The 144,179-nt window shown below is 41.8% G+C and overlaps 5 protein-coding genes, 1 long non-coding RNA gene and 2 pseudogenes across 9 annotated transcripts; 4 read left to right on the top strand and 4 right to left on the bottom strand.

Annotated features, from left to right (window-relative positions):
- Positions 1–5,914: 5,914 nt before the first annotated feature.
- On the bottom strand, positions 5,915–7,031 carry LOC111859201 (C-C motif chemokine 3-like). Of its 2 annotated transcripts, XM_023841695.2 has the most exons (3): positions 6,739–7,010; positions 6,386–6,500; positions 5,915–6,287 (listed from the first exon to the last, which is right to left on the bottom strand). In XM_023841695.2, exons 1-3 carry the CDS (start codon positions 6,959–6,961, stop codon positions 6,188–6,190), a joined length of 438 nt encoding a protein of 145 aa, XP_023697463.2. In that variant the 5' UTR covers positions 6,962–7,010; the 3' UTR covers positions 5,915–6,187. The 2 variants fall into 2 exon arrangements, 1 of the variants encoding a protein (XP_023697463.2); XR_011982364.1 differs by lacking the exon at positions 5,915–6,287 and having other exon boundaries at positions 6,413–6,500; positions 6,742–7,031.
- An 8,572-nt stretch (positions 7,032–15,603) lies between these two features.
- Positions 15,604–18,938, top strand: LOC140578285 (uncharacterized; annotated as a pseudogene).
- Positions 18,938–19,929, top strand: LOC140578284 (uncharacterized; annotated as a pseudogene).
- Positions 19,930–41,596: 21,667 nt separating this feature from the next.
- Positions 41,597–42,210, bottom strand: LOC111841637 (C-C motif chemokine 24-like). The gene is made up of 3 exons (XM_072698711.1): positions 42,142–42,210; positions 41,789–41,903; positions 41,597–41,696 (listed from the first exon to the last, which is right to left on the bottom strand). Exons 1-3 carry the CDS (start codon positions 42,203–42,205, stop codon positions 41,597–41,599), a joined length of 279 nt encoding a protein of 92 aa, XP_072554812.1. The 5' UTR covers positions 42,206–42,210.
- Positions 42,211–48,707: 6,497 nt separating this feature from the next.
- On the top strand, positions 48,708–50,266 carry LOC140578195 (uncharacterized). The gene is made up of 2 exons (XR_011982273.1): positions 48,708–48,847; positions 49,447–50,266. It is a non-coding gene; the product is annotated as an uncharacterized lncRNA (long non-coding RNA).
- Positions 50,267–58,646: 8,380 nt separating this feature from the next.
- LOC140578266 (C-C motif chemokine 3-like) lies at positions 58,647–59,923 on the top strand. The gene is made up of 3 exons (XM_072698690.1): positions 58,647–58,854; positions 59,119–59,233; positions 59,555–59,923. The coding sequence occupies exons 1-3, from the start codon at positions 58,791–58,793 to the stop codon at positions 59,724–59,726; spliced, it is 351 nt and encodes a 116-aa protein (XP_072554791.1). The 5' UTR covers positions 58,647–58,790; the 3' UTR covers positions 59,727–59,923.
- A 12,600-nt stretch (positions 59,924–72,523) lies between these two features.
- LOC111841636 (scavenger receptor cysteine-rich type 1 protein M130-like) lies at positions 72,524–95,236 on the bottom strand. Its single transcript, XM_072698689.1, has 18 exons — positions 95,125–95,236; positions 92,068–92,382; positions 88,941–89,258; positions 88,140–88,454; positions 87,498–87,824; positions 87,069–87,383; positions 84,674–84,976; positions 82,432–82,714; positions 79,841–79,986; positions 77,740–78,025; positions 77,507–77,652; positions 76,895–77,218; positions 76,090–76,134; positions 75,239–75,364; positions 74,625–74,684; positions 73,763–73,834; positions 73,012–73,095; positions 72,524–72,934 (listed from the first exon to the last, which is right to left on the bottom strand). The coding sequence occupies exons 1-18, from the start codon at positions 95,180–95,182 to the stop codon at positions 72,819–72,821; spliced, it is 3,639 nt and encodes a 1,212-aa protein (XP_072554790.1). The 5' UTR covers positions 95,183–95,236; the 3' UTR covers positions 72,524–72,818.
- A 6,750-nt stretch (positions 95,237–101,986) lies between these two features.
- Positions 101,987–117,318, bottom strand: ttll12 (tubulin tyrosine ligase-like family, member 12). 3 transcript variants are annotated; one of them, XM_023807520.2, is made up of 14 exons: positions 117,222–117,318; positions 116,016–116,170; positions 112,520–112,718; positions 111,277–111,436; positions 109,366–109,499; positions 108,193–108,269; positions 106,903–107,019; positions 106,593–106,787; positions 105,716–105,827; positions 105,144–105,295; positions 104,721–104,802; positions 103,737–103,805; positions 103,015–103,153; positions 101,987–102,224 (listed from the first exon to the last, which is right to left on the bottom strand). In XM_023807520.2, the coding sequence occupies exons 2-14, from the start codon at positions 116,138–116,140 to the stop codon at positions 102,070–102,072; spliced, it is 1,716 nt and encodes a 571-aa protein (XP_023663288.2). In that variant the 5' UTR covers positions 116,141–116,170; positions 117,222–117,318; the 3' UTR covers positions 101,987–102,069. The 3 variants fall into 3 exon arrangements, with proteins under 3 accessions (XP_023663288.2, XP_023663286.2, XP_023663287.2); XM_023807518.2 differs by lacking the exon at positions 117,222–117,318 and adding an exon at positions 116,734–116,929; XM_023807519.2 differs by lacking the exon at positions 117,222–117,318 and adding an exon at positions 116,734–116,929 and having other exon boundaries at positions 101,987–102,221.
- Between the last annotated feature and the right edge of the window lie 26,861 nt (positions 117,319–144,179).

The following is a 144,179-nucleotide window of genomic DNA, read 5'->3' as shown; positions in this document are numbered from 1 at the left end:
ACGGATAACAAAACAACAAAGCATATTATGCATAAAGAACATCATAAGCTTAAGCAAACAAAAAGCGAACAAAAAGGTTCAAACTTGTGTTTGAAATCTGAGACCGAGATCAACTGAGGAATAGCATTAGGGAGGGAGTTCCATAGTCGGGGAGCTAGGTGGGAAAATGTGTGGTCACTAGAGCTGTGGAGTTTGGAAGGAGGGATAAGGAGAGAGCCAGAAGAGGAGGATCTACGACTGCGGGGAGACTGGTGGGGGAGAAGCAGTTCAAAAAGATAAGATGGGGCTTGGTGGTTGAGAGCTTTGAATGTCTAGAGAAGTATTTTAGAATAGATACGTTCTTTTATAGGGAGCCAGTGAAGGCTCTGAAGTATGGGAGCGATGTGCTGGTAGGAGCGAGTGTGGGTGAGGAGGCAGGCAGCAGAGTTCTGAACTATTTGGAGCTTGGATTTACCAGTAATACCAGCAAGTAATGAGTTGCAGTAATCTAGTAATCTAAAGGCATGAATAAGGGACTCAGCAGAGCTGGAAAGGAAGGGCTTAAGCCGGGCGATGTTCTGAAGATGGAAGAAAGCTGTTTTTATTATGGAATGTATGTGGGTCAAATGAGAGGGTTGGGTCCAAGGTTACACCAAGGTTACGAACCTGAGGAGCGGGGAGATGGTGGTGTGGTCCAGTTGGAGGGTAATCTGCTTGATTTTGTTAAGTGTAGATTTTGTTCCAAAAACAATTAATTCTGTTTTATTTCTGTTGAGTTTTAGAAAGTTTTGGTTCATCCATTGATTGATTTCAGAAACACATGATTCAATGTTTGCACGTGGCAGGTTGTTTATGGAGCTGGTACTGAAAGTGCAATTAGCAGTGTACTGTAAGTATGTTTCTGATGCAAGCTGCGAAAATTAGCCAACCCTGGACCAGGACGGGGAGCCGAAGGTGGTGGAGGGGAGGAGGCGGGTGAACAGTGAATAGCTGTAATGGCAAAGAAGTGGGTTAGACTTATTCTTTATATAAAACCTGGATTGATGCGATTAGACACGGCTGGATTCATTAGGTCTCCTTTTTTGAGCTTTCGTATTCACTTTCATTTATCAAACAGTGCTAACCTAGGTTACAGAATATGACAGTAGGTAATGAAGATGCTATTGTAATGAATCTGCTTTTATTTCCTTTTCGATATGAGACGCTGGGAAATATTAATGTTACTAAATGTTCTCAGCAGTATGTCAACACTGCACAGGCGCATATGATGGGGGGGCCTCAAACGGGCTGAAACCAAATCTTGTGGGGATCGTTCTCTGCAATATCAGAGCAAAGTTCAACAAAAAGACTGCTTTGAGTCTGGATGAGATCATCATGGGTCTTTCAGTGCACCTCCCTGACAGCATAGACCTGAAAAAAGCAGACTTTCACTTTGCTAGTGATGGCCTGGTTGATTATTGCACACTCTGATTCCTGGTGAGTGGGTACTTATCAAGAACCCCCAGAAAGAACTCCTTGGGGCTAAGTGGGAAGGCCAATATCAGGTACCTTTAACAAACGCAGCGGACAAAGTGCAGTAAAAGCAGATGGATTCATGCTAGCCACTGCAAAGAAGTAGACTATGTTTCTGAGACCTGATGCACTAAGGTGACGTGCTAGTAACCTCTCCCTTAGTAGCCAAGACAAACAAACATTTGTTTCTAATGTCTTGTCATAGTTACAGATTGATGTATGTACGGGCCTGATGATCCAGAGGGAAGTTATTTTCAGGGAAGAGCTGCTTTGTAGCAAATCTATAAACAAGTTACTGTCAGAAACTTGATTCTCTGGCTTTAAGAATTCCCTCTGGAACATCAGGTTTACACTAGTGAACACAGGGTAAAATGGCCTGGAAAAACCAAAGATACGCCTGTCTCATAGGGTTAGAAATGTGGTCTATCAACCTAACTAGTGTACAGTAGCTGATCCACTCTTTGGACAAAAAGTAAGACTTCAGGGCAGTTTGCTGCTTCAAGGTATGTTCAACCACAGTCTCAAGATTGAGCAAACAGACACTCAAATACGTAACCTTATATGAACTGTCAAGGGGCCATGATTAATTGGGCTAATTTTTGCATATTATATTTGGCATGGTTGCTTTATAACTTCCAATGTAAAAGACAGAGACACATGATTGATACCTAAAATCAAAGCTGACCACTGCACCATTAATTGCAGTGACTTGAATAATTGAAATTCATAACTTGTATATAATTTATGGACAGGAGAATTTTTTAAAAAATGTTGAACAAATACAAAAACACACCTTTGTGCTTCGGTATTTTGTGAATATCTCAAAAACTCTATGGTGGAATAGGTAAAATTTTCAGTATGTGGTTCCCACCCTTTTCTACATCTGCTACTGTGACTGGCGCAGTTATGGATGATCTGGCAAAGGCAGCCCATAAAGTAGACATTCATTTTCCCTCAGACTCATGTCATTCTAGAATTTCTCTTGCCAACACTGACATTTGGGTGATCAACTGACAAGCCAACATACCTTGACCAGTTTAGGCCCTGCATCTTCAATACTTCATCAAGCCTGTTGAATATTCTTTCAGCAACTACTGGAAAGACACAAGTCAGAAACCTGAGATAGACACAAACTCTATGTACATTAAAAATTCTGAAACATGCATCTTTTGTACAACATTGTTAATACTGCGATCAACATTTATCAAGACATTTATTGCTTTAATCTTCATCATCTCTAAAGACATAGTCATTTCTGGAGCCATAGCTCCATTCAGAACAACTTTAGTCTTCTACATGCATACTGCTTTGCTATAGCATTGTTGGGAAACATTATATTAAATAGAGGCCTTGCATGGTCATAAACAGCTAGCGTTATATCATGTTTGATCAGGAAACCTGAGAAGAGGCCCATTTATTACCTGAAAAATAACAGATAAATGCCAGAAAATATCTGCTGCTAGTTATTTTTCCAGTTTTATGACACATACAAGAATTCATATTTTGCCCTTCTTAGTTTTCATAACTTTCAGCTATGTTCATTAATAATTTCTATTTTGTGCTGGTTATTTTTGTGGATTGTGATGTACTGGTGAGCCTTGACACAGCCAGTGTTCTAAGCTGTGATGCAGTATGTCTGAAGGCTCTCTATAGCGATCCTACAGAAACTCTCCAGGGTCTCGGGTGGCCGTACTCTCCTCAGCTGCCTTGAGCTTCAGAGAGGTTGCCCTGCATTCATTACAATAGAGGACATGAATGGATGAATGAATGAGTGAATGAATGTTACATTTATATAACACCTTTCAAGACACCGAAAGCGCTTTACAGAACCAATGGGGATCCACTTCAACCACGACTGCTGTGTAGCCCCCACCTGGATGATGTGATGGCAGCCATTCTGCACCAGTATGCTCACCACACGGTAGCTAAGGTGGTGAAGGGGAAGGAGAGACTTCACGAATTCATTTCAAATGTTCAAAATATCGCATCACAGTGACATCTAGTGGCCAAATGGTGCACAGTAGAACCAGATTTTGTGGCCAACCTAGATCTGAATATGAGGCTTGTTATGACTCAACAAATACAACATATACAACAGTGCCTGGGACAAACATGTGGAAAAAACAGAATGGCTGCAGTGTGTTTAAGGGAATATTAAAGAAACATTGATTTGATGACATTAGCTTGTGTTTGTAAAGCTGCTTATTCAGGTTTTTTTTGCAGTGAGAATTTTCTTTTTTTCTTATTCTACATTGTCCAGTGTGCTGGGGGAATGCTGTAACCCAGGGGAGGGAGTGCGACTCAGTGACAGTGTGAGCCTTCGGCAGGTTGCCTAGTGTGAGGCTGGGGTTAGGGTTAGGGTTAGGGCCATATGCACACCTGCCCTGGGGATTATCTGTATTATCTGAATATAGACTGTTTTATATTCCTGCACATTGTCCTGTGTAATGGGACGAGCGGAATCTTCCTGACTGAGGAAGTGACATCATTTTTGTGTTCATGGAGATCATCAAGGGGGAGCTCTGTCTTTCAGGCAAGAATAATCCCCCCATGGTGGAATAGTGGATCCACTGGCCTTAAAGCAAGACCTGAGGTACTCGATTGGGGAATCATCATTTGTCTGGTAACTGTAACAGTCACTAATTAACCTGCCCATGGATCTGGGATCCAGCATGGATCTTTGATACAAACACCTATAACGATGTGTAAAACCTCATTTTTCTGGACAGGACAGGAGGGTCAGATGAGTTAAAATGTTTGCATCAGGAAAAGATGGGAAGGCAATCAGAGTCATATTTTAAATGTCCTCTTTCTAATTTTAGCTAGTATAGTGTAAACCAGTGTTTCCCAAACCTGTCCTCAGGGCAAACCCACCAGAGCCAGACCATTACTTGCACACCCTCTCTTCTGCTAACACATTTGCTTATTACCTAATGGAATGAGTTACCAATGGGCCTGTGCCCCAAATTCTTCCGTTTTCTCCCCATGTTTCACCAGGAGCTGACCAGTCCACTGAGACTAACACAATGGGATAATGCTGATCTGGGGTGTCAAAAGCGGCTCATTGGTCCAGAAACGTGAGAAATGAGCGACAATGTAAAGGCGCCATTGAAACCCCCGACCCTGGAAGTGTGAAGCACCATGCCCCCCCCTAAGCACATGGTAATCCTTCCATCCATGCAGCCATTTATCCATTTTTATTCTGGTCAGGGTTACAGGGAGGTCTGGAGCCTGTCCCAGGCAGCCTGAGTCCCAAGGCAGAGGTGCCCCTTGGATAAGATACTAGTTCTACAGAAACAAACATCGCAGATAGATTTATTTATTTTTTTTTATAAATTTGGAAGTTCTGAACAATCTGACATCAGGAGGTCCATCTCCTCTTTTGATGAATCCTTCAATGTCAGACTGGAGGTTGGTGCTGTGATTGATGATTTTGGCAGTTTTTGTGAATGTTGTTGCCAGTCAGTGGTCTTGCTGTTATCTATTTTACTGGTATGGTTGCTGCCCAACCCTGCTCCTGAAGATCTACCATCCTGCAGAGCTTTGGTGCAGCCCTGATTTAACACAACTGATACAGATAATCAGGCGCTTCACTAATACCTCAGTATTAGAGCCACCTTAGCTTCAGTACTGGGTCAAGAAAATGCATGAATACTCCCATGAATAGCACATGTCTGGGTTTTCTTTAGACTGATTGAGGGCTGTAACCAGGGGCGGATTAACGCACAGGCTAGATATGGCTTAAGCCTAGGGGCCCCACATGTGCCAGCCTGCAAGGGGGCCCCCATTGGCGCGGAGGTGGCGGGGTTGGGGGGCCCACAGACTACTGTAGCCTAGGGGCCTCTGTACACCTTAATCTGCCCCTGGCTGTAACCTTTTATTTTGTAATGTGAGAGAGTTTTCACTGAGGAAATGTGGTACAAATACATCGTTTCAGTTCATAGATAAATGTGAATTCGCATAAACAGTAACTTTGTAAATTACAAATGTCACTTGTTTTCTAATTTTGATTGCTACTGTAAAAACTAGTCTTTAAATACATTTAAAACGGTTGGTAATTAGATTGTTATTTTAGGGTTTTTCACTACCTTTCTGAGATTTTTTTGCAAGTATAAGATTACAAAGCAGTTGTTTCATTTAACTCACACCACAAATTGTAAAAGAGCTTAAATAGTATGGACTGTATTTGCTGGAAATAGTTTTTCACTTACAATATTAACTTTAAGTAAAATCACTTGTATAATTGACATAAATAATGAAATGGCAGTATATTTACCAAAAGCATAGTTGCTAATCACGTTATCAACTTGCACATTTAGAACCATGCAGCTAAATTAATAAAATTAGTATTGCATTATCTCACATTAGAAAAAAAGAGAACTTCAAGAACAGCTCATGCAAAAAATATTTATTGATAGTTGGAGATAAACTGAATACATGAATTACATGCAAGCAAACAAGTATTAAGACATCTGTACAGTATATTACCCAAGCAAATGAATATAAATATATTATACATATATCTGAGAAGAATAAGGGTAAAAATTGAGACAAAACACAAAACATGCTAAAATACTGGCTGATGTGAACAATCTGACATCATGAGTTTCATCTCCTCTTCTGGTCAGTCCTTCAGTGTCAGACTGGAGGTTGGTGCTGTGACTGATGGTCTCGGCTGTTCTTGTGGATGCTGTTGTCAGTCAGTGGTCTTCCTGTTGTCCAGCTTACTGACATGGGTACTGACCCAGGCCTCCTCTGGATTTACACAGAAAGACCGGTTTCTGTTGGTCACAAACCTGCAGACAATCAAAAAGAAAATTTACATCATGTAAAGGTAACAGACAATGTACTTATTCCTGATAATATATGATATCAATGAGAAATAAACACTCACACTAATCCTTTTTGGGGGCAGCTGCTGCTGGTCTCGTAGAAGGAGACAATCTGATTCAGTGGGACCCTTTTGTTGTAATAATCCGCACAACAGGAAGCAGCAAGACCTGGTGCATCTATGGAAAACAGACATTCACTTTAATTGTTGTTAAACATTATATCACATAACCTCTGCCAGAGTGTCTATGTGGTACAGCAGATACATTATATCAGAAATATGTCACACATTTCTTAAAACAGGCACAGTATATGACACAAAACTTAGTTCATAAGTACAATATACAAACATGGTCATGGTCTCTTAAAGCATAAAAAGATACAAACAGGCTTATTTTGAGGTTCTGAAACACTTACTGCTGCTGTAGACGAGCTGCACAGAGCAGAGCAGCACCAGGAACAGAACAGCAGACAGAGTCTTCATGGTTCCCTCACTGGATCTCAGCTGGATGGATGCAGAGGCAGAAGGAAAGAGATGGACAGAGAGAGAGAGGAGCAGCCGTGTGCTGGAGGACAGAGAGGAGCTGAGTCTGGTCTGAGAGGCACCTCTGCTCTGTCTTATATAGAGGCAGAGCTGCATTACTTCTCTGAACCCAGCAGAACTTCCCTAATATTTCATTTTCTTAGAAGGAAAAGCTGATGAACAAGCAATTCTCTTTATTCCTTATTTTAGAGAAAACAGACCCAATACATCAGTGATGAAAATTTTCCCTGTAAAATTCTTGTTAAAAATAAACGGATTTAATTTTATTTGAAAATATCTATGCAAATCTCATTTGTTTGCATTTCATGCAGGTTTTTACTGGGTACTAATAATACATTTATCTTCACACTCCCCACGCATGACTTATGAGGCCTATTTTTAATTACAATTATACAACCTAACTGAATTAAAAATGTAAAAGCAACGACTGACATCATTGAATGATATACAAAAATATCTGATTATTCAGTTAATTGGTCCAAATCATCTATCCTTCCACTGTCTTCCAAAAGATGGGATGCGGCAGCCCATACTGCACCAATTCCAGTATGCAAGTGGTCATATCATATATTTAGGCAGTAAAATTTCCACCAGCCTGTCTGAACTTGCTAATTTGAATTATGTACCTCTATTCAGGACTATTATCGACAGCCTTGAATGCTGGATTTACCTTCCAATATCGCTCATTAGCTGGATTGCATTAATAAAAATGTCGGTTCTCCCAAAAATAAGTTACATATTTACAGTGATCTCATGTCAACCAACTTCAAATTGGCTTAAATCCTTAAACTCAGTTATATTATTATTTCTATTATTTCTAAGCTTAGAATCAAATTAATTACTCTTCAAAAACCCAAAGATCACTAAAAGCTCCCAACTTCCTCCATTACTTCATGGCTATTTGACTCTAGTGTATCATTAGATAACATGCACACACACATACACTCGCCTAAAGGATTATTAGGAACACCTGTTCAATTTCTCATTAATGCAATTATCTAATCAACCAATCACATGGCAGTTGCTTCAATGCATTTAGGGGTGTGGTCCTGGTCAAGACAATCTCCTGAACTCCAAACTGAATGTCAGAATGGGAAAGAAAGGTGATTTAAGCAATTTTGAGCGTGGCATGGTTGTTGGTGCCAGACGGGCCGGTCTGAGTATTTCACAATCTGCTCAGTTACTGGGATTTTCACGCACAACCATTTCTAGGGTTTACAAAGAATGGTGTGCAAAGGGAAAAACATCCAGTATGCGGCAGTCCTGTGGGCGAAAATGCCTTGTTGATGCTAGAGGTCAGAGGAGAATGGGCCGACTGATTCAAGCTGATAGAAGAGCAACTTTGACTGAAATAACCACTCGTTACAACCGAGGTATGCAGCAAAGCATTTGTGAAGCCACAACACGCACAACCTTGAGGCTGATGGGCTACAACAGCAGAAGACCCCACCGGGTACCACTCATCTCCACTACAAATAGGAAAAAGAGGCTCCAATTTGCACGAGCTCACCAAAATTGGACAGTTGAAGACTGGAAAAATGTTGCCTGGTCTGATGAGTCTCGATTTCTGTTGAGACATTCAAATGGTAGAGTCAGAATTTGGCATAAACAGAATTAGAACATGGATCCATCATGCCTTGTTACCACTGTGCAGGCTGGTGGTGGTGGTGTAATGGTGTGGGGGATGTTTTCTTGGCACACTTTAGGCCCCTTAGTGCCAATTGGGCATCGTTTAAATGCCACAGCCTACCTGAGCATTGTTTCTGACCATGTCCATCCCTTTATGACCAGCATGTACCCATCCTCTGATGGCTACTTCCAGCAGGATAATGCACCATGTCACAAAGCTCGAATCATTTCAAATTGGTTTCTTGAACATGACAATGAGTTCACTGTACTAAAATGCCCCCCACAGTCACCAGATCTCAACCCAATAGAGCATCTTTGGGATGTGGTGGAACGGGAGCTTCGTGTCCTGGATGTGCATCCCACAAATCTCCATCAACTGCAAGATGCTATCCTATCAATATGGGCCAACATTTCTAAAGAATGCTTTCAGCCCCTTGTTGAATCAATGCCACGTAGAATTAAGGCAGTTCTGAAGGCGAAAGGGGGTCAAACACCGTATTAGTATGGTGTTCCTAATAATCCTTTAGGTGAGTGTACACACACACACACATGTCGGGTAAACATATCTTTTTGGGGACCGCTCATTCATTTCTATGGGAAAAATGCTAACGCTAACTATGACAACCTTAACCCCTACCCAGCCCTAACCATAACCACAAGTAGCCAAGCAAAATACAAGAGTTTTTTAGTTTTTTTCATTGCAGTCACAGATTTTTATGAATTTTTTATGAAATGTATCATGTTGTGGGGACATTGTGTCCCCATAAGGTAAGGTATACCCACTCTCACAGACGCACACACAGACACTCACAGACACAGACACAGACACAGACAGACACACACACACACAAGCTGATAACCAACATAAACACTTACTTCCTTCAGTTTCTTTCTTTCTCTCCCTTATTCTGGCTTTGTCCTTATACATACTGTAGTGTCATTGTACCTCAAACCCACATTTGATTGTTCGTACTGTACATCTGTATGTGTTTGTGTCTCCATTGTTTAGTAAATCACTGGTGTCAATTAAAAAAATGTAAAATGATCCCAAAATCTTCCAGAGAAGATGATGACCGGAAGCTGTATTGAAAAGAATAATTTTTCAGATCAGATTTTTGTGTTCATGCGTATGCAGTAAGAACACCTTGGAAACATAATCCACACAATTGTTTTGCTGACCCGAGAAACCACTCATGCAAGAAGTAGCAAAGTAACACACATGTGAACACAAAGCTTTCAAGCACAATAACTTTGTCAAATTTCAATAATTTCTGTCTGTGAACAAGCTGGGATGAGACCAGACTGTGGTGACCAGAAAAACAAAGAACCAGCTGACAGGCTACTGGGTGAAAAATGTCTGTGTTTTTTTTCATAGAAAACCAACATCCTCTTATCACTCTAAGAAAAAGAAAGTCAGTACATTTGAGGTCAAACAAAGTGGAACCACGTCCAAGGCAAGGCACAGAAAGGATAGTGGCTATATGATATTTAATAAAAACTTTAATAATGTCAGTGTTAAATAATTATCCCTTTAGATATGTACCTTCAATGGCTATATAGGGTGATACTGAAATGATTCCATAATTGAAGGTACAAGAGCATATATTTGAAAATATATTTTTAAATAGTTTTGCGTTCCATGCAATACTTTTGTGATCCCTTGCAATAGTTTTGCGTTACTGAAAATGACTGTACTGTGTCCGTTTAAAGTACGAAACATAGAATTAATGGACTAATAAGTATAAACCTAAATGATACAGACATGTCCGGTTAAATATTCTTTAAGCATTGAACTATGAGGGACAATGCACACCATGTGTGTGTTTTTATACATATATATTAATAATTGTACTGTGTTCATTCACTGCCAGTGACTGTATACACAAAAGTGGGCAAGTGTTGAGGGAACACAAAGCTATTGTGAGGAATCCCCTCAAATTTCTGCACCAACACCATGCTGAGGCCTTCTTTGAATGCACTGGTCTGGACTGGTCATAGACAGGGATAGAGCCGCTTTTGGGCCTGGAACAAAGCTTCCATTTCCGAGATCCCTGGCCAGCCCATCTTGGTAAGGATATGAAGGGGAAAAGTTGAGTCTTCTATATCTCTTCAGCTTTACCAAGTAACCTGCATGGTTTTTAGCCAAGAAGGAGCTTGAATCAATGACGTGTCCTTGGGACATTACCTGAATTGGATCATATGACATGTGGAGGAGTTCATCAAACCAGCCTGCCTTATTCCTGAGAAAACCTCTCACAAGTTGTCCAGAACCTAATCAAATCCTTAGGTGTGCACTAGCAAACCATCTAGGTAGATAACACACCAGCTCCAGGGGATTCCTGCCTGCACCCACTGCAGAGGTCCAGGGAGCTAAACTAGCTGGAACCTATCAGTACATCAAGGGCATCATTGATTCAAGGTAAAAGATATGAGTCTGCGTAATGGCATTCAGGCTGAGGTGGGCCACACAGAACCGCCAGCTACCACCCTTCTGGACCAGGACAGCAGAGGCTGCTCAGAGGCTTGCAGACAGCTCTATGATTCCTGCTGCTGCCATTTCTTGGATCTTTTTCTCAGTGGCCTGCCTTTTCACCAGCTGCAGAAAATGGTGACACAGGTTGATTGGGGCAGCCTCACCGGTGTCTGTCCGGTATTTGACATTTGGTTGATCCAGGTGCAGTTCTCATCCCTGGCAGTGAAGATATCCCTGTGTGCTTGGAGTAGGTTCCACAATTGTTCCTTCTCTCTGTGGTCTAGCCCTATGCAGCTCCTTTCCCAGAGGGCCTCAACTGCCAGTTGTGTAACCTGCCCCTAACTGCATTTACCAGGGCTCCCCTGGGCCTCTGTATTTGGTGGTGGGTGCAGAGTTCGCACTATAGTTTGGGGGTGGGTTGCCATCCTGCCCTACCACTTCCTGTCTTCTCTGAAGTTGCTTGGCAGCTCAGACTGGCTCCAGAAGGGAATGGATCGGTTGTGAGGCTGTTGCTTGGAGCACTTTGGTTCTTCCTCAAAGAACCAACATGTTTGTCAAAAACAGGACTGATACCCTTGAATAACACAAAATCCAGACATTAGTACCAGTGACAGGTGTCTCTAAATGGCAGCAGTGTATCTATTTGTGAAAGGATGTTCTGAGCAGGATAATGCCTCATGCTATTTGAACAAGATTCTCACAGAACCAGTCAGTGGATATGATCCTGATTTCAGTTCACTCCAGTGGGCATTGACTAGATTTTACAGTAATTCAGTTAAACAAATGGAACAAACTATTGAGCCAACTTACCTCAAGAGATCTGATTTTAGTGAAACTGATTTTACACTTTAGAGAGATCAAGTAAATTTTAGTTGGCAATATAATAGACATGTTTGCATATGTAATAGACATGTTTGCAGGTAATAACTATTTTGTCAATATGTGCACTTCTCAGTAAACAGTAATTTTTCCATTCACTAAAAAAGTAAAGTGAGAGTAAATGTGTGTATTTCCTGTTCTGCCGATAGTGAGTGGAAAATCCCACAGGCAAAGAAAACATAAGAAGCAATTCTGAGTAAATACTGGTTACACACTGACCATGATAAAATAAAATGAAATCTACTCTTGAACTTCATTTTCATGGAAGAAAAAAGTGAGGAAGGAGCAGTTATTTCCTTTTCTTCCCCATTTCGAAGAAAACAGGCCTGATATGTCTGCTTTTGCAGACTGTGTTGTAAAATAATTTCCCCATCCTTTACTTCTTGACCTAAACTTGCTTGCATATCATCTACCTTTATTGGGGGGGGGGGCAGTTTATACATTTAACATTTACTATGAAAAGCCGGGTTTACTATGGTTTAAGGTCGGGGAACAAGACCCTCTGCTCACATCTAACCTTTCAGGTAAATTTTGGATCTATTTGCCATCTCAAAGAGTGACTCTTGAACTGTAAATTTCAGTCGATGACATCATCAAAGCTTGCAGTTGCTTATTTATGCAGCAAATTGCCATTATAATAGTATGGAAAAATGAAATGGTCATAATGACATGATTAGACCATCCTGTATATTAATATATACATTCAAAAACAAAGCTAGAACATGTTCATATGAATTAATTAATTTATTAAAGATTAATGCAGGGTGGCACATTGCAACAGTTATTGCATTTGCAATTAAAAAACATTCTGTGTGAATGTAACTATTAACAATGCCAATGAGTGCAATCCCAAGCGTTAGGCCCAGAGCACACCAGCTACGTGGCCTGTGCATCACTGCTATAAATAGCCAGAGAACTTGAAATAATAATACAACTCAATCGTAATAATAATCAGGTCAGGTTAGGTTGGGGAGTATGCACTGGTGCAGCTCATTGCTGCATGCACCACACGATGAAACTCCTTGGGATCCCAGTTGGGAACCCCACAGGCTGACCCGCAGTCCAGTCTCTCCTCTGGAAATGGCCATCAATCTACTACAGCCAGGTTTTACAGTCAGGGGCAGGGTCTGTTGGTTATTCCTCAGGTCCCGCAGTCACTGTCGGGACCGCAGCACCTGAGGTGGAGCCTGCCCATTCCTTGTCTCTCATTGCTGTTGGTGAGCCCACCATGGAGACAGAGCCCTCCAGCTCCCTGACACTCACTAACAAAAGGTGAGCCTGCCGCAGAGCCAGAATCCACCACCTCCTCTCTGCTCGCTGTTCCTTCACATGGTGAAGCTGTTTTGTTTGCTTGTTTGCTGCAGTTCAGCCCCCTGGCTCGCCGCAGCTTGCTGTAGTTCAGTGTACAAAACCATGTTTGATTTTGTCCATTTGTGCAGTGAAGTGCAATTAAAGAATCTGGAAGTGTAATAAAAGACAAAGGGGGGGGGGGGGGGGTGGAGGTAGTGGCAGTCTTTGATGTTGGGGGTGACTAATAGGATCAGTGTTACTATTTGCGGGACAGCAGAGTATTGAGAGCCTGTCTGCCTGGGGGAAGAAGCTGTTGCAGTGTCTGGCAGTGGCAGTCTGGATGCTCCTGAACCTTCTACCAGATGATGGGAGGGTGAGCAGTCCATGGGATGGGTGGGAGGGGTCTGTCACTAGGCTGACTGCAGGGCGGATGACGTTGCCTGTATGGTTTGGTTATGCATGGGATTGGAGCCCCAATGATCCTCCCTGCTGTCCTCACTGTCCAGTGCAGGGACTTGTGGTCAGCAATGCTGCAGATGGTCTCTCAGTAAATGTGGGGAGGACGTGTCCAACATTAATAAAACATTTCTATGAACATATTCCAGCTTTGTTTCTCAATGAATATATTAATTTACATGATGACCTAATCATGCCATTATGATAATTTCAATTTTCAATACTATTTTAATGATAATTTGCTGCACAAATAAGCAATTGCAAGGTTTGATGATGTCACCCCCCTAAATATTAAATTCAAAATAACTCTGAATTCCTCATTATCAGTGTTTGGGAAGTTACTCCATTACAGAGAAAGGTGAAAAGTTCAGGTCCATAAAGTACAAATCCAAATCAAGATTTTGTTTCAGCAAAACAGTGGAGAACTCTGTAACTGTGACACTTTTGAACTGGTTGGTTGAAACAAAACCTCTGGTCTGGATTTGTACTCTCTGGACCTGAACTTTCCACCTCTGTGTATAATGGATTACCTTTGTGAGTAACTTCCCCAACACTGAGAATGATTTCATATGGCAAACAGAACCACAATTTACCTTTAAAATGATTTGAGGTGAGCAGAGGGTCTTGTTCCCCAACCTTGAGCCATTCACACCCTCCCTGCTTTTCATTGTAAATGTAAAATGAATAATCTGCCCCCCAAATAAAGCCAAAGGATATGCAAACCAGTTCATGTTAAGGAGTAAAAGATGGGAAAATCATTTTACAACAGTCTGTAAAAGGCACTAAACATCCAAGAATTTAACAGGCATTTCAGGCCTGTTTTCTTCAAAATGGGGAAGTAATAGAAATAACTGTTCCTTCCTCACTTTTTTTCTTCCATGAAAATTAAGTTCAAGAGAAGTTCTGTTTCACTCAAGAAAGGCTGCCAGACGGCTAGCCCAGAGGGCTGGAATATAATCCGCGCATGCGCGAGTTCTGAGGTAGACCTATAACAAAACATTACTTACATGTGAGTGTGCACGTCACTGGATATAACTGTGAGCGTGGCACACGATCGTCCTCTTTTAATCCCTCACGCGATCTGATAAGGTAAGACTTGATCTCTGCTAGCGAGGTGCCTATTGACAGTCTACTGTCTGAGAGCCGGTAACTGTTGTTACTCCTCTCCAGGCTATAGTTCGCTACTTTGATCGCACTGCCTTATAAGTTAGCTATCGGCGCTTAGTAAGGTAAAGTTTATTCTCCCGTAACGGAGGATATTTTGCTCGGCTATTCCGTGCGTACATGTCTCCCCGAAAGGAGATCTAACGGTACGTTTCTGCGTAAGTTGATTTATGTTTTTGGACGTTTTTGCATAGAAGGGAGAAAAGAGAACCCAGAAGCGTTTTCTGGCTGTGTCTCTTGAAATTGCTGCTGGCACCATATCTGGTGCCATTATGTGGCTTGCTGGTACCGCTGTGGAGCTAATTCTCCCGTAGAGTGGACTGCCGCGATTCTCACTCTGTCGAGTGAGTCATTCGCCTGGCTTGTTAGCCCATTTGACAAAGAAGAGAACCTAGAGAAATCTCTCTGGCTGCATCTCTTGTCATTCTTGTTGCTAGCACCACACCTGGTGCCATTGTGTGGCGTGCTGGTACAGTCTCTGGTACCATTGCATTGTAGCTCTGTTGGTACCATATCTGGTACCATTCTAGCGGTGCTACTGGCTTAATATCTGGAATCATTCTGCATTCAGATATATATATATATATACATTATATGAAGAATTGTTGTTTGCCATTAGGCTATCATGCCTGGATTTCACAACTGCTCTAACTGCAAAAGCAGAATGCCAGTGGAAGATGGTCATACTCTTTGTGTGACATGTCTGGGCCCGGAGCATGCGATTGCTTCGAAGGCAGACCCTTCCAGCTGCCCAAACTGTCTTCCTTTCTCTGCACGTACTCTATTGAGTAGGGTAAATAAAGTTAGGGGGGACAAGGTGTCTACATCTTCCCGGGAGTCGTCCGAGATGAGTTCACAGCCGCCGTCTCAGCCCGCTTCTCAGGAGTCACGTGCCCACGAAGTGACGGGCACTGATCCGCCAACTTCAGGCAAAAAACACAGAAAGAGGAAACATGAGGCCTATGACGCTCTCGCCAATGCAATGGCCTCTCTGGTGAAAGAGGTTTCATCTTTGGCATCTAGCCAGCAGTGGGTGATGCAGCAACTCACTGAGCGACACACAGTCCCATCAGGGCACTCTGGTGAAGCATCTTCATCTCGGCAGCTGGTTTCCCAGGCTGCTGATGATGACGCGGAGCTGCTATCAGTGATGGCATCTGGTAACCTGGATGGTGAATGTATGGGCGACTTAGCAACATCTCCTCACCCTTCTGATCTGAGCTCAGGTCATGGCTCTTCCCTGCGGTCTGCTTCACCTGAGACATCTGGTGCTCTCTCTGGGGACGAATTCTTTGCCCTGATGTGTAGGGCCACTAAACGTCTCCATGTAGATATGCCTACGGCAACTGAAACCCAGTCTTCTCGGTTCGATAGGAAGAGAGAGGCAATGAATAAGCCATGTTCTCTCCCTGTTCTCCCAGACTTTGCTAGGGAAATGACATCTGTATGGGAGCACCCGGAGGTAGCTAACCCGCCTATGAGACAGTGGGCGCAGTTTGCCAACATCCAGGGAGCGGATGAGATAGGTTTTGGTGCTTATCCGGCGATGGATGACTCTATTGCTGCTCTCGTTCTCCCTCCCACAGCTCTTGTGGGGAAGGATCCTTCATGCCCAAATAAACAATGTCGCGCCACTGATAAATGGTTAAAGAAAACGTTCTACAATACAGCCTTCGGAGCACGCCTCATGAGCACAACATCCATGCTCACGCTGCATCAAATGGAGCTCATTGATGACCTCTCTGCTGCTCCCGCTCAGGAAGTGGTAGAGGAGCTAAGAAAGGTATCTGAGATCCTGGTGCACCTCGCCAGGGGTGCGGCGCACTCCAGTGGAAGGTCCATTGCATCACTGTGTATGGCACGAAGACACCTGTGGCTGGCTCAGTCAAAGCTTCCTGAGCCGGACAGGAACACGCTCATGAAGCTGCCTCTTACCCCTGGTTTCACCTTTGGCCCTGGAGCAGTTGACGTGCTTCACCGGGCCAAGGAATCTAGGGAATCCAAGAGGGAATGAGAACAGTTGATGCCAAGACCTCCGCCACCAAAACGCCAACGACCAGGCTGGGGCTATACACATAACCCCACATTGCCCTCTTCAAGGGGCCGTCCCAATATGCCGGTGAATGTGCAGAGACAACCTGTGCATGCCTCTGCTACGGTAAGCCGCCGCCCTGGGACTCTTGCTAGGCCTCGACAGCGTGGCAGCCACAGACCTCGCGCTGCTCATCCGACTGCTCCGCAGCCCTCTTCCTGACATTCGAGGGGCTCATCCTCATGCCTTCTCCCACACTCAGATACTGGTGTGGGAAACTTGTTCTCCCGGTCCTTGGGTACTTTCAACAATAAAGTTTGGTTACCGGCTGCAGTTCAGGCGCCGTCCGCCCTTGTTCAAGGGCACTTTGGTTTCTCAACAGCCAGACCCAAAGCGGCAGCTGGCCCTCCAAGAGGAGATAAACACTCTGTTAATGAAAGGGGCAATAAGGGAGGTAAATCACAGCGAACGGCTGAGTGGCTTTTATTCGAGCTATTTTCTGGTTCCAAAACGGGATGGTGGGTTTCGCCCAATACTGGACCTGAGGCCACTGAACCTTTACTTAAGACCACTGCGTTTCAAGATGTTATCACTGGCGCAGATCCTTCAGTCTATCCAGGCGGGGGATTGGTTCACAAGCATAGACCTCAGAGATGCCTACTTTCACATCTCAGTCCACCCCGATCATCGACAATTTCTCCGGTTTGCGCTAAAGGACAGAGCCTTCGAGTTCAATGTTCTTCCCTTTGGCCTGTCTCTATCGCCACGCACTTTTACAAAGTGCATGGACGCAGCCTTGAGCCCGCTGCGCCAGAAGGGCATCAGGGTGCTCAGTTATTTGGACGACTGGCTGATATGTTCGCCGTCGAGACAGCAAGCGGTGCTGGTCACATCGGTGGTGGTAGACCACTTACAGCAGTTGGGCCTGTCTCTCAATTCAGAGAAGGGCCAGCTGACTCCATCGCAACAAATCACCTTCCTTGGAGTAAAGCTGGACTCGGCTGCCATGTTAGCAGGTCTCTCAGACCACAGGGTTGTCAACCTCCGGCATTGCCTCTCACAGTTTCTGGGACGGAGCAGTGTTTGGGCCTACCAGTGTCAGAGGCTTTTGGGCCTAATGGCTGCTGCTTCCCAGGTGGTGCGCCTTGGCCTTCTACACATGAGGCCAGTGCAGAAATGGTATCTGTCCAGGACGCTCCACCCTGTGTGGGACAGGAACAAATATGTCGCTCTAACACCTGTGTGCTTAAGAGCTCTCCGATGGTGGAACATGTCCCGGAATCTGTACACAGGTGTGTGGTTAGGCAGAATCTACCGCCGCGAAGTTCTGACCACAGACGCTTCCCTGTCAGGTTGGGGGGCAGTCTGGAATGGTGTGGGAGCCCGGGGAGTCTGGCATCCACCGTGGGACACAGCCCATATCAATGTCCTCGAGCTGAGAACAATATATCTCGCTCTCCGTCATTTCTTAACAGTGCTTCAGAACAAGCATGTGCTAATTCGGACGGACAATATGTCAGCGATAGCTTACATAAATCGCCAGGGAGGTCTGAGGTCTCAGACCTTGCACAGCGTAGCCCGGGAACTCCTCCTTTGGGCAGACACCCGTTTTTGCTCGGTCAGAGCAGTCCACTTGCCAGGCGCTCTGAATTCCGCAGCAGATCTATTGTCAAGAGGCAAGCCACACCCAAGCAAATGGAGACTGCACCCAGCCACAGTGTGTCTGATTTGGGCTCGTTTTGGGAAGGCACACGTCGATCTTTTCGCCTCAAGGGAGTCCACACACTGCCCGCTTTGGTTCTCCTTAAGCCAAGACGACGCACCTCTAGGGGTGGACGCTCTGGCACACGAATGGCCCAAGGGTCTTCTGTATGCCTTCCCCCCCCCTTTCCCTGATTCCAGCGGTGCTGGAGAAGACAAGGAGGGAGAACCTGGATGTTCTGTTGGTGGCTCCACACCGCCCTCAGGCGACTTGGTTTGCGGAAGTTCAGATCCTCCTTTCAGGCAAGCCGTGGCAAATCCCGCTGAGGGAGGATCTATTGTCTCAAGCAAGGGGGGAGCTGTGGCACCCGACAACATCCGTTCTCAATCTGTGGGTTTGGCCGTTGAGAGGGACACTCTCCTCGCTCAAGGGTTATCCATTGCAGTAGTAAAGACTTTGCAGTGCGCTAGGGCCCCGTCAACAAGGGCACTATATTCTTACAGATGGGAAGTTTTCAAGACTTGGTGTGAACAGCGGCATGAGTGCCCCGGTCCTGCCCCCTGAGTTCAGTTCTGGAGTTTTTACAGGAACGGTTGGACCAGGGCAAGTCCCCTTCAACTTTGAAGGTCTTTCTTGCAGCGATATCAGCTTGCCATGAGAGAGTAGATGGGAAGGCACTCGGTGCTAACCCCTTGTCTATTCAGTTCATAAAAGGGGTTCAACGGCTTCGCCCCAGGAGGCTTCCCTCTGTGCCTGCATGGCAACTTAATGTTGTCCTTGATGCACTGCTGAAGCCTCCATTTGAGCCCATTGCGAACATTGACCTCAAGTGGCTTTCTCAGAAGGTGGCTTTCTTGCTGGCCATCACCTCGGCCAAGCGCGTTGGGGAGCTTCATGCACTGTCTGTGCATGCCGATTGCTTCCGTGTGAACCCGGATGGGGCTGGCGTTGTGCTACGTCCTAACCCGGCTTTCATGCCTAAGGTTCTTTCGGTGCGGAACTTGAATCAGGTGATTGTTTTGGACCCTTTTCACCCTCCTCCCTTTGAGTCAGAGGAGGATCGGACACTTCATACTCTGTGTCCTGTGCGGGCTCTCCTCTGTTATGTTGATCGAACAAAAAGTTTTCGTTTGACAGATCAGCTCTTTGTCTGCCATGGTGCTGGGCAGAGGGGTAAGGCCCTTTCTAAACAGAGGCTGTCACACTGGGTAGTTGACACTGTAGAGCAGGCTTACCAGCTTTCTGGTCTCCCATCTCCAGTGGCCACGGTTGCACACTCTACCCGGGGCGTTGCTACTTCTTGGGCTCTCCTTAAAGGGGTCCCCTTGCAGGATATTTGCCAGGCAGCCTGTTGGTCCTCGCCTTTGACCTTTGCACGGTTTCACAACCTGAATGTGGTATCTCCTTTGTCCTTCGGGAATGCTGTCTTGAGTTCCTGAGTTCAATCCTACGAAGTTTCATCTGACTTCATGCAGTTAGCCAATTCAGTCTTGTTGGCATAATGTTTGTATTTCAATGAAGGTCTTAAAGGCACTTTGTGTATTGTGTCGTTTGTACATCTGCTGTAATGATTGTCCTCCGCGACGTTGGGGTATACATATATTCCAGCCCTCTGGGCTAGCCGTCTGGCAGCCTTTCTTGAGTGAAACAGAACGTTGGGTTACGGATGTAACCTTGGTTCTGTGAAGGAAAGAAAGGCTGCCAGACTTTGTCGTCGCTCTGGTCTTCAGGATTTTATGAGGACGATCGTGTGCCACACACAGTTATATCCAGTGACGTGCACACTCACATGTAAGTAATGTTTTGTTATAGGTCTACCTCAGAACTCGCGCATGCGCGGATTATATTCCAGCCCTCTGGGCTAGCCGTCTGGCAGCCTTTCTTTCCTTCACAGAACCAAGATTACATCCGTAACCCAACGTTTTGTTGCATTGAATGTCATTCACTTTTTCATCATGGACAGTGTGTAACCAGAATCTACTCAGACTTGCTTCTTATGTTTGTTTTGGCTCTGGGATATGCGTCTCACTGTCAGAGGAACAGGAAAAACACACGTTTACTCTTACTTTAATTCTCATGTGAATGAAAAATTGTCTATTTATAGAGAGAGGTGCATATTAACATAATACTCATAATAATCATCTGAAAGAGAAGAAGGCGCTTCAAAAAAAAAAAAGTTTTTATCCTAAGGCAATCATGCTAGTGAATGCTGATCTAAATGCTGGTGTTATCAAAGAAAGGGTGTGTGGGGGGCACAGGTGGGGGGGTCAGAATGAATGTATGTGTGTTTATGTATTTATTAAGTTTTATATATATAAAACTGGCCTACATACATTTTAAACATCTTTAAACATTTTATTTTGTATTGGCAAGATACAATTTCTAGGATTAGCCATTAATATCTCCCTACATGGTAAAATCAGTTTCATTAAAATCAGGCTTCTTGTAGTAAGTTGGCTAAATAGCTTGTTCTATTTGTTAAACTGAGCTAATATCTTATCTTGCACAGCATTAAGCTAAATTCCTGATCCTGCTGGCTGAATGGTTCTAGTGGTACAAGGCATTATCTTGTTGAGAAAATCCGTTCACAAATAGATCCATTTGGAGACACATGATCAGTACTGATGTGCAGAACTTGTGTTATTCAAACGTTTCTTCCCCGTTTATAGACACGTCTTGATAAGCAGCTGTCAGTCTTCCTAACAGTGACCGATTCTGGGTTTAACATTATCCATATAGCACTTCTTATAGCATATTTCTTTTTTGACTGTAAATGTCTCTTCTGAGTAATATCCAGCATATACCAATAATACCCTTTTGTTTTTCAGAAAAAATAATAATAATGGAAACACAAGTATATAATATCTGTTATCTTTAAATAACAGAAAGACTACAGTGCTCGCTTTGCTGTCCTGAAAATGAATCCTGCATAGGAAATGGTCATTGAAGATATTACAGTAAGTCATTAAATTAAGGAAGCGCAAAATCACCATCTGCTCATTAGCTTTTCCTTTTAACAAAGTAAAGTCTTAGGGAAATTCCTTTGGGGTTCAGAGAAGTAATGCTGCTCTGCCTCTATATAAGACAGAGCAGAGGCGCCTCTCAGACCAGACTCAGCTCCTCTCTGTCCTCCAGCACACGGCTGCTCCTCTCTCTCTCTGTCCATCTCTTTCCTTCTGCCTCTGCATCCATCCAGCTGGGATCCAGTGAGGGAACCATGAAGACTCTGCCTGCTGTTCTGTTCCTGGTGCTGCTCTGCTCTGTGCAGCTCGTCTACAGCAGTAAGTGTCTCAGAACCTCGAAATAAGACTGTTTGCATCTTTATATGGTTTAGGAAAGATTCTGAGTGGTTAATGACTATTAGTATATTATACTTATGAAGTAAATTTTTGTGTAATACTGTGCCTGTTTTAATAAGTGTGTATGTAACATTTCTGATATAATGTGTCTATGCTGTACTATGTATAGTAATGCTGTACTATGTGGAAACTCTGGCAGGGGTTGTGCGATATGATTTTTAACAATTAAATTAACAATTAAAGTCAAAGTGAATGTATGTTTTTCGCAGATATACCAAGTCTTTCTGATTCTTGTTGTGTGGATTATTACAACAAAAGGATCCCACTGAATCAGATTGTCTCCTTCTATGATACCAGCAGCAGCTGCCCCAAAAGAGCATTAGTGTGAGTATTTATCTCTCATTAATATCATCTGCTGTTATCAGGAACACAATCACCGGCACCTGGATTATTAATCTAAGGCATGTAAACAGACCTTAATTTATATCCTCACTTCATAGGGCGCTTTTCCACCGCACAAAGTATGGTACTTTCGGTACTTTCGCTTTTCCATTGACTTCCGGTCGAGTACCAGTACCGAAATCTCGAGTACCGAAAATGCCAAACCAGTTGGGGTACTCCTTTGGTACTTCGGTACTTTGGGGTGGGACTTGCAAACGTATTTGCTGTCGATTGGTTATGCAAATAGCCTGCCGCTGAAACACAAAATACAACCGCCATCTTTTGAAACACACAGCGAACAGAGCGATCACAGCGAGAAACAAAATAAAAAGCAATAGAAACAAAAATATAAAAAAGTAAAATGGAAGGATGGACAAACGAGGAAACACAGGCTTTAATCGCCATATGGTCGGATGAACAGATCCAGTGGGATTTGGATGGCACGACTCCAAATAAAAAAGTTTTTGCCGTTCCCGGCAATTCAGTTTCCCTATGTTTCCCCTGTCGCGCGCTGATTTGTACACAGTTTAGCTGTTGTTTTCATGTCTTTTTACGAAGCTCTTGAGGTAAACAGGCCATATATTAATTTTAAAACATCACATCCCTTTTCTATGTTTTTTGTTTTTACAGATAATAAATGAAATTACTTAATTCTCTGGATAGAGATATTTCTTTATGAAAATGGTATAGTATTGCTTATAAGACTATATTATGCGTTACGATCTACTGTATTCACATGTAATAATGTACCTGAATGATTTTCAGACATTTCACATACCTCTTTGTTTTAATATTAGGGGAAACATTATTTCCTGATAGGAAGAAATGGGGCACACGCGAAACACCGAACAATGCCGCTTGAAAATCAAAAAACATAATTAAATAATTTGTTTGCTTTCAAAAAACTGAATTAGCAGTAAGTTAATTCTTACTGCTTTGATCGGCTTAGCCAAAGTAAGTGTACCTACGTAAATGTAATTGATGGCAGCATGATTAGGATTTTACTAAATCTTATACTGTGATAGAAGCTGTCATAACAATAAACCGCATTTTCCAGCCTCAACTGTTAGTTTTAATTTTGTGCTGTCAGTCAGGGGCGGTCACTGATGATGTCATTTGGCACCGGTACCATTTTTTACGCCAGTGGAAAACCGACGTGAAAGAAGTACCAAACTTTCGGCACTTCATGGAAGTACCGAAAGTACGGTACCTGGTGCGGTGGAAAAACGCCCATAGATCACAAACTCCAGTTAAACACAGCGAGACTTTATCACGCTGAATCTTAACTGATTTAATTTACTGATGCTAAAACACTTTCTAAAAGACCAGATTTATTGCTGTTGTGGCTCACATTCACGTTCATGATGTTACCCAGAAGGAAATGATCCTTCTGTTCATTTTTTTTTCAGATGATGTAATTACGCTTTCTGACTCTGCAGGTTTGTTACCAAGAGAAACCAGCACTTCTGTTTAAATCCAGAGCAGGCCTGGGTCAGTAACCATGTCAGTAAGCTGAACAACAGGAAGAGCACTGCCTCACAACAGCATCCACAAAAACAGCTGAGACCATCAGTGTGAGTCTGTGCTGCAGCCACTCCCCCTCACTCACTCTCTCTCGCCTGAATTCTAAACAGCTGCACTTCTGTCACATTCGCCTTGGAGGCGAGCAGGGAAGCAGGCGAGCGAAGCCAGGAAGCCCGGTAAAGGGGTTTATTGGGTAAACGGAGAACAGGCACGGACATCCACGGACAATACAATGACAAGTCTGGGGAAGACTGACTCAGACGAGGACTAAATACAAAAGACGGGCTAGACATAACAGGACACAGGTGATCACGATCAGGGCTGAACACGAGGTAACGAGGTGGGCGTGGCACACATCAGGAGCGGACGGAACGGGGTGTGACAACTTCATTCCTAGTTACTGACAGATGTGCTTCATCTCCTTAACTAACTAGCCTATGAAACTGGTTTGGCCAGTCTGCTCTGTGTGAGGAGTTGCTGATGAAGGTCTGGTTCCTGAGCGCTTCTCTGGCCTGTGGTCCCCTGAGTGTTTGAGCTCCCTTCACTGTTGTTGCACACGTGTGTTTCTCCTGTGGCCTGTACTACGAAGGGGGTTTAACCAAATCAGACTTAACCCCGAGGTAATTTGCGAACGCGAGGTTAACAAAATCATGTTGACTCCATCGGGGCTAATTAGTACTACGACGCCAGTTAAGAAGCATTGGAGTTTGTGCGCGTTCACATATATGGAGCACGTTCGGCAACGCAAGGCACCGTTTGACTCATAGCGCGATCTCCATATGTTTCACGGAGGAAGACTGCATGCTAATTATGCAGCGTTATGAGGAGTTTAAATCAACCCTTTAAAGAAAGTCCAATACCACTGCAGGTAACAAAAGCAGGCAGGCTTGTTGGCAACGTATTGACGACAAAGAAAATGCATACGTACATTTTCACGGTCATAAAACGTGGTCTAAAATATCCCGAGTATGACAATGTAGTGTTTTCTGAAAAGAATTGAAATACTGTTAATAAATACAGAGGCTAACAGATGCGACACAATTCAGAAGTCACCTATTATATGCTGCTAAGTAATATAATGCTCCCTGAAGTTCCATTACTATATGTTACTCATAATGAAACCTAATGTTAACAATAACTGATCCGATTTCAAATGCAATAGTAGTGGAAAGCGTTCGTCGCAGCAAGTCAAGATGAAATATAGAAACATCATGTCAAGTGGTAGGGCTATGTATTTATATTTCTACTCATTATGAAAGATTTGTTGTGTCTAGCCTTCACTAATAGCGTGTTTCTATGTTTTACAGCTAATAATAAAAGGTGTCTGTTAATATGACACTTAATAGAAGGTGAGCCACTGTTTAACAAACAATTAAATGATTTACAACAGGACAAAACGGAAAAAAAGAAGCATATGTGTAGTGAGAAAACGACTTGGAACCTGTCACCGTGGTTAAGTTAACTGAATATCGAATATGAGGCTTTCTGGCTTTAATATCTTTACGGAATTAAGGTGGCCGTTTTTAATGACAGAATTGTGATGTCCAGTACACAGACATCGATGCACACCGATTATTTTTCCGCTTCAAAACATTTTGTGATTTGTGCCAAATCATGTTAATCGCTAATATAATATAGGCCCTTTCAGTTGTAATGATATATGGTGGTTTAGTATTTTGGGCTCATGGCGACTGTTGCACACCCCTTTGTTTCCCAGATTGCTTTACATGCAAATTTTAATAAATTTTTGTATCCGTATACTGTGCAGTCGACAATACATGAATGGGTTAATATCTTTAAAACTAGACAAGACAGGCACATCTAGTGAAGTGTGCTTTGATCAGTGGACAACAGGGAACAATGCACACCCCTTGGGTTTTCAGAATAACTTTCTCTGTAACAGTTATTAATGAATACATTGAATGCATATTATATGCCATTGCTCCATTTCATACATATTAACAGAGAGAGCCCCTCACGATTCGCGCGCCAATGTGGTACGGATCATCCAGGTACGCCGGCATTGTTTTCGGAGAAATTGTAGTGGGAGGGGCGGTGCTCATATAGGGCTGGCTTACGCAGAAACCTCGACTTAAACAAGAACAAAAACTGCTCGGAGCAGTTTTGAGACTTAGGGTAAATTGCCATAGCAACATGTCTCGACTAAAACCTACCCACCTTTCGTAGTACGGGTTAATCGCGAAGTTACACCACACGTCATCAAGTTACTCGCAAAGTTACCCCGATAAGCCAGTTACCCCGCTTCGTAGTACAGGCCACTGATCTCCAACCCAGCAAGAGTGTGTGTTTTGAACTAGCCTGGTCCATAGCAGGCTAACTGTGAAGTTTAATTTATCAGTGCTTACAAAGAATTACCTCCTGCTGGAAACATACTCCCAAAAATCAGTTCTATCAAATGGCACGCATCTCCAAAGATTATATACCAATTTTAAAAACATGAATTCAGACCTTTTCCTGACAATGCATCCAATCATGAATTTACTTCAGTTCCAAAGTAAAAAAAAAAACACACATTTAAAAAACATGATAAGAATGTCATATCGTTATTTGTCTTCAAAAGGTAATATGTCAGACCCATTGTTAAAAAAACTTCTTTGGAATGTCAGACCAATGTTCAGCTCTTTCCAAACTGGGCATTACATTTTGAAAGACAACACTGAATCAAACCTTCTCAGCAATGTTTCTAAGCCACTATAACACCCTTTCAAGCAACGCATGTCACATCATAAGGAGTCACTGTTATGGCATTTGGCACAACATTTATCTGTACACATGTAAGAAGTCCTGTCAGCAAGGTTAGCACAAGCACTATTTCGGCTAAGTCCGCCATTGCTCAAACTCGCCTAATGTATACAGCAAACAGCGCACGCTCTGACGTTAAACAAAGTAGACAACGGCGCACAATCTGACATTTCGAGCAAAAACTCTGTTTTCCCTGACTACATGTTGACGCTGAAAACGGAGTTTCTTAAAATCTTCACCCTGGGTGGAGTTCAGTGACCTGAGACGCCATTTACATGTGGACAAAAGCCCAAGACGTATAGAAAAAGGTACGTTATAAAAATACCTGTGTACGTGTGGACAAGGCATCAGGCAGGTACTGAAATACACTGAATACAAAGACTAACACGGGGCAGTTGTGGCTAAACAAAGCTAGTGGCAGCAAGGAACAGGTGAGGACAATGCAATCAATTAATCAATTAAGGCACAGGACAACAGGTGGAATTAATTACAAACACACAACATACAAACACCTCCTTCTCCAGTTACTTGATCTTTAGCTGCAATTTTCTCATTTTTTAATTTCTTGTGTTCCATGTCCACTTGCTGGCTTTCAATACCAACAAGTAGGGGACAGACATCTGAGGAAAAAGACATGAAAGAATGGCTGATAATGTAGTTGGTGTCATGCCCCGATCGTCCGCTCCTTTCGTGTGCCACGCCCCCTCATTAACCCCATGTGGATTCCCCGTGTTTATCAGCTGTTTCTGGTTACTGTCATTAGTGCAATGTATTTAGTCCGCGTTTTAGTTTGTTTCCCCAGTCTGGTCATTGATGTAATGTCAATCTGCCTTGCTGCATGTTCCTTCGTGTTCGCTCCCATTAAACCCCGCATCTTCCCTGATCCTGTCTCCTCGCCTCTGCGTTCTTGGCCAGCGCGTAACAGAATGACCGGACTCCCGAAACCAAGACCAGGTACTTCGCCGGCGTACCCGCTGAGGGACGATCTTCCCGGGATTCCCAGGATGATCCCGGCGAATTTCGCGTTCTGCGACCCCAGTCTGTACTGGCCGGATGCCGACCGGCAACCGAAGCAGGCCCCTGAGGTGCCTGGCCGCACAGCCGCAGCAAGGCGGAAGAAGCGGAGAGGCAGAAAACGGGAAGACACGCCTGAGGTCTGTTTAAGGGCCGTCTCTATTTCCGCCGCTTACCCTGCTGTGCGCTGGGAAAATCCTCGCCCGATTCTCCACCCGGCGGTGTTCACTTCGCTGCCCAAGCCAGCTTTTCCCTTCCACGGGACGCGCCTAGCCCTTAAAGGGGCCAGGTCCATTAAGGATGCTATCCCGCGGGTTCCGTGATTTCGGAAGCGGGCAGCGCCCCCCGTGGTTCCTGAGGCTGCAGCGCCCCCCGTGGTTCCTGAGGCTGCAGCGCCCCCCGTGGTTCCTGAGGCTGCAGCGCCCCCCGTGGTTCCTGAGGCTGCAGCGCCACCCATGGTTCCTAAGCCACGGCCCCGCCTGGAGACAGCTAGGAGGTTTTTTTACCCTCCAAGGGCTGTACTGGTGGGTGGTAGGGGAACCTGCAGTGAGAGACTCCCCGGAGGTGGTCAAACTCACGGAGCAGCTGCGGAGGGAGTTCGCAGCAGTGACCCCTGAGTCCCCGCTCCAGCAGCTGGTTATTCCAGAGGAGACTGTGAGGGAGTTGCTCCGTTTGCGTTCGGAGCTGACTCCTCCAGAAGCTCCTGTAGCACCCCCCGATGTTCCTGTGCCGCCTGCAGCGCCCCCCTAGGTTCCTGTGCCGCCTGCAGCGCCCCCCGAGGTGCCTGCTCCAGCTGCACTACCCCCTGCTGGCCTGGAGTGGGTGCCCCCAGCCCAGTCCCCTGTGCAGCCTCCAGTGCTCCCCGTGACTACAGTGCTCCCCGTGACTCCCGCGCCTGCTGAGGCGCCCCCAGTGACTCCCGTGCCTGCTGAGGCTCTGCCTGAGGCTGCCGCTCTGCCTGCGGCCCTGCCTGTCCAGCCCGGCTCGCCCGCGGCCCCTGAGCTCTCAGCTCAGCCCCCCACGACTCCCAATGCTCCTGTCCCCGAGGAGGTCCCTGACTGCTGCCCTGATGCTCCTCCCTCCATAGTGGAGGGGGAGCTTGAGTGGGACCCCTTGGGGATTGCCTTGGTTTCCCCCGTGGTTTCCCCTGTGACTCCACCACCGTCACCCCTGTGTGACAGACCCTGGCCGGATCCCCGCCTGTCAGTCTCCCGGAAAGGGCGGGGGCACCTGCGCCGGGCCCGGGAGCCGCCTGCCCTGCCCCCTGGCTCGCCCGTTCGGATCCTGGCTGTGGCTCGGTGGCTGCCTGCGGGTCCTCCGGCTCTGGATCGGCGGTCCCCTCCAGGCCCCCCCTCGGTGCCGGTCCTCGGCGTTGCCTTCGGCACCGTGTCGGCCGCCTCTGGGCCCCCCTACTCTGGCGGGGTGTCGGACGACGCCTTTGCCGGCTCCGGCTTCCCCTCCTCCTGCTTCCCCCTCCTACCTGCCTCCGCTGGTGGTCCCTCCTGCTCCCTCCTTGTCCCCTCCGGCTCTCCCTCGTCCCATTCCCTCAGCCCCTGTGGCGTTCCCTCCGGCTCCAGCCTTCCTCTCGCCTGCAGTCCCTCCGGCCGCTGCCCGCCTGGGTTCTTTCGGGCGCCCCTTGTTCCTCCGCCCTCTGTGTCTCCTCTGTTCCCTCCTCGTCCCTTTGTCCCGCCTGTTTCTGCTCCTTGTCCCTCTGTTCCTCCTGTGGGTCCTGTGTTCACTCCTGGCCCTTTTGTTCCGCCGTTCGGTGTTCCTTTTGTGCCCCCGGTGTCTCCCTTCCTGGTCTGTCCGCTTTCCCTGTGGTTTGTCGGTGGTTGTCTGTGTTGCTGTCCTTGTGTCTGTTCTGCATGCCTGTCTTGTTCCCTGTGCCCCATTGAGTTTTTTTTGCTTTTGTCTCTCCAGGTCCCGTGTCCCTGGTCTCATCGCGTCCGTCGCCTCCCCTGGGGTGCGCCCGGAGTGCGCGCCTTTGGGGGGGGTTGCTGTCATGCTCCGATCGTCCGCTCCTTTCGTGTGCCACGCCCCCTCATTAACCCCATGTGGATTCCCCGTGTTTATCAGCTGTTTCCTGTTACTGTCATTAGTGCAATGTATTTAGTCTGCGTTTCAGTTTGTTTCCCCAGTCCGGTCATTGATGTAACGTTAATCTGCCTTGCTGCATGTTCCTTCATGTTCGCTCCCATTAAACCCCGCATCTTCCCTGATCCTGTCTCCTCGCCTCTGCGTTCTTGGCCAGCGCGTAACAGTTGGCAACAGAAATAATATTAGTTACTCATTTAATTTCTTCCTGCTGATGCACATCCAGGCTCCTGCTGAAAGGTGTATGTTTCACACAATTTGAAGAATAGACATTTAATATTTCATGTCACCTCTAGGGGTGACATGGTGGTGCAGTGGTTGGCACTATCACTTCACACCTCTGGAACCTGGGTTTTAGTCTCCACCAGGTTCCATGTGTGTGGAGTTTGCATGTTCTCTCCATGTCATCCTGGGGTTTCCTCCGGGTACTCCGGTTTTCCCCCACAGCCCAAAAACATGCTTAGGCTAAGTGGGGATGCCAAATTGTCCATAGGTGTGCGTGGGTGAGTGAATGGTGTGTGAGTGTGCCCTGTGATGGGTTGGCACCCCATCCTGGGTTGTTCCATGCCTTGTGCCTGTAGCCCCGGGATAGGCTCTGGACCCCCCACAACCTTAAGCAGGATAAGCGATTTCAGAAAATGAATGGGTGGATGTTACCTCTGCCATTTCAGTGACCGGTGACTACTGCAATTGTAAATGCAACAGAAATTGCATGAAATGCACAGTGTTTCTGCAAAATTACTTATCACACATGGGTCAGATAAGACTTAGGCATCTTCATCTGTGGGGTCTAGTAGAGATATACTGGCCTTTACCATGGTGATGGAGTTAATTATTCGAGCTTCTCGATGGGTGGTTGGAGGTGAACGCCTGAAGAGGGCATTTATGGATGACATGACGACTATAACATTGACTAAGGCATGCACCAGACGCCTGCTGGATGAACTCCAGGGTAACATCAAGTAGGCACCAATGGAGATTAAACCAGACAAATCCCAAGGTATCTCCATCGTCAAGGGCCAGCTCACCAATGTGAGGTTCCATATTAACGATGTGCCGATACCAATGATTCAGGAAAAGCCCATCAAAAGCCTTGGAAGATGGTACAATGCAGAGCTTAAAGACTCCGAACAGGTGGAACAACTCAGGAAGCACACCATCAGTGACCTAAAGCAAATAAACAGCACTGCTGTCCCAGGGAAGCAGAAGCTCTGGTGCTTTCAGTTTGGACTGTTGCCTCGCCTCATGTGGCCAATTTCCATCTATGAGGTCACCCTATCCCATGCCAAGCGGCTAGAGAGGCTGGTGAATGCCCAGGTGTGGAACTGGCTTGGACTACCCAGATGCCTCAGTAGCATAGGCCTGTACGGCAATGGAGCTCTCTCTCTCCCAATCTCAAGCCTGGTGGAAGAGTATAAATGCTCCAAAGCAAGGCTTGAAATGACCCTCACAGAATCCCGGGATCCTTTGATTAGAGGTGCTGCCCCCATTCTGGCAACAGGGAGGAAGTGGAGGCCAGGAGTAGCTGTGGCACAGGCAAAGACCATCCTGAGACATCGGGACATAGTGGGCCAAGTCCAAATTGGCACAGGGGGCCTAGGACTGGGAACAACAACACCCACATGGCAGAAGTCTACAGCAGTAGAACACCGGCGCCTGGTGATAGAGGAGGTGTGACACCAGGAGGAAGTAGGCAGATGTGCTAGGGTCGTGTCCCAAGCCAAGCAAGACTGCTGGATGAAGTGGGATGGCGTGGAGAGGAGAAAGATAACCTGGAGCGAGCTTTGGAACATGGAGTCTAATATGTTGAGCTTTACCATCAGAGCCACATATGATGTCCTGCCCTCTCCAACAAACTTAAATCTTTGGTTTGGGAGAGGATCTGGCCTGTCTCCAGTGTGCTGCCCCAGCAACCCTAAAACACATCCTGGTGGGTTGTAAGACGAGCCTTACTCAAGGCAGATACAACTGGCGCCACAACCAAGTGCTAAGGTGCTTGGCAGCTGCACTAGAGGCCAAAAGGGTGGCCACCAATGCTATGCCTGTGGAAATTGGAACTGCCTTTTGGCTACAGACATCTTTCGTCTGGGAGGTGTAGAAGCAGCAGGCCAAAAGAACATCTCCAGACTCAGGTCCACTGAATGCAGCCCGAGATTGGGAAATGTAGGTGGACCTAAATCAGAGGCTCACTTTCCCACCTGAAATCGCAGCAACCAACCTGCGGCCAGACCTAGTGCTTTGGTCCAAATCCTGTCGACGTGTCTTTATTGTGAAGCTGACAATCCCATGGGAGGAAGCAATCGATGAGGCATTCGAAAGGAAAAAGATGCGATATGCAAACCTGGCAGCTGATACAGAGGACGGCCAGTAGAGGTGGGTTGCGGGGGCTTTGTAGCTAGATCCACCACAAGGCTACTGAAGGAGGTGGGAGTTAGAGGGCAGGCTCAGCAGAAGAGAATCAAGGAGCTTGCAGATACTGCCATAAGAAGCAGCCATTGACTGTGGCTGAAGAGGAAGGAGAATGGCCGAAACACCCAATGACCCCGGGGTACACAACTGACGATGTGTCGTACTGGAGGCAGAGCATCCTCAAATGAAAACCCATGAGGTCACCTACCTAAGAGGAAATCGCCATACAGTACTGATCATCAAGGAATTTTAACACCTAGTCCTAGTAGACATATATACACTGTGTGCAGAATTATTAAGTAAGTACTATTCCTGGAGATCATCTTTAGCTGGGTAGACTTATGGTAAAGTTGGGTAGACTTATAAAAATGATTTCAGAAGCTTTCTTGTGTACAAAGTAAATTTATTTAGAGAGAAGATGTTACATTTGACTTTCACAAACAAACATAAAAGAAAAAGGCTTGATTATCAGTGTGCAGAATTATTAGGCAATCAGAAACTAAGTGGATTTTCTTTCTTCACCATCAACAGAGTCTTAGAAGTCTTAAAGCACTTATGTAAGTCGCTCTGGCTAAGGGCGTCTGCCAAATGCTGTAAATGTAAATCAACAGAAATAATAATAAGAAACAATTTTTGTTATTCAGTACATATAAGGAATAATAAGCTATCAGTCATTCTATACAGCATACTTCACCCAGTTTAATGCCCAGTATAGCCAACTTTCTTCTCAGTGACCACCATGAGCCTGTTTCCCACTGAACCAGTCAGGTTTTTGATTTGATCCTGTCCTATATTAGCTGAGCCAGCTAGGACCACCTCCCAGACGCTGCTCTGAGAAGGGTACTGTGTGCTACCTTGATAAATCTCACACTTTGGTAAGGCCCAGTAGTTCTCAGTGGGGTTGAGTCAGGTAATGAAAGGGGGGAGGTCATAATTCAATCACGTTTCAAGCCTTTCTAGGCCAATATATGAAATACTTTGATGCATAGGGAGGGACATTGTCCTGCAGGAATATCATAACCTCTTAGAAAGCTGCTGACGTCTTCCTGTGCCAGTGTTTGAAGGCGGTATCTTCTAGAAACTGGCAGTAGACACTATGGTTGATTTTTACAGTCTGCAAGTCAGAAAGGTCTGACAAGTTCATCACTGATAATTGCCGTCCATGTCATCTCTCCTCCACCACCTTGTTGGTGCTTGAAGAGGATCTCAATCCACTGGCCCATCCATCTGCTCCATCGAGTCACTTTAATCTCATCTGTCCCCAATACCTTTGTACCATCAGTCTTGAGATGTGTCCGTGCCCATTCTTACAATGTTATACCTTACATGCCTTATTGAGTGGAGGCCATGTTTCAGCGTTTAAGACCTTAGGAATGTCACACAGCACACTGCACCTAAAACGTCTGGAGATTCTGTTTAGATTGCAGTTTTGAAAAATGATGGCATTTGATGCTCAAGAGTCTCTGAAAGTCTCCCATTTAATTTGACACAGAACTTTGGCAGTTTATGTGTGTCATCTTCTCTCTAAAAGCCTCTTCAGTCCTCTTTGGCTGTTGGCAACAAAACACTTGATTGTACAGTGATCACATTTCAAAAGTCGTTTTGCATCCCTCTGACTGGTACTTTACTATTTTGTTTTTTTCCTGCTCTCTGTAAGGTCCTCTTTGGCCCATTTCAATAGTAATAATAATTTGCTTAATAATTCTGCACAGGAAAGTATCAATGTTTTCCTGTTTTTATCCAAACAGAAAGTATTCAGACCAAATACTAAACATTTTGCTGTTCTTAAACAGTTGATTCTTAATTAGAGATTCATCTGGACTCAACGTATTGCTTGGTTGAGAAGATACAAGTGAAATACACACTTGCCTAATAATTCTGCACACTGTGTAGAGTGTCCAGTCAGTGAAAGGTAGGCCTATCGTTAGTCTTTACCACTCAGAGACTGATACTTTTTGAGGAAAATCAGTAGACAATACCTTCTACATATTACACCTTGAGGAATGAGATGAGATGATGTAACCTCCCCCCCCCCATTCCCTCTATCAGTGGGCACCCCTGGTTGCAGCTTAAGACCAGCTCCTCTGCAGGTGTGAAGTCCTCAGGTGGGGGGCCCCCACCAGTAGCAGTGGCATCAGTCTTTTTGGTAGCTAAAGTGATACAAATTTAAAGAGCAACTACTATTCAAATGAATAAACCCAACATTTCTTCACAGGCTACTTACTACTTTGTAAAATGTTTTTGTATTTTATTTTTACTTGACTATTGAATCTGCTCCTGTTTAGAAAATGAAGAGAAATATGAATATAAGGCAAGATAAAAGGTAACTGTAGCCTGCTGCTCCACGTATCTTTCTCATAAGTATCTAACTAGGTTATATGTGTGATCTGCTGGAAGTACATATTCATATTATATTGTGCCTGTAGAAACTAACTAGCACTATATACAGGTAGCACTATTCAAGACATCCAAAGCGCTTTACAGAACCAATGGGGAGCCACTTCAACCACGACTGCTGTGTGGCCCCCACCTGGATGATGTGATGGCAGCCATTCTGCACCAATACGCTCACCAGACAGTAGCTAATGTGGTGAAGGGGCAGGAGAGAATTCACCAATTAGACATAGGAGATGATTAGGAGGCCAGATTTGAAAGAGCCACAGTAGGTAGTTTTAATTAGGACATTGGGCTTGGTGATCCAGGAAAGATTTCCAGTGATGTCGACAACCAGAGAAGTTTTATTGTGGTCCAAAGATAACTAGCTGGAAGGATATCGGGTGAGAAATGTGCATCCATGTCTTTCAGAAAACTGATTTGCTTTCATCACTCTGAAAAGGACAGCAGCAGCTATCAGTGCTTCTGTTCCCTGTAAATGAATGTCAGATCACTGACCCACATGTACAAACAACCTGTCACCATGGCCAAAGACTTTTGCTGTCTGATATGACAGCATTTCTGGAATGCGGGGGTTCCAGGGAGATGTGAGAATTACATTGTTCACAACGTGAGTTCTTCTAACAATCTAATTAGAAGGTCAGTGAGGCACATGGGAGATGGTTAAGTGTGAACAGCTGTGAGGGTTCAGGGGCCAATGGAGCAATGGGAACAAAAGAACAGAGGAATTGGAGGGGGAGTTTGAGGGGCTACAGAGCTGGGAGAACAAGAGTGGTCTCAGCCTTGGCCTTATGGGTGTAAAAAGGGGCATTCCTCTGGTTTTCTTTCTTTTATTATTTTTTTAATTATCATACAGTTTAAGAGATGGCACAAGCAGGGCTTTTTAGAGATTAAAACAGTGCATCTGGAGATTAGGTCGTTTCAAATGTTCAAAACATCGCATAACAGTGACATCTAGTGGCCAAATGGTGCACAATAGCGCCCGATTTTGTGGGCAACCTAGATCTGAATAAGAGGCTTGTTATGACTCCATTACAAACAGTGCCGGGGAGAAACACGTGGAAAAAACCGAATGGCTGTAGTGTGCTTAAGGGAATATTAAAGAAACATTGATTTAATGACATTACCTTGTACTTGTAAAGCTACTTATTAGGGTTTTTTTGCAGTGAGAATTTTCTTTTTTTCTTATCCTACATTGTCCAGTGTGCTGGGGGAATGCTGTAACCCAGGGGAGGGAGTGTGACTTAGTGACAGTGTGAGGTTGCCTAGTGTGTGGCTGGGGTTAGGGTTAGGGTTAGGGTTAGGGCCATATGCGCACCTGCCCTGGGGATTATCTGTATTATCTGAATATAGAGTGTTTTATATTCCTGCACATTGTCCTGTGTTCATGGAGATCATCAAGGTGGAATTCTGTCTTTCAGGCAAGAATAATCCCCCCATGGTGGAATAGTGGATCCACTGGCCTAAAAGCAAGACCTGAGGTACTCGATTAGGGAATCATCATTTGTCTGGTAACTGTAACAGTCACTAATTAACCTGCCCATGGATCTGGGATCCAGCATGGATCTTTGATACAAACACCTATAACGATGTGTAAAACCTCATTTTTCTGGACAGGACAGGAGGGTCAGATGAGTTAAAATGTTTGCATCAGGAAAAGATGGGAAGGCAATCAGAGTCATATTTTAAATGTCCTCTTTCTAATTTTAACTAGTATAGTGTAAACCAGTGTTTCCCAAACCTGTCCTCAGGGCAAACCCACCAGAGCCAGACCATTACTTGCACACCCTCTCTTCTGCTAACACACTTACTTATTACCTAATGAAATGAGTTACCATTGTGTACAGAGGCCTGTGCCCCAACTTCTATGGTAATGATGGTGATCTGGTGTGTCAAAAGTAGCCCTTTTGTCCAGACATATGAGAAATGAGTGACACAACGTAAAAACACCATTAAAACCCCCAACCCTGGAAGTGTGAAGCACCATGCCACCCCTAAGCACATGGTAATCCATCCATCCATGCAGCCATTAATTTATTTTTATTCTGGTCAGGGTTACAGGGAGGTCTGGAGCCTGTCCCAGGCAGCCTGAGTCACAAGGCAGAGGTACCCCTTGGATAAGATACTAGTTCTACAGAAACAGACATCGCAGATTGATTTTTTTTTTATGTGGAAATTCTGAACCATCTGACATCAGGAGATTCATCTCTTTTGATGAATCCTTCAATGTCAGACTGGAGGTTGGTGCTGTGATTGATAATCACGGTTGTTTTTCTGAATGTTGTTGCCAGTGGTTTAGCTGTTATCCATTTTAGTGGTATAGTTACTGACCCAGGCCTCCTCTGGATTTACACAGAAGGACCCGTTTCTCTTGGTTACAAACTTGCAGACAATGAAAAAGAATACTTACATAGTCTGAAGGAATTAGACAATATTGTTTGGCTGAGAACATCAGTCATGAGAAGCAAATTTACATGCATTAAACTTAACATCCATGTGCATAACTGAGTGTTGGTTATTTGTACATCTAGGTTGCCCAACCCTGCTCCTGGAGATCTACCATCCTGCAGAGTTTTGGTGCAGCCCTGATTTAACAGACCTGATACAGATAATCAGGCCCTTCACTAATACCTCAGTATTAGAGCCAGCTTAGCTTCAACATAGCTGACTAATACTGAGATGCTACTGAATTGCCTGATTGTAGTATGGTCATTTAATTTTTTGGTGTCTTATAAAATTCAGCAAACAGGTATATTTTGAGATTTTGGTCATAGAAACTCACGTTCAGGCGCGGTGCGCAGAACGGGGAAGTAGGAGAGGGAGACGTAGGACTTGGGCATACAGGTTTTAATGGAGACGGGGAGTAGGGACATTCAGCAAGCACGGACAGGCAGCACAATACCAAGAGACTTCAATGACGGATCTAAGGAGACAGACTGAACGCGGACTTAAATACACAGGATGAATTGAAATAACAGAAAACAGCTGGTCACAATCAGGATTGCACACATGGTAAATGAGGGGGCGTGGCACACAGGCGTATCAGATGAGCAGGGTATCACAGAAACATAAAAAAGTATTTTCTTTCAAATATATAGGTAGAAATTAAGATATTTTTAGAGCTTTGTAAGGAGAAACAAAAGGATAATTTAAAAATAACAAGAGCGACTGACTCTAGTGTCTGAGTCTCGAACCAGTGCTGATCACCCACCCATTTGCAAATAGCGGTGTTCATATGATAATGATACGATAATCCCGCGGTTGTTACTGGGTCAAGAAAATGTGTGAAAACTCCCATAAACAAGAGCACATGTCTGGGTTTTCTTTAGACTGATTCAGGGCTGCAGCCTTTCATTTTGTGATATGAGAGAGTTTTCACTGAGGAAATGCGGTACAAATACATAGCTTCAGTTCATAGATAAATGTGAATTTGCATTAACAGTAACTTTGTAAATTATAAATGTCACTTGTTTTCTAATTTTGATTGCTTCTGTCACGTCCCTCCGTCCAGCCCTCTCATGTGCCACGCCCACCTTGTTATCCTCGTGTGAATTCCCAATGTATCAGCTGTCCTGCGTTCATTCTGATGTCATGTCCTTGGATTTGTTTCCTCGCTCCCCGCTCATGCACGGATTATAACAGCTACTGTAAAAACTAGTCTTTAAATACTAGGGATGCAACGGTACTCGGTAAAATACCGGACCGTTCGGTACACGCTGCACGGTCCGGTACGCCCTTGTGAACCGCGGTATTTCGGTTTTACACTTCCTTTTGAAAATGGTGCTTAATGCTTATCCGGCTACTTTTAAGCAGTAAGCGCAAATGAGCGAAAGCCCTCCACCGTAAGTTATTGTCCGTTCATTTTTCTCTTGAAACTCGGAAATTCCAAGTTGAGTGACATCACGTCCATCGAGCTACCCACATCTCGGAACAAACCTGGCTGCCTCCATGAACACGTTGCTGTTTCAGATTTCAACCAAACTGGTCCCAATCGTATGTGCCGTGTGAAAATACAGCGCCCACTTATTAAATAGCAGCATAAAATGAATTCAAAGTGCTACATATGAAACGCATATGGGTGTTAGCCGCTGAGAACCTGAATTTATTCAGCACAATCTTGAAATGCGTTATCTGGCTGGCGGGGCTGACTAAGTACGTGCAGCTTTGTCGCGGAGTCATCAAACGCTCCACCTTCTGTTAACATGAGAAACATGAGCTTGAGCACTATACAGTGATCACGTTAAGGCAAAAACTAAGAGATATAACTCAGAAAAATAACAATACAGACAACTTTTAAACGGCACAAACTATTGCGATCGGTTTGGTCGAAATCAGACGCAAATGGGAGGGGGGACAACATTTCAAACATTAATATCTCAGAAACTAAAGCAGCACAAAGGACAGTTTTAACGGCGCCCAAACCAGCACAAACGCAGTACATACGATTGCAATCGGTTTGGTGGAAATCAGACACAAATGGGGGGCCAACTTCATGCTGATGACGTCACCATGTAAACACACATTTATATCTCAGAAACTAAAACAGCACAAACAAAAATTTTAACGGCACAATCCGGCACAAACGCGGCACATACGATTGAGACCAGTTTGGTTGAAATCTGAAACATATGGGGGGGCCAACTTCACGCAGGTACCTTACCAGATTTTTTTGCAAGTATAAGATTACAGAGCAATTGTTTTATTTAACTCACATCACATATCGGTAGACATGGCAATTTCAAATCATCAAAACAATTTTAAAACAAACAATGTTTCGAAACGGTTCGAAAAGTTTCGAAACACAGCCTGCTAGCAAAAACCGGAACTGCAGCTACTGTATAGCAAACGCGGCAGAATAAAAACCTACTGCTGCAAGTTTCGAATGTCACACAGCTCGAACTGTCAAAAATGTCCATAATACAATATAACTTCTTTTTGATTATTTTTATATTCTGTCATAGGTATCCTATATCTGCAATTAGTGTACGTGTGATAATTTTTTTTCCAACCGTAATTCAACTATAGTACGAATCATACAAACGTTAGATTATTAATGTCTTTTGTGTATGGATGCGAAACCTCTCTTGCACTAATATCAGAAGCAGAGAAGAGGATGTTAGCAATATTATGAACAAGTCTGCACGTCCACTTCAGTGGCCTCTATAATGGAGCATATTTAGCCACCGGCTCCTTCCACCATGCTGTGCTAAAAATGCCACTGGGGATTATCGCTGCCCGAAGCCGTCAGACAACTGGTGACCGACATCACACTTTCTCCAGACGTTACACTCTCCATGCATAGCCATAATACGTCAGGAAGCATCCTCTCTTGTTATAATACAATCCGGTGCCTTGTGTTCTAACTGCGCGTAATTTATTTGCAGATGATTATTATTCTCATCTTTAAATATTCACGTTTAGTCTCACATTCTGCTCCTCAAGATTTTACATCCATTTGTGTACTATGTACTTTTTAAATCTGCTGCAGTATGTTTACTTTGCTGGCACCAGGTGTACAACCTTCTTCGCTCGCTTTGAAGTGCAAAATAGCACCAGTGCTCAGAAGACCCCTCCCTCTCCTGATGACCAGGTGATGACTCTGTCCCCAGACAGTGTGAGGAGATCCCTCAGCAGGGTCAACGCACGCAAAGCTCCGGGTCCTGACAACATTCCTGGTCGCGTACTGAGAGACTGTGCAGTGGAACTCACTGATGTCTTTAACATGTCACTGAACCAGGCTGTCATCCCCACTTGTTTCAAAACCACCACCATTATTCCAGTCCCAAAAAAGTCATCTCCCTCCTGTTTTAACAACTACTGTCCTGTTGCACTTACTCCAATCCTCATGAAGTGCTTTGAACGACTAGTCTTGAAGCACATTAAGTCTGTCCTGCCCCCCTCCTTGGACCCCTTCCAGTTTGCGTATCGGCCCAACCGCTCGACGATGACGCCATCCTCACTGCACTCCATTCAGCACTCACACATCTGGATAAAAAAGACTCATACGTCCGAATGCTGTTCATAGACTTCAGTTCAGCATTTAACACTATAATCCCCCAACAGCTCAGTCAAAAACTGGTCCAGCTGGGGCTCAACACCTCACTGTGTAACTGGTTGTTGGATTTCCTTACAGGAAGACCACAAGCAGTACGGGCCGGCAGTAACACATCCAGCACCATCATTCTTAACACGGGAACCCCTCAGGGATGTGTGTTGAGCCCCCTCCTCTTTAGCCTTGTCTTGTCTGGTCACCCTAGTCTATGCGTACTCTAGCTTTTTCATTTATGTTTCTAACTGAATCTAAGCAAAACCTTGATATTATACCTACTACTGTATATGTCCCTCTCTATACTTATCCCTAAATCACACTAACTGCTAACCTGTTTCACTAATACAACTGGATTTAAAATAATAATAATCGCCAAACTGCTCGCTCAAACCAAAACGCCACAAACAACCAACACGCACCGATTTTTTCCGGGGTTTTTTTTTTTTATAGGTTTTTTTCTCCTGCCGTGAACAATGACACGGCGGTCACGTGACTGATGTTTCGAAACACTATGTAAACTGTATCGAGACCAGAAGTTTCAGACATCTTCGGAATGGATCGATCCTGTGTGCTGAAATTGCCCATTTTTACATATCGGAAAAGAGCTTAAAATTGTATGGACTGTATTTGCTGGAAATAGGATTTGACTTAAAATATTAACTTTAAGTAAAAATCACTTGTATAATTGGCATAAATAATGCAATGGCGGTATGCTTACGAAAAGCATATTATGTTAGCAACCTACACCTTTAAGAACCATGCAGCTGAATAAAAAAAATTGTATTATTATCTCACGTTAGAAAAAAGAACTTCAAGAACAGCTCATGCAAGAAATATTTATTCATACTTGGAGATAAACTGAATACATGAATTCCATGCAAGCAAACAAGTATTAAGACATCTGTACAGTATATTACCCAAGCAAATGAATATAAATATATTATGCATATATCTGACAAGAATAAAGGTAGAAATTGAGACAAAACACAAAACATGCTAAAATATTGGCTGATGTGAACAATCTGACATCAGGAGTTTCATCTCCTCCTCTGGTCAGTCCTTCAGTGTCAGACTGGAGGTTGGTGCTGTGACTGATGGTCTCGGCTGTTTTTGTGGATGTCAGTCAGTGGTCTTCCTGTTGTCCAGCTTACTGGCATGGTTACTGACCCAGGCCTCCTCTGGATTTACACAGAAAGACTGGTTTCTTTTGGTCACAATCCTGTAGACAATCAAAAAGAAAATTTACATCATCCAACAGACAATGCACATGTTCCAGATAACATATGATATCAATGAGAAATAAACACTCACACTAATGCGTTTAGGGGGCAGGAGGGGTTAGTCTTGTAGAAGGAGGCAATGTGACTCAGTGGGATCCTTTTGTTGTAATAATCCACACAACAGGAAGCAGCAAGACCTGGTGCATCTATGGAAAACAGACATTCACTTTAATTGTTCTTAAACTTTATATCACATAACCTCTGCCAGAGTGTTTACGTGGTACAGCAGATACATTATATCAGAAATATGTCACACATTTATTAAAACAGACACAGTATATGACACAAAACGTAGTTCATAAGTACAATATCCAAACATGGTCATGGTCTCTTAAAGCATATAAAGATGCAAACAGTCTTATTTTGAGGTTCTGAGGCACTTACTGCTGTAGACAAGCTGCACAGAGCAGAGCAGCACCAGGAACAGAACAGCAGACAGAGTCTTCATGGTTCCCTCACAGTCCTTCAGTGTCAGACTGGAGGTTGGTGCCGTGATTGATGGTCTCAGCTGTTTTTGTGGATGTCAGTCAGTGGTCTTCCTGTTGTTCAGCTTGCTGACATGGTTACTGACCCAGGCCTCCTTTGGATTTACACAGAAAGACCGGTTTCTCTTGGTAACAAACCTGCAAAGAGTCAGAAAGTGTAATTACATCATCTGGAAAAAAATGAACAGAAGGATCATTTCCTTCTGGGTAACATCATGAATGTGAATGTGAGCAATAAATCTGGTCTTTTAGAAAGTGTTTCAGCATCAGTAAATTAAATCAGTTAAGATTCAGCATGATAAAGTGTCGTCGTGTTTAACTGGAGTTTGTGATCTATCAAATGAGGATATAAATTAAGGTCTGTTTACATGCCTTAGATTAATAATCCAGGTGCCGGTGATTGTGTTCCTGATAACAGCAGATGATATTAAAGAGAGAAAAATACTCACACTAATGCTCTTTTGGGACAGCTGCTGCTGGTCTCAGAGAAGGAGACAATCTCATTCAGTTTGATCCTTTTGTTGTAATAATCCACACAACAGGAAACAACAAGACCTGATGGATCTATGAAAAACAGACATTTACTTTGACTTTAATTGATAAAAATCATATTGCACAACCCCTGCCAGAGTTTCCACATAGTACAGCATTACTATACATAGTACAGAATAGACACATTATATCAGAAATGTTACATACACACTTATTAACACAGGCACAGTATTACACAAAAATTTACTTCATAAATATAATCTACAAATAGTCATTAACCACTCAGAATCTCTCCTAAACCATATAAAGATGCAAACAGTCTAATTATGAGGTTCTGAGATACTTACTGCTGTAGACGAGCTGCACAGAGCAGAGCAGCACCAGGAACAGAACAGCAGACAGAGTCTTCATGGTTCCCTCACTGGATCCCAGCTGGATGGATGCAGAGGCAGAAGGAAAGAGATGGACAGAGAGAGAGGAGCAGCCGTGTGCTGAAGGACAGAGAGGAGCTGAGTCTGGTCTGAGAGGCGCCTCTGCTCTGTCTTATATAGAGGCAGAGCTGCATTACTTCTCTGAACGCAGCAGAACTTCCCTAATATTTCACTTTCTTATAAGGAAAAGCTGATGAACATGCAGTTCTCTTTATTCCTTATTTTAGAGAAAATAGACCCAATACATCAGTGATGAAAATTTTCAAAATTCTTGTTAAAAAATAAACGGATTTAATTTATTTGAAAATATCTATTGAAATCTCATTTGTTTTTTACTAGGTACTAATAATATATTTATCTTCACACTCAGCACCATGACTTATAAGGCCTTTTTAAAAAAATTTTGTGTCCTGTCCGGCAGCTTTAGCAAGCAGAATAATGGTCTGAATGCACTGCTGTGTCAGACATATTTGCTTTACCATGAGGGGCTCTATAAACTCTGTATAGGCCCTTCATGTTGGTCAGTTTCTTTTTATTTGTATATTCATTGTATTTTATTTTTAACACATAAAATATTTCAGTTGCTGAGCTGCCCGGAAGGGAGTGATAGATTAGGAGGAAAATGTGTGAAGAAAAGGGGTAGGGAGAGAGATTAAAAAGGAGGGAAGAGGGAAAAAAAACAAAAGGGGAGACAACAGTGGGAGAGAGAGGCTAAGAAAGACAGGAGTAACGTAAAAAGCACATAACAAGGCAAAAAAAAAAACAAAAAAAAGGCATTTGAAATTCAACCAAAAATGCATAAATACAAAGACACAACCGGAAATAAAGAAAATAAAACAGATATACAGACATACAGAATTGTTACGTGTGCTTGGAAGGGAGCGTGTAAGTGTATTTGCATGTGTGTTCATCTGTGTGGGGGAGGTATGTGAACACGTACAGTATGCGTGTGTTGGGTGCGTGTGAATTTCTCCATGGAATGCACTTGATAGCGAGGGTGGGGGGCCGCAACCACACCCCACAAGAGCCAGAGGTCAGCGGAGACAGGCCCAGGAGACCCAAGGCGTCCGCAGCCCCCCAAGAGCACGGAACAGCCAAGGCCCCACATCCCTACGACAGCCGGGTCCCCACCCCAGCAGGAGGAGGAGGGAGGACCCAGGTGTAGCCCCCGCAGACCAAAGGGCACGAGCCCCAGAGAACCAGAGGCAACAGGCAGCCGACCCCGCGAGGGGGACGACCGCTCCTGCACGGGCCAGGGCCAGGGCCCCAGAGAGCCCCACTTGCGCCGGAGAGGCCCGAGCCCCCCCCCGGGCCACCACCTGGGGAGGAGGGCCAGCAACCATACCAAGGAAGCAGCCACGCCCGGGAAGGAGCAGCTAGCCCCAGACCCAGGCCCACACCGCCCACACAGACACCTCGCAGACACACCTCTCAGCCATACACATAGACCATACACCCACTCACACAACATACACAGACACATACACAGAGACAAAAAGACATAAGCCCATCCACTCCGGACCGCCCTCCGCCATGTGGGGGAACGGACGCCACCCCCCAGCGCCAGCCGCAACCGCAGCGTGCCGCCAGCCGGACGAGTGCCGAGTGCCCCCCCACCATCGCGGGCAGGGAGATCGGTGTAGGAAGACCCGCCCACTCTCCTCCCCCACGCACCTGTGTGAGAGGTGGAGTGTTGGATGCATGTGTTGGTGATTGTGAGTGTATGTGGTATACGGGATGAGTATGACTGTTGAGAAACTTAAGATGGATTTAAAATTGATGGGGTAAGCGTGGAGGAGCACTGCTTGCAAAAAGCTCTCCTCCCCATCACAAGACCCTCAATGTATATGGTGTGAGTAAAATTGAGGGGCGGGCAGCAGTGAAGAGGTGAGTGAGACCACCTCAGCGGCCCCACCCACCAACCTCTAGGTAGTGCCCCCACCCCTCAAGGCCCTGTGTGTATACCGATATGTGGTGACTAAAGTGCAATTAAAACAAGGGGAGGCAGAGGGCCGCGCAGCACAGCGAGTAAGGCCATGTGAATTGCCCCCCTCACCACAGCGTGTGCGGCACATACCCACCCCGTTCCTACATGTGTGCGTGGTATGCTATGTTAGTGAGAGGGGAGAGGGGCTGTCCCCAGCCCGGGATCGAGACATGCCACCCCCCAAACAGCGCAGGCTGGCCCCCCAGACACGGACCAACCCCCTCCCCCCCCCCCGGCGGTGCCCCGGAGGGAGCACAGGCCACCCCCGCGCAGGAAGGCACCCACCAAGGAAACGGCCAGGCCCCGGGCACCAGAGCTCCAGACCCACCACCCAAGCCCGCACCGAAGAGGCCAACCACCCATCCCAGGGCCAGCCCCTTGCCACCACTGGCACCCCAGACCCCACGCCCCATGACTGCCAGGCAGCACCCGCCCAAGCCCCCCCCACCACCACCAGCCAGGGCAAACACCCAGACATCACAGGACAGCAGCCACAGCCCCCCCAGCTCCAAGAGGCCACTAACCGCCCATAGCCCGGGGGCCCAACCACGCCACCCGCCAGAATCACGAGGAGACGAGACCACAGCCGACCACCCCACCTACGTAATGGAATTGGCCAGAGTGGACCAGAGAGAATCCAATTCGCCCAATTGATTTTTTTGGAGGGAATCAGACATTCTCTCCAGACTTATGTGGTGTAGAATTAAATTTCTATACCTTGAATGTTGGATATACCTTCCAATATCGCTCATTAGCTGGATTGGATTAATAAAAATGTCGGTTCCATATTTACAGTGATCTCATGTCAACCAACTTCAAATTGGATTAAATCCTTCAACTCAGTTATATTATTATGATTTATATCATTTCTAAGCTTAGAATCAAACTGGATGGAGTTAAATAGCAAAACAGTTGAAGAGGCATGGGAATTTTTTAAAAGCACATTGTTGCAAGTGCAAGAGGAGTTCATACCTGTTTCCAGCAAAACTAAATCTAGGAAACGACAACCAAGGTGGTTTACTAAGGAAATTAAGAATAAAGTCAAGAGGAAACGGGCTCTGTTCCACAATTGGAAAATATAAATATCAAAATTAAGCAGGAGTGTCTAAGTCTACAGGTAGAGTTAAAAAATAACATTAGACTGTCCAAGAGGGATGTAGAAAGAAAAATGGCATTGGAGGCTAAGGATGACAATAAAAGTTTCTTCCAATATTTTAACTCCAAAAGAGCTCTAAAAGCTGAAATCACTAATTTGCAGGATAGTAAGGGCCTTATAATTGAAAATGAAATTGATATAGTAAATGAGTTTAATGATTATTTTTCACGGGTTTTCACAGTAGAGAACACAAGTAACTTACCACCAATTAGTACGAATTCAGCGTCGTCTATGACCAATATATGTATAACTGAGACTGATGTGGTACAAAGCCTAGCTAAACTCAAAATAAATAAATCTCAGGGCCCTGATGCCATCTTACCTATATTTTTAAAAGAGATGAGGAATATTATTAGCCAACCTTTAACTTTAATATTCCAGAAATCGTTATCTGCGGGTGTGGTACCTTCAGATTGGAAGCATGCTAATATAACACCCATATTCAAAAAAGGGGATAGAAGTAATCCAGCAAACTATAGGCCAATCAGTTTAACTAGCATTACTGGAAAAATAATGGAAGCTATAAACCAAGTGAAATCGATAGATTACCTGGATGCAAATAACATTCTGAGGGATAGCCAACATGGTTTTAGAAGAGGTAGATCCTGTTTAACGAATCTACTTGAGTTCTTTGAGGAAGCTACAACTGAAATTGATCAGAAAAAGGCCTACGATGTGATCTACGTAGATTTCCAGAAGGCCTTTGATGTTGTCCCCCACAAACGGCTCTTGCTGAAGCTCAAAGCTACAGGGATTTTAGGAACTGTGGCAGCTTGGATCGAAAACTGGTTACCTGACAGGAAGCAGTGAGTAGTTATTAGAGGCACAATGTCACAGTGACACCAATACATTCAGTAAACTGGTTAAATTTGCAGACGACACCAAGGTGGGTGGTGTAGCTGATACTGATCTAGCAGCAGAGAGGCTACAGTGGGATCTGGATTTAATTAGCGACTGGACTGATACTTGGCAGATGAAATTTAACACAGATAAATGTAAGGTAATCCATGCAGGGAGCAGAAATATTGTTGTGTTCTGTACATTCACCAATAGGTGGCGACAGAGGGCAAGGTTTGCTCGCTGTGTGTGCTTCCCCAGAAGAAGAATACAGAGAGACTTAAAAATTTTGTTTGATTTTGTTACTCCTTACCCTGCTTTTACCACTCCAGTCAGTTACCACGCAACATAACAAATATAAAGTACAGATATTTTATGGGTTCCACTGAAATAAAGGTAGCTGATTACGAGAAAGATCTCGGTGTGTATGTTGATGCTTCCATGTCCCACTCTCGCTAGTGTGGGGAAGCAATAAAAAAGCCCAATTGAATGTTGGGTTATATCTGTAGGTGTGTGGAGTTTAAGTCAAGGGAGGTGATGTTACATTTATATAATTCCTTGGTAAGACCCTAGAATATTGTGTGCAGGTTTGGTCACCATACCTTAAGAAGTACATTGCTGCCTTAGAAAAGGTGCAATGGAGAGCTACGAGAATGATTCCCGGTCTTAGAGGAATGTCTTATGAGGAAAGGTTAGCTGAGCTGAATCTGTTTAGCCTTGAGCAAAGGAGGTTAAGGGGGGACATGATCCAGGTCTATAAGATTCTAACGGGTCTGGATGCTGTTTAGCCAAATGGCTTTTTCAATATTAGTTTAAATACTAGAACTCGTGGCCATAAGTGGAAATTAGCGGGAGAACATTTTAAAACAAATTTGAGGAAGCAGTTCTTTACACAACGTGTAGTTAGAGTATGGAATAGTCTTCCTGCTAGTGTAGCGGAAGCTAAAACCCTGGGTTCCTTTAAATCAGAGCTAGATAAGATTTTAACAAATCTGAGCTATTAGTTAAGTTCTCCCCAAACGAGCTTGATGGGTCGAATGGCCCCCTCTCGTTTGTAAATTTCTTATGTTCTTATGTTCAAATTAACTTCTCTTCAAAAACCCAAAGATCACGGCAGTCTAAAAGCTCCCAACTTCCTCCATTACTTCTTGGTTAATCGAATCCAGTGTATCATTAGATAACATGCGCGCGCACACACACACACACACACACACACACACAAACACACACACACGTAGGGTAAACATATCCTTATGGGGACCGCTCATTCATTTCTATGGGAAAAATGCTAACGCTAACTATGACAACCTTAACCCCTACCCAGCCCTAACCATAACCACAAGTAGCCAAGCAAAATACCAGAGTTTTTGCATTTTTAGTTTTTTCATTGCAGTCTCAGATTTTTTTAAAAGTTTTATGAAATTTATCACTTTGTTGGGACATTGTCCCCCCACACTCTAAAAAACGCTGGGTTGTTTTTTCAACCCATATGCTGGGTTGAGACTGCTGGGTAACAAAGTTGGGTTGATTTAACCCAATTTGGGTTGAAAATCGGTCTTGAACTATAACCCAGCAGTGCTGGGTTGGGAACGCGGACGTGAAAGAGAGCACGCACGTCACGTCAACATCCAGGGACATCAGCGAGAGTTGACGGAGTTTTGCGCCGTCTTTAGAGGGAAGCCAGTGAAATTCTGTCTGAAACGTAAGTTATTCAGTGTGTATTTAACAATGTTCATAATAAATAAAACATTTGCTTTACTGTATAATATATATACACGCAAATTTTAGGCTTTCGGTCAGTTGAACTGAGATTACCTAACGACTAAGCGACGGCCGTGCTCCGCCATAACGTAAAATTTTTAAATATTACTTTTGTATATGTTAGATACGGTTTTGATATAGCGGAGTTTACTTAACTAATTTGATTTTGTCAGCACATCCACATAAATTTCCCGCTCTGCTTGTAAGGTACATTTCGTTCAATTCGTTTGACTTAGTTGTACATTCGACAGCAAACGATGTTAATTTACTACGAACATGTAATTTCTTTAATCCTGTAAATGGTTTGATGCAGGCGGGAATGTCTGAGCTCAGCTCAGGCTAAAGGAGGCTTGAAACTAAGCATAAGGCCATGGTCAGTGTTTAACTAATGCTGATAGCTTGGTGTGTTATGGTCTTTAATGCTCCTAAAGGTTTTTTAGGTGTTCTGAAGGTAGCTCTAAGGATATTTAACTTTTACACATTTTTGAGTTCTTAATGAATCTATACCATTTCTTTTTTATTTATTTTTCCTTTTTTCAGATTGGGACCAATATGGCTGAGTACCTTCGTTCAGAAGAGTCCATTGAATTTTCTTATGTTCTCATGCTTGGAGACAACCACTGCTTTCAAGCCTTTGCTATAATAAATGGCACAGCATTTGAGCAAAGTACATTACTTGCTGCAGTGGACGTTTGAAATGTTTTCATATTTTAAATACATATTTTCTTGGAAGTAAATTTGACTTCAGTCACTTTATATCTCAGGATATATTGATGTTTGCACATAATTGTTAATGGGAAAGTTATCAAATGTTTTCCTATTTTTTCTTAATCTTAAATTTGTATTTTCTTAAGTTTTTTTTTTTGTTTGTTTTTTCAGTCAGTTTGATGCCGTTTCATTATTACTTCTACATATTTTTTCAGTTGATGATTTATATATATCAGGATATGTTAATGTTTATGCACAAATTTGTATTTTAAAGTTAATCTTTCTGACTTCAGTCAGTTAGATGCTTTTTCATTATTACTTCTACATACTTTTATTTTTCCTCTACTCTGCAATTACATTGCAATTGATTCTTACTGATGATTCCTGTATATCTCAGGATATATTAATGTTTATGCATGATGTAAATGTTATGAAAAGTTTTCATATTTCAAATTGTGTTTTTCTAAAGTTAATTTGTCTGACTTCAGTCTGATGCATTGTTACTGACTTCAGTCACAGTGTTTCTGTGATAGTTTGATACATTTTAATAGAAATTGTCTTAATGCTGAGGTGGAGATGGGAAAATGTCTTAAATTCATATGGACACATTTTTTACATGTTTTGTCATAAATAAAATTCCATTACTGAAGTATGTATTGCTGTAGAATTGTTTTTATTTTAGTAATTTTAATCACCAAAGTTTCTAGATTAAATTTCTGACCCATTTTGGGTTACATTCAACCCAGCAGTGTAGTCATTTTTAACTAATAGTTGGGTTAAAAATCACAACCCAGCATGCTGGGTTAAACGTGTAACCCAACTTGTTGGGTCAAAATAACCCAGCGTTGGGTTAGTCCCTTTTTTACCCAGCGCTGGGTTACCAAAATAACCCAAATTGGGTTGTTTTTAACCCAGCAGTTTTTAGAGTGCATAAGGTAAGGTATACCCGCTCTCACAGACACACACACAGACACTCACAGACACAGACACAGACAGACAGACACACACACAAGCTGATAACCAACATAAACACTTACTTCTTTCAGTCTCTTTCTTTCTCTCCCTTATTCTGGCTTTGTCCTTATACATAGTGTCATTGTACCTCAAACCCACATTTGATTGTTGGTACATCTGTATGTGTTTGCATCTCCATTGTTTAGTAAATCACTGGTGTCAATTAAAAAAATGTAAAATGATCCCAAAATCTTCCGGAGAAGATGATGACCAGAAGCTGTATTGAAAAGAATAATTTTTCAGATCAGATTTCTGTGTTCATGCGTATGCAGTAAGAACACCTTGGAAACATAATCCACAGAATTGTTTTGCTGACCTGAGAAACCACTCATGCAAGAAGCAGCAAAGTAACACACATGTGAACACAAAGCTTTCAAGCACAATAACTTTGTCAAATTTCAATAATTTCTGTCTGTGAACAAGCTGGGATGAGACCAGACTGTGGTGATCAGAAAAACAAAGAACCAGCTGACAGGCTACTGGGTGAAAAAAGTCTGTGTTTTTTTCATAGAAAACCAACATTCTCTTATCACTCTAAGAAAAAGAAAGTCAGTACATTTGAGGCCAAACTACCTGGAACCACCTCCAAGGCAAGGCACAGAAAGGATACTGGCTGTATGATATTTAATAGAAACTTTAATAATGTCAGTGTTAAATGATAATTATCCCTTTAGATATGTACCTTCAATTATTTTGTTATTTTTATTTTTATTGCCCACCACCACCACCCCCCCTCTTCGGAGGACAACTTTATTTTACATTAAATTAAAGAGCAAAGAGTGTGGCCACTCCGAACTCACCCGTCCTAGTACCGTGATTATAAATTTTTTTAATTAAAAGGGGGGGGGGGGGGGATACAGAAACAACAATCGTAACAATAAAAGACATTAATCACCATGGGGGGGGGAACAAAGGTATACAGAAATAATAATAATAATAATGAAGGCGTGATGGAGAAAATTAAATGTAGACCATAAGAAACATAACACTCATTACAAGGACATCAAACAACAAAAAATATAACAATAACAATATCAATACTACTAATAATAATAATGTTACAAATAGATATTATATATATGTAGCATACACACACGTGATCCTACCCATGTACATGTATATTTCAATTCCTATATCTACAGTATAACATACGCTAAAAAGTAATAATAATAATGATATTGATCGCTCAACCTCGTTGATACTGAAATGATTACGTAATTGAAGGTACAAGAGCAGAACCCCCATTAGGGCTGTCACTTTAAAAAAAAAAATCAAGTTCAAACGAATTTCAACACAGAATCATTCTTATCAGTATTTTATTAACAGCCCATATAAGGTCACATTTGTATGGTGCCCCTAAGAGGTCAGGGTGGGAAAATATATTTTTTGATAGTTTTGTGTTCCATGCAATACTCTTGTGATCCCTTGCAATAGTTTTGCGTTACTGATAATGACTGTACTGTGTCCGTTTAAAGTACGAAACATAGAATTAATGGACAAATAAGTATAAACCTAAATGATACAGACATGTCAGGTTAAGTGTTCTTTAAGCATTGAACTATAAGGGACAATGCACACCATGTAACTTTCATATGTGTGTTTTTATACATATTTATTAATAATTGCACTGTGTTAATTCACTGCCAGTGACTCTACACACAAAAGTGCGCAAGTATAGAGGGAACACAAAGCTATTGTGAGGAATCCCATCAAATTTCTGCACCAACACCATGCTGAGGCCTTTGAATGCACTGGTCTGGACAGTCTATGGGCAGAGTCATAGCCAGGGATAGAGCCGCTTTTGGGCCTGGAACAAAGCTTCCATTTCCGAGATCCCTGGCCAGCCCATCTTGGTAAGGATATGAAGGAGGAAGGTTGAGTCTTCCATATCTCTTCAGCTTTACCAAGTAACCTGCATGGTTGTAAGCCAAGAAGGAGCTTGAATCAATTACGTGTCCTTGGAACATTTCCTGAATTGGAGCATATGACATGTGGAGGAGTTCATCAAGCCAGCCTGCCTTATTCCTGAGAAAACCTCTCACAAGTTGTCCAGAACCTAATCAAATCCTGAGGTTTGCACTAGCAAACCATCTAGGTAGATATCACACGAGCTCCAGGGGATTCCTGCCTGCACCCACTGCAGAGGTCCAGGGAGCTAAACTAGCTGGAACCTATCAGTGCATCAAGGGCATCATTGATTCAAGGTAAAGGATATGAGTCTGCGTAATGGCATTCAGGCTGAGGTGGGCCACACAGAACCGCCAGCTACCACCCTTCTGGACCAGGACAGCAGAGGCTGCTCACAGGCTTGCAGGCAGCTCTATGATTCCTGCTGCTGCCATTTCTTGGATCTTTTTCTCTGTGGCCTGCCTTTTCACCAGCTGCAGAAAATGGTGACACAGGTTGATTGGGGCAGCCTCACCGGTGTCCGTCCGGTATTTGACAAGGTTGGTCCAGGTGCAGTTCTCATCCCTGGCAGTGAAGATATCCCTGTGTGCTTGGAGTAGGTTCCACAATTGTTCCTTCTCTCTGTGGTCTAGCCCTATGCAGCTGCTTTCCCAGTGGGCCTCAACTGCCAGTTGTGTAACCTGCCCCTAACTGCATTTACCAGGGCTCCCCTGATCCTCTGTATTGGCTGGTGGGTGCAGAGTCCGCACTATAGTTTGGGGGTGGGTTGCCATCCTGCCCTACCACTTCCTGTCTTCTCTGAAGTTGCTTGGCAGCTCAGACTGGCTCCAGAAGGGAATGGATCGGTTGTGAGGCTGTTGCTTGGAGCACTTTGGTTCTTCCTCAAAGAACCAACATGTTTGTCAAAAACAGGACTGATGCCCTTGAATGACACAAAATTTGGACATTAGTACCAGTGACAGGTGTCTCTAAATGGCAGCAGTGTATCTATTTGTGAAAGGATGTTCTGAGCAGGATAATGCCTCATGCTATTTGAACAAGATTCTCACAGAACCAGTCAGTGGATATGATCCTGATTTCAGTTCACTCCAGTGGGCATTGACTAGATTTTACAGTAATTCAGTTAAACAAATGGAACAAACTATTGAGCCAACTTACCTCAAGAGATCTGATTTTACTGAAACTGATTTTACACTTTAGAGAGATCAAGTAAATTTTAGTTGGCAATGCAAAATAAAAATGTTTGAAGGTTACATCATATGTAATAGACATGTTTGCAGGTAATAACTATTTTGTCAATATGTGCACTTCTCAGTAAACAGTAATTTTTCCATTCACTTAAAAAGTAAAGTGAGAGTAAATGTGTATTTCCTGTTCCGCCGATAGTGAGTGGAAAATCCCATAGGCAAAGAAAACATAAGAAGCAATTCTGAGTAAATACTGGTTACACACTGACCATGATAAAATAAAATGAAACAAATCTTCTCTTGAACTTCATTTTCATGGAAGAAAAAAAGTGAGGAAGGAGCAGTTATTTCTTTTTCTTCCCCATTTCGAAGAAAACAGGCCTGATATGTCTGCTTTTGCAGACTGTGTTGTAAAATAATTTCCCCATCCTTTACTTCTTGACCTAAACTTGCTTGCATATGAACTAGCTTTATTTGGGGGGGGGGGGGCAGTTTATACATTTAACATTTACTATGAAAAGCAGGGAGGTAATGAATGGTTTATGGTCGGGGAACAAGACCCTCTGCTCACATCTAACCTTTTAGGTAAATTTTGGATCTATTTGCCATCTGAAAGAGTGACTCTTGAACTGTAGATTTCAGTCAATGACATCATCAAAGCTTGCAATTGCTTATTTATGCAGTAAATTGCCATTATAATAGTATGGAAAAATTAAATGTTCATAATGACATGATTAGACCATCCTGTAAATTAATATATACAGTCAAAAACAAAGGTAGAACATGTTCAGATAAATTAATTAATTTATTAAAGATTAATGCAGGGTGGCACATTGCGACAGTTATTGCATTTGCAATTAAAAAACATTCTGTGTGAATGTAACTATTAATAATGCCAATGAGTGCAATCCCAAGCGTTAGGCCCAGAGCACACCAGCTACGTGGCCTGTGCATCACTGCTATATATAGCCAGAGAACTTGAAATAATAATACAACTCAATCGTAATAATAATCAGGTCAGGTTAGGTTGGGGAGCATGCACTGGTGCAGCTCATTGCTGCATGCACCACACGATGAAACTCCTTGGGATCCCAGTTGCAGTGGTGTAAAGTACTTGAGTAAATGGACTTCGTTACTGTACTTAAGTATTTTTTTGGCTACTTTGTACTTGTACTGAGTATCAAAAATATAAGCAACTTTTACTCTCTACTCCACTACATTTGTGACTGAATATATGTACTCTTTACTCCACTACATTTGAACGGACGCTTACCGTTACTCGCTACATTGTGATTGCGTGCGACAAGTCAGGATCTTTATCTACCACGGCTAATTTCTTCAAGTATGTCTGGCTGCAGCCTGCAGGAGGGCGGGGTTGGACATCCAACCCCGCCCACATCCAACCCGGCCCATTCGTACCGCGAAAGCCACGCCCTTGTCCAACACGTCTTAAAGCGGAAGCCAAAGCGAACTCGCAGAACGGAATCGTTGTAGTACCTGTTATGTCATTAAGTTAAAAATCTTTAGTATCCCAGTGTAATAACAGTGCTATCTATTATTTATTATTTTGTTTGTTAATGTTTCTGCTAGACACACTATTGACTGTCAATTACTGCACAAAGATTTTACTGTGGGACCCGCATGGTTGTTTGTGGTTGTTTTGCTGCTGGTTAAACGTTTCCATCAGTTAGCTGACTATCTAGCCGACTCACTACCAAAACTATGGTAACTAGGTAAAGACCTTCTTGCTGATAATATAGCTTCCATGTAGTTAACAAGACTTGACACTTAAAGACTTTGTGCGTCATCAGATATTACTGTCTGCTCAAACGACTGTTCAGCTTGCTTCCTATGGGTTACTAGTTATTAGCTAGTTAGCAAAGCCACTGTGGTAGCATCCATTAAGGCTGTGCGATATAGCAAAAATATTTTTATCATGATCGTATCAAACGATATTGATAATTATCATGGTGTAATTCAAGTCATTATTTTATTACTAGGAGTGCTCCATTTTTGCTTGAAATACCCTTAAGAATTGCCCTTAAGAATTGCCCTTAAGACACCATTAAAGTCAGCTCTGAATTTGTTTTTTTATTAGTTTTTTTATTGTTTTACCTTTTTTTTGAACATTTGAGTTTGACTGAGACTGACTTTTTGTTCTATTTTCTTCTTCTGCCATTTTGAAACATTGAGGTGTTCAATTTAATGTCTATATTAGGAAATAAAGCCTCATAAATAAATAGTTCCTTGTTTTCCACATTTCTTGGTGTTCTTTGAGCCTACATTCAGTACGAGTAAAATACTTAAGTTCTTTTAAAATTGGATACTTTACGACTTTTACTCAAGTCTTATTGGAATTGGTGACTTGTAACTTGTAATGGAGTAATTTATACAGTAAGGTATCTGTACTCTTACTCAAGTATGGTTTTCAGGTACTCTTTACACCTCTGCCCAGTTGGGGACCCCACAGGCTGACCCGCAGTCCAGTCTCTCCTCCGGAAATGGCCATCAATCTACTACAGCCAGGTTTTACAGTCAGGGGCTGGGTCTGTTGGTTATTCCTCAGGTCCCGCACTGTCGGGACCGCAGCACCTGAGGTACCACTGGCGGAGGTAGTGGCAGTCTTTGATGTTGGGGGTGACTAATGGGATCAGTGTTACTCTTTGGGGGACAGCAGGGTATTGAGAGCCTGTCTGCCTGGGGGAGGAAGCTGTTGCAGTGTCTGGCAGTGGATGCTCTGCAGTCTGGATGCTCCTGAACCTTCTACCAGATGATGGGAGGGTGAGCAGTCCATGGGATGGGTGGGAGGGGTCTGTCACCTGGCTGACTGCAGGGCAGATGACGTTGCCTGTATGGTTTGGTTATGCGTGGGATTGGAGCCCCCATGGTCCTCCCTGCTGTCCTCACTGTCCAGTGCAGGGACTTGTGGTCAGCAATGCTGCAGATGGTCTCTCAGTAAATGTGGGGAGGACGTGTCCAACATTAATAAAACATTTCTAAGAACATATTCCAGCTTTGTTTCTCAATGAATATATTAATTTACATGATGACCTAATCAAGCCATTATGATAATTTCAGTTTTCCATACTATTTTAATGATAATTTGCTGCACACATAAGCAATTGCAAGGTTTGATGATGTCACCCCCCTAAATATTAAATTCAAAATAACTCTGAATTCCTCATTATCAGTGTTTGGGAAGTTACTCCATTACAGAGAAAGGTGAAAAGTTCAGGTCCATAAAGTACAAATCCAAACCAAGGTTTTGGTTCAGCAAAACAGTGGAGAACTCTGTAACTGTGACTCTTTACACTTTTGAACTGGTTGGTTGAAACAAAACCTCTGGTCTGGATTTGTACTTTCTGGACCTGAACTTTCCACCACTGTGTATAATGGATTACCTTTGTGAGTAACTTCCCCAACACTGAGAATGATTTCATATGGCAAACAGAACCACAATTTACCTTTAAAATGATTTGAGGTGAGCAGAGGGTCTTGTTCCCCAACCTTGAGCCATTCACACCCTCCCTGCTTTTCATTGTAAATGTAAAATGAATAATCTGCCCCCCAAATAAAGCTAAAGGATATGCAAACCAGTTCATGTTAAGGAGTAAAAGATGGGAAAATCATTTTACAACAGTCTGTAAAAGGCACTAAACATCCAAGAATTTAACAGGCATTTCAGGCCTGTTTTCTTCAAAATGTGGAAGTAATAGAAATAACTGTTCCTTCCTCACTTTTTTTCTTCCATGAAAATTAAGTTCAAGAGAAGTTTTGTTGTATTGAATGTCATTCACTTTTTCATCATGGACAGTGTGTAACCAGAATCTACTCAGACTTGCTTCTTACGTTTGCTTTGGCTCTGGGATATGCGTCTCACTGTCAGAGGAACAGGAAAAACACACGTTTACTCTTACTTTAATTCTCATGTGAATGAAAAATTGTCTATTTATAGAGAGAGGTGCATATTGACATAATACTCATAATAATCATCTGAAAGAGAAGAAGGCACTTCAAAAAAAAAAAGAAGTTTTTATCCTAAGGCAATCATGCTAGTGAATGCTGATCTAAATGCTGGTGTTATCAAAGAAAGGGTGTGTGGGGGGCACAGGTGGGGGGGTCAGAATGAATGTATGTGTGTTTATGTATTTATTAAGTTTTATATATAAAAAACTGGCCTACATATGAGATTAAAACATTTTAAACATCTTTAAACATTTTATTTTGTATTGGCAAGATACAATTTCTAGGATTAGCCATTAATATCTCCCTACATGGTAAAATCAGTTTCATTAAAATCAGGTTTCTTGTAGTAAGTTGGCTAAATAGCTTGTTCTATTTGTTAAACTGAGCTAATATCTTATCTTGTGATGCCCACAGCATTAAGCTAAATTCCTGATCCTGCTGGCTGAATGGTTCTAGTGGTACAAGGCATTATCTTGTTGAGAAAATCCGTTCACAAACAGATCCATTTGGAGATCCATGATCAGTACTGATGTGCAGAACTTGTGTTATTCAAACGTTTCTTCCCCGTTTATAGACACGTCTTGACAAGCAGCTGTCAGTCTTCCTCACAGTGACCGATTCTGGGTTTAACATTATCCATATAGCACTTCTTATAAGCATATTTCTTTTTTGACTGTAAATGTCTCTTCTGAGTAATATGTAGTACAGTATGTACCAATAATATCCTTTTGTTTTTCAAAAAAAAAAATTAATAATGGAAACACAAGTATATAATATCTGTTTTTATAAATAACAGAAAGACTACAGTGCTCGCTTTGCTGTCCTGAAAATGAATCCTGCATAGGAAATGGTCATTGAAGATATTACAGTAAGTCATTAAATCATCAGCTTTTCCTTTTAACAAAGTAAAGTCTTAGGGAAATTCCTGTAGGGTTCAGAGAAGTAATGCAGCTCTGCCTCTATATAAGACAGAGCAGAGGCGCCTCTCAGACCAGACTCAGCTCCTCTCTGTCCTCCAGCACACGGCTGCTCCTCTCTCTCTCTGTCCATCTCTTTCCTTCTGCCTCTGCATCCATCCAGCTGGGATCCAGTGAGGGAACCATGAAGACTCTGCCTGCTGTTCTGTTCCTGGTGCTGCTCTGCTCTGTGCAGCTCGTCTGCAGCAGTAAGTGTCTCAGAACCTCAAAATAAGACTGTTTGCATCTTTATATGTTTGAGTGGTTAAATGACTATTTGTAGATTATATTTATGAAGTAAATTTTTGTGTTAACACTGTGCCTGTGTTAATAAGTGTGTATGTAACATTTCTGATATAATGTGTCTATTCTGTACTATGTATAGTAATGCTGTACTATGTAGAAACTCTGGCAGGGGTTGTGCGATATGATTTTTAACAATTAAAGTCAAAGTAAATGTCTGTTTTTCTTAGATTCACCAGGTCTTGTTGTTACCTGTTGTGTGGATTATTACAACAAAAGGATCCCACTGAATCAGATTGTCTCCTTCTATGAGACCAGCAGCAGCTGCCCCAAAAGAGCATTAGTGTGAGTATTTATCTCTCATTAATATCATCTGCTGTTATCAGGAACACAATCACCGGCACCTGGATTATTAATCTAAGGCATGTAAACAGACCTTAATTTATATCCTCATTTGATAGATCACAAACTCCAGTTAAACACGACGAGACTTTATCATGCTGAATCTTAACTGATTTAATTTACTGATGCTGAAACACTTTATAAAAGACCAGATTTATTGCTGTTGTGGCTCACATTCACATTCATGATGTTACCCAGAGGGAAATGATCCTTTTCTTCATTTTTTTTCCAGATGATGTAATTACGCTTTCTGACTCTTTGCAGGTTTGTTACCAAGAGAAATCGGTCTTTCTGTTTAAATCCAGAGGAGGCCTGGGTCAGTAACCATGTCAGTAAGCTGGGCAACAGGAAGAGCACTGCCTCACAACAGCATCCACAAAAACAGCTGAGACCATCAGTCACGGCACCAACCTCCAGTCTGACACTGAAGGACTGACCAGAAGAGGAGATGAAACTCCTGATGTCAGATTGTTCACATCAGCTGAAATTTTAGCACGTGTTGAGTCTTCTTTTAATCTCCATTTTTGTTGGATATAATTATATTAAAATATTTATAAACATATGCTTGGGTGATATACAGATGTATTTGTACTTGTTTGAATAAATTATATATGAAATATATTTTTGCGTAAACTGTATTTGAATTTCTCTTTTGTTCCTATAAGTGTGTGAGTCCATGCTGCAGCCACTCCCCCTCACTCACTCTCTCTCGCCTGAATTCTAAACAGCTGCACTTCATTCCCAGTTACTGACAGATGTGCTTCACCTCCTTAACTAACTAGCCTATATAACTGGTTTGGCCAGTCTGCTCTGTGTGAGGAGTTGCTGATGAAGGTCTGGTTCCTGAGCGCTTCTCTGCCCTGTGGTCCCCTGAGTGTTTGAGCTCCCTTCGGTCTGGTTGCACATGTGTGTTTCTCCTGATCTCCAATCCAGTAAGAGTGTGTGTTATGACCCCTCTCTCGGTGTGAGTGTGTGTACCGATCTCCCTAGTGATGGGATGATGAAGCTTCATGAAGTTTTTTCTTTTCTTTCAAACATAGTGGGATTGTGCAACGATTCAAACAATCTGAGAATGAAGCCTATATGTGTTTGCATCAAATAAATAAGGTGGCTGGTATGACAGCAGGGAACATAAATGGATTGGTCTGGTTTGGGGGCCCAGTGTGATTGACTGTCATGGGGTCCAAAATCTCTAGCAGCATTCCTGCTGGCAGTACATGATTTCATTGTCCTTGTATTGCCATTTTGCTATTTGTGTTATACAATGCTGTGTTTGCTATTGTACTGTGTCTTGAGATCTGAGGTTACATGTGCGTGTGAGTGATTTCTCTTGCCAGTGAACATTACATACTGTAATGTAGAGCCTCGCAAAATGTCAAAATGTTGAAAAATGGTTGGTCAGTGACAGTGAAAAAGTGGCAACCAACTGTCATTCAGAATTGTGGCGCTCAGAATCATACTTACGCTGACATTTTGACAATATATCTAAGCATTTTGGCTGTCATGGTTAAAACGATGCTGTTTGTTCTTTTCATTTTGGTGACACTGACTAATTCATTGGTGTAATTATTTGCTTTTGAGACACCAGGATTACAATGGCTGAGGCTGGTGGAAGGGTATGGCTGAATGTTAGGAGAACAACCATGTCCTCAGTCATTCAAACGTTTCATAGAGACAATGCGTATGTATTCTGACAGTGTGGACTGTACTGTAATACTGCATACTTACTGCAATGCTTCATGTTACAGTATTCCACTTGCATTTTATAGTCTACAATAAATATACTTTATATAGTTATATACTAGACATATTCTGTACTACACACACATATGCAGGCATATTTAAAGTCTGCACATATTGTAGCGTGGAGCTACCAGCAGACAGTGCGGCAGATTGGACGGATGCCAGCCCTGTAAATAGTTCTCCATAGTTGCTTGTGTTGTAGTGTAAGTGTGCATGTTTTAATGTCACATGTAATGTTGAATGTTTATTGTTGTGCATAGTGTGTCAGTGTGTGTGTATGTGTGAGTTTGTATGTTCTCCCCATGTCATTGTGGGGGCCCTGCTCAACCCTAATACACATGGTGCGTTGTTAGTACGAGTGGTATGGGTGCAATAAACGCCACCAAGTGGTTAAACCTGGAATTGTCTGTATTTGATCTTGGTGTCCCACTTTTACATTATGTATACATATGTGTGTGTGTCACAGTATATGTTACTGTGAGAAACGCGAGATTCTACAGTCATAAAGACGGCTAATATATGACTGAGGCTGGTTGCAGAGACTAAGATGAGCGGCATACTCAGGCCAAGACTGTTAATATTAAAGACAGTATGCGCTTACCTAGCAAATGTTACATATTGGGGGAGGCACAGTGGTGTAGTGGTTAGCACTGTCACCTCACGCCTATGGAACCTGGGTTTAAATCTCTGCTAGGGTGCCATGTGTGTGAGTTTGTATGTTCTCTCCATGTCGTCCTGGGGTTTCCTCCAGGTTCTCTGGTTTCCCCCCACAGCTGAAAACATGCTGAGGCTAACTGGAGTTGCCAAATTGCCTGTAGATGGGTGTGTGTGAGTGAATGGTATGGGACTGTGCCCTGCGATGGGTTGGTGCCGCATCCTGGGTTGTTCCCTGCCTTGTGCCCCTAGCCTCTGGGAGAGGCTCCATACCCACCACAACCCTGAATAGGATAAGCGGTTTTGCGATGAATGTTACATATTATCAGTTTAGTCTGAGGTCCTGCTGATGTCGTACACCCCAGATCACCACCTTCTCATTGTGCTAGTTTGGGTGCACAGGTCCATTCCTGGTTTAGCTGTTATCCTTCGGAATGTTACCCAAGGCTGACTCTGGTTAGTGAGCACTGCTCTTCTCCCTGTATATACTGTAGTTTTGAGGGAGTGACTTGGAAAGTATGACATAACAATTCCTTTTCAGGAATTGATTTAAAATAATAATATTGCTCCTTTAGGTTCATTGTCAATGAAGACCCTACAATAAATTGCCTTCATGTTATCATTAACAAGAACCTAAAAGCTCTCACCCCCTCCACACGATTGAAATCATAACGAAAAGAAAGAGGTGGAATCTGGAGGAAGGGACTAACCTTCTCGCACCATTTCTGAAGGGGGATTGCCAGTGTGCATACCATGTGCCTCTAGTAAGTGAGGACACTGACTAGCACACTGTAATGAAGTAGATGGAGGTCTACGTGTAGAGCATGCCAAGGGCATGTATTAACCAAAGCTAAACAAAACACCCAAAATCGTCAATGGGCAAAGAGTCGAAAAAACTAGAACAGGGAAGAAGAACATTAGTATCAGAATCCAAGCAAAATCAAAGTCAGGAAAAAGGCAGAGGTTCAGTGAACGGATGATAAACTGGCATAGAACAGGGAACACCACTGTGAGAGATCCAAAAGACAGACAATGGTGCAGATCAGTTGCAGGTAACTGGGTTTTAATGTCAGACAACCAGTACTGTCAAGAATATTCCAAGCGAGCATGGGGCTGTTGTGGGGACCCAAGATGAGAGGAGAGAAGCAGGGATTGGTGGATGGTCAAAGAGGGTTAGGTGATCAGGATCAGTTATTGGGAGGCTGAGGCGACAGTCGGTGTTTTTTGTCCAGACATGGGCTTGGTGATCAGCAGGCGATCTAGGCAGGGATCAGGGTGTCAGGGTCACCAAGTGAAGTTTTTATATATATGTATAGAAGGAAACCAAGTGAAGTTTTATTTGAAACTACAAAATTGTAAATTAGATATACAAAACCGGGACAATTCGTATCCCAGGAAAGAATATTGAGTTTTTTAGGACAGTTGCTCAAAAAAGAGGACAGTCGCGGGAAATTTGGGACAGGTGGCATCCCTATTTGGGTGTGGCTTTGGGTTGTGTGAGCAGATGTACCTTTTTTTTTTCAGAGTGATGAGGATGTCAGTTTTCTCCAAAAAAGAAACACACACTTCTCACCCAGTAGTCTGTCACATGGTTTTTATCTGTCTTTTTTTTATCTGGCCACCACACAGTCTGTTCATATCCCAGCTTGTTCAGACACAGATTATTGAAACCGTGACAAAGTTATTGTGCATGTAGGCTTTGTGCTCACATGTGTTACATGCATGAGTGGTGTCTCATGCCAGCACATGTGTGGATTCTGTCATTTCCAGGCGGCCTCACTGCATATGCATGAACACAGAAATCAGTCTGAAGAATCATACTTCTCAACACAGCTTCTGGCCATCATGTTCTCTCTGGCACATTTTGGGATCATTTTACATTTTTAATTCAGTTAAGTTTTGTAATTGTACCTCAGGGATTAAAAATAGGCTTTAAAACTCATGCATGGGGAGTATGAAGATAAAGTTAAATATATTATTACTGCCCAATGAAAAATTGGACCCAAATGCAAATAGATTTAGGGAAAAGAGAATTGGTTAGACATTTTATATCAGTTTAATATCCATGAAATCTTTTTATTTTTAACAAGAATTTTACAGGGGAAATTTTCAACACATATATCCTGGGCCCGTTTTCTTTAAAATAAGGAAGCAACAGAAAATTGCATGTTCATCAGCTTTTCCTTCTAAGAAAGTGAAATATTAGGGAAGTTCTGCTGGGTTCAGAGAAGTAATGCTGCTCTGCCTCTATATAAGACAGAGCAGAGGCGCCTCTCAGACCAGACTCAGCTCCTCTCTGTCCTCCAGCACACGGCTGCTCCTCTCTCTCTCTGTTCATCTCTTTCCTTCTGTCTCTGCATCCATCCAGCTGGGATCCAGTGAGGGAACCATGAAGACTCTGTCTGCTGTTCTGTTCCTGGTGCTGCTCTGCTCTGTGCAGCTCGTCTACAGCAGTAAGTTCCTCAGAACCTCAAAACAAGCCTGTTTGTATCTTTATATGGTTTAAGAGACCATGACCATGTTTGTATATTGTACTTATGAACTACGTTTTGTGTCATATACTGTGTCTGTTTTAATAAATGTGTGACATATTTCTGATATAATGTATCTGCTGTACCATGTAGACACTCTGGCAGAGGTTATGTGATATAATGTTTAACAACAATTAAAGTGAATGTCTGTTTTCCATAGATGCACCTGGTCTTGCTGCTTCCTGTTGTGCGGATTATTACAACAGAAGGATCCCACTGATTCAGATTGTCTCCTTCTACGAGACCAGCAGCAGCTGCGCCCTAAATGCATTAGTGTGAGTGTTTATTTCTCATTGATATCATATATTATTAGGAATATGTACATTGTCTGTTACCTTTGCATGATGTAAATTATCATTTTGATTGTCTGCAGGTTTGTGACCAAGAGAAACGCGTCTCTCTGTGTAAATCCAGAGGAGGCCTGGGTCAGTAACCATGTCAGAAAGCTGGACAACAGGAAGACCACTGACTGACATCCACAAGAACAGCTGAGACCATCAGTCACAGCACCAACCTCCAGTCTGACACTGAAGGACTGACCAGAAGAGGAGATGAAACTCCTGATGTTAATGATAATATAACTCCTGAAATTTTAGCATGTCTTTTGTCTTCTTTTAGTCCCTATTTTTGTTAGATATATTTATATTAATATACTTTTGTAAACATATGCTTGGGTGATATACAGATGTATTTGTACTTGTTTGAATAAATTATATATGAAATATATTTTTCCATAAGCTGTATTTGAATTTCTCTTTTGTTCCTATAAGTGTGTGAGTCCGTGCTGCAGCCACTCCCCCTCACTCACTCTCTCTCGCCTGAATTCTAAACAGCTGCACTTCATTCCCTGTTACTGACACATGTGCTTCACCTCCTTAACTAACTAGCCTATAAAACTGGTTTGGCCAGTCTGCTCTGTGTGAGGAGTTGCTGATGAAGGTCTGTTTACTGAGCGCTTCTCTGCCCTGTGGTCCCCTGAGTGTTTGAGCTCCCTTCGGTCTGGTTGCACATGTGTGTTTCTCCTGATCTCCAACCCAGTAAGAGTGTGTGTGTTTTGACCCCTCTCTCGTTGTGAGTGTGTGTACCGATCTCCCTAGTGATGGGCTGATGAAGCTTCATGAAGCTTTCAGGTGTTCCCTACAATGTGCCGGGACATGAATCGAGTCTTCAAGCTTTTTCTTTTTCTTTCAAACATAGTGGGATTCTGCAACGATTCAAACAATCTGAGAATGAAGCCTATATGTGTTTGCATCAAATAAATAACGTGGCTGGTATGACAGCAGGGAACATAAATGGATTGGTCTGGTTTGGGGGCCCAGTGTTATTGACTGTCATGGGGTCCAAAATCTCTAGCAGCATTCCTGCTGAAAGTACATGATTTCATTGTCCTTGTATTGCCATTTTGCTATTTGTGTTATACAATGCTGTGTTTGCTATTGTACTGTGTCTTGAGATCTGAGGTTACATACGTGCGTGTGAGTGATTTCTCTTGCCAGTGAACATTACATACTGTAATGTAGAACCTTGCAAAATGTCAAAATGTTGAAAAATGGTTGGTCAGTGACAATGAAAAAGTGGCAACCAACTGTCATTCAGAATTGTGGCGCTCAGAATCATACTTACGCTGATATTTTGACAATATATATAAGCATTTTGGCTGTCGTGGTTAAAACTATGCTGTTTGTACTTTTCATTTTGGTGACACTGACTAATTCATTGGTGTAATTATTTGCTTTTGAGACACCAGGATTACAATGGCTGAGGCTGGTGGAAGGGTATGGCTGAATGTTAGGAGAACAACCATGTCCTCAGTCATTCAAAAATTTCATAGAGACAATGGGTATGTAATCTGACAGTGTGGACTGTACTGTAATACTGCATACTTACTGCAATGCTTCATGTTACAGTATTCCACTGTAGGCTGAGGCGACAGTCGGTGTTTTTTTATCCAGACATGGGTTTGGTGATCAGCAGGCGATCTAGGGATTAGGGTGTCAGAGTCACCAAGTGAAGTTTTTATATATATGTATAGAAGGAAACCAAGTGAAGTTTTATTTGAAACTACAAAATTGTAAATTAGATATACAAAACCGGGACAATTCGTATCCCAGGAAAGAATATTGAGTTTTATTGGACAGTTGCTGAAAAAAGAGAAAAATCACGGGAAATTTGGGACAGGTGGCATCCCTATTTGGGTGTGGCTTTCGGTTGTGTGAGCAGATGTACTTTTTTTTTCAGAGTGATGAGCTTGTCAGTTTTCTCCAAAAAAGAAACACACACTTCTCACCCAGTAGTCTGTCACATGGTTTTTATCTGTCTTTCTGGCCACCACACAGTCTGTTCATATCCCAGCTTGTTCACAGACACAAATTATTGAAACCGTGACAAAGTTATTGTGCATGTAGGCTTTGTGCTCACATGTGTTACATGCATGAGTGGTGTCTCATGCCAGCACATGTGTGGATTCTGTCATTTCCAGGCGGCCTCACTGCATATGCATGAACACAGAAATCAGTCTGAAGAATCATACTTCTCAACACAGCTTCTGGCCATCATGTTCTCTCTGGCACATTTTGGGATTTTGTAATTGTACCTTTAGAACCATGAAGTGAAATATTATATTTGACTTTGAAGTTGGTTGACACAAGATCATTGTAAATATGTAACTTATTTTTGGGAGAACCAACACTTTTATTAATGCAATCCAGCTGATGAGTGATATTGGAAGGTAAATCCAGCATTCAAGGCTGTCGATAATAGTCCTGAGAAGAGGTACATAATTCAAATTAGCAAGTTCAGACAGGCTGGTGGAAATTTTACTGCCTAAATATATGATATGACCACTTACATATTGGAATTGGTGCGGTATGGGCTGCCACATCCCATCTTTTGGAAGACAGTGGAAGGATAGATGATTTCAGTGGGGAGTGTGAAAATAAATATATTATTAGTACCCAGTAAAAACCTGCATGAAATGCAAACAAATGAGATTTGCATAGATATTTTCAAATAAATGTCCATGAAATCCATTTATTTTTTACTAAGAATTTTACAGGGAAAATTTTCATCACTGATGTATTGGGTCTGTTTTCTCTAAAATAAGGAATAAAGAGAATTGCTTGTTCATCAGCTTTTCCTTCTAAGAAAGTGAAATATTAGGGAAGTTCTGCTGGGTTCAGAGAAGTAATGCTGCTCTGCCTCTATATAAGACAGAGCAGAGGCGCCTCTCAGACCAGACTCAGCTCCTCTCTGTCCTCCAGCACACGGCTGCTCCTCTCTCTCTCTGTCCATCTCTTTCCTTCTGCCTCTGCATCCATCCAGCTGGGATCCAGTGAGGGAACCATGAAGACTCTGCCTGCTGTTCTGTTCCTGGTGCTGCTCTGCTCTGTGCAGCTTGTCTACAGCAGTAAGTGTCTCAGAACCTCAAAATAAGACTGTTTGTATCTTTATATGGTTTAAGAGACCATGACCATGTTTGTATATTGTACTTATGAACTAAGTTTTGTGTCATATACTGTGTCTGTTTTAATAAATGTGTGACATATTTCTGATATAATGTATCTGCTGTACCACGTAGACACTCTGGCAGAGGTTATGTGATATAATGTTTAACAACAATTAAAGTGAATGTCTGTTTTCCATAGTTCCAGGTCTTCCTAATTTCTGTTGTGTGGATTATTACAACAAAAGAATCCCACTGAGTCAGATTGTCTCCTTCTACGAGACCAGCAGCAGCTGCCACCCAAAAGCAATTGTGTGAGTATTAGTTTCTCATTGATATAATCTGGTTTTATCAGGAACATGGTCACCAGCACCTATATTATTAATCTAAGGCATGTAAACCAACCATAATTTATTTCCTCATTTGACAGATCACGAACTCCAGTTAAATACAGTGAGACTTTATCATGCTGATTCTTTACTGATTGTATTTATTGATGCTGAAACACTTCATAAAAGACCAGATTTATTGCTGGTATGGCTCACATTCAGATGCATTGTGTTACAATTAGTGTGAGTATTTATTTCTCCTTGGTATCACATCTAATCAGGAATATGTACATTGCTTATTTCCTTAAGATGATGTAATTACACTTTCAGACTCTTTGCAGGTTTGTTATCAAGAGAAACCGGTCTTTCTGTGTAAATCCAGAGGAGGCCTGGGTCAGTAACCATGTCAGTAAGATGGACAACAGGAAGACCACTGAGGAACAACAACATCCACAAAAACAGCCAAGACCATCAATCACAGCACCAACCTTTGCAGAATCACCGCCAGCTGCTCCGATCTCACCCTCTCCTACGCCAGTAACCGATGTTGGCGTGCTAAAGTTGGAGATACTAGACTCGGTGAGAAAAGAGATTGTGGATATTATTAAACTCGAGCTTCAAAAGGCCCTCACGGAGACTCTCTCAGTTATCATCTCTGAGTTACAGACTTTGAGATCTAAGTGGGCTTCGGACAAGGCAGCTGCCAATGCGAATTTTGCGTCTTTAAACTAAACTGGGCGTGATATGGAACATTCTCTAACAAGCTGCTCCGTTGACGTTGCCACTATGAAGACTACTATACAGTCTCTCACTGCTACTGTGGCTTAAGTTGGAGAATAAATGTGAGGACCTTGAGGCCAGGATTGAGGCGTAACAACATTAGGATTCTCGGAGTGCCCGAAGGCCCTAACACAGCTACCAGAGCCGCAATTGCAGCCCTGCTGAAGGAGCCACTGAAGGTGTCCACTGATAGCAATTTTTGAGGTTACTGATGGCTCAATTCCACTCACACCCGTGCAGCGTGATGTTATTGCCTTTGAGTCCTTAGTAGCTAGACGCACAATTCTATCATGCTGGAAATCCACTAGGGCTCCTGCAACTTCACAGTGGCTTAGTCAAACCACGTTTTTCCTGAAGTTAGAAAAGCTTAAATACACTTTGAGAGGGTCTACTGCTAGGTTCTATCATAAACGGCAACCTTTTATTTCTTATTTTACTGAGCTGCCGGTGATGCCTGACTAATTGATCTCCATTCAGGTATTACTCCGGTTTTCCCTCAATTTGGATACTACATTTGTCACCTTTTGTACTTTGTATAGGTTTAAACTGCTGCGCCTTGATTGGACAGAGCCAGGGTGGGGTGGGATTTGGGTTGGTGGTGTTTTCTTTTTTCTTTTCTTTTATTGTTTTTTTTTTTTTTACTTTTATATTATTGTATAAAAAAATAAGTGAAAAATGTATTGTGAGATGTTATGTTGGCATATTATTTCTCCAATTAAACAAAGTTGACAAAAAAAAAAAAGCACAAGACTAATGAAAACAACTCGAAACAGCTGATGACACAGGGAATCCACACGAGGTTTGGATGGGCAGGTCATAACATTCACAGCATGATTTAATCAAGTCATTATCCACGTTTCAGTTTTCCGCACTATTTCGATGGTGATTTGCTGCATGATTAAGGAATTAAGGTTGGGGGATGTTGTAAATTCATAAAATAACTAAATAACTCATTCTCTGAGATGGATCCACAATGTCCTTTAAAGATAGATTAGAGGTAAGCAGAGGGTCTTATTCCCCGACGCTGAACCATTCAGTGGCTGGTGGTGCCAGCCAACTGAGCAGGAACCCCTCCTACCTACCAGCACTATATAACTGGTAAAGCTCAGAACAGCTGCTGCGAAGTATCGTTGCTGCAAATGCACCGTACTGAGCATTCTAACGTCCTTCTCTTGTCTCTCGTATGCCTGTCCTGCCTGCCTTACCCAACCTGCCTGCCCTGCCTACCCTCCTCGCCTTACCTGCTCCTGGGGTGATTTTAGCAGAGGTTCTGAAATGGCTGAGCTGACACACTTTGACAGGCATAATATCATAGTTTTACACCAACATGAGGATAATTTAAACATAATTTTCTTTGCCTGCCTAAGACTTTTGCACAGTACTGTATGTGCACATATTATACACATCATGGTTATAATAATCATCTGAAAACTGGCCTACATATCAGATAACCTTTAAACATTATATTTTGCATTGGCAAGAGACAACTTAAACTAAGACTAACTATTTTATATCTCCCTACAAAGTAAAATCAGTTACGTTAGAATCAGACCTCTTGTACTAACTTGGCTAAATAACTTGCTTAAGCCTTAAATAAGCCTTAAAAGGTCTCCATGTCCAATATTATTGAAATAACATTGATATTGAGTAGGCCTGTGTAAACATCTAGAAACACAAACACCATCATCTGAGAACCAGATTCAATTTCACTGCATTTTACACAGAGTAACCTCATGCATGTGACAAATAAAACTTCCTAGATTCCTTGAATCTACTGAACTAAAGTAGGAAACCTTTATTATGTAATCTCTCAGCTGCCGTTCTTGGTGAGCATTGAAAATCTGGCGATTTTTTATATAGCCAACTGGCACTGAGGGAGAGGTAGCTCCACCCTGGATGTCATTATTTGACATTTTCTGGCAGTAACGGGTCAATGTCCTGTAGTTAATATCAAATTTTTTAGCTGTGCTACGTATGCTTTTGCCTTGCAGCTTCACCTGCCTCACAGCCAAAAGCATAATGTCTGCTGGTGTTCTGCCCCTGTCTGTCTGTCTCTTGAAGTTCCTGACCATTCTACCAACAAAGACACAAAAGATATCATTGTCTGCACATCCTCAGTTGAAAAAAACAAATTCTAATACTTGAGGAGTTGGTTGTCACATGTGTCACCTTTGTGTCACAACCAGCCCCGAGAGCTATGAGACAACCATCCCCAACTGACTTCTTGACAAACATGTTAAGCTAGCTGCCACATGGCTTTCACTTGATAGCTAAAAGATGACTCAAAATAAAGCTACTACTTTTGGCTTTTTAATGAGTGTTTTGTTTTTGAATGACTAATAACCTACAAGTTCTTAATACAAAAACAACACCAACATGAAAATTTACTCTGATCCATGAAAATTAAAAGTTGTCTCCTCACCTCAATGTTTTGTGTCTGCTCAGCAAAATTGCAAATGCAAATGAGTAACCGATCAAAGGCTAACAGTTTGATATCAAAACTGTACCACACCACCATCTAGTGTGTCTGGAATAAGCATTGTGACAACCAGCCCCGGTCTCCCCTACATTGTTAATTTCCTCAAGATTATGTAAATTTTATTTCTGATTGTCTGCAGGTTTGTTATCAAGAGAAATTGGTCTTTCTGTGTAAATCCAGAGGAGGCCTGGGTCAGTACCCATGTCAGTAAGCTGGACAACAGGAAGACCACTGACTGACAACAGCATCCACAAGAACAGCTGAGACCATCAATCACAGCACCAACCTCCAGTCTGACACTGAAGAACTGACCTGAAGAGGAGATGAAACTCCTGATGTCAGATTGTTCACATCAGCTGATATTTTATTTTGTCTATTTTTTTTCCTTGTTTTTGTCGGATATATGTATGCTATATTCATTTGCTTGGGTAATATACAGGTGTATTTATATTTGTCTGTGTGCATGGAATTCATGTTTTCGGTTTATCTCCAACTATGAATAAATATTTTTGCATAAACTGTTCTTGAAATTCTCTTTTTTTCTACTATGAGATAATGTAATGCTAATTTTATGATAAATCACGTCATTAACCATTTAAAGGTGGATACTGTATATTGCATAATGTACTGATGAATTTTTGTCTGGAATTGACCAAATCACATCACACATTATAATTATGTATAATAACATTACATATTAATTAGGGCTGTCAAAATTAACGGGTTAACGCGGATTAATCCATCATCATGATTAATCTGATTTAAATTTTTTAACGCAATTAACCCATCTGCAGCGCAGAATGACTCAAAAACCCTGAAATGTCTCTGTCAACCTATTTCGGGCAATTTTGGTGCATTCCATTTGCCCTTAGAACTCACATTCCGGAGTTTTGAAGCCGGAAGTGACGACATGCACGTTCCCGTTTCTAGGATCTCCGAGAAACGGGAACGCGCATGTCGTCACTTCCGGCTGGTGGTGTTAATATACATAAGGTCTTTCCCTCAACCATTCACCATCATTGTTTTCTCCCTTGATCCACACCTCTATGTGATAAGGTTTTCCGTCATTTCTTTTACTGTTTGGTCCCTCAGCTGAACATAATTATGGTGCGACCATTTGTACTAAATTTTTTACATGCTCAACAGTGAACTTTTGCCTAACTCATGCGATAGCCTTGTCTCCAGCAAATCTTGGTAACTTCAGCTGGCTACACATTGCTTATCTAGAGATTTGATAATGTGTTTGACCTTCAACATGGTGATAAGCTGCAGCACTAATTAAGGTGCATACAACCAGGGTTAAAATAAGATGCAGAAACGTCAAAGCTAGCATAAGGTGCAGATACATACTTATTTTGGTTACATTGTGCAGCAGTAATTGGTCTACATTCTCTGAAGGTTACAAGGTTACAATATGTTTTGCAGGTTACATATTTGCAGTATTCGCCCAAAGGATTACATTCACTAAGTGTTATACGGCATTATATAACATTCCATAGTATATGGAGCCAATTTAGAAAAATAGCTCTTTATGTGAACCTTTACAGAAGTGTTTCTTCTGAAAGGGAAGTCATACACAAAGATGCTTCCTCGATTTCAGAGGCTCCTCCCCCACATCATCATAGTCAGTCTCAGTGGCTTTAGGGGGGTTGTCCCCAGGAGGCAGTGTGCTCAAAGCTCTTTCACCTTCAGGGACAGGACAAGGGACAGTGGTTAGTGACAAACGTACAGGTCATTTTATTAGTATGCAAAAAGAAACTCACCTGGTAAAACATGTGCAACCTGCTCTGTACCAACAACATCATCATAGACCTCTGGTGTGTCCCTCATTCCTGTCAGCCCTGAACCTGGACAAAAAAGAAATTAAATACGTAATCAGTTTTAGGCCACATGACTGCCCTAGAAAGTGGCTGCATTTAAACCACTAAGTATACTACCTTTCATAATCTCTTAAATAACTGGCCAAAAATACTGTCTGTGGTTGCAGCACATGATTTTAAATGATTATTATAACAGTATGACTAGTATTTATCAAAGAAATTCCTCGGCTTCTGGCCCACAGTGAATACATCATCATAATGTTATACCAGATTGTGTGCAGATGGTAGAGAAATATGAGATCTACATATGTAATATGCATCAAGACTCACAGGCTCTCATTATTGTACCTGTATAATTTAGTATGGAAAATCAATGGAGATACAGTCCATTTAACAATAGAGATTAACAGTACTGAGAAAATATAATAAACTGAAAGAATCTCTGGTACATGGTAGAGACCTACTTGACAGATTGTCAGTATTCTCCACAGGGATAGCATTGGCATAAAATTCTAACTTATCATTCCCATCTGATCCTTCTGAAGTAAAACATAATCGTTACTTAAATGTTAGAATCCTCCTATTGAAATTAAGGGCTAGTTAATCCTTTTACTTCATATAATTCTTATAGCACACAAAGAATTCTACTGTAGCCACTGTACTACCCCTGAAATGCACAGGTCTCAGCCCCTACCTGAAAGAAGGTCTTCTTCACTATCCTCCACATCTTCATACCCAAAAGGCTGCTCCTCAGAGTGGACACTTCCTATGAAGAACAGAGAAAATCATTATGTGCGTAACTGCTGCCTTTTACAGTGACAGAAGACAGGATGCGTGTGGGGTTAGAATACCAAGTTAACACTCCTATCATCAACATCCTCTTGCTGATTCACGTGTGTTTTATTCTGAGGAACTTGTAGATCTGTAGATATGAAGCCCTCTGTGGTTTCTGCGCTCTGACCGCATATTTTGAAATAGCAGGCCAGTATCATATCTGACAGATCTTTATCTTTAAAATAGGTGACTTCATCAAGGCAGAATGAAGACCTGCTGAAGTAAAAACTGAGAACTGTAGGTATCTGCTCAGCTAGTCATGAGAAGCAGTAGCAACCCCTTCACTGTTAATATCAGAGGTTAAAATTCAGACCTAAGCAATTAGGGTTAGATAAAGGTAAATAGATAAATCTAAGCAGAGAGTAAACATGTCACAGGAGACAAAATATATCAAAATCTGATGGACCATCAAAGTCAATAAATTGCCATTACAGTAGATGTGACATTTACAAGAGTACAGCTTACAGTTAAATGGCACTATGCCACACTTTTAGTATTTTTAACTGTTTAATATAGTTTCATATAACGGTATGAATTCATTTTTAAGGATGGGAAACATAACTATGTAGCAGATTATCACAACTTCCAGTCACTCCCCATACAATAACTATTAGATACGATTATTTATGGTAATATAACTTCTGTATATGTCTGTTTTGAGAACAATCAAATTAACTCCTCTTTCCACAGGGTTGTGTAGGTTTCTGCCTTGATCAGTTTACCTTTATAGATCTCCTCATAAATTGCATCATGTGTAAGAGAGGGCCCCACCTGGTACAGAGCTGTAGGAATGGACACAGGAACACTAGTGGTTAGCTCTAAGAGGCAGGAGGGTCTCTAAACCTTATGTAATGTACTTTGATAAAGAGCATTTAATATATCAGCATTCAAGAGACAACTAAACAATGTTTTAGGGCTGTAACCGTACACAAAACTAACAGTTCAATACAAACCTTGATTTTGGGTGCACAGTTTGGTATAATTTCAGTACAGCAGGGAAAATGTTTTTAAATTATTTATTATTAAAATTGCAAACACAAGCACAACTCGGAGCAGTTGTAAAAAAGGCATTGTGTCTCGTCGTGTGTCTGAATTATGGCAAATGCAATATTTGCATATTGTAGAAATAAATATGCAAAATTAATTTTTACAAATAAAAAAAATAACATCAGAGCGTTCAGTGGGCTACGCTTACCTAACCTAAAATGATGCACTGATTGGTACATTACAAATATGTGTACCATTACAGCCCTATTATATTGGTATGTTCATTAGCAAAATGACTGTATGTCATGCAGATATCATTAAATGCTGCTCCTGCTCCATCCTTCCACACCTCTCTTGAGCTCTTTGTTCTGGTTCATCTGGACAGCCAGTATTACCAGCAGGAGCAAGAGAAGAGGGCCCAGGATTAGCAGAACCACAGGGGGTACAGACTGGCTTGACAGGGGAGGCCTTCTGACTACAAATGAAAAGAGATGGACAGACTTCAGGAGATAGATGGGCATAGTTCTGATACAGAACACATACTCAGAAATCACAATGAAGCTATGCAAAACATTACCAATTCTAACCATTTTTTTCCAGAAATGTTGGGGATGGTGGTAACGCTTTACTTGATGGGGTACAAATACTTGGTAATAACTCATTTACTACTGAAGAACAAATCATAAAGAAATCATGAACAAATATAATCGAGATAAAAGGTACATTATGATTCATTATTGAAGAACAAACATTAGATCAGTATTTAACTTGTGTTATTTATGTCTTCGGCGTTCCTTCAGTACTTCACAAAGGTTTACAGAATTAACAGAAATAGTAACAGATATAGCAACTGCTTCAGAAAATATGGTTCATTAATGAGGTAATAAAATTAAATCAATATGTAACCAGGACTACGTTTGTGAGCCTTCAGCCCCAAATGAATCTGAAAGAACCCCAAATGATTTGTTCAACTTATATACTTTAACAACCATGCCAGCAAAAACACAATTAAAAAAGCATACCCAGTACTCTGAAAATGTTCACTAAATGTCATTGTGTAGGGCTTCCCATCAAGTAAGGAGTTACCAGGATGGTTTTACAGTTTTTGAAAGATATAAACAAATACAATCAACCATATCTGGTTCTTCTATCTGTGGTTTTACAAGTATCACAAAGTAAATCACTATATAACAACTTCACCTGTGGTGCTTGTAGTTGTCTCCTCCAGTTGTAACAAAGGTGCATCTGCAAACAGGAACATAGATTTTTAACAATAAACATTCTGTGTAAAAAATAAATGTATCTGTGCTGAAGGACCCAATTTGCAACTCAGTAATAAAATGTTGAGGTTACACTCATCGTTAATTTCCTTGATGAAAACTATGATGGAACTTATTCATCAACGAAGATTTTTAATTGATGAAAAAGAGATGATGATAAAATAAAAATTAATTTATGATGCCAAAAACTATGATGAAATATACTGAGAAAAACATCATGAAGAAACGAGTTTGGAACAGATCAAATCAGAAGTAGTATCTTTAGTTATTGTTGAATGTAGTGGCCCATGTCTGGATAATATTGATCTCACTGGCTACATATGCATAAACCATGCAGTTCTGTCTCTAATGTTTGACATATGGCTAAATTTCACATTTGATGAAAAATGAAACAAGAATCAGAATGTCATGTGGAATAACAGCAAAATTACTAGAAACAAATTTGACATTATACATACATTGTATGTATACACACAAAAAATTTCCAAACAAATTTGAAAATGATGTATTGGACTATGACTAAGCCTATTCTTTTCATCAGCTCTATGTATTGTAGATTTAGTCAAATAAATCTAAAGCAAATTTAGTTGACTGAATATCCTGTAATTCTTGTCGACTAAAAACTAAAACTAAAAATCAGATGACTAAAATATGACTAAAACTAAATTGCATTTTCATCAGAAGACTAAGACTAAAACTAAATTAAAATATGCTATCAAAGTTACCAGTAGCAGGTGCAGCTGTACAGGTAACACCAGCATTCGTCTTGTGAGTGCAGCTCCTCTGGCTCTGGAGACTGTAAGGACAGTCCCACAGGTGGAGCTCATCACCCGTGCAGTTCATCTCATTCAGCCAAATGGTGCCTTCCCCAAAGGTAGAGTTCCCATGAGCCTCCAGTGCTGTCCCACAGCCCATCTGTCTGCAGACCACCTGGGCGTCTCTCAGGTCCCAGGAATCATCACAGACTGATCTCCAGAATCCCCTGAACCACAGCTCCACCCTCCCTGAACACTCAGAGTTGTTTCCCTGCAGTCTCAAGGGTATCTGGCCTGGGGGGGAAGTGAAGACTGTGATTTTCCAGCACTGCAGCAGTCAAGGGACATGTAAGAATGAACGAACTGCACAGATAAATGTTTTATCTAATGCTGAGCTCTGAAATTGCAGATAACTAAGGTACTCAAATGAATTTCTAGATTATGATCATGAAATATCACAACAAAAAGAGTGAAGAAATTTTCCTTATTAGCTCTTTTATTAATGCATGGATTGACATGTGTATCAGTGACATAATTAACAAAGTACTGGGGCAGTGTATCCTCATGCTTCTTCATACTAACCAGCAGGACGGCTAGCGTACACTTCAACTTCACACAGAGTCAGGATGCCATTGGTGGGGAGGAGTATGTTGATGTAGCGTCCCAGCATTCCATAGCAGAGAAAAGTGCGTGGCTGACCTTCTGGAATGAAGGTGATCACAGCACATCTGTACCAAGAAGATCAGGACTTAGTATGGTAAATTATCAAGGAACATTTCATAAAACAGTAGCAGGGAGATGGACACAAAATGTACCGTGGGTTCTGGTTGCCGTTGTCTTCCAGTGAGTTTCCAATGCGAATCTCAGCTCCGCTGATCCACCCAGAACAGCAGTCCCCTCTGTTGGTGATGATCACTTCACTCACTGTGTGTGTTTCCTGCAGATCCAGCCTCCACCAGGGTTTGGACTCGAGCCTTGTCTGTATGCAGGATCCATCACCATAGTCTGCACTGCTGCCTCCGTCAATAGCTTTGCCAGCATCTCCTAACCTGTCATATTGGGATGACTGAGCCGCCCTTCCCTTCAAAGCCACGTTATCTTCTGTACAGGAAAGACAGACACAAAGGTTTTCACTCCTTTCCCATGCAATACCACGTATGCTGTTTTCTCTCCAAAGATGCTCCCTGCTGTTTTCTAGAACATTTCTAGAAAAGTTCATTCTATGTGGTAAAAGACAATTTGGTAACATTTAACTTAAGGTCATGTATTTTGTAATTTATAAACACATTCATAATGCCTTATAATATGTAAAGCATAAATAAAGCATTATAAACATGCCTATAAATATTTATCAGAAGGAATAACACATTATAGCCATGTTTATTATGCATTATGACTGCCTTATAAGGCTCTCATCTATAATGCACTATAGATAGCTTTATAATGCAGTTCAAAGCATCCTTAATGCTTATACTGACCATTATAATGCATTATAAAAGTATCTATGGTACATTATAGATGAGTTTCATAAAGCATTCATAATGCATAATACACATGGCTATAATGTGTTATGCCTTTTGATAAATATTAATAGCCCTGTTTATAATGCTTTATGAGTGCATTACTATTTCTTATGAATGTGTTTATAAATTAAAAAAACATGACCTTAAGTAAAGTGTTACCGACAATTTTCCATGCTACAGAATTGAACGCTGAAAATATTAGGAAACTGTTACAGGAATGTTTTAGACCAGGGGTCTCCAACTCCGGTCCTGGAGAGCTACTATCCAGTCGGTTTTCAATCCTACCTGGCTTCTGATGAGCCACACCTGTTCTCAGGTAAATACCAGGGCCAGGTGTGGCTCATCAGAAGCCAAGTAGGATAGAAAACCTACTGGATAGTAGCTCTCCAGAACCGGAGTTGGAGACCCCTGTTTTAGACAAATAAGACAAATAAGTTCCAATATGCGCAACAATGACATAAGAATTAGGTAATATGAAATCAAATCCATCCCTTAGTTTCTTAATGATTACCGAGCCAATAATGATAAAATGTGCATAGGCTCATTGAATGCCGTGAAGCTTTTAATGCTGTGTCAGTTATTCTTGCAAATATGCTAAAAAAAAAACAAAACAAATTTGATGAATACGTATGACGCATAATATAATACATGATGTATCCTTCTCTAATCCCCTCATTATGTGTTGTTTTCAGTTTTTTATATTGTAAAAATTGGTCATGATTTGTCTGTTACCAATATAGAAGGTAGCTGGGACAGTTGCATTGGGTCCTCATGTTAGAGATCAAAAAACGTATGATTTTAAAATCATGATTAGATGGCAGTCATGCCCTTGAAAACATTACAAAAGATACAAAAGATAGTTGGAAATAATGTATTATTTATGGCATATCTAATTTTAATTAATGAATTTAATAACAACAATTGCAATAATAAATTATATATGCATGATAAATATAGAATCACACAGCATGTTCAAACTCAAAAATAATGTAACACTATCATATTATTTCATATATATTACATTACGTTATAGCGCCCTTGTGCAGAACATTTATGACTGGATTACAAGTGCATTACATCAGTAAATCATTTTGATAGTTAATCAGGTCTTGGTTCTTAGCCAGAGTGATTTTTATCAATTTCTTTGTTTTTATAGCTTCTGTTTATTTAAAATCTTGTTCAACATCTGAAATTTTAAAGAACGTTAATTAAAATTAAAGATTATAAACACACATTGATTTACTACTGTACTTTTTCTGGCTGGCACTACATGTGCGGTTATAGAAAATTAATCAACGCCCATCTGACCAGCTCAGCTTCAAGAACTGAACAGTGCTGTGGTATAGATTTATGTAAGCAGATTTTGAGCTATTTCGTTTTATTTTATACCAACCAACAAGACGACTTATATGCACTTCAACTTCACACAGAGTCAGGCTGTTAGAGGCTGGGAGGAGCACATTGAGGTAGCGTCCCAGCATTCCCTGGCAGTGGAACGTTCGGGACTTTCCTGCAGGGATGAAGTCAATCACCGCACACCTATAAAGAGAGAGTAGAGAAACTAAAGTACATTTTTCTAATCTAAGCTAGTCTGTAAGATGTTAACCTCAGTCAAGTGCTATATTATATTCTGTTATATTCAATATTTTGTGTCCGACCAGCTGCTCTGTCAGCATGTTGCTATTTTAAGGCAGCAAAATAGCATTGCGCTTTTCACCAACAAGAACCATGTCTAAAGTCAGTGGCGCATTATTAAATGATATTTAAGGTGTGCAATTTAGAGACGTGTGAGTGCACAACATTCGTTATGGACACAGGTACGCACTCGAAGTGCACTAATGTTTTTTTGTTATTTCATTTAATTTCATTATTTCATTTCTATATGTTATTATACAGTATATCTGGTCCTTTCACGCAATCATACTGCTTAGTGTGTGTGTGTTTGTGTGTCTGTGTGTGTGTGTGTGTATATATATATATATATATATATATATATATATATATATATATATATATATATATAAATATTATCAGAATTAACCACATACTGAAATTTGGACTGCTGAAAATGCATTACAGATGTTTAGATACATGAGGTGGAACAGTACAGCCCTCAGAAAGTGCCAGCATTCTTTGTGGCATGCTGAATGTTGCGTAACACTGCCATGCGTGATGGATGTCTATTTGACATAAATGAGGACACATTAGCGAACCCGATGCCAACAGAGGAATGTATGCTGGTAGCAGCACAGGCAAGGAGGGATCAGCTGGCAGAAGACCTGAATCGTCTGATCAACATGGAAGCATCAACATACACACCGAGGTCTTTCTCATAATCAGCTACCTTTATTTCAGTGGAACCCATAAAATATCTGTACTTTATATTTCTGCTCCTTGCATGGATTACCTTACATTTATCTATGTTAAATTTCATTTGCCAGGTATCAGCCCAGTCGCTATTTAAATCAAGATCCCATTGTAGTCTCTCTGCTGCTAGATCAGTATCTGCTACACCACCCACCTTGGTGTCTGCAAATTTAACCAGTTTACTGTATGTATTGGTGTCAATATCATTAATGTAAATTAGGAACAATTGTGGTCCTAAAATAGAACCCTGTGGTACCCCACTATGAACGCAGGCCCACTGTGACATTGTGCCACTAATAACTACCTGCTGTTTCCTGTCTGTTATCCAGTTTTCGATCCAAGCTGCTACATTTCTAAAATCACTGCAGCTTTGAGCTTAAGCAAGAGCTGTTTGTGGGGGACAACATCAAAGGTCTTCTGGAAATCTAAGTAGATCACATTGTAGGCCTTAATTTAATCAGATCTCTTGTAACCAGTACTCTCAAAGAACTCAAGTAGATTAGTTAAACAGGACCTACCTCTCCTAAATCCATGTTGGCTATAGCTCAGAATGTTATTTGAATCCAGGTAATCTACCATTTTCACTTGGATTATAGCTTCCATTACTTTTCCAGTTATGCAAGTTAAACTGATTGGCCTATAGTTTTCTGGATTACTTCTATTCCCTTTTTTTGAATATGGGTGTTATATTAGCATGCTTCCAATCAGAAGGTACCACACCAGCAGATAAGGATTTTTGAAGTAGTAAAGTTAAAGGTTGGCTAATAATATCCCTCATCTCTTTTAAGTCTATAGGCAAGATGCCATCAGGGCCCTGCAATTTATTTATTTTGAGCTTAGCTAGGCTTTGTCCGACATCAGCCACAGTTGTACATATATTGGTCATAGACTACTCTATATTTGTTCTAAATGGTAGTAGGTTATTCGTGCGAACACCCGTGTAAAATAATCATTAAACTCATTTACTATATCAATTACATTTTTAATTAGAAGGCCCGTACTATTTTGCAAATTAGTGATTTCAACTTTTAGAGCTCTTTTGGAGTTAAAGTATTGGAAGAAACTTTTAATGTCATCCTTAGCCTCCAATGCCATATTCCTTTCTACATTCCTCTTAGCGAGTCTAATGTTATTTTTTAGATACTCCTGCTTTATTTTGAAATCATTAGTTATTTTCCATTTGTGGAAGAGAGCCCTTTTCCTCCTGACTTTATTCTTAATTTCATAGTAAACCACCTTGAAGAGGTAGGAACAGAGTCTGGTGCAAGGTACTTGTTTGTTTATAGATTTGAACACCTTAAAATCACCTTAAAAACCATAGATTGTGTTTTGTTTGAGCAAAGACTACACTTTTATGTATATTTTGCAAACTGTAGACCCAAAATTTATAAAAACACACAAGCATAATTAAGTACCCGTTCCCAGACACTGCTCGTTCAACAGCAAGCTTCTGTTTTCCCCAAGTACAAGTATTTCGCACCAGTAATGGTTCTTAACTAGCTCAGAAATGGATTGATAACCAGTTGTCATCTAGTGAAACCATTACACTTATCAAGACCAGACTCTGTTCCTATCTCTTCAAATAACACTTTAGTAAACAAAGATGTCAAAATGTACCTTGGGTTCCTGTTGCCGTTGTCTTGTAGGGAGTTTCCAATGCGTATCTCAGCTCCATTGATCCTCTCTGAACAGCAGTCCTGTCTGTTGGTGACAGTCACCTCAGTCACATTGTGTATTTCCTGTAGGTCCAATCGCCACCAGGGTTCAGATTCCCATTTAGTGTGTGTGCAGGATCCAGTGACAAAGTTTGCATCATTGTTTCCATCGATAGCATTGTTAGCACTACTGAAATAATCAAACTGAGATGACTGGGTTGCTTTTCCCCTCAATGCCTTGTTTCCTTAAGCACAAGAAAGATAAAAGGAGATGGTTCATGTTAAAACACTGTTTTACTCTAGATTTTAAGCAATACAATTCATTTGTGGCAATGTTGTTGATTTCTGAAAAATATTTTAAAAAAGGGCTTAACTCTGAGGTTTGGAGCTGAAGGCACAAGTGCCACTGTAGGCAAGTGGCAGCATAATCAATGGCATGCAGATATGTGCACAAGAGATAATTTTTATTTTTTTGATTGACACCTTCTCTCACCTCAATGCTCAGTCACCTCTTTCACACACATTGGCTAATGTGCAGCCTGTTGTCTCACCCGGACAGGTGGCCACGCCCACCTAGGCGGAGCAACAGCTGAAGCCACTTCACGTGGATATCACCGCCACATAAAAGCGATTGAGTCAGGAACAGTGGCGCAAAGTATTGTTGCCATTATCCTTAATAAGCCTTACCGAACCGAACCGAACATTCTTTTGTCTTTCGTTTCTCACGCCTGCCCTGCCTGCCCCGGATCCCGGATAATTGGTTTTATGTATTTTACTTTATATTTTGTATTAATTATTTTCATATGAATATTTTTGGGTTGTGGAATGAATCATCTGAGTTTCCATTATTTCTAATGGGAAAATTTGTTTTGATATACCAGTGCTTTGAATTACAAGCATGTTTCCGGAACTAATTATGTTCACAAACCACTGTATAATTTTTATACATTATGGGAAAATTCTGAGGAATGCCCTCCCAAATGCCCTCCTGTCACTCTCGCCAATCACTTAAGCTGTTGATGGTAGTTTTGACTTGACGCCAAGACCCCTGCAAACCCTCATGTCTGTACTTCCTACCAAGTCTCCCTTTCAGCCAGGCTGCCATAGTTACTTTAGTACTGCCGGAGGTTAGGTGTAGGGCACTAACTCTCTTCTCTTTCTTCTTTTTTCCGAGCTGAACACCGAGCTGACAATTCACCACTTGAACCCTCACCTGGACTCTATGGAGACCATCATCTGGAACCAGCTGGGACTATTTCAGTCAGTTTTCCACATTTGCTCCTAGTCAAAATTACTGAAATGTTCATTTTGAAATGAAAGTTACTGAAAGTACTATATATATTTTGAAGGAGGGACTGTGCATGTCTCTTGCAACACAAAACAGTTTCTCAATAATTATTTAATGATGTGGGTGAGAGTTTGGTGGGTTTAACCATTGAATGATAATTAATGCACACTGATTAACCTGTATGAATGTAATAAAAATCCAGATCCGTTACAAATATTGTTAACACTTTCTGTGAAGCTCTCATCTATAATGCATTTGTGGCTCATAATACACTTTTAGCCTGGAAAGATGTTAAATCTTACCTTAAGATACCTGCCTGTCTTTGTTCAGTGGCTCTCAATCCTGATTTCCCCTCTCAATTAATTAATACTAGCTTCTTGCAGTGGTCTAATTTGGAATGAGCTGAATAGCTTTTGACTAAATAAATGAACTCAAAACCTATGCAACTTTGTCTAATAATTTTTATGTTATCTTTAAATAATTTAAAAGACCTTAGGGAAATGGGATTTGGAATGTGCGTTTGATGAATGATTGGTGCTCCTTTTGGAGAAATACATACTCTAAAAGTGTACTACCATTGGTATGCATAAACTTAAAGCTCACTGACAGAGTCTGTTTAACACAGGTCTAGTTTCATGTTTCAAATATCAAATATAAAAGCTTACTATTCCTCAGACTTTCTGGTTGTGTGATGAAGTTTTTAGGGAAAAAATCCACTCAGCCTTACAGGATTCTGAGTGTAAAGTTCAGTAGGCCCCATGTGTCCTAAATCATATCTCCTGAATAGTCAGCTTGGAGAGGTATCTGATCAGGTATCAAAAATTGGCACACTCCAAATTCCACAAACTTTTGCACGATGTGCCTCCTTCTCTCAGCAAACTATTCTATACAGAACTATTAAAAGATCCTTCCTTACCTTCACAGGTGATCTGAACCACTGCATCATCATCACAGTCACTCTCTCCCCAGTTAGAGGATGGGCACTGCCACAGTGTGGAGTCATGTGGCCGACATTGCAGGTTATCAAGCCAGTCCAGAGCTCCTTTCAGTCGAGACCTTGTGTTAGAAACAGTCCCACTCTTTCCACAGTTGAGATTTTGACATATCAGACTGGCTGTGTATGTGTCCATTTGATTGAAGCACACATTTCCCCAGGTGCCGTTGTAGAAAACCTCCAACTGCCCAGAGCAGCCATCAGCCAGCCTGATTTCTTTATGTTCTACAGGGAGTTCAAAAGAATAACTTGAAATAACTGAACAGTTATTTATACACAGAGAAAATTCTTTGAAACATTAAATTACAGTCAAATCCATGCTTTACTGTAGAGCATGTAGCTGGTCCTGTTTCAAATGAATGGTTTTCTATGGCAACACGCCCCGGATGCAATATGTCTCATGAGCCCAATCTTAATATTACAAAGTAAAACATTTCAGATAACACCATGGGCTTTTATTTTGATAAGAATTTGTTTTGATTTGTATGCTGCCCTCAAAAGCTACCGTATTTTGTAATAAAGATACAGCATAGGCTACATAGAAGGGCTGTAACGATACACAAATTCATTGTATGCCATTAGGTCACATCATTTTTGATTCAGTACACACAGTGAAATGAATTAATACATTGCTTGACACAGGCAGAATCTAAATTTACAAGTAGACATTCAACAGGGTATCCCTGATAATTGAGGCTATGAGTTTCTTATGACTGTTGTATTGCTGGTTACTCTCAGTCATAAACAGCAGTTGGAGAAAAACTAAACTTCAAGTACTTTCAAAAACAATTTTGGGGGGCATCTCAGTTTTAAATCACTTGCAAGAGTAACAGCGCAAAGGTGAGTAAAATCACAACATTGTTCAGTTCTGTGGCGACAGTCTTCGTCCTCACCCCTTCTTCCTTGGGTAAAGTTTGTTTTGCTCTGCAGTCTTTTGGCTGTCACTCTCCACTCCACTACTTTTAACTCTGCTGACCGAGCAGTGCCAAATGTACTCACCACTCCGAACTAAGTTTTATATTTATGTTTGTAAATTGGAGAAAATTATAATTTTACGAAGACCTGGGAAGGCGTGATGACGATTTACTATAAAAAGTATATGGAAGAATTAGGAATCCCAATAAACTTTGAAGCCTACATCTAATCTTAGGAACTAAAGAAAACTCCGGAAACCGTACCATTTGACCAGAGACGTACTCTCGTCATAGAGAATGACTTTGAGGAAGATGTAAATTATGCAGTTAAGACAGAAGCGTGCGATGGACTGCCTCATTCATATATAGCTAAAGAAATATCTAAATGAAAAATAATAATATTAACCCATAAAAAAAATTATATTTACGAAAGTATTATCATAATATGTTAAGACATGAAAATGGGGATGCGTCTATCGTTCTGAGAAGAGCCGCAGCCTCGTGCTCAAAGAGCCGCACGTGGCTCTCGAGCCACAGGTTGCCGACCCCTCACCCCTGATCATACTTGGCAGTAGGGAACACAGGATTTAGATGGGATGTACTTCATTATGATTGTTATCTTGTTATGATGAGTCTTATATTTCAATTTTCATTTATATATTTATTCTTCCAATGTGCAATAAAGCGTCTCTTGGGTTTTATTATTCAGATACATTGATAGACACATTGCTTTTGGTTAACAATTGATCCTAATTGTGTTTCTGTCTGCAATAAATAACTGTGTAAAAAAAAAAAAAAAAAATTCCCTGCAATACCAAAATTGCAAGCGCCAAATTTTGTGTACCATTACACCCCTACTACGTAGGGTATTACATTTCCCTTCAGTTCAAGAAGTCTGTTGCAAAGTCATAGACTTGCATTATTGTGACACATTCACAAATTATATATTATTATATCCAAGTCATGCATGTTTGAGAGTTGACAAATCAATGTTACTGTTACACTGGAACGCTGAAGGTTTATTATGTAAAGTTTTTTTGGAATTTATTTTGCCAAGCCCCAGAGAAGTTTTTTGTTCCGTTGAATACTGACTATTTTATACAATGGAACATACAGAAATGAGAAACACAGCTATGATTTGCTGATTATGCTGTACAACCCTATTATTTTGGATAAGCGCACCCCACTGGTTAACTGCACACAACAGTGCCGAATCTGTGAACTTATGCAGTCGACTGGACTTGCATAAATATTGCATAAATAAGAATTTTTGAAAGCCTAAAGTACTTCAACTAAACTGTAAAGATCAACATTTTGCAATATATGACAGAAACCAGGTCTTTAGGTTTCATAATAGATTTTTTTACTTTCTTTTTTTTTTTTAAGATGAAGAATTTTCACACCTGAACACACAATGCCTACATCCTCTTTATGCAAACAATCATTCTGTCCCGATGGTGCTGAAGGACAGTCCCACAGAGACGTCTCATTCCCCTCACAGTCCACCTCATCCAGCCAGATGGGTCCAGTTCCTGGTCCAAAGAAGGTGGGCACTGGGTCACTGAGAGCCGTCCCACACTGGAGCTGCCTGCACACCACCTGAGCATCCTTCAGGTCCCAGGAGTCTCCGCACACTGTCCCCCAGGAGCCCTGGTGGAGAATCTCCAGCCTGCCTGCACAGCCCCCAGCGTCACCCACCAGCCGGATGGACTGGTGTTCTGGAAGGAGATAGAGAGGGAGGCGTTACATACATTTAATAAAGTACACATTTCTTTATAGAAGAACTTTTAAATAATTTTCTCTATAAAATATTATAACTATGATGTACTCACTGGAACACACAATGAACGCTTGAGGACTAGAGCTGCAATTAAGTCTGTGTGGATCACTGCAGTTCACTAGGTGAGACTCATTCCCTGAGCACTGGTACCCTGTCAGACACACATCATTTCCCGGGGTCCCAGACAGGGAGGAACTGTACAGCTTCACTGCGGAGCCACAGCCCAGCTGCCTGCAGACCACAGAGGCCTCCTTGAAGCTCCAGGAGTCCATGAGAACTCTGCTCCAGGCCAGCTGGTAGTAAACCTCCAGGTGACCCTCACAGTCACTCTCTCCTGACAGTCGCACTGTCCCATTGAGAGCTGAGAGAGGTTTAGACCCTGCAAATGCATCATTCACTGTCAGCAGTAATCAGATACACGCATCAATACAGCATTTAGCAGGTTTAAACAGTTGTTTGCTTAATTTCTGCCTCATACAATCATATACTATATTGTTAAATCTCTGTACATATCATGTAGCTATAAATGTTCAATGGACAGAAATTGCACAAATAAACTCAGTGTTACAGTATAAAAACTCCCAAAAACTCAATAATGAAAGTAGAACAAAAATAAATCTCTATCAAAAACAGAATATTTAATATTTAAATCAACATTATTTAGTACTCGTCGTTTGTCCACATCAGTCCTTACCATCACAGATGAGTCCCGCATCCCGTCCATGAGAGCATGCAGCTCGACTCCATGAGGACACAGCACATTGGGATAGGTGTGTCTCATTCCCCTGGCACTCAAAAACATCAGCCCAGATGTGGCCCCTCCCCTCTCCAAACCAGGCCTGTCCTGGCACTGCCAAAGCGCTCCCACACTGCAGCTGCCGACAGAGGACACTGGCTGCTCTCATATCCCAGAATGCATCACACACTGTCCCCCACTCACTGAGGTACTGCAGTTCCACTGTCCCAGAGCAGGAATCAGGGCCACCTAACAGCCTGGAGTCTGTGTACCCTGTGAACAAGATGGGGGGTGGGGGGGCTGTTAGCACTGTAACTTAATAATTTTAAGATATTTATAGTTCACATTTTTAAATTCACTGAGTGTCCTTAGTAACCCTTCACATTAACTGCACCTTTATAATGCATTTTAATACCTTTATAATGCATTTTAATACCTTTATAATGCATTCAAAAACATTTAGTGAACCTTCATAATGCATTCATAGGACATTTATAAGAAGTTTGGAAGTATACCTCACCATACTAAATACTTTAACATCTTTAATATACAATTATAATGTCTGTTATTAGTGTATATTACAACTGTTCATTGAATTTTCTGCTTAAGAATGCTCTATGAATGCACTATAAATGCATTATGCAGGTGCACTCAATGTTATATTAATGTGCAGTTAATGTAAAACATTACCATGTATTTATGATATATATTTTCTTCATTAATTTTTCACTTTTTTTCACATTGTCAGACTGTTCTTACCTGAACACACCAGTCCCACATCATTACCATGGGAACAGTTCTGTGTCTTTGAGGGTGATTTTGGGCACAAGTAAAACTGAGATTCATTCCCTACACATTGAATCTCCTCTCTCCACACCTGGCTGCTGTCCCCCTTTCCAAAAGCAGCGCCCCCCAAAACCTCCACAGCGATGCCGCAGTCCAGCTGCTGACACACAACCTCTGCATCATGTAGGTCAAAGTCAGCATCACACACGGTGCCCCAGGTTACTCCCTGCTGCACCTCTACTCTCCCAGAGCACTGATGTGGACCTTGCACCAGCCTGACATCTCGATGGTCTGAAGTTCAAGGGGAAACAAACAGCGGGTAATTAGCACTGATTATATTTTGTCAGCATTCTTCATTTTATGCAAAGAGAGCAAAATAAATGCTGGATGTGAATTTTGTGTGAGACGCTGTATTTTAACATCGCATTTTTGTTTTTACTTTTCTTAACCCAAATACATATAACTGTTACACCCTGCATCCCTTCCCCCTCATTCGGTTAAGTATCTTGTTCACAAGTGAAGGAAAAATGGAGTGGAAGATTGACAGATGATCTGTGCAACATCACGGTTATGTGGACACTGTATTGTCGTGATAACGAGAGAGCTGAGTCGGAAAGTGAATCTTTTGATTGACTGACTGAAATACCTTCCTGCCTTCACCTATGGTCACAAAATCGGGGTAGTGAATTAAAGAATGAAATTACAAAGTCACTGCTGCTCCACCTCGCAAGGAGCCAGCTGAGATGGTTCAGGAATCTGTGTAGGACGTTTCCTGGACAACTCTCTGGGGGATGTGCTCTGGACATATCCAACCAGGACAAGACCCAGGTCCAAACCCAGTGCACGCTGGAGAGATTATACCCTTCAGGTGGCCTGGAAACGCCTGGGTGGTCCCTAGAGAATCTATAGGAGGTGGTTGGCAAGAGGGAGGTCTGAGTTAGGCACCGTCCACACAGCAAGCGGGAAAATTTTTGCGCTGTTTAATGTAAATCAGAAGAGTGGCGCCACTCTCTGCTGGCGCAATGCCGCCGCGGGTCTCAAGTGCCGCCCGGTTTTTGCCACGCCACTCAATGTTCAAGTTGATTGAAGTTTGATGTAGTTCGCAGACCTCTAGCAAAGTGGCATCCAGTCAGATATAATGTTCGGTTTGTGACCTGTAGGTTTCGTTACTTGGAAACCAAACTGCTTAAGCGGTTTCAGAAAATGGATGGATGGATGTGGATCGGCGGTGTGCTAGCATTTCAGTGTTCTGGTAATCACAAACGAAAACGGCAAGAAAAGCACAGACGACAAAAACTATGTGCAAACATTGTAAAAGACTGATAACATACACAAACAGCACAACGAAATGCTTCAGCATGTCCACCGACACCACAGTGAGCTCAATTCACCACAGCCAGAGCGAAGATTATTAAAAGGGCAAACCGCGCTAAAAAGCTGCACATGCAAGCCTTAGTTTACTTATGTGAATTTTTGTTTTTATTTACTAATTTTGATTTGGGGTTTTTTTTTACAGTATTTTATTCAATTTCAGTTGCACTGTTAAGAGTACATGTTTTGCACAGTTTAGAAAGATAAAGGAATATTATTAAATAAATTTGTCTGCAGCTCATTCTGATGAAAAATCGTGAGAAAATCACATCATGAACTCAGAATCGCGATTCGTATCGAATCGTGAGTTGAGTGTATTGTTACATACCTAATATGTGTTGTTATTAAATTCTGTTCATTTTCTGAGCAAATATACACTTACTTAGATAAACTGCTTCGAACATTTTCTTGGACTGCCTCAGACTTTTTCAGAGTACTGTTTCTATAGAAAAATAAATTAGGTTTAAAAATGGTAAATATAGCAATGAAAACCTCTGAATCGGGTCTCCGATAATCAGTTTAACAATTTATGAGAGGTTAGCAGGAAGAAAAGGATCTTTTTATTTTTATCACTCACTACGTAAACAGTCAGAAAAAATATGACCCTGGTACAGTTTTCCTTCCCAAGGTATAAACAACATTAATGTTGTTTATACCAATGGCACAAAAATGTTCCTCACAGTCCATTTCTGTACCTTAATTTAGATTAAAAGGTACATTTACCAACAACTAGGATACAGCTGGCAGATCCTTGATGGTACAGTAGAAGGGACAAGTAATTGTACCCTAAAAGGTACAAATTGGTACCAGGTCATTCCACACCAGCTCACATAGAACCTTGCCGGTCGTGTTATGGGTTTTCATGAAAAAAAAAATCTATAGAAATATTTATTACTATTTTAGTGCAATATCTTAAAGCTGTAGCCCCAATAGTTTTTCTGTGAAAAATGTTTAAAGTTGTTACAATGAGTCACAAATGGCTCATAATGGACTTTTGAAATTTATGGTAGGTATAAATAAGATGCTTCAGATGATGTTCATTGAATTTCAGCTTGTCTGTCATATGTTCGGCATTTTTTAGCATTTCTTTGCCAGATTTTAAGATATATACAGATAAAGAAAATTTATAGATTTTTTTTAGAACAATCCATGACATGACCTGCAAGACTCTAGGTGAGTTGGTGTGGAATGACACTACTTTTTTCTGGCAATGTATATGTATATACAGTACACCATTTAAACCCTGTAATTACATCACTTGAATTTCTTAGCAATTTAATGAAAATGTTTGCTTACCGACAGTCAAAGGTATGTTAAGTTTTGTTTTCAAAACAATGTCTGAACAGTTGCGCAAATGGAGTACAGATGCTCCTCTACTTAAAAATGAGATACGATCTGAACAGCCGTTCGTAAATTGAAATGTTCGTAAGTCATTATTTAACATAATTTTAAGATTATACGCAATTACAAAGAACTGTGATGTTGGGAGTACGCACGCTACGCTGCTGTGCGGCGGGAGTAGCAGGCAGAAGTTGTACTACCTGGAATTGGCGCACAGAAAAAAAAAATTATGTTGCAGAGAGGAAACGGGAGCTCAATGAACACAATTTGGACTTACAGTCCTCTTCGTTTGTATGTCTGAAAGTTCGTAAGTTGAAAGTTTGTAAGTAGAGGAGTGTCTGTATATTGCTTTGTGGAGAGTATTTAGAGAGCCACAAATGGTTCCTACCTGCACAGATAACTCCAGCATCAAGAACATGGCTACAGTGAATGATAATCTGCTCATCTTGTGCACAGTTCTTCAGTGTCGATTCTGACCCTCCACAGGCCACACCACCCATCAAGATCCTCCCTGTTCCTTCTCCAAAGTGACCGTATTGTGGTGCTGCTACAGCAACTCCACAGAGCATCTGTCTACACACCACTGCAGCATCATCTATATCCCATCTACTCCCACATACGGTGCCCCACTGTCCTTCCTGAAGAACCTCCACTCTCCCAGCACAGCGGCTGCCACCATCCACCAGCCTGACATCGTCACTGCCTGGAAGCACAGACCAGTCACTGTTAGTAGGTTCAGTTCAGTGTTGTTCTCATACATAACATCCTGTCTCCAGATCTGTATTATACAGGTATCAATGGAAAACACATTTTAAAAATGAAAAGAAAGTAATTAGGCTATATGTTGTCACTGTTCAATGAAAACTGCATATGTCCACTTTTTGATATTAAGATAAGCCATTGCATAACCAGGTCTTTTTGCTGCAACAATCACTATATGTAACACATACACACACATGTCGGGTGAACATATCTTAATGGGGACCGCTCATTCATTTCTATGGGAAAAATGCTAACGCTAACTATGAAAACCTTAACCCCTACCCAGCCCTAACCGTAACCATAAGTAACCAAGCAAAATACACACACACACGCACACACACAGTGTTTAATTAGTAAACTCTGAAGTGTTGGTGTTCTCCTCTTTTTTTCCAATCCAACAAAAACTGCTTCCAAGCACTACATTGCATGCGTAAATCAACATTACATAATACGTGTACAAGAATATATACAATATAATTCCAATTGGCTCAATTTCTTTAATGCACGTAATAAACACAAAAACCAACATAATATGAATAATGTTTAAGATATACCACGTTAAAACTAACATACAAACCTCTGCTTCTGCTAAACATGCAAGAGTAGCAAAAATGTTTTTGCAGTACTGTTCAGTTTCTCTCACACTGTTTATAGTTAACTGTAAGTCCTAAATTATTTGTGTTGTATCATTTTGTAGCATCCTTGCTGTCTATAAAACCGTAGCCAAAATGAGCTGAAATTCACAGTCAATATATGTCTATCTTCATGCCAGTGAATTTTGACTAGTCAATCAATTATGTTCAGAATATATAAAGAGGTGTGTGTTTGCAGTATCACTGCCATTATTGTCTTTCCATGGCTGCAGGCAGATGAGGTAATTGGGCATGATAAAGGACAAAGATACAGTCAACCATAACAGAAACTTTTCAGAAGAATAGAAAATGTGAGAGAAAATCAAATGAAGCAAAGAAACTGGACAGTGCAGTGACTGAAATCCTCTGCATGAACCAGGTCCCTATCTCAAGTCCCTATTTCAAGTTTCAAGGCAGTCATATTCCAATCGGACTTATACTGTCTCTGTATTGCTGAACCTTTTTATCAGTGTACAGAATGTTTATTGCAGTTGGATAGGTTATGTTTCCTTAATGTCCCAATAATCTGATAGGCTAGTTGTTTTAAATTTTTTTGCTTAAAATTAATGTCATTGTTTGACATAAAAGTCAGTGTTCTAAAATGGTAGGCTTACTAATTGTTTTCCTTTTTCTTACCTCAGTTAAAGACTATATAACAAAACTGTTTAAAGCCACTTTAAATGTTTATTTATTTGTAACTACTGTTCATTGTTAATTCCATATTTATATTGTCTGCATTGCATAGGTTCTCTAAAAACTCATCCTCATTGTTCTTTTAATGCAGTCAAATTATAATTTGTAGTGTGCCTATTTTTTTTTTAATTACTGAATACAGACGAAATCCATCTTTCCTAATATTCATCAGAGGCCTATCCCACACACCACAAAACAGAAGGGTACACCCTGGATGGGATGCTACTCTATTATACTAAATAAAATATGATTCTGATATCATAACTATATAGATTTTTTTCCAGATGTGACACTGTCCTTCTGCATGGCTACAACTAATCTGAAATAATAGATCTTATTAATGATCACTTGCAATGACTTTAATTTCAATTTTCCTTTATGCATCACAAAATTTTTGCCATATAAAGGTGAACTGTGACAAATGTAACATCCATCCATTCATCCATCACCGTAACTGCTTAATCCCAATGGCAAATATAACAAAATATACATTTATATAAACAAAAATGTATTTAATATGAATTATTTTTTTAGTATTATAGGATATCTTACATGTGCTGTAAGAGTATTATAGTGATTACTTTTAGTTATGAAGCCACAATATTTTGATTGCACTTATCAATTGAATAATGGCCAAAAATCTCATTATTTTATATTAAAGCACATTCTGAATATTCTGATAATTTCATAGATCATAATGTGTGGTAATAAGATATACACAGGCTTGGCAAGAAAAAACTTACCATTGGAATTTAAATCCACATTTGCTTATTTCCTTCAATTGACTGGGTCTAGGCTCAGCAAGGTTATGCAGCAATAAAATTAACTCAGTACCTGAAACTACTTAACGATCAGGTTATCCCATCAATGGATCTTTTCTCCCCTGACAGTATTGGCATATTACAGGGTGACAAGCCCAATATTCATTAGGCTTGAATTATGAAAAACTGGTTCAGAAAGCATGAGGAATCATTTATACATATCAATTGGCCACCACAGAGTCCTGACCTTAACCCCATTGAAAGGCTTTGGGATGCAGTGGAGAAGACTTGACAGAGTGCTTCAAACCTCCTGTCATCAATGCAAGATCTCAACAGAAACAATATACAAATGTGGATGAAAATAAACGTTGAGATGTTGCATAAGCTCACTGAAACAATGCCATGATGAATGTGTGCTGTAATCAAAGATAAACTCCACAAAATAATAAAGCATGCAATATTTTTTTTGGCCAGGTTGAAAGATTACTATACATATTCAAAATGTTCACCATGCCTTGATTGCTTAAATTGATGTCTTGACCCATTGACAAAAGGTGACAAAAGACCACTGGAGTGAAGGTAGGACATTGTACTTACTGGCTGTGGTGACCAAGAATGCGAGAGGGAGGATGAACAGGCAGATCTCCATCTTCATCAGCACAAACCTCCTCCTCTATAGCTGAGACTCCAACCTTCACTTCTGATCTCTCAGTTCGAGCAAGTGCCTTTGTACCATCCTAGCCCCCAGAGAAAACAAATTCCACCAGCCAATGAAGTTCAACAGTGCCTTATCAGAGCAACAACAGGAAAACATCACATGGGTAAAGTGACAAATCAGAGGACTCTATGTAGACTTTCTCCATATTTAACATACAGGAACTCCTCATCTTAGTAGAACTGCCAAACAATGAAAGAACTCCAGTTTTTGTTGAAAAAGAATTCAGAAATATTTACATAAATGTTTCATTACATGAATCTAAGATACAGCATTATTGTTCCAAACACTGAGTTAGTAAACATTCTTAGAGGTACTGTTGTTGTCAAAATGCTTTTCCTTTATATAAAAGTATATAGGCACCCCTTCACATTCACCAGGGTTAGTGGTGGAAGAAATAATATGTGGGCCCATTATTAAAAATGCAAAGTTTAAAAGTTACTACAAGAACAAGATTCTACGGTCCCAAAGACAGCAAATACGTGGGTGAGCTAGTTGCCAAGACAACGATTCGTGGTGCACCCAAGGCAAAAGTTTTAATATTAAATATATTATACAGTATGCACTTCCACTAACAAATATTAAATAATACAAAAAAATTATATTATATGATTTTCTGTGATCCAAATCACTTTCAGTATTGGTATATACATTTTTGGCTTACGTTTTGGCTTATATTTTAGCAAGCTCCAAATGATTTCCATCTCAATGTTCATGGCCAGCTCGCAAATAACTGAACCCACAAATGTCAATTTTGCAAATCTGAAGCGGTTGCTACATATACTTTAATATCCTTATATAAATGAGTGAGAAACTAGTGAAAATATAAAATCATTGCAGGGTTGGCACAGTGGCACCATGGCTAGCATGTCTGAGACCTCCAGGAACTCCAGCGTCCCTCTGCAGTCCAGAAACATGCTAAGATGGATTGAGTTACCAAACTGAATTGAGTTACCAAACTGAATTGAGTTACCAAACTGAATTGAGTTACCAAACTGCCCATAGGCATGAATGTTGTGTATGTGCCCTGTGATGGTTTGGCACTTATGGTTATGTACCCATAGCTCACAGCTCTGAACTGCATAGGGCAAGTTGGCATAGAAAATGGATCAGGGCCAGATGGGACATTCTGTTAGGGGGCCCAGAACTCCTTGCTACAGCCCTGAAAGAAATTAATGGATAAATCATTGTGATAAATCATTACGCATGTGCCATTAAGTTCAAGGAGGTAATCATTAAATATGAAAAAAGAAGGGAAAAATTCTAGTGATCTCTTTTAGGTGAGTTTAAAAGAACATGTGAACAGAGCAGATCTGGAATTTATAAAAGAATGAACATGATTGTTTTCTGTGGTGTCCTGACTGTTTCTGATGATAAGATTGTTCAGCTCAGTAGGAGAGCACAGAGCAACTGAAGGGGGTCCACAAAAATGTTTGGTAAATTTACAAAATCCCTGTATAATCATCCTGTTCATGCAATACCGTCATGCATTCGTGGTAGGGAGCTCCTGGTTCTGGTCCGTTTTGTTTGGATTGTGGCTGGTGTAGGAAGGATGGAAATGCCTGCATTAAAAGAACAAGGAGGATGAGATTTTAGAGAACCTATGCAATGCTGACAAACCTGGATGTTAAAATGTACTTTCAAACTATTTTAAAATGACCCTATAGTTTTAGCATTTGCTTCAGCTCATAGGTTTCATGGATGTTAGCTTGATGTGCGTTGCTGTATTAACACTGGAGGTGTGGAAAGTTAAAAAAAAAGAAAGAAAAAAAAATGAAAGAAAATGTTTTCTGGTATCCACCTGCAGATTTCAGTTATGCTACGTTTAAAATAGTGAGCAGGCTGCTAGCTACCAGTGTGTGGTTGCTGCTCGCTATTAAACTACTTTGATCTGATTTCAGATAATAACAGGGAAACAGTGACGTGAACAGGCACAGCCGTTGTGGTCAGGTTATCAGGTACATCATCCTCTCCTGTGCATCTCACCTCTTCCCGAGACCTTTACTGCACATGTGTGCCTGTGTGCTTTGAAGGTAGTTACAGTAGTCATATATCTCATTTTAAATGACTATTCATGTATAGTAAAAGTCTTCAGTATTTAGTGTTTTCTGTTGGTTGGTTATTAACAACTTATTAACAACAGCGCCTATCTTTTTAGTATTTTCCAAATATGTTGCTGTTCAGTCTTTTTCCAATATGAATATGTTAATTGTAACTGAAGTGCCATCTCGCGGAACAATAAAAGGTCAGCGGATTACAGGAAGAAGGCTGCACTATGGCAACAGATACTAATATGTGTAGATGTGCATACCTCTGAGTACGAAGGCAAAGTTTTTGTAGCTGCAGATTACGATTTTATCTTGAAGAAAAAGGGGAACGCAGCAGCTACAGTAAAAGAACAAGAGACAGCGTGGCAAAAAATTAATATCCAAGTCAACATGTAAGTCCATAATTCCACTGTAATTTTATGTAAAACTGAGCAGACCGGCGTGGCCAACGACAATATGTAAAATGGCAAATGCCATCAGACCCATCCCTGATTGATTTATATAGTAATTGAACCTCTTCTGGGCTGGTGGAAATTAGAGCCTAACATAATTTATGTTGAGAAAATGTTTCTTGTAGACCGGCATCTTGTTCTGGGTTTTTGGTTATCCAGTTCCTGGTTTTGGTGTTTGTGGTACTGGTGGGAAAATAAAGCTTCGTGAAGCTTTTGAGGCATTCCCCATATTGCCCGGAATGTGTTTTGAGGCTTCAAACCTTTTTTTTCAAACACAGGGAGACACCTATTGGGTTTCAGCAATGTTTTCAACAACCTAGGATATAATTCCCAAAAGCCTAACAATGGCAGCAACTTACATAGCCAGAAACAAGCAACTGAATGGCACAGCTATTTGAAATGTACACCTGAGAATGAAGTTACTGCATCTGCATTGAATTAATAATATTACTAGTATCACAGCACAGTCTGATTTTTTGTTATGCTAAATACAATCTTTATTAATATTTTAAGTTTCTTTGTTTATATTGCAGAGGCTACTACTGAATAGACAGAATTCACACTGTCCCTTACCTATGCTTATGTGCACGAGCGAAGGGTTGGCTGCATGTGCCTGATCGAGGAGGTTTTTTAGCGCAGGTCTGCAGATGTTTGGTTCGAGCAGGTGGAGGCTCAGTTCGCCTTGCATGGTATCACAGAGGACATGACGAAATATCATGTTGCGGCGCTGAGCAGCCCCACTGTGGCTAGAGTGGTGAGTCTGCTGCAGAACCCTCCCGGGGCACTTTAAAGTCTCTGCTGCTGTGCATTTGTGAACTTTCAGAGACGTAATGCACGCCTCACTCGCTCGTGCTGCCCAAGTTAGGCGACTCATGGCCCTCAGAGCTGACAGATCATATGCTAGCTCTTCTCGGTGACCATCAGCCCTGTTTAATTTTTAGGGAGCTTTTCATGCAACAGCTGCCCACAGAGGTGCGGGGGTTGCTAACTAATTAGGGACTGCAGGGAGCTCCCTATCGAGGCCGACAAAGTGCACACCGCCACGCCGGCGGCTTGTTCAGCAGTGCATACTCAGGACTCGGGACTAGCTCCCCACCACGGGCTGATGCTATCGTCTTGGCTGCATAGCGGCAAAGAAAGCCAGGCCTCTGCTTTCACCACGCATGGTTCGGTGATAAGGCTAGGAAGTTCATTACACATTGCCATTGTAAGGGGATGGGAAATGCACTGACCGGCGCTCATTAGCAGCAGCGAGCGTCGCCCGTGCTGGCAGCCTGCTCTTCATCACAGATGCTGTGTCTGGCCGCCACTTCCTCTGTGACACGGCGCCTCTGCTTGCACCTGCTCTCGTCTGATCTCAGACGTTAAGCAGAGTCCTTGATGGGAGACTGCCTGGGAATACCAGGAGCTGTAAACATTTTTCAATTCAATTTATTTTTATATAGTGCCTTTCACAACAGAGTCTTCCCAAGGCGCTTTACATGGATGTCACTGATGTTGGAAACAGCACAAACTGGAAAAGCAGTATAAATTGCGAGGGTTCCTTTGCTTACAGCCATACTGCTCTGCCTTCATCTGACCTGTTTAGTGCTTGAATGTTAGACTGCTTGGGAATACCAGGTGCTATAAGCTTTTTCTGCCATTGTTACCCAAAATGGCACAAACCTTTTGATTGAACTTAGTAAGTATAAATTCCAAGGGCTTTGCGGATTATGACCATACTGTGCTGCCTGTGCACACTCTCGTTTGATGTTGGAAGCTAAGCAGAGTTGGGCCTGTTTGGGACTTGGATGGCTAAACAGCAGATGACATAGACAGTGAAGGCTCCTCAGGTAGTCTGACATGACTTTCACGTATCTAAAAAACATCTATCGGGCACAAGCTCAGCATAAATAATCTGAGACCATCTAGAATGTCATTCTTCTATTTTTTGTTTAAATCAACTTTAAAAATACACTTTTCACAAACCCATTTTGGACAGCTGATGTACTAAAGACATCTGATGACATCTTGGGTTCAAAGAAAAAGTGATGCACATTTTTCACTTCTCTCTGGTATTTTATAGACCAAATGATTTATCAATTAAGAATGTTTTTTCAATTAAGAAAAAACATTTTTTTTTTGCCACTTAATTGAGAACTTACGTCTCATTCTTAATGCAAAACCTAATTTTCTTTGGCAATCTGTAAATACAAGCAACCATATAAACAACATTTGAAATCGTTAAAGTATTTCCGGTGACTTTTTGTACTGTTGCTCATTCATCTGATGCTTTAAATGGAGGGACTGGAGGATGAAGTTATGAAATTTATATTATTAGCTGTTTTTTCAGCCACATATAACATATTTTTATAAATAATTAGAACCTGCATTTACTTCATTTGCTGTAATCTAGGCTGAAAATATTTGCCATAGGACTATCACCATCACTTTATTTTTCACATGCAAATTGTAGGTGGCCGGTGCCTGCCGCGGTGGCAGTCCCCCAACCCGCTGGTGGACCTTTTTGGCCTGTGGGACGCCAGAGGGAGCTGATGAGTACCGGCGGGCCAAGCAGAATGTGGCTTTGGTGGTCACTGAGGCAAAAACTCGGGTGTGGGAGGAGAACGACTTCCAGACGGCTTCAAGGAGATTCTGGTCCACCATCCGACGGCTCACAGCGGGAAAGCGGTACAGCGTCAACACTGTTTATGGTGGGGATGGGGCACTGCTGACCTCAGCACGGGACGTTGTGGGTCGGTGGAAGGAATACTTCGAAGACCTCCTCAATCCCACCATCAAGCCTTCCAATGAGTCTGGGGACTTGGGGATGGACTCCGCAAGGGTGGAGGTTGCTGAGGTGGTTAAAAAGCTCCTTGGTGGCCGGACCCCGGGGGTGGATGAGATCCGCCCAGAGTTCCTCAAGGCTCTGGATGTTGCAGGGCTGTCCTGGTTGACACACATCTGCAGCATCGTGTGGACATCAGGAGCAGTGCCTCTGGATTGGCAGAAGGGGGACTGGAGGGTGCATTCCAACTATATAGGGGGATCACACTCCTCAGCCTCCCTGGTAAGGTCTATTCGGGGGCCCTGGAGAGGAGGGTCCGCCGGATTGTCGAACCTTGGATTCAGGAGGAGCAGTGTGGGTTTCGCTCTGGTCATGGAACGGTGGACCAGCTCTATACTCTCCGGGTCCTGGAGGGTGAAAGGGAGTTCGCCCAACCAGTCTACATGTGCTTTGTGGACTTGGAGAAGGCATTCGACCGTGTGCCTCGGGGAGTCCTGTGGGGGGTGCTCCGGGAGTATGGGGTTGTGATCTCCATGGGCAGTCGTCACCTCCATAGACAAAGGAAATCTCTTCTCCTTCTTCAATGTAATGTGGGTTTCCATTCACATACATTTTTTTCATCCTACAGTTTGGATGCCTGTGGTCATCATTAACTAGCCACCCAAATGATCCATCTTCTTTAGAGGCATCAATACTTAAAAAGATGGTAACATGAGAAAAGGGGAAATACAAATATAACAATATATCACCACAAGATCAGAGTTTCAACTAGTTTAGTATAATATAGTATAAGGAGCATTATTTAAGTCTTACCAATACATTTTCCCTCTCCACTTGAACGCAAACATAAATGCAGCACATGATGGGTGGTAAAGTTTTCTTCTTCTCTGGGATTCCACATCATTTATCATATCTCCCCTATATTCAACAATAAAATCTCCTTTGCATATCAAACCCTTTGCAAATACCCCACATCGTGTAAAAGACAACAAAACCATTTTTAACAGGAAAACCTATGCATTCTAATATTATCGATTAGCCCAGGTCTTGTCTTCAGGTCTGGGAGACCTGTTTTTAATGTTTTGTAAAATTTCAACCTGACACTCGCTGGCCTTAGTGAGTGTGTAAAATGGGCTCATCAGTCATTCACACAAAACTTATTATGTGTATAAATGACCAAATCTTGCCGATAATTGATGCCAATAACACAAAAACTGACCTTGATAGATGGTAGCTGATTGTACCCTGAAGTTCTGCATTAGATGCTGATCAGATAATGATACAAGGTGCAAAAAGGCATGGAAAGCCAAGAAACCAGCTGAAATCTGTCAGTATTTAGAAATAAATCCTGCCCCCTATCAGTGCAAATTAGTATCAGCTGGTTTAGTCCTAAACCACATACAGATTTTTTGCAGTATCAGGGCGAGAGGAAAATGACAGAGGAAAAGGCAGACTGATGGACATACTCCCATCATAATGAAAGCAAAACCACATTTTTTTTTTTTTTATTAGCCAGGAAACATCTTTACATCACAATTCTCTTGCCGATCCATTTGCGTGTCACACTATGACAGTGACAGGACAATCTTCAGCTTGGTCTAAGAAGAGTGTCTGGAACATGTGATTGTAGAAGTGGGGATGATACTGGCAGGCACGGGCACAGTCCGGACTGAAGTTGACCTCTAGGATCTGTGGCCTCATGATTCTCTCACCTGCTGGACAACATGACCTCATTATTTCATTGGCAACAACTGCAAGTTTTACAGGAGGGCTGCAGGTGATGTCACACTATACCATCCATATCAAGCAAAGGCCATGATCCACCATATTGGTGCTTAGTGTCTTCATGTGTACTCTCTGTGCTCTTTTGATGTATTTGCCATAGTCACTGCTACAGCACTCACAACAAAGGTAAATGATTATTTGAGATTCCCAAAACTGTAAAATAAAAAGTGATCCAGAGAGGACAGATGAAGTCTTATCTAGCGCTTGCTGCCAGCAATGGTTACACAATATCTCGAGAGCCGATCTCACTGAGAACAACCTTAACAGTGGCGAGATCGCATTGTCCGTAGAGTAGGCTTTGACAGCTAGGTATTTATCCGCATTCTAATGCTACTGCATCTCATGATCTACATTCTGTTTATGGTTGTGGCTACTAAAGTAACTTAACATGAATACAAGAAAATTCATAGCTTTTTCTGCCACATAATTTATGACAGGTAAGCTGAATTTGTTTGGTTTTAAAGGCACAACATGAAAACATGTTTCAGCTCATCAGTGTATATGAAATGTGAATGCCTCTATGTTTGCAGTCTATAAATATACTCAGAAAAGGGTCATGCAATTAACATTCCTTAGGGTTTTTAACAGTTTTATGGTACACAGACAGTCAAAGTACACCCTTTACATATGACTTGCGTATGAAGGAGATATATTACACGTCTCCCAAAGAGTTTGAGAATTTAAGTCTCTGTTAAACCCCCTGTGGTTCAAGGGTCTTACCTTGGCCACCTGGGGCCCATTTGAGCATGAGATCAATGGCATAGATAGCCCTGGACGAGGGGTAAGCGCAGATCCCGTATGGAGCAGGGTGAGTGGAGGCTGCCTGGAAAAGCTCCCCAAATGCCTTGAACACCTCCTTCTGCCAGAAGGTCAGACATACACATACACAGGCATTTTGATTGTCCATACTGTCAGATGAAAACATAACCAATGAAAACTGGCCAAAAGCAGTTACATTATTGGATAATGACATAAGGCCTTTATAGGCTTCTTTTGACTTGACTTGCACTTCAGTTTGTTCACCAGGCTGTGGTCCTTACACCACTGTATGGAGTTTGTATGGCCCCCCTGTGTCAGATTAATTTCCTTCAGGTATTCAGGGTTTCTCATGTATGCCCATCAATCAACTGCCATCCCATTCATGGACTGGTATCCTTGCCTTGTGCCCTGTGCTGCCTGGAATAGGCCTCAGACCCCCCCCCAAACCCCCAACCCCCCCAAACCCTGACCAGGATAAGCATTTTCAAGATGGATGGATGGTTCCATGATGTCAATGCACTCACAGATGCATATTGATGGTCTCTTATAATATGTATCACATCAATTACAAACAAAAACATTTAAATTAATTTAAAAAGTCATTTCAAGGGCTTCACTCGGCCTTCTGAGTTTTTGTAAATTGCCATATATTACCATTCTAAGAGCTGTGTTTATTTTTTTACCTGAACCTTGTTCCACGGATGTTCAGGGTACTGAGTTTCAAACATAGGGATGAATTCATCATAGTGAACCTGTGGAAATATACAATTCTTAAGGCTGTTATGTATGTTTTATAATACAATTCTTAGTTTATATTAGTGGTTCTCAAACTTTTTCTGTCATTGCTCCCCTTTTCTCAAAATGGAAATCGGGAGGAGCAACAATAAGTACCTCAGTCTTTCCTGAATTCAACTGCAAGTAATTACTATTCAGCCAATCATTAACCCAAGACAGACAATCAACCAAAGTGACCAAAGTATTAATTTGACTAGGTTTAAATGAAAAATAAATCTGAATATCATCTGCATAGAGATGATACGAAATACCTTTAAAATAATTAAGACTCTGCGATAAGGGAAGAATATTTAATGAAAAAAGTACAGGTCTAAGAACTGAACCCTGTGACAGTTGGATGAGAAGCCAGCCACACCGACTGAGAAACTCCTATTCAACAAACAAGAGGAGAACCAGTCCAAAGCAGAGCCAGAGACACCTAACAGCTCTAATCCATTAATTAAGATCTGATGGTTAACTGTATCAAAAGCTGCGGTAAGATCTAACAATACAAGCACAGAGCACTGGCCTGCATCAGCAGCAATTAAAGCATTTAAACTTTCCTAAGGGCTGCTTCTGTAAAATGTCGCCTCCGAAAACCAGATTGAAAGGAATCAAAGAACTGGTGCTCCTCTAAGAAGGCACAAAGTTGCTGTTCAACCACCTTTTCCTATACCGTAATACCATCGTACCGCCTAACCCTAGCCAAAGTATTCCTTCATCTCCACCCACAATCAAAACATAGATTAAGTCGTGATGGGATGGGGCAAAGTTTACAGGTCACTGTTTACAGGCAGTAAAAACATGCAACATGTCTCATTGTCACCTGTCTTGAGGGAACTGTCTTTCGATCTGGACAGTCCCTAGGATACTGGAGTCTGGACATCACACACCTGTTTCAGCTGAGCTCCTTCTGCATAGTTCATGACTGTGAAATGTTTCTGGTAGTCGTCAAAGTTGTCCAAAGAGAAGGGCCTGTGGAACAAGTTTTAAATGCAACTTAGAGGGGGATAAAGGTTAATGAACCCACTGTAATTAAAAGTTTGATCATGGACCAGATGTGTCTATATATCAAATACATCCCAATTCCAAAAAAGTTGGGACGTTGTGCAAATGGTAAATATCAACAGAATGCAATGATAAAGAAATCCGATAAACTCATATTTTATTCACAACAGAACATATAAAACGATTTGCACAACGTCCCAACTTTTTTGGAATCGGGGTTGTACCTTTATAATGTGACATGAACACAATGAATGTATTAATATTCTGCTGACTGTGGAAGCCTGAGGGGAGGCACTGGGCATGGATACCTGTTGGAAAAGCGCAGCCAGAAGACGTTGTAAGCATAGAGATGCAGAGGTTGGACAGAGCGCAGGAGAACCATGTAGCGGATGTCAAACTTCACCAAGCCCACATCCTCCCTGTTGATCAACACAGGATCCTCCAGGTACTTGCATACCACCTGGCACAAAAATAAATACATGCTGGTATCTTTAGCAACAGGCGCAGCTCATTCATGGCCTATTCAAAAGGAGACAGGGTGAGCAGGCTGCCACCACCACTGAAGGCAGCTCTGTTACCACTGATTAACCTCTGTCCACACATTTGAGATCTACAAAACTGGGGAAGACTACAAATCCCAAGGCTGAGCTTACAGACCAATCACAGCTGACAGCTCTGCTGGATTTGCATCCACAGGCAGCCACTTCATGTACATCATTTCGGGAAGGAATTTTGCATGACAGCACCACTGTATTTAGATGATTTGCTGAGTTTGTATTGTGCTGTAGCCGGAGGAACACTCTGGGGCAATGCAGTGGAAAGACACTTGATTTCGTGAATTCCTGGAGTTAGCTTTGGCTGAGCTGGATGAGGTCTCTACCTTTGGGGTGCTCTCCCTCTGTCTGATAATGTAGCTTAAGTCATTGGAGATGTGGGTGTCGAGACCCCGTGCCAAGTTCCAGGGCTTGCAGATCCAATGGTTGTCCAGCCCCCTGAGAACCAAACACCACAGGCAAAGCTGACTCAGAACATTCATAACCCTTATTATAAACAACACTGTCATAACTGCAAAGAGTAGCTCTGGAAAATATTAAGAGACCACTCTATACTTTTTAAAAAAACCTATGCATTTTTAAATCCTGGTTTAAATCCATGGTTCTGTCAGTAGAAGGCTATGCTGAAGCAGAAGACACTGGGAATGACCAGAAACCAGCCAGGTAAAAGGCAGAAGGGACTTTCTAATGCCAGAGACGACTGTTACCTTATCCGACAGTTTTTCATGACTCAAATGATGACATTAAGTGACCTTCAAAAGGAATGGGAAACATTAAGTTCAGGTGTAAAGTGCACTGCTAGGACAGTTTGTATTAGGTTCCTAGAAGCAGGACTGCAGTCCCATACACCAAGTAGAAGCCCTTCATTTATGAGTTTACAAAAAATATATTTTTCATCACAGACACACCCATAAACTGAGAAATGAGTGAAAAAAAAAAATCTGCTGTGGTCTCTTAATTTTTCCAGAGTTATATTTAAAGCATTCAAATGGAACCATAATGCTGGGTATTGTAATGATGAGAATTAGAGCGTCTTAAGGGAAACCTTTAAGGGTTCCTTGATGTGAACTAAATATTGAGATCAAATCACTGTATAGAGAACTCTCACTTGGGTCTCTTGATAATGGCTGATTAAGCGTTTGGTTCTGATAAGGGCTGATGGACTAATCTCTTGGTTCTGTTGCTAATGGCTGATTGACTAACCTCTCTTGGTTCTGTTGATAATGGCTGATGAACTGGGGCAGCTCAGTCTGTAGGTTGAAAGTCTTAGGAAGCCATTCAGCTCCCTGGCCATCCCTTACTCTCCGCGCAATCGCAGCCAGGCAGTCTTTCACTGTGACAATGGTCTCACAGGGGAACTGGTTCAAAAGAACATGTGGTCGATCCTCACTCAGCTTCCTGGAAGCATGCAGTAAGCATTTGTATTAGTCATGCGAATCATTGTGCCTTATAAGGAATTCTGAAAAAGACTCTGATAAGCACCAAACATCGTGGAGGCTGAGCAAGGACACACCTGTAATCCCGGATGTGGGAGAAGAGCCAGAGGATGTCAGCTTCTTCCTTGCTGTCGGTGAGCTGGAAGCGAGGGTGTCTGAGGTTCTCCTGGACCTGCTTCATCTCAGTGTAAACCCTGAAAGATGTGCAGAGAAACAAGCTGCTCCATTCATAATGCTTTTCTACACTGTCATATCTAACTATAAAATTTTATTCTTTATTTCAGCTCAGTTCCTCCTCACTTTCTGTTTTTGTAATTTTTGTTTAGCAACTTACAATCAGAGATGCACCGATTTGGGTTGTTATTGGCGCTGATCCAGACCTATTTAATGGATCGGGTATCTGCCATACGTGACCGATCCACATCCGATACTTATTAGGTTTTTGGCAGTCTCTCAAAAGATAGCTCCTATTTCATGTTAAATCTATTTGTACAATAAATTGCACAACAGCTCTTTCCCATTTTAGATGTGTTTTTTTGCACTATTGAAGCTGAATGCTAACACTGATACTCAGTTTTTTTGCTACTCAGTGGGTGTGAGCACAGTGACTTCCACCTGCTGTGAAGTTATGCACATACCTTTCGCAGTTTCAGGAGCAAAAGAACATCAGATATTGAAGGTGTCAATCTGGGAGTATTTTATGCTTTTAACAGCAACTAGTAGCATAGTGATTTGCAACCTTTGTAAAAGCAAAGTTTTGAGAGGTGGAAATAGCATTTGGTGGAAAATCCCACTAAACAAAGCACACACAGTTGTGCAAGACAACACGAGAAATGTGAAAAATGCAATGGGTGATTTGGGAGTCGCTAGCATGGGCTATTTTCCATACTCGCTACAGCTTGTGATACACGAGGGGCTGCTATTGCAACAAAGTGTAAGTGACGCGTTGCCAATAGCATTTTCGGCATTCACCATTAGTGTGTACTCTCCTGAAAGATATTCAGCTGTAAAATGTCTTAAAAATGCTTAAAAGTAGATGTGCAAATGAGGTGGAACACTTCATAACGTAGTAGCCTAATTAAAGATTTTCGGCATACATTTTTTCATCTTATTTACTAGTTTACAAATATTAATAATAAAGTATAAATATATTACATATTTATTCAATTAAAATACTAAAACAAAAAGAGGTCTTGTATCGGAATCAGTATTTACAATATTACTCATTGATACCAGAGCATATTCTAATGGTGCCTCTGGAAAGTTACACAAGCAAACACATGTATCCCCTTAACTACCACACCCTCTGTTGCTTTTTTTTCAGTTTCTGTAAAGAAAGAAATTCTGGAAGACCCAAAAAAACTCACTTAAATACTTTTTCTTTTGGGAAACTGGGAGGCTCGATTTGGAGGGGAAGGGTTTCCTTGTTCTCCCGTGAGATAGCCTGGAAAAAAAAGATTTCATATTAGAACCACACTCTGTCAGAGTTCAAAAAGTAAAATGCAATTCCTTTAAAAAAAATTCACTAGACTTCTTATATTCAATTATGTGAATTTGGTTGTTCCTATCTGGAGATGTAGAAAGAAGCAAGATTTTATTTCACATTTCATTTACCACAAATTTTGGAATAAAGTCTGTTTAACGGGCATGGATTTTTCAGCCATTGAGCATTGAGATTCATATTCATCATCTGTCTAAATGACAGCTGCACGATATTGGAAAAAATCACAATCACAATATTTGAATTTTTTATGTTTAATACTGTGATATTTATAAAACAAAAAAAGGAGATAAAAATCCTTATAAAACCTTAAATAAACCATAGCCAAAGAGAATTTATCTACCCACAGTGTGTCAATAACTTGATGGTGTTGTGCTGTCAACAAACACAAATCAGTGCCAACAAATCACTTGCTTTTGATAAATATCATCTCAAAGGAATATAATATTTTCTAACAGCATAAGGTGAATGCCTTTTGATAACCAGTTCTTGTTTGCTTTTTTCCTCACTCATTTTCATTGACTTTCTCACAAATGCACCACACAGTCTTTGAGAGAGTCCAGCAAGGACAAAAATGATTATGATTGGCTCAAAAAGCTCCTGCAAAAGGAGTGGCAGTAAAATTTTAAATGATTTTTTAACATATACTCCATTATCAGGAAACGATGGTTAAAATTGCAAGGATAAATTTTGTTACCTATGACAGAGTAAAATTGCTGCTGATTGTTGTGGTCCTTGCAATGTGAAAACTGCAGGTGTATAAAATGCAATGTCAAAATTAATATTGCACATTGTGCAGCTCTATCAAGAATGATTGTGACGGTGGGCTCAACTACAATCTATTACAATCTAATTGAGATTTAAATATTTTATACATGAAGGTAAACAAGGGATGTCACTATTTACTTAATTGTAACTATTTCAAAATACAGTACAGCTGTTTCAAACACTTTTCAAATGACAGTATTGCATAAAGTTTTGCAGTAACCCCATACCTAACAACAATGGTATCAGCAATACAAACTAAATACATACATACCTCATAATATATATCAGAAGGTTCAGGAGTCATACTGCTCACACTTCGCAGGTCAGAGGGTTCCCAGGGTATCAGGCGACACTTTCTTATTAGGGGGTCACTCTCACCATAAGCATAATCACGTGTCACTTCCTCTATGGTGTGGGAACATAAGGATGACATAAGAGAGGCCGGGTCAAAGTGTGCAATCCACAGCGGCGGGTTGCACACTCGAAGTGTAATAGTAGCTTCTGTACCTCAGCACCATTAAAAGTGATGACACAGGATTCAGCTCAGACTTTGTTAATGCTGGTTATATTAATATGAAAGCAGATCATTGTTTATATATATTATGACTGATTTCCATTACAGGCCAGACGTTTGGGCCAACCTCAATTAAAAAAAAAAAAAAATTAAGCAATATGCTGTCAATACATTGTCAAACTTTTATTACAAGAAAATATTAGAAATACTTAAAACAAATGTAACCGACTGGTTTTCAGTATTTTATAGCTAGAAGTAACACATTATTTACCCACAAAGGCTGAAACTATTGGCTTTGAATAAGACATGTCAGGTCTGTCTTTATGCATTGACATTCACGTCATGTTGGAATTCTATTCACTAATGTCAGAAATTGATTTGCTCTTAGCCTCTCTTGACTAAATAAATTAAACAAAAACCACTTGACAGCCTAGTAACAGATCAGTTTGTGAAAGGTTTAATGTACTGTTTGCTCCTCATTTCAGTATTCTGTTGTACTGCATCACAACTGATACGAATTTTTTGTACAAATACTTGTTATTTTTATGCTTGTATTTGGCTAGAAAGGCACAGCTAGCAATTGAATGGAGGCCTCAAATCAAAATTTTGAGTGAGGAGGGCTTCTCTTATCATCAAATAGCCAGAAAGTTAAATGTTTCTAAGCATGGAGTGACCTACAGTTTGCAGAATAAAAGGTTGACAGGTAGCAACAGTGACCGGAAACCGTGTGGGGAAGAAGAGTAACATCAAAGGCTGAAATCAACACTTACTTGTGGCGTGCAAAATAAATCGGAAGATGACTACAGAGGTCTGAGGGCTGCGATTAATGTGAACAGAGGGAAACCGGTATCTCTTAATATAGTCAAGCAAAGACTGAGAGCAGCTGGACTGCATGGTCGAGTTGCTGCCTGAAAACCTTTACTTCATGATGTTAACAAGAAAAAGAGCAAACTACAGGCTTAGCAACACTAACACTGGAGTATTCAGGACTGGGAGCAGGTCTTCCGTACGGATGAAAGTCCATCCATGGGACGACTTGGACCAACATGTTTAAAAGGAGCATCTAGCAAATGAGACAGAATTGTTTGTCTGCTTGAAAAGGTGCAGGGAGGGTTTGGACACAAGTTATTTCCAAAAACTGCTGTAAAGGATGCTGCTGTGATAAAGGAAATGGGTGGTCATTTTGATTAAACTTGTACTTAGGAACTTGCATTCTTTGAATTGCACTTACAATGCACAGTAAATTGTCACATTAGACTTCAAAACCAGTCAGTAATATTTGTTTGAAGTATTTCTAATATTTTCTTGTAATAAAATTTTGAAAAAGCAGTGTTTCGCTTATTTTTTTAAAAACTGGTGGGTGGGCCCAAATTTCTGGCCTGTAGTGTAGATCATTAACGACGCAGGTTATCATTGCTATAGATTACCACCGATCTAGGTTATTCCTGATTAAGATTATCATTGTACCACTAAAGTCTGTTATCCTGCGGGAAAATCAGCCATGTTTTGGTGACCTGTATATGCAGCCACTGTCACCCTAACTACTGCTGCAGTATCTGAAGGGTTATAAAGTAAGTTAAACCAGTGCCATACTGCACTACGCATAAAATGGCCAAACGCTCAGTATTAACTAGCAAAAAAAACTCCGTGACATTACGACCAGTGTACCTTCAAAGCCCAGATCCTGAAGGGGCCACAGGATAGAATATGCCATTTGCTGGGGTCCGAAAAAGAAGGGGGCCATGCAGCAAGTGGGCTGACTGGAGTGCTGCACCTGGGACCCGAACTCATCCATGATGTACCACACAGGCACCTTGTCTTCAGCTGACTGCGGTGGGGAGAAGAAGCTCATTTGGGGGGAGGGGCAAGCTGGACAAAAACGAGGGTCTTCCATATACCCAAATTACATACTGATAATAATGGAAAAATGTAGTATACTAGATAGATTCAATGTTCCTGGATGCAGCTGTGAGTGAGTTTCTCATATTGGAAATGAAATAGACATGAAATATTAGCTGTCAGCACAGCGGGTAGAAGGATAATTCCACTTGAATTTAAGATTTAAGACAAATATATACTGTCTGAAATACAGTATCCATCAAACGTTTGGATACAACTACCCATAGAAAGATTTATTTGTACTATTCTCTAAATTTTAGAATAATTATAATACATCAAAATTAAAGTGACATATATTGAGTTGTACACTGACTAAAACATTATTAAACAAAAAAATTATTTGGTGGGGGGGCATCTGTGAGTTGGGACTCAGAAGGTCACTGGTTCAAATCCCATGGTTTGCGGAATGATCCATAGACTGCATGGTAAACCTGAGCTACATTCCTGAGACACAACCATGGAATTCTGTCGTAATAATCACTCCATAATTATTAGGGGTCCATGCAGCATTAATCATATGAATCATACAACATGAAGATGATGTAAATTGATAAGTTTGTTTAGAAACTGTTCTTAGTGTTCAGGAATGAGGTATTCAGTAAAAGGTATGGTTACTTGTGGTTTGATTCTTAAATATACATATGCTGGATCACTAAAGACTCGAGGTACGTGAAGAAGGGTTTAAAATACATAAATACATAAATGTTGGAAGCAATTCACATGTTCAAGTTCTCATTCTTGCATTTGAATATAGACCAGTTAATATTTTGATGGTATATCATGTGGTGATGCAGCGGCATTTGTTTTAAATCTGTTACACACTGAATGCTGAACTGATAGCTTGACTTTTAAAAAATTATATTACAAATCCAATCTCAATATCTGACATAAAAATCACGATTAGGTATTTTCCCCAAATCGTTCAGCCCTAGTACTTTCTTTGTTGATTAGGGTCACATTATTTAAAGACCATTAAGCACCACAAATGTGTGTGTGGGGGGGTGGGGCTTACCCCATGAGACAGCTGGTAGGTCTGGTTGTACTTCCACATATGGGTAAGCACCTGCTCCACGACGTCTGGATCAGGGACCTCACCATGAAAGTCCACACCCATGAGAACAGCCATACGAGCCAACAAGCCAGGTGTAGTCTCCAACTGCTGCCTTGCGTTCTCTGTTCGATATGTCCAGGCGTGGTCCACGAGGAACACACTAGGACGAAAAGACAACACATCTAATGTAAGGAAACCTGGATGTGAAAGTATTCAAGCTCTGCCCTTAAACGTAATGCGTCATTCAATGTCTGGACAAAAATAAATCCAATACGTTGCCGAGATTACATCACGCTACGATACGACCCTAGAGGGGTGCAAAATGTTGATGCAGGAGGTCCATATACAGAGTGAAAATAAACATATTGTGGCAAGTGTGTGAGTAATTTCTAATCATGGAAATCACAGCTATTTTAAAATAAAAGATGCTCTCTTTATTAACAGCCACTACTGGTTTAATGCTATCAGTGGCACAGACAGGGAAGCCAACAATTTACATTACACAGTTACACACTAACAAAACAAACGCATTCCACAGTAAACATTATTGTTAAAACATTTACTATTAACATAAATACAAGAACACACATATTCATTTACACTATTTAAAGATACGTGCGGTGCGGTGCAAAGCATGTCGATAACGACGTAATTAGTCCTGCTGACCAATCCAGTGGGGTCACATTATATCAGCCTATCGTGGACAGTGGGTGGGATCAGAATAAATTTAAGACACAGACATTGATCACCACTCCTACGACGTTCAATTGCTAAGACGATGACAATTTCATTTTGAAGTATACAACCACCTTAACAGAAGCATCATGAAATGCTGTGACTAAAGCTCTGGACCTACCCCCCAATATAATATTATAATTTTAAATAACTGTAAAGGTAAGCAATATAACATTATCCAGTCAAAAGAGTGTATCACTCGCTGTGACTTGTATACTCTCCAGGAGTTTTGTATCTCCAACATTAGAAAGTGCACAGGTAAAGATCATTGCAGAACATTCCCACACCAACTTGCAATCAGAACTCACACAACAGGCACAGAATCAGCTTTTTTCTTTCCTTTGAAGCGTATATTGTAATCATGCACAACATACAAAAACAGGTAATGCTTTACATTAATTGCACCTTCATAATGTATTAATTATGCATTCATAGAACATATAGCCCACTAAATGCTTTACAAATGCATTAGAAAGGTATTAAGAAGGTGCAGTTCATGTGTTACTTAAAAACGAATATCACATTTAAAAAAAATATTTCATTTTTAATGCTGTGCTATATCCACTTACAGACACTCATGGGTCATTCCATGTCAATGCATCACACTTTCGGACCTCATCGTTACAGATTTTAATGAAACTTGGCATGGTGATTTGGTCACGAGTAACTCATGAAACTGAAATTGGGCGTGTCTTGGATCAATATTGGGGGAGATTTAAGCAAACAATGTTTTAACTTTTTTTTTTTGGGAGGGGGGCTATGACTTTGACTGGCTATTTTTACCTTAATGTAAGCTGCATAGAAATTATCCTCATACTGTGTTAAAGCTATTGTCCAGCTCAACAGATTGAAATGATATGCCATCCCCATATGAATACTTACTATGAAAAATATTAAAAATTCAATAACAAAAAAAAAACTATATTTAAAAATTGATAATTTTTTTAACTAAAGCTAGCTCATAATGTCCTGAACATCTTTGATCTTTGGTTTTTGAGTTGTTGCTGAGATATCATTATTTACCGGTATGTGAAATGTGTATCAAAACCACAGTTCCTTACAGTGCTGTTAGCAGTAGCAGAATAGCAGTTAGTGATCAGTGGATGGTACAGAGTTATTATTTTTCATGACAACTACAACTATTGCCAGAACTAGCTGTGGAAATATAATTTAAATAAAAAAAATTAATTCTATTAAAAATGAGTAAAAAGACAATATTGCCAAAGTAACTGGAAAAAAGAGAATTAATGGTACAATCAGAATTTCCTCTTCAGTTTACACTTTTGACTAGACACTGGCCTTCCGAAAAGGGCCTTCATTTGTCAAAAATAAACAAACTAGGCTTTTATGCTACTAGGGCAAGGAAAGCATTTCAACATTAATGCATAAGTTACATACAAGCAGTAATGTTTAAAGGGAAGGTGGGAATGTAAGAACATAAACAATTGCTATAGAGTCAGACCTCGGACATTTGCCAGGTTAGGTTCCAGAACCCATTGCGAATGAGGAGGATTCGCGGATGTTTGGTAGAGTCACTAAAAGTGGTAATAAGTGCTTATTTCTATAGTTTAAACCCTAAATATAACCCCAGTCATGCTCCCAGAACACTTTAATTTCATTTAAAAGTTAGCTTAATACATTACCTTTAAAAAAATCAAATGTTTGCAGTATCGCATATTTGTCACACTAGCACATTTACAGTACAGTATACTAATGTTTTCCCTACTAATTCATAGAACACGGCATTGGCTGCAGTTTTCTTTTGCATTCACAGTAAGGTAAAATGAGTAAACGAACGGGACTGTAAACTTATTGACATAAGTCATATACGTAACCAAGGTTCAATTCAATAAAATACATGAAGGAAACATATACATGTAATTTTCGCGAATCACGATTTGCGAATGCATGAGGGCTGACTGTACTCTCAATTTATAGTCCATCAGAGCCTTTGATGCAGCTATTGTGTCTTTGCTTGAAATTGTGTATGTCCGCTCTGTTGCTGTCACAGGTTCAACTACTAAAAGCACATCCTGATGATCCATAACAAGTCTATCAGGATAGCATGGGAATGAATAGGATGGAGATGCTCCATGAGGATGCAAAAAGCTCAGTCTCAACTCTCCAGTGCTGGGCATAGTTTCTTCAACACATCCTAGCCACCAATTATCATCATATGCAGCCACAACATAACCTTTGATGCTTGCAAAGTCGAGTGATTCCCTCAGTGTGCACTTACACTGGACCGATTTGCACACCTCACTCACCTCTGAGGAATGCAGGGCATTTATTGGCCATATTTACTAGCCAAGTGGGCCTTTTTAATAGTATGGCAAGTACAGGTGTCTGCAATGACATTAATGAAGCTTCCATTAAATTTCATTCTAGCATATTTGTAACCTTAATGTTATTACTTTACTATAATGTTATTATGCTTTTTATACTATTTCATGTCAGTTAAGCTGCCATTAAAAAGGCCCATCAGTGATATGAAACCGCATGACGGTACATTTAAGTCAAGATATCTCAGCAACACCTTAAAAACCAAAGACCAAATTTTCTGGAGATGTTCATGACATTATGCTCTAGCTTTAGTAAATCAATTTTGAAATATAGTTTTTTTGTTATTTAATTTTTAATATTTTATTCTGTTATTATATAGTAATAATTCATATGGGGGTGGTATATTATTTGTTCACCAGATAGTGTTAGATTGACTGACCTGCTGGGGTCAGTAGCCTGCAGGCCACTTTGGCGCATCACAATTACTTTGCAGGTCACTTCAGCTCCTGGGTTTGATCTCCTTACTTCTTCCACTTCACTTTCCTCTTCCAGCTCCACATGCATAACCCCAAACACTTCCCCTGCATCAAACACCTGTATATTGGATAAGCCAGAGAAATACAGTTCATTTCACATTAGAATATGAAGTATGAGAATTAAACAGCATCATATAAGTGGAAAAATAACAACCGCCATTATAGGTGTCATTAGCAAGCGGCCACTTCTCAAAGACATGAACTGATACAAGGGTGTAAGACAATTTAATATAAAAGGAGGAGGGGGTAATGGAACCAAATACTGGGGAGTATACCACGGAAGCTTGTAGCTATTGAAAAGATCAGGGGCTAAGTCAAGTTTGCCTGGGGCTTGACTTTCTTTTTGAAGGAAGACATCGATCGGGGTTAAAATACTCGGGACCTATAGCCTCGGTTCCTACTCCCCTGCGCGGAAACATTACGTGAACTCAATGGTAGCTTAACAATCACTAAAACAACTGTTCCCAGGATGATCAGTGGGTTAACCCGGAATAATAAGAACACAGAAAACGTATTTAATTAAAGTCAGGGTCTAACTCCCTGGCGTGAAACTTAAGCGTATGAGCGGCTGAATATGAATCGACCCGTGGTCCCACCGACATGTGCTGTGCACACCCGTACCTCATTGGAAAGTTTATAATACAAGCTTTTCCAGTACAGGGGAGGTATTCTACATGACATAAGAGCGGCTTCGTGTAAACTAAGAAATATTTGGTACTCCTCATCAGCTGAATCAATCGATATGTTGATTTCCCCCTGTGGAAGGTCCATTATCCACACTCTCGGTAAGACCAAAACACGGAGCGAGACGCAGTGCAAGCTGGGAAATTTGCTTAAAGGAGACACACTCTTCCGTGTTTTATCTAGGAGATTTTCGGAAAAACTCGATTTACTTCCTACTGTCACTCGATTAAGCAACTGTTTGTTGAGTGTCACCACAATTAATCTTTTGCTTTAATGTGAAATTTACACTGACTGTTTCAGGGCTCTTAAGACTTACGCATTGACCGCGAGACACACGTTTCGCCCCTAATGTAATCTCACGCCAAACTTTTGGTGAAACTTGAGAGCACTGAGTGGACACTTTATTTCGTACACCTACATAGTACCTGGTAGACCCACTTTTTCCTCCAGAAATGCTTCCGGTATAGAGGAGTTCTGCGTGCAGAGAATCCCGATTTCCTTCAAGTCACATCTCCCTTAAGTATTTTTCACTTTGAGGATGTTCCGTCCAAAAATGTAATCCCAATTAAATGGATCATATTTCATTAACTATATATGATGATATATGACATAATCATGTTATTCAATTTCAGTTGGAGGTATAGTATACTGTACCTATTCTTTCTGACACAGAATAAATTTGGTGTCCAAAGCTATTATTTTTGGCCTGCTTTGTTCAAATGGCTTTATTTTTTCTGAATTTAGTAATTTGTTACTCACTTATATGGAGCATAAGATATCACAGGCCATAACATTACTATATGTTCTTTAACAAGTGTCCTATATAGATGAAAAACATGATTTCTTCTTGTCTAAACTGGTCAGTAGTTTTTGATCATTATGGATAGCTGTGTAATAATATAATTTATTTATAAAATGCCTAAACAATCAATTTCATAATTCTATTTATATTATTTAATATAAATATCAATGTCTTAAAAATTCTCTCAATTTTGTTACTATATCATACTTTGGTGGAATTATCTAACAGAACTATGTAAGCTACACAAAATGATGGCATTTTCTCTTACTTAAGCATGTGGAGGTGTTAGAGCCATAGCTTATAATTGCATTTCATTGCACGCAATGACTAAAAATTTGATATTTATTTTATTTTGTATAGTTAAGGGTGAATATGTATTTCATATATTTTGTTATAGTGGTTTAGTTAACATTTATGTTTAAATTTAAACCCCTATATTGATCATTTTGGTATGACCTTTTTTTTTGTACGTAGTCATGTCATGATCCGTGTGGGCGAGCGAGCGGATAATTAGGATCGGTCACACGGATATCCAAGAAAGCAGGGTTTATTCAGCGACAGACCAAATACACGGCAACGCAACGTTACTGACCGGACTGGGGAATACTGACTCAGACGCAGACTAAATACACAGGGTAGGCAGAAAACAACAGGCAACAGCTGAAGACAATCAAGAAGTAACATGAGGTAACGAGGGGGGCGTGGCACAAACGAGGATCGGACGAGCTGGGCGTGACAGTACCCCTCCCCAAAGGTGCGCACTCCGGGCGCGCCCCAGGGGAGGCGACGGACGAGACGAGGGACACGGGACCTGGAGAGACAAAAGCAAAAAACTCAATGGAGCACAGGGAACAAGACAGACATGCAGAACAGACACAGGGACAGCAACTCAGACAACCACCGACAAACCACGGGGAAAGCAAACAGGCACAGGGGCAACACCGGAGACACAGGGGGAACACCAATGGGAGGAACGAAGGGGCCAGGAGCGAACGAAGGAGAAACAGGAGGACGAGGAGCCGACACAGGTGGGACGAAGGGAGGAGGAGCAGACAGGGGAGACCAGACAGGAACGGACGGGGGACAAAAGGGAGCCCGAGAGAGCCCAGGCGGGGGACGGGCGGCGGCCGGAGGGGCCGCAGGTGAGAGGGAGAAGGGAGCAGGAGGGAACCACACAGGGGTCGAGGGAACGGGACGAGGGAGAGACGGAGGGAACACGGAGGGAGCAGGAGGGAACACCGGCGAAGGCAGGCAGAAGGGGGAAGCCGCGGCAGGCGACGGCGCAGCCGCATGATTTAGTGATGATACTGCATTTGATCTTAAAAGACTTGAAAAGTCTTGGTCTTGAACTTTCTGACCAATGGCGCTTGCCTTGCTCTCATTTAAGAGTGATGGTTGTGCTGGGACAAGATCATACTGGGCAAGAAAAACAGCGAAGGCACAACTGCAAGACGGGTACGCTGACAGCTATGGTTTGTCTGGTTGCTATCGAAAACTAACAGAATCACAGGAAGGTCAAAGCCTGTATTTCACCATGGCAATAATTGGGGACCATGCCAATAATGCTTCTGCTTCTTCTTCAAAATTCTGAGCCTTAACAAGACAAAGCCACAACTGGTATTCTAACAAGAGTACTGACTTGTTTTCTTCAACTGTAGTAAGTGCTTCTTGTTGGGGTTTAGCGTGATCAGTAAGTGGTTTTTTTTTGGTACTTTTGTTGCGTCCTGAAATTTCTTTCTGGAAACTAATTTTCTTAAAAGACACTGTTATTATCTTTTACCTTCTGATGCCACAACTGGTACCCTGACAAAAGCACTGACTTGATTTTTCAAACGCAGTAAGTGCTTCTTGTTGTGGTAGTTTTCAGTGGCTTAACCATCTGCGCAGTGAAACTTGGGTGAAATTTTGCGTGTTTTTACAGAGTAAATGGTAAAAAAACAGCTGTCTCAGCATTCTGAATCTTACCTCAACTTTAGCATTGTTTTTTGTAATAGAGGAAAAGTGCTATCAAGTTGGGGCATGATTTAGTGATGATACTGCATTTGATCTTAAAAGACACTGTTATTATCTTTTACCTTCTGATGCCACAACTGGTACTCTGACAAAAGCACTGACTTGTTTTTTCAAAAGCAGTAAGTGCTTCTTGTTGTGGTAGTTTTCAGTGGCTTAACCACTGGTGCAGTGAAACTTGGGTGATATATTTGATCACATTTGAATTAATTGAATTTTGCAGGATTTCTTTTTGTGTGTTTTTACAGAGTAAAACCCACAAAAAAACAGCTGTCTCAGCATTCTGAATCTTACCTCAACTTTAGCATTGTTTTTTGTAATAGAGGAAAAGTGCTATCAAGTTGGGGCATGATTTAGTGATGATACTGCATTTGATCTTAAAAGACACTGTTATTATCTTTTACCTTCTGATGCCACAACTGGTACCCTGACAAAAGCACTGACTTGTTTTTTCAAAAGCAGTAAGTGCTTCTTGTTGTGGTTGTCACGCCCTGCTCCGTCCGCTCCTGATGTGTGCCACGCCCCCTCATTATCCACGTGTGCTTTCCCGATCGTGCCCAGCTGTTCCTTGTTAGTTTGGCTTGTCTGCTGTGTTTAGTCCGCGTCTGAGTCTGTTACCCCAGATCCGTCATTGATGTTTGTTGGTGTCTCTACCCTGTTGTCTGGAATAAACCCCGTTTGCCTGCACTCTCGGCTTGCTTCGCCTGCTTCCCGGTTCGCTCGCTCACCTACCACAACAGAATGACGGATCTCCCCAACGCACCTCCGCAGGTCGATAACCAGCGCATCGATCTGCTGCACGAGGTGCTGTACTGGCTTCACCAACCGGAGGTCCAGGAGGACTCCGGACTGTTGGACTTAGCCAGCAAAAGCGGGACCCTCCTGCAGGAGGTAACCCCGCTCACGGCAGCGCCTGTCATGGCGGAGGTTCGCGAAAACCTCCGGCAGCTGGTCGACAGGGTTACGGAGAAGCGGCTTCAACCGCTCACCCTCTCCGAGGTTACCCCGCCGCAAGCGACATGCCCCAGCCGCAAGAAAAAAAAGAAGCGGAAGGGGAAAGGAGAAGCAGCCGCCCCGACGCTCTTCTTGGGGGCTTGCTCCTTACTCCCCGCCTGGGATGACACCGCCGCTGCATCGCCTGTCCAGGCCGCCGATCTGCCCGCGGCTGCGCTGCCTGCTGCAGCTGCCGCCGAGCTGCCCGCGGCTGCGCTGCCTGCTGCAGCTGCCGCCTCTCTGCCCGCGGCTGCGCTGCCTGCAGCTGCCGCCTCTCTGCCCGCGGCTGCGCTGCCTGCAGCTGCCGCCTCTCTGCCCGCGGCTGCTGCTGCTGTTGCCGCCGCTCTGCCCGCGGCTGCGCTGCCGGCTGCTGCCGCTGATGTGTCCGCGGCTGCGCTGCCTGCTGCTGCCGCTGATGTGTCCGCGGCTGCGCTGCCTGCTGCCGCCGCCGATCCGCCCGCGGCTGCGCTGCCTGCTGCCGCCGCCGATCCGCCCGCGGCTGCGCTGCCTGCTGCCGCCGCCGATCCGCCCACGGCTGCGCTGCCAGCTGCCGCCGCCGATCTGCCCGCGGCTGCACTGCCTGCTGCCGCCGCCGATCTGCCTGCAGCACCCCTTGACCCGCCTGTCCAGCCCGACCCGCCTGTCCTGCTTGACTCGCTTGTCCTGCTCGACCCACCTGACCCGCCTGTCCTGCCTGCTCTGCCTGCAGTCCCTGCAGCTGCCACCACTCTGGCTGCGGCACCCGCCGCGGTGCCCCCTGCTGGCCGCGTGCTGGCGGCGCCTGCTGCGGCGCCCCCTGCTGGCCAAAGGACTGCAGCGCCTGACGAGGCGCCCCCTGCTGGCCGCACACCCAAGGTGCCCCTTGCTGGCCACATGACGGCGGCGCCCGTCCTGCCGGCACCTGAACTGCCTGACTTACCCGTCCTGCCCTGCTCGCCAGCAGCCACACCCGCGGCGCCCCCTGCTGGCCACGTGATGGCGGCGCCCGCCGCGACGCCCCCTGCTGGCCGCGTGACGGCGGCGCCCCCTGCAGCGCCCCCTGCTGGCCGCACGCCCGAGGTGCCCGCAGAGGCGCCCCTTGCTGGCCGCACGCCCGACGTGCCCGCAGAGGCGCCCCTTGCTGGCCGCACGCCCGAGGTGCCCGCAGAGGCGCCCCTTGCTGGCCGCACGCCCGAGGTGCCCGCAGAGGCGCCCCCTGCTGGCCGCACGCCCGACGTGCCCGCAGAGGCGCCCCTTGCTGGCCGCACGCCCGAGGTGCCCGCAGAGGCGCCCCTTGCTGGCCGCACGCCCGAGGTGCCCGCAGAGGCGCCCCTTGCTGGCCGCACGCCCGAGGTGCCCGCAGAGGCGCCCCTTGCTGGCCGCACGCCCGAGGTGCCCGCAGAGGCGCCCCCTGCTGGCCGCATGCCCAAGCCCGTCTCGCCTGACCTGCCCGTCCAGTCCGGCCAGCCCTGCTCGCCGGTCCTGCCCGTCTCGCCTGTCCTGTCCGGCCAGCTCTGCTCGCCGGTCCTGCCCGTCTCGCCTGTCCTGTCCGGCCAGCCCTGCTCGCCGGTCCTGCCCGTCTCGCCTGTCCTGTCCGGCCAGCCCTGCTCGCCGGTCCTGCCCGTCTCGCCTGTCCTGTCCGGCCAGCCCTGCTCGCCGCTCCTGCCTGTCTCGTCCGTCCAGCCGGCTCCTGAACTGCCTGTCCTGCCGGCTCTTGACCTGCCTGTCTCACCTGTCCTGCCGGCTCCTGACCTGCCCGTCCTGCCTGACCTGCCCGTCTCGCCTGACCTGCCCGTCTCGCCTGCATCGCCGGCTGCTGCCGCTGCTCTGCCCGCGGCAGCCCCTGTTGGCAGCTCGCCGGTCCAGCCCTGCTTGCCTGTCCAGCCTTGCTCGCCTGCGGCTCCGCCGGCTGCAACGGCCACGCCCGGGGTCCCGCCTGAGACTCTGACTCCTGTCCCCGTGGGGGACCTTGAGTGGGACCCCTTGGGGATCCAATTGCTGGGTTCCCCCGACCCAGGTGGGCACCGGTCTCCTACACCGGTGCCCCCGAGAGGAGAAGCCCGGCAGGCCCGCCTGTCTGTGTCCAGCAAAGGGAGGGGACACAAACGTCGGGTCCGGGTCCCGCCCTCCCTGCCCCCTGGCTCGCCCTTGCGCCCCCTGGCCGTGGCTCGGTGGCTGCCTGCGGGTCCTGCGGCTCCGGCTCGGCTGTCGCCTCCGGGTCCCCCTCCGGTGCCTCGTCGCCCGCCTGCGGTCCCTCCGTCGGCGCCTCGTCGGCCGCCTCCGGGCCCCCCCGCTTCGGCTGGGCGTCGGACGGCGCCTTCCCTGGCTCCGGCTGCGCCTCCGCCTGCTGCGGCTTCCCCCTTCTGCCTGCCTGCGCCGGGGTTCCCTCCTGCTCCCTCCTCGTTTCCTTTGTCGGTCCCTCCGTCTGTCTCCTTGTCCCCTGTGTGGTCCCCTCCTGCTCCGGCCTCCCTTCCGCCTGCGGCCCCTGCGGCTGCCTTCCCTCGCCCGCCTGGGTTCCCTTGGGCTCCCCTGCTTCCTCCTCCCTTTCCCTCCGTCCCGCCTGTTTCTGCTCCTTGTCCCTCTGTGTCTCCTCCGTTCCCTTCTGGTCCCTTTGTCCCGCCTGTCTTTGCTCCTCGTCCCTCGGTGTCTCCTGTGTTCACTCCTCGCCCTGTTGTTCCTCCGTTTTCTGTCCCCTCTGTGTCTCCTTTCTCTGTCTGCCTGTCCGCGTTTCCTGTTCTTTGTCGGGTCCTGTCTTTCGTTTCGTCCTTGTTCTTGTTCTGTGTTTCGGTCTTGTTCCCTGTTCTTCGTTGATGGTTTTTGGTTTTGTCTTTCAGGTCCTGTTCCCCGGTCTCGTCTCGTCCGTCGCCTCCTCTCTGGCGCGCCCGGAGTGCGCGCCTTTGGGGGGGGGTTCTGTCACGCCCTGCTCCGTCCGCTCCTGATGTGTGCCACGCCCCCTCATTATCCACGTGTGCTTTCCCGATCGTGCCCAGCTGTTCCTTGTTAGTTTGGCTTGTCTGCTGTATTTAGTCCGCGTCTGAGTCTGTTACCCCAGATCCGTCATTGATGTTTGTTGGTGTCTCTACCCTGTTGTCTGGAATAAACCCCGTTTGCCTGCACTCTCGGCTTGCTTCGCCTGCTTCCCGGTTCGCTCGCTCACCTACCACAACAGAGGTAGTTTTCAGTGGCTTAACCACTGGTGCAGCGAAACTTGGGTGATATATTTGATCACATTTGAATTAATTGAATTTTGCAGGATTTCTTTTTGTGTGTTTTTACAGAGTAAAACCCACAAAAAAACAGCTGTCTCAGCATTCTGAATCTTACCTCAACTTTAGCATTGTTTTTTGTAATAGAGGAAAAGTGCTATCAAGTTGGGGCATGATTTAGTGATGATACTGCATTTGATCTTAAAAGACACTGTTATTATCTTTTACCTTCTGATGCCACAACTGGTACCCTGACAAAAGCACTGACTTGATTTTTCAAATGCAGTAAGTGCTTCTTGTTGTGGTAGTTTTCAGTGGCTTAACCATCGGCGCAGTGAAACTTGGGTGAACTTTTGCGTGTTTTTACAGAGTAAATGGTAAAAAAACAGCTGTTTCAGCATTCTGAATCTTACCTCAACTTTAGCATTGTTTTTTTGTAATAGAGGAAAAGTGCTATCAAGTTGGGGCATGATTTAGTGATGACACTGCAGCTATTTCCACCTTTTTATTTAGCTGACAAGCTAAAGCAAAGGTGGGACAGCAACCAACAGGGACCACCAAACTCTCATCAAATATGATATTCTCACATATGAGTACCTTAACAGATGCACTGACTTGTTTCTCCTTGCAGTAAGTGCTTCACGTTGGGGTAGTTTTATGTGAGCACTGCCAGCTGTTACTGCTTTTGCTGAGATGATATTTGGGGCAGACTTTCACGGAAATGCAAAGTACACTGCACTAGATGGTGCTGTTTTGCACGATAGTGATCTTTCTGTGACTCCCATTTCTTCCACAGTATTGAAGAAACCTACCCTGATAGAATTAAACAAATAGCTCCTTTTAATAACTTGTGCTGAATGCTGCTTTTATAGGAGGACTGATGACTTTGTCTTTAATCATGCAAATATTCCAAGACTGGGGTAGACAATTGCAGAGCTATTTCCTGTAAGTGTGAACCGCTCATTATCATAACGGCAAAGAGCAACATGACAATGGTCTTGAAAAGTGCCACGGTCTGTAACTCTCTGACCAATGGCGCTTGCCTTGCTCTCATTTAAGAGTGATGGTTGTGCTGGGACAAGATCATACTGGGCAAGAAAAACAGCGAAGGCACAACTGCAAGACGGGTACGCTGACAGCTATGGTTTGTCTGGTTGCTATCGAAAACTAACAGAATCACAGGAAGGTCAAAGCCTGTATTTCACCATGGCAATAATTGGGGACCATGCCAATAATGCTTCTGCTTCTTCTTCAAAATTCTGAGCCTTAACAAGACAAAGCCACAACTGGTATCCTAACAAGAGTACTGACTTGTTTTCTTCAACTGTAGTAAGTGCTTCTTGTTGGGGTTTAGCGTGATCAGTAAGTGTTTTTTTTTTTTGGTACTTTTGTTGCGTCCTGAAATATCTTTCTGGAAACTAATTTTCTTAAAAGACACTGTTATTATCTTTTACCTTCTGATGCCACAACTGGTACCCTGACAAAAGCACTGACTTGTTTTTTCAAATGCAGTAAGTGCTTCTTGTTGTGGTAGTTTTCAGTGGCTTAACCATCGGCACGGTGAAACTTGGGTGAGCTTTTGTGTGTTTTTACAGAGTAAATGGTAAAAAAACAGTTGTCTCAGCATTCTGAATCTTACCTCAACTTTAGCATTGTTTTTTGTAATAGAGGAAAAGTGCTATCAAGTTGGGGCATGATTTAGTGATGATACTGCATTTGATCTTAAAAGACACTGTTATTATCTTTTACCTTCTGATGCCACAACTGGTACCCTGACAAAAGCACTGACTTGATTTTTCAAATGCAGTAAGTGCTTCTTGTTGTGGTAGTTTTCAGTGGCTTAACCATCGGCGCAGTGAAACTTGGGTGAACTTTTGCGTGTTTTTACAGAGTAAATGGTAAAAAAACAGCTGTTTCAGCATTCTGAATCTTACCTCAACTTTAGCATTGTTTTTTTGTAATAGAGGAAAAGTGCTATCAAGTTGGGGCATGATTTAGTGATGACACTGCAGCTATTTCCACCTTTTTATTTAGCTGACAAGCTAAAGCAAAGGTGGGACAGCAACCAACAGGGACCACCAAACTCTCATCAAATATGATATTCTCACATATGAGTACCTTAACAGATGCACTGACTTGTTTCTCCTTGCAGTAAGTGCTTCACGTTGGGGTAGTTTTATGTGAGCACTGCCAGCTGTTACTGCTTTTGCTGAGATGATTTTTGGGGCAGACTTTCACGGAAATGCAAAGTACACTGCACTAGATGGTGCTGTTTTGCACGATAGTGATAGCCGAAAGCCTGTATTTCACCATGGCAATAATTGGGGACCATGCCAATAATGCTTCTGCTTCTTCTTCAAAATTCTGAGCCTTAACAAGACAAAGCCACAACTGGTATCCTAACAAGAGTACTGACTTGTTTTCTTCAACTGTAGTAAGTGCTTCTTGTTGGGGTAATAACGGCTGGCTTAAGCATCTGCACCGTGTGTCCGCATGAAGAAAGTCACTAACCCCGAGGTCGGCACGTTTACAACTGTAGCCTTTATGCTTCCCACATCATGTCTAATACCATTGCAAGAACCCTGACTTGTTTACCATGATCAGTAAGTGTTTTTTGTACTTTTGTTGCGTCCTGAAATTTCTTTCTGGAAACTAATTTTCTTAAAAGACACTATTATTATCTTTTACCTTCTGATGCCACAACTGGTACCCTGACAAAAGCACTGACTTGTTTTTTCAAATGCAGTAAGTGCTTCTTGTTGTGGTAGTTTTCAGTGGCTTAACCATCGGCACAGTGAAACTTGGGTGAACTTTTGCGTGTTTTTACAGAGTAAATGGTAAAAAAACAGCTGTTTCAGCATTCTGAATCTTACCTCAACTTTAGCATTGTTTTTTTGTAATAGAGGAAAAGTGCTATCAAGTTGGGGCATGATTTAGTGATGACACTGCAGCTATTTCCACCTTTTTATTTAGCTGACAAGCTAAAGCAAAGGTGGGACAGCAACCAACAGGGACCACCAAACTCTCATCAAATATGATATTCTCACATATGAGTACCTTAACAGATGCACTGACTTGTTTCTCCTTGCAGTAAGTGCTTCACGTTGGGGTAGTTTTATGTGAGCACTGCCAGCTGTTACTGCTTTTGCTGAGATGATATTTGGGGCAGACTTTCACGGAAATGCAAAGTACACTGCACTAGATGGTGCTGTTTTGCACGATAGTGATCTTTCTGTGACTCCCATTTCTTCCACAGTATTGAAGAAACCTACCCTGATAGAATTAAACAAATAGCTCCTTTTAATAACTTGTGCTGAATGCTGCTTTTATAGGAGGACTGATGACTTTGTCTTTAATCATGCAAATATTCCAAGACTGGGGTAGACAATTGCAGAGCTATTTCCTGTAAGTGTGAACCGCTCATTATCATAACGGCAAAGAGCAACATGACAATGGTCTTGAAAAGTGGCACGGGCTGTAACTTTCTGACCAATGGCGCTTGCCTTGCTCTCATTTAAGAGTGATGGTTGTGCTGGGACAAGATCATACTGGGCAAGAAAAACAGCGAAGGCACAACTGCAAGACGGGTACGCTGACAGCTATGGTTTGTCTGGTTGCTATCGAAAACTAACAGAATCACAGGAAGGTCAAAGCCTGTATTTCACCATGGCAATAATTGGGGACCATGCCAATAATGCTTCTGCTTCTTTCTTCAACTGTAGTAAGTGCTTCTTGTTGGGGTTTAGCGTGATCAGTAAGTGTTTTTTTTTGGTACTTTTGTTGCGTCCTGAAATTTCTTTCTGGAAACTAATTTTCTTAAAAGACACTGTTATTATCTTTTACCTTCTGATGCCACAACTGGTACCCTGACAAAAGCACTGACTTGATTTTTCAAATGCAGTAAGTGCTTCTTGTTGTGGTAGTTTTCAGTGGCTTAACCATCGGCGCAGTGAAACTTGGGTGAAAGACAGCTGTCTCAGCATTCTGAATCTTACCTCAACTTTAGCATTGTTTTTTGTAATAGAGGAAAAGTGCTATCAAGTTGGGGCATGATTTAGTGATGATACTGCATTTGATCTTAAAAGACACTGTTATTATCTTTTACCTTCTGATGCCACAACTGGTACCCTGACAAAAGCACTGACTTGATTTTTCAAATGCAGTAAGTGCTTCTTGTTGTGGTAGTTTTCAGTGGCTTAACCATCGGCGCAGTGAAACTTGGGTGAACTTTTGCGTGTTTTTACAGAGTAAATGGTAAAAAAACAGCTGTTTCAGCATTCTGAATCTTACCTCAACTTTAGCATTGTTTTTTTGTAATAGAGGAAAAGTGCTATCAAGTTGGGGCATGATTTAGTGATGACACTGCAGCTATTTCCACCTTTTTATTTAGCTGACAAGCTAAAGCAAAGGTGGGACAGCAACCAACAGGGACCACCAAACTCTCATCAAATATGATATTCTCACATATGAGTACCTTAACAGATGCACTGACTTGTTTCTCCTTGCAGTAAGTGCTTCACGTTGGGGTAGTTTTATGTGAGCACTGCCAGCTGTTACTGCTTTTGCTGAGATGATTTTTGGGGCAGACTTTCACGGAAATGCAAAGTACACTGCACTAGATGGTGCTGTTTTGCACGATAGTGATCTTTCTGTGACTCCCATTTCTTCCACAGTATTGAAAAAACCTACCCTGATAGAATTAAACAAATAGCTCCTTTTAATAACTTGTGCTGAATGCTGCTTTTATAGGAGGACTGATGACTTTGTCTTTAATCATGCAAATATTCCAAGACTGTTGGAATTGCAGAGCTATTTCCTGTAAGTGTGAACCGCTCATTATCATAACGGCAAAGAGCAACATGACAATGGTCTTGAAAAGTGGCACGGTCTGTAACTTTCTGACCAATGGCGCTTGCCTTGCTCTCATTTAAGAGTGATGGTTGTGCTGGGACAAGATCATACTGGGCAAGAAAAACAGCGAAGGCACAACTGCAAGACGGGTACGCTGACAGCTATGGTTTGTCTGGTTGCTATCGAAAACTAACAGAATCACAGGAAGGTCAAAGCCTGTATTTCACCATGGCAATAATTGGGGACCATGCCAATAATGCTTCTGCTTCTTCTTCAAAATTCTGAGCCTTAACAAGACAAAGCCACAACTGGTATTCTAACAAGAGTACTGACTTGTTTTCTTCAACTGTAGTAAGTGCTTCTTGTTGGGGTTTAGCGTGATCAGTAAGTGTTTTTTTTTTTGGTACTTTTGTTGCGTCCTGAAATTTCTTTCTGGAAACTAATTTTCTTAAAAGACACTGTTATTATCTTTTACCTTCTGATGCCACAACTGGTACCCTGACAAAAGCACTGACTTGTTTTTTCAAATGCAGTAAGTGCTTCTTGTTGTGGTAGTTTTCAGTGGCTTAACCATTGGCGCAGTGAAACTTGGGTGAGCTTTTGTGTGTTTTTACAGAGTAAATGGTAAAAAAACAGCTGTCTCAGCATTCTGAATCTTACCTCAAGTTTAGCATTGTTTTTTTGTAATAGAGGAAAAGTGCTATCAAGTTGGGGCATGATTTAGTGATGATACTGCATTTGATCTTAAAAGACACTGTTATTATCTTTTACCTTCTGATGCCACAACTGGTACCCTGACAAAAGCACTGACTTGTTTTTTCAAAAGCAGTAAGTGCTTCTTGTTGTGGTAGTTTTCAGTGGCTTAACCACTGGTGCAGCGAAACTTGGGTGATATATTTGATCACATTTGAATTAATTGAATTTTGCAGGATTTCTTTTTGTGTGTTTTTACAGAGTAAAACCCACAAAAAAACAGCTGTCTCAGCATTCTGAATCTTACCTCAACTTTAGCATTGTTTTTTGTAATAGAGGAAAAGTGCTATCAAGTTGGGGCATGATTTAGTGATACTGCAGCTATTTCCACCTTTTTATTTAGCTGACAAGCTAAAGCAAAGGTGGGACAGCAACCAACAGGGACCACCAAACTCTCATCAAATATGATATTCTCACATATGAGTACCTTAACAGATGCACTGACTTGTTTCTCCTTGCAGTAAGTGCTTCACGTTGGGGTAGTTTTATGTGAGCACTGCCAGCTGTTACTGCTTTTGCTGAGATGATTTTTGGGGCAGACTTTCACGGAAATGCAAAGTACACTGCACTAGATGGTGCTGTTTTGCACGATAGTGATCTTTCTGTGACTCCCATTTCTTCCACAGTATTGAAAAAACCTACCCTGATAGAATTAAACAAATAGCTCCTTTTAATAACTTGTGCTGAATGCTGCTTTTATAGGAGGACTGATGACTTTGTCTTTAATCATGCAAATATTCCAAGACTGTTGGAATTGCAGAGCTATTTCCTGTAAGTGTGAACCGCTCATTATCATAACGGCAAAGAGCAACATGACAATGGTCTTGAAAAGTGGCACGGTCTGTAACTTTCTGACCAATGGCGCTTGCCTTGCTCTCATTTAAGAGTGATGGTTGTGCTGGGACAAGATCATACTGGGCAAGAAAAACAGCGAAGGCACAACTGCAAGACGGGTACGCTGACAGCTATGGTTTGTCTGGTTGCTATCGAAAACTAACAGAATCACAGGAAGGTCAAAGCCTGTATTTCACCATGGCAATAATTGGGGACCATGCCAATAATGCTTCTGCTTCTTCTTCAAAATTCTGAGCCTTAACAAGACAAAGCCACAACTGGTATTCTAACAAGAGTACTGACTTGTTTTCTTCAACTGTAGTAAGTGCTTCTTGTTGGGGTTTAGCGTGATCAGTAAGTGTTTTTTTTTTTGGTACTTTTGTTGCGTCCTGAAATTTCTTTCTGGAAACTAATTTTCTTAAAAGACACTGTTATTATCTTTTACCTTCTGATGCCACAACTGGTACCCTGACAAAAGCACTGACTTGTTTTTTCAAATGCAGTAAGTGCTTCTTGTTGTGGTAGTTTTCAGTGGCTTAACCATTGGCGCAGTGAAACTTGGGTGAGCTTTTGTGTGTTTTTACAGAGTAAATGGTAAAAAAACAGCTGTCTCAGCATTCTGAATCTTACCTCAAGTTTAGCATTGTTTTTTTGTAATAGAGGAAAAGTGCTATCAAGTTGGGGCATGATTTAGTGATGATACTGCATTTGATCTTAAAAGACACTGTTATTATCTTTTACCTTCTGATGCCACAACTGGTACCCTGACAAAAGCACTGACTTGTTTTTTCAAAAGCAGTAAGTGCTTCTTGTGGTAGTTTTCAGTGGCTTAACCACTGGTGCAGCGAAACTTGGGTGATATATTTGATCACATTTGAATTAATTGAATTTTGCAGGATTTCTTTTTGTGTGTTTTTACAGAGTAAAACCCACAAAAAAACAGCTGTCTCAGCATTCTGAATCTTACCTCAACTTTAGCATTGTTTTTTGTAATAGAGGAAAAGTGCTATCAAGTTGGGGCATGATTTAGTGATGACACTGCAGCTATTTCCACCTTTTTATTTAGCTGAGAAGCTAAAGCAAAGGTGGGACAGCAACCAACAGGGACCACCAAACTCTCATCAAATATGATATTCTCACAGATGATTTTTGGGGCAGACTTTCACGGAAATGCAAAGTACACTGCACTAGATGGTGCTGTTTTGCACGATAGTGATAGCCAAAAGCCTGTATTTCACTATGGCAATAATTGGGGACCATGCCAATAATGCTTCTGCTTCTTCTTCAAAATTCTGAGCCTTAACAAGACAAAGCCACAACTGGTATCCTAACAAGAGTACTGACTTGTTTTCTTCAACTGTAGTAAGTGCTTCTTGTTGGGGTAATAACGGCTGGCTTAAGCATCTGCACCGTGTGTTCGCATGAAGAAAGTCACTAACCCCGAGGTCTGCACGTTTACAACTGTAGCCTTTTTGCTTCCCACATCATGTCTAATACCATTGCAAGAACCCTGACTTGTTTACCATGATCAGTAAGTGTTTTTTGTACTTTTGGTTGCGTCCTGAAATTTCTTTCTGGAAACTAATTTTCTTAAAAGACACTATTATTATCTTTTACCTTCTGATGCCACAACTGGTACCCTGACAAAAGCACTGACTTGTTTTTTCAAATGCAGTAAGTGCTTCTTGTTGTGGTAGTTTTCAGTGGCTTAACCATCGGCGCAGTGAAACTTGGGTGAGCTTTTGTGTGTTTTTACAGAGTAAATGGTAAAAAAACAGCTGTCTCAGCATTCTGAATCTTACCTCAACTTTGGCATTGTTTTTTGTAATAGAGGAAAAGTGCTATCAAGTTGGGGCATGATTTAGTGATGATACTGCATTTGATCTTAAAAGACACTGTTATTATCTTTTACCTTCTGATGCCACAACTGGTACCCTGACAAAAGCACTGACTTGATTTTTCAAATGCAGTAAGTGCTTCTTGTTGTGGTAGTTTTCAGTGGCTTAACCATCGGCGCAGTGAAACTTGGGTGAACTTTTGCGTGTTTTTACAGAGTAAATGGTAAAAAAACAGCTGTTTCAGCATTCTGAATCTTACCTCAACTTTAGCATTGAGGTAAGATTCTGAATCTTACCTCAACTTTAGCATTGTTTTTTGTAATAGAGGAAAAGTGCTATCAAGTTGGGGCATGATTTAGTGATGATACTGCATTTGATCTTAAAACACACTGTTATTATCTTTTACCTTCTGATGCCACAACTTGTACCCTGACAAAAGCACTGACTTGATTTTTCAAACGCAGTAAGTGCTTCTTGTTGTGGTAGTTTTCAGTGGCTTAACCACTGGTGCAGCGAAACTTGGGTGACATATTTGATCACATTTGAATTGATTGAATTTTGCAGGATTTCTTTTTGTGTGTTTTTACAGAGTAAAACCCACAAAAAAACAGCTGTCTCAGCATTCTGAATCTTACCTCAACTTTAGCATTGTTTTTTGTAATAGAGGAAAAGTGCTATCAAGTTGGGGCATGATTTAGTGATGATACTGCAGCTATTTCCACCTTTTTATTTAGCTGACAAGCTAAAGCAAAGGTGGGACAGCAACCAACAGGGACCACCAAACTCTCATCAAATATGATATTCTCACATATGAGTACCTTAACAGATGCACTGACTTGTTTCTCCTTGCAGTAAGTGCTTCACGTTGGGGTAGTTTTATGTGAGCACTGCCAGCTGTTACTGCTTTTGCTGAGATGATTTTTGGGGCAGACTTTCACGGAAATGCAAAGTACACTGCACTAGATGGTGCTGTTTTGCACGATAGTGATCTTTCTGTGACTCCCATTTCTTCCACAGTATTGAAAAAACCTACCCTGATAGAATTAAACAAATAGCTCCTTTTAATAACTTGTGCTGAATGCTGCTTTTATAGGAGGACTGATGACTTTGTCTTTAATCATGCAAATATTCCAAGACTGTTGGAATTGCAGAGCTATTTCCTGTAAGTGTGAGCCGCTCATTATCATAACGGCAAAGAGCAACATGACAATGGTCTTGAAAAGTGGCACGGTCTGTAACTTTCTGACCAATGGCGCTTGCCTTGCTCTCATTTAAGAGTGATGGTTGTGCTGGGACAAGATCATACTGGGCAAGAAAAACAGCGAAGGCACAACTGCAAGACGGGTACGCTGACAGCTATGGTTTGTCTGGTTGCTATCGAAAACTAACAGAATCACAGGAAGGTCAAAGCCTGTATTTCACCATGGCAATAATTGGGGACCATGCCAATAATGCTTCTGCTTCTTCTTCAAAATTCTGAGCCTTAACAAGACAAAGCCACAACTGGTATTCTAACAAGAGTACTGACTTGTTTTCTTCAACTGTAGTAAGTGCTTCTTGTTGGGGTTTAGCGTGATCAGTAAGTGGTTTTTTTTTGGTACTTTTGTTGCGTCCTGAAATTTCTTTCTGGAAACTAATTTTCTTAAAAGACACTGTTATTATCTGTTACCTTCTGATGCCACAACTGGTACCCTGACAAAAGCACTGACTTGTTTTTTCAAACGCAGTAAGTGCTTCTTGTTGTGGTAGTTTTCAGTGGCTTAACCACTGGTGCAGCGAAACTTGGGTGATATATTTGATCACATTTGAATTAATTGAATTTTGCAGGATTTCTTTTTGTGTGTTTTTACAGAGTAAAACCCACAAAAAAACAGCTGTCTCAGCATTCTGAATCTTACCTCAACTTTAGCATTGTTTTTTGTAATAGAGGAAAAGTGCTATCAAGTTGGGGCATGATTTAGTGATACTGCAGCTATTTCCACCTTTTTATTTAGCTGACAAGCTAAAGCAAAGGTGGGACAGCAACCAACAGGGACCACCAAACTCTCATCAAATATGATATTCTCACATATGAGTACCTTAACAGATGCACTGACTTGTTTCTCCTTGCAGTAAGTGCTTCACGTTGGGGTAGTTTTATGTGAGCACTGCCAGCTGTTACTGCTTTTGCTGAGATGATTTTTGGGGCAGACTTTCACGGAAATGCAAAGTACACTGCACTAGATGGTGCTGTTTTGCACGATAGTGATAGCCGAAAGCCTGTATTTCACCATGGCAATAATTGGGGACCATGCCAATAATGCTTCTGCTTCTTCTTCAAAATTCTGAGCCTTAACAAGACAAAGCCACAACTGGTATCCTAACAAGAGTACTGACTTGTTTTCTTCAACTGTAGTAAGTGCTTCTTGTTGGGGTAATAACGGCTGGCTTAAGCATCTGCACCGTGTGTCCGCATGAAGAAAGTCACTAACCCCGAGGTCGGCACGTTTACAACTGTAGCCTTTATGCTTCCCACATCATGTCTAATACCATTGCAAGAACCCTGACTTGTTTACCATGATCAGTAAGTGTTTTTTGTACTTTTGGTTGCGTCCTGAAATTTCTTTCTGGAAACTAATTTTCTTAAAAGACACTATTATTATCTTTTACCTTCTGATGCCACAACTGGTACCCTGACAAAAGCACTGACTTGTTTTTTCAAATGCAGTAAGTGCTTCTTGTTGTGGTAGTTTTCAGTGGCTTAACCATCGGCGCAGTGAAACTTGGGTGAGCTTTTGCGTGTTTTTACAGAGTAAATGGTAAAAAAACAGCTGTCTCAGCATTCTGAATCTTACCTCAACTTTAGCATTGTTTTTTGTAATAGAGGAAAAGTGCTATCAAGTTGGGGCATGATTTAGTGATGATACTGCATTTGATCTTAAAAGACACTGTTATTATCTTTTACCTTCTGATGCCACAACTGGTACCCTGACAAAAGCACTGACTTGATTTTTCAAATGCAGTAAGTGCTTCTTGTTGTGGTAGTTTTCAGTGGCTTAACCATCGGCGCAGTGAAACTTGGGTGAAAGACAGCTGTTTCAGCATTCTGAATCTTACCTCAACTTTAGCATTGTTTTTTGTAATAGAGGAAAAGTGCTATCAAGTTGGGGCATGATTTAGTGATGATACTGCATTTGATCTTAAAAGACACTGTTATTATCTTTTACCTTCTGATGCCACAACTGGTACCCTGACAAAAGCACTGACTTGATTTTTCAAATGCAGTAAGTGCTTCTTGTTGTGGTAGTTTTCAGTGGCTTAACCACTGGTGCAGCGAAACTTGGGTGATATATTTGATCACATTTGAATTAATTGAATTTTGCAGGATTTCTTTTTGTGTGTTTTTACAGAGTAAAACCCACAAAAAAACAGCTGTCTCAGCATTCTGAATCTTACCTCAACTTTAGCATTGTTTTTTGTAATAGAGGAAAAGTGCTATCAAGTTGGGGCATGATTTAGTGATGATACTGCATTTGATCTTAAAAGACACTGTTATTATCTTTTACCTTCTGATGCCACAACTGGTACCCTGACAAAAGCACTGACTTGTTTTTTCAAAAGCAGTAAGTGCTTCTTGTTGTGGTAGTTTTCAGTGGCTTAACCACTGGTGCAGCGAAACTTGGGTGATATATTTGATCACATTTGAATTAATTGAATTTTGCAGGATTTCTTTTTGTGTGTTTTTACAGAGTAAAACCCACAAAAAAACAGCTGTCTCAGCATTCTGAATCTTACCTCAACTTTAGCATTGTTTTTTGTAATAGAGGAAAAGTGCTATCAAGTTGGGGCATGATTTAGTGATGATACTGCAGCTATTTCCACCTTTTTATTTAGCTGACAAGCTAAAGCAAAGGTGGGACAGCAACCAACAGGGACCACCAAACTCTCATCAAATATGATATTCTCACATATGAGTACCTTAACAGATGCACTGACTTGTTTCTCCTTGCAGTAAGTGCTTCACGTTGGGGTAGTTTTATGTGAGCACTGCCAGCTGTTACTGCTTTTGCTGAGATGATTTTTGGGGCAGACTTTCACGGAAATGCAAAGTACACTGCACTAGATGGTGCTGTTTTGCACGATAGTGATAGCCGAAAGCCTGTATTTCACCATGGCAATAATTGGGGACCATGCCAATAATGCTTCTGCTTCTTCTTCAAAATTCTGAGCCTTAACAAGACAAAGCCACAACTGGTATCCTAACAAGAGTACTGACTTGTTTTCTTCAACTGTAGTAAGTGCTTCTTGTTGGGGTAATAACGGCTGGCTTAAGCATCTGCACCGTGTGTCCGCATGAAGAAAGTCACTAACCCCGAGGTCGGCACGTTTACAACTGTAGCCTTTATGCTTCCCACATCATGTCTAATACCATTGCAAGAACCCTGACTTGTTTACCATGATCAGTAAGTGTTTTTTGTACTTTTGATGCGTCCTGAAATTTCTTTCTGGAAACTAATTTTCTTAAAAGACACTATTATTATCTTTTACCTTCTGATGCCACAACTGGTACCCTGACAAAAGCACTGACTTGTTATTTCAAATGCAGTAAGTGCTTCTTGTTGTGGTAGTTTTCAGTGGCTTAACCATCGGCGCAGTGAAATTTGGTTGAGCTTTTGTGTGTTTTTACAGAGTAAATGGTAAAAAAAAACAGCTGTCTCAGCATTCTGAATCTTACCTCAACTTTAGCATTGTTTTTTTTAATAGAGGAAAAGTGCTATCAAGTTGGGGCATGATTTAGTGATGATACTGCATTTGATCTTAAAAGACACTGTTATTATCTTTTACCTTCTGATGCCACAACTGGTACCCTGACAAAAGCACTGACTTGATTTTTCAAATGCAGTAAGTGCTTCTTGTTGTGGTAGTTTTCAGTGGCTTAACCATCTGCGCAGTGAAACTTGGGTGAACTTTTGCGTGTTTTTACAGAGTAAATGGTAAAAAAAACAGCTGTCTCAGCATTCTGAATCTTACCTCAACTTTAGCATTGTTTTTTTTAATAGAGGAAAAGTGCTATCAAGTTGGGGCATGATTTAGTGATGATACTGCATTTGATCTTAAAAGACACTGTTATTATCTTTTACCTTCTGATGCCACAACTGGTACCCTGACAAAAGCACTGACTTGATTTTTCAAATGCAGTAAGTGCTTCTTGTTGTGGTAGTTTTCAGTGGCTTAACCATCGGCGCAGTGAAACTTGGGTGAACTTTTGCGTGTTTTTACAGAGTAAATGGTAAAAAAACAGCTGTCTCAGCATTCTGAATCTTACCTCAACTTTAGCATTGTTTTTTGTAATAGAGGAAAAGTGCTATCAAGTTGGGGCATGATTTAGTGATGATACTGCATTTGATCTTAAAAGACACTGTTATTATCTTTTACCTTCTGATGCCACAACTGGTACCCTGACAAAAGCACTGACTTGATTTTTCAAATGCAGTAAGTGCTTCTTGTTGTGGTAGTTTTCAGTGGCTTAACCATCGGCGCAGTGAAACTTGGGTGAACTTTTGCGTGTTTTTACAGAGTAAATGGTAAAAAAACAGCTGTTTCAGCATTCTGAATCTTACCTCAACTTTAGCATTGTTTTTGTGTAATAGAGGAAAAGTGCTATCAAGTTGGGGCATGATTTAGTGATGACACTGCAGCTATTTCCACCTTTTTATTTAGCTGACAAGCTAAAGCAAAGGTGGGACAGCAACCAACAGGGACCACCAAACTCTCATCAAATATGATATTCTCACATATGAGTACCTTAACAGATGCACTGACTTGTTTCTCCTTGCAGTAAGTGCTTCACGTTGGGGTAGTTTTATGTGAGCACTGCCAGCTGTTACTGCTTTTGCTGAGATGATATTTGGGGCAGACTTTCACGGAAATGCAAAGTACACTGCACTAGATGGTGCTGTTTTGCACGATAGTGATCTTTCTGTGACTCCCATTTCTTCCACAGTATTGAAGAAACCTACCCTGATAGAATTAAACAAATAGCTCCTTTTAATAACTTGTGCTGAATGCTGCTTTTATAGGAGGACTGATGACTTTGTCTTTAATCATGCAAATATTCCAAGACTGTTGGAATTGCAGAGCTATTTCCTGTAAGTGTGAACCGCTCATTATCATAACGGCAAAGAGCAACATGACAATGGTCTTGAAAAGTGGCACGGGCTGTAACTTTCTGACCAATGGCGCTTGCCTTGCTCTCATTTAAGAGTGATGGTTGTGCTGGGACAAGATCATACTGGGCAAGAAAAACAGCGAAGGCACAACTGCAAGACGGGTACGCTGACAGCTATGGTTTGTCTGGTTGCTATCGAAAACTAACAGAATCACAGGAAGGTCAAAGCCTGTATTTCACCATGGCAATAATTGGGGACCATGCCAATAATGCTTCTGCTTCTTCTTCAAAATTCTGAGCCTTAACAAGACAAAGCCACAACTGGTATTCTAACAAGAGTACTGACTTGTTTTCTTCAACTGTAGTAAGTGCTTCTTGTTGGGGTTTAGCGTGATCAGTAAGTGGTTTTTTTTTGGTACTTTTGTTGCGTCCTGAAATTTCTTTCTGGAAACTAATTTTCTTAAAAGACACTGTTATTATCTTTTACCTTCTGATGCCACAACTGGTACCCTGACAAAAGCACTGACTTGATTTTTCAAACGCAGTAAGTGCTTCTTGTTGTGGTAGTTTTCAGTGGCTTAACCATCTGCGCAGTGAAACTTGGGTGAACTTTTGCGTGTTTTTACAGAGTAAATGGTAAAAAAACAGCTGTCTCAGCATTCTGAATCTTACCTCAACTTTAGCATTGTTTTTTGTAATAGAGGAAAAGTGCTATCAAGTTGGGGCATGATTTAGTGATGATACTGCATTTGATCTTAAAACACACTGTTATTATCTTTTACCTTCTGATGCCACAACTGGTACCCTGACAAAAGCACTGACTTGTTTTTTCAAATGCAGTAAGTGCTTCTTGTTGTGGTAGTTTTCAGTGGCTTAACCACTGGTGCAGCGAAACTTGGGTGACATATTTGATCACATTTGAATTAATTGAATTTTGCAGGATTTCTTTTTGTGTTTTTACAGAGTAAAACCCACAAAAAAAACAGCTGTCTCAGCATTCTGAATCTTACCTCAACTTTAGCATTGTTTTTTGTAATAGAGGAAAAGTGCTATCAAGTTGGGGCATGATTTAGTGATGATACTGCATTTGATCTTAAAAGACACTGTTATTATCTTTTACCTTCTGATGCCACAACTGGTACCCTGACAAAAGCACTGACTTGATTTTTCAAATGCAGTAAGTGCTTCTTGTTGTGGTAGTTTTCAGTGGCTTAACCATCGGCGCAGTGAAACTTGGGTGAAAGACAGCTGTCTCAGCATTCTGAATCTTACCTCAACTTTAGCATTGTTTTTTGTAATAGAGGAAAAGTGCTATCAAGTTGGGGCATGATTTAGTGATGATACTGCATTTGATCTTAAAAGACACTGTTATTATCTTTTACCTTCTGATGCCACAACTGGTACCCTGACAAAAGCACTGACTTGATTTTTCAAATGCAGTAAGTGCTTCTTGTTGTGGTAGTTTTCAGTGGCTTAACCACTGGTGCAGCGAAACTTGGGTGATATATTTGATCACATTTGAATTAATTGAATTTTGCAGGATTTCTTTTTGTGTGTTTTTACAGAGTAAAACCCACAAAAAAACAGCTGTCTCAGCATTCTGAATCTTACCTCAACTTTAGCATTGTTTTTTGTAATAGAGGAAAAGTGCTATCAAGTTGGGGCATGATTTAGTGATGACACTGCAGCTATTTCCACCTTTTTATTTAGCTGAGAAGCTAAAGCAAAGGTGGGACAGCAACCAACAGGGACCACCAAACTCTCATCAAATATGATATTCTCACATATGAGTACCTTAACAGATGCACTGACTTGTTTCTCCTTGCAGTAAGTGCTTCACGTTGGGGTAGTTTTATGTGAGCACTGCCAGCTGTTACTGCTTTTGCTGAGATGATTTTTGGGGCAGACTTTCACGGAAATGCAAAGTACACTGCACTAGATGGTGCTGTTTTGCACGATAGTGATCTTTCTGTGACTCCCATTTCTTCCACAGTATTGAAAAAACCTACCCTGATAGAATTAAACAAATAGCTCCTTTTAATAACTTGTGCTGAATGCTGCTTTTATAGGAGGACTGATGACTTTGTCTTTAATCATGCAAATATTCCAAGACTGTTGGAATTGCAGAGCTATTTCCTGTAAGTGTGAACCGCTCATTATCATAACGGCAAAGAGCAACATGACAATGGTCTTGAAAAGTGTCACGGTCTGTAACTTTCTGACCAATGGCGCTTGCCTTGCTCTCATTTAAGAGTGATGGTTGTGCTGGGACAAGATCATACTGGGCAAGAAAAACAGCGAAGGCACAACTGCAAGACGGGTACGCTGACAGCTATGGTTTGTCTGGTTGCTATCGAAAACTAACAGAATCACAGGAAGGTCAAAGCCTGTATTTCACCATGGCAATAATTGGGGACCATGCCAATAATGCTTCTGCTTCTTCTTCAAAATTCTGAGCCTTAACAAGAAAAAGCCACAACTGGTATTCTAACAAGAGTACTGACTTGTTTTCTTCAACTGTAGTAAGTGCTTCTTGTTGGGGTTTAGCGTGATCAGTAAGTGTTTTTTTTTTTGGTACTTTTGTTGCGTCCTGAAATTTCTTTCTGGAAACTAATTTTCTTAAAAGACACTGTTATTATCTTTTACCTTCTGATGCCACAACTGGTACCCTGACAAAAGCACTGACTTGTTTTTTCAAATGCAGTAAGTGCTTCTTGTTGTGGTAGTTTTCAGTGGCTTAACCATTGGCGCAGTGAAACTTGGGTGAGCTTTTGTGTGTTTTTACAGAGTAAATGGTAAAAAAACAGCTGTCTCAGCATTCTGAATCTTACCTCAAGTTTAGCATTGTTTTTTTGTAATAGAGGAAAAGTGCTATCAAGTTGGGGCATGATTTAGTGATGATACTGCATTTGATCTTAAAAGACACTGTTATTATCTTTTACCTTCTGATGCCACAACTGGTACCCTGACAAAAGCACTGACTTGTTTTTTCAAAAGCAGTAAGTGCTTCTTGTTGTGGTAGTTTTCAGTGGCTTAACCACTGGTGCAGCGAAACTTGGGTGATATATTTGATCACATTTGAATTAATTGAATTTTGCAGGATTTCTTTTTGTGTGTTTTTACAGAGTAAAACCCACAAAAAAACAGCTGTCTCAGCATTCTGAATCTTACCTCAACTTTAGCATTGTTTTTTGTAATAGAGGAAAAGTGCTATCAAGTTGGGGCATGATTTAGTGATACTGCAGCTATTTCCACCTTTTTATTTAGCTGACAAGCTAAAGCAAAGGTGGGACAGCAACCAACAGGGACCACCAAACTCTCATCAAATATGATATTCTCACATATGAGTACCTTAACAGATGCACTGACTTGTTTCTCCTTGCAGTAAGTGCTTCACGTTGGGGTAGTTTTATGTGAGCACTGCCAGCTGTTACTGCTTTTGCTGAGATGATTTTTGGGGCAGACTTTCACGGAAATGCAAAGTACACTGCACTAGATGGTGCTGTTTTGCACGATAGTGATCTTTCTGTGACTCCCATTTCTTCCACAGTATTGAAAAAACCTACCCTGATAGAATTAAACAAATAGCTCCTTTTAATAACTTGTGCTGAATGCTGCTTTTATAGGAGGACTGATGACTTTGTCTTTAATCATGCAAATATTCCAAGACTGTTGGAATTGCAGAGCTATTTCCTGTAAGTGTGAACCGCTCATTATCATAACGGCAAAGAGCAACATGACAATGGTCTTGAAAAGTGGCACGGTCTGTAACTTTCTGACCAATGGCGCTTGCCTTGCTCTCATTTAAGAGTGATGGTTGTGCTGGGACAAGATCATACTGGGCAAGAAAAACAGCGAAGGCACAACTGCAAGACGGGTACGCTGACAGCTATGGTTTGTCTGGTTGCTATCGAAAACTAACAGAATCACAGGAAGGTCAAAGCCTGTATTTCACCATGGCAATAATTGGGGACCATGCCAATAATGCTTCTGCTTCTTCTTCAAAATTCTGAGCCTTAACAAGACAAAGCCACAACTGGTATTCTAACAAGAGTACTGACTTGTTTTCTTCAACTGTAGTAAGTGCTTCTTGTTGGGGTTTAGCGTGATCAGTAAGTGTTTTTTTTTTTGGTACTTTTGTTGCGTCCTGAAATTTCTTTCTGGAAACTAATTTTCTTAAAAGACACTGTTATTATCTTTTACCTTCTGATGCCACAACTGGTACCCTGACAAAAGCACTGACTTGTTTTTTCAAATGCAGTAAGTGCTTCTTGTTGTGGTAGTTTTCAGTGGCTTAACCATTGGCGCAGTGAAACTTGGGTGAGCTTTTGTGTGTTTTTACAGAGTAAATGGTAAAAAAACAGCTGTCTCAGCATTCTGAATCTTACCTCAAGTTTAGCATTGTTTTTTTGTAATAGAGGAAAAGTGCTATCAAGTTGGGGCATGATTTAGTGATGATACTGCATTTGATCTTAAAAGACACTGTTATTATCTTTTACCTTCTGATGCCACAACTGGTACCCTGACAAAAGCACTGACTTGTTTTTTCAAAAGCAGTAAGTGCTTCTTGTGGTAGTTTTCAGTGGCTTAACCACTGGTGCAGCGAAACTTGGGTGATATATTTGATCACATTTGAATTAATTGAATTTTGCAGGATTTCTTTTTGTGTGTTTTTACAGAGTAAAACCCACAAAAAAACAGCTGTCTCAGCATTCTGAATCTTACCTCAACTTTAGCATTGTTTTTTGTAATAGAGGAAAAGTGCTATCAAGTTGGGGCATGATTTAGTGATGACACTGCAGCTATTTCCACCTTTTTATTTAGCTGAGAAGCTAAAGCAAAGGTGGGACAGCAACCAACAGGGACCACCAAACTCTCATCAAATATGATATTCTCACAGATGATTTTTGGGGCAGACTTTCACGGAAATGCAAAGTACACTGCACTAGATGGTGCTGTTTTGCACGATAGTGATAGCCAAAAGCCTGTATTTCACTATGGCAATAATTGGGGACCATGCCAATAATGCTTCTGCTTCTTCTTCAAAATTCTGAGCCTTAACAAGACAAAGCCACAACTGGTATCCTAACAAGAGTACTGACTTGTTTTCTTCAACTGTAGTAAGTGCTTCTTGTTGGGGTAATAACGGCTGGCTTAAGCATCTGCACCGTGTGTTCGCATGAAGAAAGTCACTAACCCCGAGGTCTGCACGTTTACAACTGTAGCCTTTTTGCTTCCCACATCATGTCTAATACCATTGCAAGAACCCTGACTTGTTTACCATGATCAGTAAGTGTTTTTTGTACTTTTGGTTGCGTCCTGAAATTTCTTTCTGGAAACTAATTTTCTTAAAAGACACTATTATTATCTTTTACCTTCTGATGCCACAACTGGTACCCTGACAAAAGCACTGACTTGTTTTTTCAAATGCAGTAAGTGCTTCTTGTTGTGGTAGTTTTCAGTGGCTTAACCATCGGCGCAGTGAAACTTGGGTGAGCTTTTGTGTGTTTTTACAGAGTAAATGGTAAAAAAACAGCTGTCTCAGCATTCTGAATCTTACCTCAACTTTGGCATTGTTTTTTGTAATAGAGGAAAAGTGCTATCAAGTTGGGGCATGATTTAGTGATGATACTGCATTTGATCTTAAAAGACACTGTTATTATCTTTTACCTTCTGATGCCACAACTGGTACCCTGACAAAAGCACTGACTTGATTTTTCAAATGCAGTAAGTGCTTCTTGTTGTGGTAGTTTTCAGTGGCTTAACCATCGGCGCAGTGAAACTTGGGTGAACTTTTGCGTGTTTTTACAGAGTAAATGGTAAAAAAACAGCTGTTTCAGCATTCTGAATCTTACCTCAACTTTAGCATTGAGGTAAGATTCTGAATCTTACCTCAACTTTAGCATTGTTTTTTGTAATAGAGGAAAAGTGCTATCAAGTTGGGGCATGATTTAGTGATGATACTGCAT

The sequence above is a fragment of the Paramormyrops kingsleyae genome, chromosome 13 (assembly GCF_048594095.1).
Source record: "Paramormyrops kingsleyae isolate MSU_618 chromosome 13, PKINGS_0.4, whole genome shotgun sequence".
Lineage (NCBI taxonomy): Eukaryota > Metazoa > Chordata > Actinopteri > Osteoglossiformes > Mormyridae > Paramormyrops > Paramormyrops kingsleyae.
The sequence above is the reverse complement of the archived record's forward strand: the minus strand, read 5'-3'. Positions and strand labels throughout refer to the sequence as shown.

What these genes read in the sequence shown, in the direction of transcription:
- LOC111859201 (XM_023841695.2), bottom strand. Translation starts at nt 6,961, where the DNA reads ATGCAGCTCTGCCTCTATATAAGACAGAGCAGAGGTGCCTCTCAGACC. An exon ending in GCAGCTCGTCTACAGCAGCA is followed by an intron (nt 6,501 to 6,738) that starts GTAAGTGTTTCA and finishes TGTTTTCCATAG; the next exon opens with ATGCACCAGGTCTTGCTGCT. An exon ending in TGCCCCCAAAAAGGATTAGT is followed by an intron (nt 6,288 to 6,385) that starts GTGAGTGTTTAT and finishes GATTGTCTGCAG; the next exon opens with GTTTGTGACCAACAGAAACC.
- LOC111841637 (XM_072698711.1), bottom strand. Translation starts at nt 42,205, where the DNA reads ATGAAGACTCTGTCTGCTGTTCTGTTCCTGGTGCTGCTCTGCTCTGTG. An exon ending in TGTGCAGCTTGTCTACAGCA is followed by an intron (nt 41,904 to 42,141) that starts GTAAGTGCCTCA and finishes TGTTTTCCATAG; the next exon opens with ATGCACCAGGTCTTGCTGCT. An exon ending in TGCCCCCTAAACGCATTAGT is followed by an intron (nt 41,697 to 41,788) that starts GTGAGTGTTTAT and finishes GATTGTCTACAG; the next exon opens with GATTGTGACCAAAAGAAACC.
- LOC140578266 (XM_072698690.1), top strand. Translation starts at nt 58,791, where the DNA reads ATGAAGACTCTGCCTGCTGTTCTGTTCCTGGTGCTGCTCTGCTCTGTG. An exon ending in TGTGCAGCTCGTCTGCAGCA is followed by an intron (nt 58,855 to 59,118) that starts GTAAGTGTCTCA and finishes TGTTTTTCTTAG; the next exon opens with ATTCACCAGGTCTTGTTGTT. An exon ending in TGCCCCAAAAGAGCATTAGT is followed by an intron (nt 59,234 to 59,554) that starts GTGAGTATTTAT and finishes GACTCTTTGCAG; the next exon opens with GTTTGTTACCAAGAGAAATC.
- LOC111841636 (XM_072698689.1), bottom strand. Translation starts at nt 95,182, where the DNA reads ATGAAGATGGAGATCTGCCTGTTCATCCTCCCTCTCGCATTCTTGGTC. An exon ending in TGTGGGACTGGTGTGTTCAG is followed by an intron (nt 88,455 to 88,940) that starts GTAAGAACAGTC and finishes TCTTGTTCACAG; the next exon opens with GGTACACAGACTCCAGGCTG. An exon ending in AACGGCAACAGGAACCCAAG is followed by an intron (nt 79,987 to 82,431) that starts GTACATTTTGAC and finishes CTCTCTTTATAG; the next exon opens with GTGTGCGGTGATTGACTTCA.
- ttll12 (XM_023807518.2), bottom strand. Translation starts at nt 116,883, where the DNA reads ATGGACCTTCCACAGGGGGAAATCAACATATCGATTGATTCAGCTGAT. An exon ending in TCAGGATCTGGGCTTTGAAG is followed by an intron (nt 109,500 to 111,276) that starts GTACACTGGTCG and finishes CCCACACCATAG; the next exon opens with AGGAAGTGACACGTGATTAT. An exon ending in CCAAAAGAAAAAGTATTTAA is followed by an intron (nt 107,020 to 108,192) that starts GTGAGTTTTTTT and finishes CACATCTTTCAG; the next exon opens with GGTTTACACTGAGATGAAGC.